Below are 144,179 nucleotides of genomic sequence, written 5' to 3'. Positions count from 1 at the left end.
TTTTTGCTGTTGATTGTAGGAGAAAATGCTGGCCACGCCCGTTTGGGGACACGAACACTTGGGCGTGGTCAGAGTGACGTAGCAAGGCCTTAAATATGAGGGTCGAATGAATGCTGCTCTCTCTGTTCCCTGACCCGCCTGGTTGTACAGGACTGGCTCCGTCACGTGAGTCCTTTCCTAATAAACCATCTGCTCATCAAACTAGCTCTGACTCCATTGCAATCCGCATTAATTACATTTCACCTTAGTTGATGGTGGTGGTGAAGTAGTTATTTTGATACAGGCTCTCACTTTAGGCCAGGTTGGCCTGGAACTTGGGACAAATTTCCTGCCTCAGTCTCATTAATCCTGAGATTACAGGCCTGTTTCACCAGTTGTGAGACTCAAAAAATATTTATTTTATATCTGGGACTGATACACACCTTTTATCCCAGCACTTAGAAGGTAAAAGCAAAACTATTAGGAGGCAGATGGATCTCTGTGAGTTTTAGGCTAACCAGAGATAGAAGGTGAGGCACTATAACACGAAAAATTAAAGACCCAGAGATAGATATTGGGGTTCAACCTGAAGATCAGACTGAAAGGGCTGATCCACACACTAGCTCTTCACCAAGCCTCAAACTGCTGCCTCTCCTCAGCATGGCTGGAGAATGAATGTTCTATCTTCAGTGTGGCTGGAGAATTAATGTCTCCTACTGAATACTGAAGACACTGCTTCTATCTTTTATACTCATCTAGTGCTGGGATTAAAGGCATGTGATCTGTTATTCTGGTGTATCCCTGGGTGTCCTTGAATTCAGAGACATCGGTATACCTCTTAATCCTGAGTCCTAGGATTAAAGGTGTGAATCACCACCACCTCCTAGGTCATGGCTGCTGAGATTAAAGTTGCATGCCTGGCTTCTATGGCTTGTGGCTGACTTTGCTTTCTGAATCCTCAGGCAAATTTTAATAAAGCATAAATAATATATCACTACAAAGCACTGTCTCAAAAATAATTGTGCTTGAAGTTTAATTTTTTTTCTCTTTACATTCTACAGAGCTGAAGAGATGCCTAAATGCTTACGACCATTGGCTGCTCTTGCTCTTCCAGAGGACCCTTTTGATTCCCAGCATTTGGACTCACTTGGCAGCTAATAACTATAACTTCAATCCCTGGGGATTCAATGCTCGCTTCTTACCTTTGTATGCACATAGTAAATAGGCATAGACAGGCAAAACATCCACACTTGTAAAATAAGGAAGGAAAAATATTAAGGGGGGGGCACGCAAGTGCCATAGAGTGTGAAAGTTGAAGACAAAGGACAGTTTGTAGGAGTTGGCATTCTTCCTCCACCATGTGGGTACCAGGGATCCAAATCAGGCAGTGTGGATTAACAATAGATGACTTTGCTACTGAGGCATCTCCTGGCTCTTGTTGGGGTTTTAATATCCATTTCCCTGATGATCATCAGGTTGGAAACTCTCCTATGTCTACTGAACCCTCGTGTCTCTACCCTTGAACCCTGGAGACTGACCTCAAGTCCCACAAATGTCAGGCAAGCACTCTACTGCTGGGCTCTATCTCCAGGCTCTCATTTTCTTTTATTTAAATAGATTCTCCTATCTTGATCATTAAAGTACCTTGAACATGCTTTCCTTGTGTGTACTTGTGTCTTTTGTTTTGAGACATGGTTCCTGAGTGCTGAGTGCATCTCTCACCCTTCTCTAAGAAGCTTCTAGCTGCAATAGGTGGTGATTAACAGAGACCAAGACTGCAGCACGCTCAGCTCTAAAGGGAGTACCTATTCTACACATGCTCCACCTCCAAGGCTTAGGGGTCATTTTAGAAGAGAAGGCAGGAAAAGTTTAAGAGCCATAATTGGTTGATAACTGTAAGGAAATATTTTCTGGATACAGAAGAGCAGCTGCACATGTGAACTCCCAGTGATTATGACAGCATGCACAAAACATTTGCAAACCCTAGCCGAAGCTAATCCCAGCATGAAGAGGGGTGTTGGGCACACAATCCCACCCTAGTTAAGGAGATATTGGGAAATTGTTAGCTACAGAGAGAGAGAGAGAGAGAGAGAGAGAGAGAGAAAGCTTTTTTCTAAGAGTGTAGACGCTAATAAGTTGACCATGTTCCAATGGAAGACTACACATCTGCAAATATGTGGGCTGCACAAATTGTTCTTAGTAGGGGAGAGAGGAGGACACAAAGTTGGGTGGGTAGAGAATGAGGGTAGATTTGTGAAAAGTTGGGGGAAAGGGAGGGAGTGAATATGATCAACACACATAATATGAAACTCTCAAGAAACTAAAACAAAGGCTCAGTGGTTAAGGGCACACTAACTGCTCAGTGGTTAAGGGCACACTAACTGCTCTTCCAGAGGACCTAGGTTCAATTTCCAGCACCCAAGGAAGTCCAGCTCACAACTGTGGATAACTTCGGTCCAAAGGAATCTCACACCATTTTTCTGGCCCCCAGGGGGCACTAAGCATGCTCATAGTGCATAGACATGCATGCAGACACCCATACTCATAAAAAAACAAAACAAAACAAAACAAAACAAAAACGAGTCTTTAAAATAATAACAAAAAATAATTTAAAATATCACAGCCCATACAACAAGAGATTCTGCCTCAAAAAGAAAAGAAAAGCAAGCAAGCAGCAACCACCCACCTATAGCAGACTGGGAAGGGGTGTCCACAGGGGGCATAAGTTGCTCTTTATTTTTTCACCAATGTATATTTTAAGTGTCTTGGGTCCAGCAAGATGGCTCAGCTGAGAAAGGTGCTTGCCTCCAAGCCTGGCAACCTAAATTCAACCAATCCCCACAGCTCACATGGTGGGAGGAGAGAGCCAACTCCTAACTACCTCCTCCACAGGAATATCTTGGCATGTGCCGCCTCCAAATAAATAAATGTAATATGTATATATTTAAAATGTCTTGATTCACAACTGTCTTTGTTCTGTCACTATGAAGAGTTCATTAAACTATGACTGACTTGGAACATGGGATTTGAGGTTCCCAGGCTCCAAAACAAACTCTTGCTCCCTTTTGAGGTGAAAGCTGGTTTTTATGTCAACAATGTTGTCTGTTCTGAGATTCCAGATGTAGCCAGCTATGACCTTGAACTCCTGATCCTCCTCCAGCTTCTCCCTCGGGAGTGCTGGGACTGTAAGTGTGCACCACCACACTCATCTCAGGCACTGATTAAAAGGGGGAACAGAGAGGTAGACAGGGTATTAGGAAGAAGTGGGCGTGGAGCCACTGCAAAGTATTGAGAAAGTGGAGCTACTTAAGAGTAGGGCAAGGGCGATACAAGAAGAAGGAGGAGGTGAGGAGACAGAGGTGAGCGGCTACACCCACAATCACCACAGTCTGGAAGTCTGCCTCCAGACTGTCTGAGGAAACCTAGCGATCCTAATTAAAAGCCGGTCTACTCCTAATGTTTTATGGAAGAGTGTGACACAGGATATATCAGCAGCACTAATTGTCTTCTCTCAGTTTGATTGTGCAATTGTGCAATGGAAGAGGTCGTTTTGCTAAATGCACAAGCCCCATTGATATGAGAAAATTGCCTTTTAATAAAGATTAAAGATTCCAAGAAGGAGTTGGAAGTAAAGTGAAGACTGCTGGAGGCACCAGGAGGCAATGGCACTTGCAGGAATTAGCTGCTGCCAGGCCAATTGGTTCTTGGGATGGTTGGTTCTAGGGATGAGGAAACTGATTATCCAATGACATTTAAGTAGTTAATAAGACTGACTGGACTCAATATCAAGACTCTTGACTCTTAATCAAGGTGCTTTCAGCAATGCTACACAGTAGTTCCAATATGTACGTGTGTGTGTGTGTGTGTGTGTGTGTGTGTGTGTGTGTGTGTGTGTGTGTGTGTGTGTGTGATATCTCCTTTGATTATTGAAACAGTGTCTCTTATTGGCCTGAAGCTCCCCCTTAAGGCTTGGCTGACTCACTAACTGTTCTTGTTAACTGAAGTATGTCAACACAGAACATGGTTTTTGTGCTTAAAATCTCACCCTAAGAAAGGCTTAGGGCTACACTGGAATCCTGAACACCCTGTGTAGTTATCAGCTGGCTAATAAAGACTCTCTATTGACTTAAACCCATGTCTAAGCAGTCTTCTCTGGTGAATACCCCACAACAATGCTCAGTGTGATTGTCCTTTTTCAAGAGCTTTTGATATTGCATCTAGCTATGTAGCCCAAGCTGGCCTGGAACTCATAATCCATCTGCTTCTGGCTTCTAAACTCAGGGAGTATAGACATGTCCCACCACACTGAGTGAGTGCCACAGATTACCTAAGGAGTTATTAGAAGAATTGCTCTCACTCTACAACCTCCTACCCTGAGGGATGGTGGCACGAACCTATAATCTCTGCTCAGGACGCAGAGACAGGAAAACTGCAGCAAGTTCAAGACCAACTTAACCCACATGGGGAATTAGTTCCAGAACACTCCAAGCTACAGAGTAAGACCCCATCTTTAAATGAAAAATCTCAAGATTAACCCTGACTTTCTCTTGTTTTCTCTCTCCCTCCTTCCTTCCCTCTCCTCTCTGGTTTCACTCATGCAAGGCATGAACTTTACCCCAGAGAAACACTTCCTAATTCAAAGAATTAGAATCTCATAATTAATGTCTCATAACCTTCTTATAGTTGAGGTTAGGAAAGAAAACTGTTCATAAAACATCCTTTGGTGTCAGTTTTGGAATCAAAATCAGCTGGATGAATCACAGATGTTCCCATGATGGCAAATGAATCTTAGATCAAAGAGATGACTTAATGTAAACCCATACCTTGTTGGACGATTAAAACACTCCTTATGCCTCATGTACTTAATACTGGACACTAATGATACAAGGAAAGAAAAAGTAAAATCTGTTTCAGAAGCCTGGAGGGAAGAGGCCAGAGCCACAGCACTCCCAGCCCCTAACTTCCAAGTGGACAGATCCCCACATCAGGTCCTTTGCAGCTCTTCATTTTCGAGATTACTGAAGAAAAAAAAAAAAAAACCCTCCTCTCTTTTTCAAGACAGGCTTGTGTGTGTGTGTGTGTGTGTGTGTGTGTGTGTGTGTGTGTGTGTGTGTGTGTGTGTGTGAAGCCCTAGCTCTCCTGAAACTCACTTTGTAGACCAGGCTGGCCTTGAATTCAGAGATCTGCCTGCCTCTGCCTCCGGTGTGCTAGGGTTAAAGGTGTCACTACCACCACCCAGAATTTCCCCCCTTTTTGATTTTGTGTGTGTGTGTGTGTGTGTGTGTGTGTGTGTGTGTGTGTGTGTTGTTCTCAAGTAAGTCTGTACATCATGTGCTGTGTACCCTTGGAGGTCAGAAAAGGGTTTCAGATCCCCTGGGGACTGGGATTAAAAGAGGTTGTGAGTTTCCATGTGGGTGGTGGGAATCAAACCTGGGTCCTTTGGAAAAGCCACCAGTTCCCAGATTTATTCTCTGTATGTGTGTGCTATGACACATGTGGAGGTCAGAAGACAATGAGTGGACATTAGTTCTCTCATTCCACTACATGGGTCCTGGGGAATTGAACTCAAGTCACTCAACTTGTCGGCAAATGCCTTTACCCCCGAGCCATCTCACAGTCTTCACGAGCTATTTTCATTCTTTTCTGGAACTCAACTTCAGCTGAGTCTAGAAACCTTATGACTGAACTTGCTGCATGGCATCTGATCATTTCTGGTGGTGCCTTCAGTGGCAGAAAATAATGACAAGCATCTGCAGGTGCTTAGAATTCTGAAGTGAGATTATAAATATTAGTCACACTGAAACTCTAAACAGATGCAGGAACTGCATCCTACGAAACAAACTACAGGATGAGACAGCATGCTCAATAATAAAAAGTATGAAAGAACAAGCTGGGCAGTGGTGGCGCATGCCTTTAATCCCAGCACTTGAGAGCCAGAGGCAGGTAGATCTCCTCGAGTTCAAGGCCAGCCTGGTCTATGGATCGAGCCCCAGGAACTAGGATGGGTTCCAAAGCTAAAGAGAGAAACCCTGTCTTGAAAAACAAACAAACAAACAGTACGAAAGAACAAATGCGAGAAAAACTGAAAAACTCACTGAGCTTAAAATTCAAGCTCAGTTTTTTTCAAGATAAAAAATAAAATTTGCTCAGTTTCTCTCCTCTATAAATGCTCCCTTTGATTAATCTTAAAATAGTGATTACAGCCGGGAGTTGGTGGCACATACCTTTAGTTCCAGCACTTGGAAGGCAGAGGCAGGTGGATCTCTGTGAGTTTGAGGCCAGCCTGGTCTACAGAGTGAGTGCCAGGACAGGCTCCAAAGCAATACAGAGATACCCTGTCTCGAAAAACCAAACCAAACCAAACCAAACCAAACAAAAATACAATGTTGTGAGTTTAATACCAGGTATTCCTCCCACTCCAGACACAAAACTCAAATGGAAAAGAAAAACACAAAACCCTTGTCAATCACTGGGCAAATTTCCAGTGGTCTTTCTTTCTGCATAGAGTGTAAATGGCTCTCTCTCTCTCTCTCTCTCTCTCTCTCTCTCTCTCTCTCTCTCTCTGTGTGTGTGTGTGTGTGTGTGTGTGTGTGTGTGTGTGTGTCCTCTGTGAAGGGCAAGGCAGATGCCTACATTGATTTTGAAGCACGATCTATCACTGGGACCTGGTACTCACTGATTAGGCCAGGCTGGCTGGCCATTGAGCCCCAAGGGTTCCCATTCTCCCTCCACACCTCTAGGATTACAAGTTTGTGCCACCACCCCAACTCTTTACACTATTTCTGGGGCTCTAACTTGGGTCTTCATTCTTGCACAGCAGGCACTTTACAGACAGAGCTATCTCTCTGACCCCTAGGGATATGCTCCTTGCTAATGATTTATTACTTTATTAAAAACATTTTGGGAGGCTGGAGAGATGGCTCAGAGGTTAAGAGCACTGGCTGCTCTTCCAGAGGTCCTGAGTTCCATTCCCAGCAACCACATGGTGGCTCACAACCATCCGTTATGAGATCTGGTGCCCTCTTCTGGTGTGCAGATATACATGGAAGCAGAATGTTGTATACATAATAAATAAATAAAATCTTTTAAAAAAAATAAAAAATTAAAAAAAAATTTTTGGAGCTAGATTGTTTGCTGGTTAATAACACTTGTTGCTCTTGCCAGAGACCTGAATTCAACTCCCAGCACCCACATTAGACAGCTTACAACTGTAACTCCAGCTCCAGGAGATCTGGCAACTTCTTCTGATTTCCTTGGGCATCATGAACATACATGGTACACAGACATACATGTGAGCAAGACACACATAAACATAAAATAAAATAAATTTTAAAATAAATAAATAAAAATAATTTTTTGTTTTGTTTCTCAAGACAGGGTTTCTTTGTGTAGCTTTGGAGCCTGTTCTGGAACTCACTCTGTAGACATAAAAACAAATTCTTTTTTCTTTTTAAGGAAGGGAATTTTTTTTAGATTTTATTTATTTATTATGTATACAACATTCTGCTTCCATGTATATCTATACACCAGAAGAGGGCACCAGATCTCATAACGGATGGTTGTGAGCCACCATGTGGTTGCTGGGAATTGAACTCAAGACCTCTGTCAGAGCAGCCAGTGCTCTTAACCTCTGAGCCATCTCTCCAGCCCCATAAAAACAAATTCTAATGTCTGGAAATTGTCTTTAGTTGATAAAATCCCTATGTAGGAGGCTGGGAAGATGGCACAGTGGGTAAGGTATCTGTTGTGTAAGCATAAAGACATGAGTCCAGATAACCAATAAAAGGCAGTAGAAGTGATGCTGTGTGAGTTTCACAGCCTAGGCCTCAGGTTCTCAGAAGATTCCACCACTAGTCTTTCAGAACAAAGCCACTGGGCAAAGAAGTTAAAATGGCTACTGGACAGTAAGAAACTATGGGAGAGAACAGTCCCCAAAGGGCAACTGTCCCTATTGTCTTAATTGGGTTTCAATTGCTGAGATGAATACCATGAGCAAAAGCAGCTTGGAAAGGAAAGAGTTTATTTCATTTTATAAGTTTCAGGTCACACTCCATCACTGAGGAAAATCAGAATAGGAACCTGGAGGCAGGAAACTAGCAGAGGGCAGGGAAGAAGGCTGCTTACTGGCTTGCTTCTCCTGGCTTGCTCCATTTGCTTTCTTACAGAGTGCACTGGGCCCTTCTACATCAATCATCATTCAAGAAAATAATACCCTACAGGCTTGCCCATAGGCAATCTGGTGGAGACATGTTCTCAATTAAGGTTCCTCTGCAGAAATGCTTGTGTCGAGTAGACAAAAAAACCAACCAGCAAGCCCATCAAGGAACAAATCCTATCGTGAATCATGATCATACCTAATACAAATATAATGATTTCTAATGTATTTTTGATAAACATGAAATGAATGTATCATTGTAAAATATAAATATGAACAGAAAGTGGTTTCCTTCCTCAGGATCCTGGAAGAGAATCACAGGATGTTAATAAGACTGAGGATTATAGTGTAAAACAAACAAACAGTGACAATCAACAATGTTACATCACCGGCTGAAATCCCTCAAGCCTTACGTCAGTCAATTCAAGGCTGGGGACAACAAAACTGTTGGCTTATTTTCTAGTCAGTGTCACAATTGTGCGTGTACATGATGTACAGAGCTTCTACTGTGTATTTTTATATGTATGTATGTATATATGGGAGTAAGTATTCACTTGCGTGCATGTGTACATTCATGTGTGTGTGAGAAAGAGAAAGAGAGGGAGGGAGAGAGAGAGTGTGTGTGCATTAGCTATATTAGGCTCAAGTTTCATTCCTTAGGAACTCTCCATCTTACTTTTTGCTGCTGAGTCTTTCATTGGCCTGGAGCTAGCCAAGTAGGTTAGACAGGCCAATGCACTCCAGGGATCTACCTCTTTAGCTAAGGCTACCTTTCAGAAGGATCACTGGGATGACAGATGCTTTTTTTTTTTTTTTTTTTTTTGGTTTTGGAATTGAACTCAGGACCTCTGGAAGAGCAGTAAGTGCTCTTAACCTCTGAGCCATCTCTCCAGCCCCTAGTTTTTGTTTTTGTTTTTTCAAGAAGAAAGTTGTGAGTTTGGTTCTTTTCAAGACAGGGTTTCTCTGTGTAGCTTTGGAGCCTATCCTGGCACTCACTCTGGAGAGCAGGCTGGCCTCGAACTCACAGAGATCCACCTGCCTCTGCCTCCTGAGTGTTGGGATTAAAGGCATGCACCACCAACACCCGGCGATAGATGCTTTTACGTGGGTTCTGTAATCTGAAGTCAGGTCATCAGACTTGAGCAGCGAGCACTGTTACACATAGGTGATGAGACCCAGTCTCAGACAACCTCAAAAGGTGAGGATGCATACTTAGGATTCCCCTCTGCCCTCCACAGGTATGCATGGCCACCCACACCAACAAACATGCACACATATAAATACATTCACTCATTACATGCAGAGAGAGAGAGAGAGAGAGAGAGAGAGAGAGAGAGAGAGAGAGAGTGAATGCTGGGTATGCTTGTACACATTGTAATCCCAATGCTAGAGATATAGAAACAGGAAGATTTATGGGGCTCATCTGCCAGCCTAGCCTACTTGGATAGCTCTAGGCCAATGAAAAACCCTGTCTTTAAAAGCTAAGTGTATGGCTCCTGAAGGTTGACATTTGAGCCTGAGCTGGCCTACACACACACACACACACACACACACACACACACATACACACACACACACACACACACAGGACTGCACACAATGCGCCCACATGAACATACCTCCACAAATACATGTAACATACAATTTACTTAAGTCCTCATCTCACAGACAAAAGAGCAGAAGCATCATTCTCAAGTTGTCATATGATGGATGGAAATGCCAAGAAACCTGTCTGGAGACCAGGGATTCCCTGGGCGTTCTCACCTGAGTCCTATGATAAGTCTGAAGATAGGCCAGAAGCAGCAGAGAGAAGGAGAGAGACTGGCCCTGCCTGGAACCTGGTCCATGGCAGCACCCTCCAGAGCACTCTTGAGGCTGAAATGAGCTTCATCCAACCTCATCTTGCCAGCAACAAATACACCTGACTAGCCACGTGGTGGTGGAGTGTGCATTTAATCCCAACACTCAGGAGACAGAAGCAGATGAATCTCTGAGTTCGAGGCCACCCTGTTTTACAGAGTGAGTTCCAAGATAGATAGATAGATAGATAGATAGATAGATAGATAGATAGATAGATAGATAGATAGATATTACAAGGGCAATTGTTTTGGACCAAGTTCCTGTCCTGGACCCCCCAAAGACAATACAAAAAGCCAAAATGGAGAAGTGAGGTGTGGTGGCACATTCCTGGAATCCCAGCACTTGGAAGGCAGATGTAGGAGGATCAGAAATTCAAGGTCACCCTCAGCTACATAGAGAGTTCAAGGTCAGCTACCTAACAACTCTGACCCCCAAAAAACAAAACAGCTACCAGTGTGGCTCTGGCTCCTATCTCCAAGCCTGATGACCTAAGTTAAATCCTGGGGGACTCACATGGTAGAAGGAGAGAAATGACTCCCAAAATTTGCTCTCTAACTTCTTCATGTGTGCCAGAGCACACTTATACTTACACTTACACACACAAAAGAAACAGAAAAAAACAAAAATGAAGTCATGCCCTTAGTAAAGGAATTTTTAATAATTTTAAACACATTTCCCATATCAAAAAGACTTGAGCTAACTCCTGGAACTCAATTATTTTCCTTAATTATTAATCTAAACTATAGTCTATACAGCTCCTCAAGAGAAACGCATATGTCCTAGCTGTGTGACACTTCCTTGTTCTTATTTTCTGTCCTCAGCAGCTCCTGCTTTATCAGGAGCCGGGGCAACACTATATCCTATCTTTACCTGTATTAATTCTGCCACTAAATTAACCTCTATCATAATCCTTTATTACATTTGTTAAAAACCCTTAATCATCAAAATTCTTTTTAAACTAACACTATTATTGAATAAAATCATTACTTCAATTAAGCAGTACATCTTAAGAGGAAACCATCTTCAAAATAATCCACAGGTAAAAAACGCCGGGCGTTGGTGGCGCACGCCTTTAGTCCCAGCACTCAGGAGGTAGAGGCAGGCAGATCTCTGTGAGTTCGAGACCAGTCTGGTCTACAAGAGCTAGTTCCAGGACAGGCTCCAAAGCCACAGAGAAACCCTGTCTCGAAAAAAACAAACAAACAAACAAACAAAACAACAAAAAAAGAAAAACCAATAATCCACAGGTAAAAATGCCCAGTGGAATAGGATATTTCCATGACATAATCACACTACATTAGAGGCAGTGGGGGTCACCCCACACACACACACTTATTCACACCATGCCAGATCCCAGAGAAAATGGCAGCAGCAAACATGTTGTAGTACAGCTGTAGCAAGAGACATTCTGGAGCCAAAGCCCTCAGGGCCTATCCGAGATTCACCCACCAGTGCCTTGCATTTTGGTGGGCCAGCTACTGTCTGTGGCCCCATGACCCTGTAGTCAGCACCTCCCTGGCCACCCAGGCCACGGCCTGGAGGGACCTCCAGTTTTGTAGCCCTGGCTCTGCTGTGGCTGCCATATGTAGGTGTTTTTGTTGTTTTGGTTTTGTGTTTGTTTGTTTTGAGACAGGGTTTATCTGTAGCTTTAGAGCCTGTCCTAGAACTCGTTCTGTAGACCAAGCTGGCCTTGAACTCACATAGATCCACCTGCCTCTGCCCCCCAAGTGCTGTGATTAAAGGCACCACTGCCTGGCCATACATAGGTTTAAACTAAGTTTCTATCATTCTATTTACCAATAAAGACTCAGTAGTCAGATTGGGGTAAAAAACCTGATGGGTAAAAGAAGCAGCGGAGAAGCAACCAGCCGTCCTTCTCTCCATACTTCCCAGATCTAAGAGACCACAAAATCTCTAAGTTCCTCCCTTCCTGTGCGTTTTCTCCCTCCATATTCCTGGCTTCTCTGTGGCTAATTCTGGTCATCTAGTAGCTGGCTCTGCCCCCAATTCAACACAGTCTCAGGGTGTCACATTACAACCAAATGCCCAGCAACAACCATCTTTCTATCTATACATAATATATACATAAAATAAATGTTTACTTTGGTATGAATAATGTACAGTGAGAGACCTGTAAGGATAAGTGTATGTGGTGTATGTGCACATGTGTGTAACGCATGTATGTGTGTGTATGTGAATGTTGAGGCCTGAAGTTGATGTGGAGTGTCTTCCTAAATTTCTCTCAACTTTATGTACTGAGGCAGTCTCTCACTAAACCCAGAGCCTGACAGTTTAACTAGTCTAGCAAGCTAGCTTCTCCCAGGTATTCCTGCCTCACTTTTAGGTGGGTGCTGGGGATCTCAGGGTGTCATGGCAACACTTTGTCCATGGAGACATTACGCCAACCCGGATAAGAGCTTCCACAACTTCAAAGGATTTGTTCTTTTTTAAAAAAAAAATTACTTATTCATTTTGGTTTATGGAGACAGGGTTTCTCTGTGTACCCTAAAACTGTCCTAAAACTCAATTTGTAGACCAGGCTGGTCTGAAACTCACAGAGATCCACCTGCCTCTAGTTCTTGAGTACTGGGATTAAAGGAAGATGCCAACATCACCTGGCTACTCATGTGTTTCTTATGTGTATGTATGTGTACCTGAGTGTGTGTGTGTCTGTGTATATGTGTGTGTGTGTGTGTGTGTGTGTGTGTGTGTGTGTGTTTGTGTGTGTGTGTGTGTATGTGTGTTTGTGTTTGTGTGTGTGTGTGTGTGTGTGTGTGTGTGTGTGTGTGTGTGTGTGTGTGTTTGTGTGTGTGTGTGTGTGTACCACATACATGCAGGAGCCCTCAGAGGTCAGAAAAGAAACATTGGATGACTGTGAACTGCTACATGGGTGCTGGGAACTGAACTTCGGTCTTCTGCAAGACCCAAGATTTGTTATTTTTATTTTATTTGTATGAGTGTTTTGCCTGTATGTATGAATCTGTGCCAGAGAGCATGCCTGGTGCCAGGGGAGAACAGAGGAAGGTATAATTCCTGGAATCACAGGTGGTTGTAAGCCACCATGTTGAGACTGAGAACCAAAGCTGAGTCCTCTGCAAGAGTAGCAAGTGATCTTTTAGTTTTTTTCAAATTAATAATATATTACATTTAACCTAATATATCCACAACACACATTATCACTTAAACATATAATCTTTTGTAGGCAATGAACATGAGTTATAAAAGCTATAAAATTAATGTTTTTATAGTTCTAATTCTGTAATGAATTTTTCATTTTTGGTGGTGGATAAGTGCACAAAAATATATTTAATAGTGTAAGTACAAAATCCAATGTGAAGCCCCATAGCTTTTCTTCTGAATGGCTACTCTAACAGTATAGAAGTTCATTGAGTTGTATAGTTTTGGGGTTCTGGTTAATTTTTTACTAGTTACACTTTTATAATAAAATTTAAAATGTTTAAATATAATCTTTATAAGTTGATGTATTTTATTGGTCTTAGCAGATACAAGTTGTGGAAAAATACATACTTATTCTCTAGCTCGTATAAAATTGACTATATGCTAGGCCAGAAAGTAAACATTATACAGCGTAAACAGTTGTTTTACCAACTGTATAATCCATAGGCAAGCCAGGCGTTGGTTGTGCATGCCTTTAATCCCAGCACTCGGGAGGCAGAGGCAGGTGGATCTCTGTGTGTTCGAGGCCATCCTGGTCTCCAGAGTGAGTGCCAGGCTCCAAAGCTACACAGAGAAACCATGTCTCAAAAAACAAACAAACAAACAAAAATCCATAGGCATCAGCTTCATAAACAATAGGTCCAATAGATACAGTTAAATGTGGCTACCAAATTGAGATGCACTGGAATTGTGAGAGACACACCAGACTTGAATGTGCTGTATTCCTAACTACTGAGCCATCTCCAGCTCCTGCAAGATTTATTGTGTGTGTGTGTGTGTGTGTGTGTGTGTGTGTGTGTGTGTGTGTGTGTGTGTGTGTGTGTGTGTGTGTGTGTGATGAGAGTGCAGGTGCCTGCAGAGGTAGGACATGTGTAGGGTTGAGATCTTCTTGAGGCTGGGGTTACAGGTGGTTGAGAGTCACCCAGTGTGGGTTCTGGGAATCAAGCTGAGGAACTCTGCAAGAACAGCAAGTGCTCTTAACTATCTCTCTAGCTCTGGCAATGATTTTTTAAATCCAAATTCCCTACTGGATCAGGGGACTCTTAGGTGATTTTGATTCTTCCTTTTATTTTGTCAGTCATGGGATAGGATAGGGGTTCTCAACCTTAGCACTTCTCATGTCTGATAACTCTTCATGTGGGATCTGCCCTGTGTATTATCCACTGTTTACTGCATCTCCACCCTTACCTACTAGATGCCACTAGCACCCCACCCCCAGGTATAACAACTCAAAAAGTATCAAGACGTTGCAAGATCTGAAGGCAGGCTTGCAAGAAACACTAATATGTAGGCTATTTGACACATGTGAATCATAGTTATACTAAAAGAATCTCACCACCTAGCTGACGTCCATGTTGACGTCTGTGTTTTTATTTACTAAATCTGGCAGCCCTACTTGGAATGCAGAATCATTCCCAGTGGGCACTACATCAGGTCAAGGTTGGATGTGGTTGATGAAGTCCACAGATTAAAATAAGACCAATTATAACTCAATAGCATTTCACTAAACACAAATCTACATAAAGGCTTTTAAAGACAACATGTTTTTCTATTTTCATGCTAAATTCATATTACTGGGGGGGGGGGCGCCTGTAAATACTAGCCTACAGACACACCATAGTGTGTACTTGGAGGTCAGAGGACAACTTAAAGGAATCAGTTCTCTCTTGCCACCATGTGAGCCCTGGGGATCAGATTTAGGTCAGCAGGCTTGGTGAAGCAAGCTTTTATCTACTTAGTCATCTGGCCAGCCTTCCTCTTATACTTTAAATAAGGAACCAGAAAAATAGCTGTTTGAATAGCAGGGACAAATGTCACTAGCATTCATGAAATAATATGTAGCTTCTACAAAGGCATGGATTTTTGTTGTTTGCTGGTCCATCCTGGGTACCATAAACAGGGCCTAGTGCATAGGAATCATACAATAAACATTTGTTGAAAGAGTGATAGGAAGTGTTGACGGTGTAACATGTGGGCTAAAATAGCCATATGATTGTATACTTCCCTGTAAATAATGGACGACTGTGTGTGGCGGTGTATACCAGAAGTCTCACTACTTGGGAGACTGAGAGGAAGATCTCTTGGGTTTAAGAATTGGAAAAAGCTAGGTGGTAGTGGCACACACCTTTAATCCCAGCACTGGGGAAGCAGAGGCAGGCAGATCTCCAAGTTTGAGCCTTGTCTACAGAGTGAATTTCAGGACAGCCAGGGCTACATAGAGAAACCCTGTCCCCAAACTCCCAATTAAAGAATTGGAAAGCAGTGGGGGAGGGCACACACACACACACAACACACACACACACACACACACACACACACACACACACACAGAAACAAAGACATTGGGGAGATGGTTCAGCTGGCACAATGCAACCATGGTGACCAGAGTACTATCCCCAGCACCTATGTAAAAGCCAGGTGGCGTGTCACGCGCCTGCAATCCTAGAACTATGGAGGCAGAGACAGGAAGATCTCTGAGATTTGCTGGTCAGAAAAATCCATTAAGTTTAGGTTCTGAGAATGAGACCCCAATACAAAATGTAAGGTGGAGTGGGGCTGGGGAGAGGGATCAGTGGGTAAAGCACTTGCTGTGCACATGTCAGGCGTTCAGGTCCCCGGAACACAAGTAAATGCCAGGGACACATGGCAGCCTACCTGTAACTCCGGTGTTCCAAAGGTAAAGACAGGTGCTCCTGGAGCAAGCTGGTTAGCTAGACCAGTCCAGACTGGCAAGCCCTGGCTTTGACTGATTGACCCTGTCAATGGTGGAGAGTGATTAAGAAAGGCTTCCCTGGGGCTGGAGAGATATCTCAGAGGTTAAGAGCACTGTCTGCTCTTCCAGAGGTCATGAGTTCAATTCCCAGCAATCACATGGTGGCTTACAACCATCTGTAATGAGATCTGGTGCCCTCTTCTGGCCTGCAAGGATACATGCAGACAGAAAACTGTGTACATAATAATAAACAAATCTTTAGAAAGAAAGAAAGAAAGAAAGAAAGAAAGAAAGAAAGAAAGAAAGAAAGAAAGAAAGACTTCCCATCTCAAACTTGGGTCTCCATTCACATGGGTACACGTCTGTAATTCTATTACTTGAGAGGCAGGCAGAGGATGTGAAGTTTAAGGTTGGCCTTAGCTAGCTAGCTACACAGTGAATTTGAGGCCAGCCTGGGACATATACAATCCTGTTTCAGTGTCCAACATTTTTATTCAAAGCAGCATGCATGACTCCTTGTGTCTCTATTTGGAGTGTTTTCATTTCTCGTTGTTGCTGTAACATATTCTGAAAACTCTAGGGGAGCAACTCAGACTGCTAACTGTTCAGTCCTCAATACTGACCTGCCTGTATACAACAGCAGCCAATAACTCCAGTCCTATGGTATCTGACACCTGCTGGTCTCTGTCCTCTGCTGGTTCCTGCACTGTAAATGATTCACATAAATCAATACAGGCACACACACACACACACACACACACACACACACACACACTAATAGGAAAATAAATATTCAGAAAAAGAAAGAGGAGGCAGCCTCAAGTCTGTTCTGAGACGAAATACAACAGCTTGAAAGGGTATAGTTAGGCAGTTTACTTAGAATGTTAATAATTAACATACATATTAGATTTCCTTGTTTTCAGAAATTTGCAACAAAGGAAATCTTGTGGTATTTTAACTTTTAGGAGCAAATAAATGTAGAAAGGGGCTGATTCACGTTGGAGGGGGGGAAAGAAAAAGAAGAAAAACTTACCTTCTCAACCTCTACTCCCACAGATTTCTCTGTGTAAGGGAGCCATCTAGAGGCTGCTGGCTAGATCTCTGCTGCCTATCCTGACAGGCTTGTCTGGAAGGTTTTCTCACAGATCTAATCACAAATCAGAAGTCACTGACCCCAGTCGATAAGCCCAACTGAGAATGATATTAATCGATGTTTATGTTAAGGAGCAGAAACACACCTGAAGAGGTTATGCTCATCTCCTATGCCCAGCGGAGGTGCATTACAGAGGGTGCAGAAGGGTGGGGAGAACAGAGATGGAGGATGCTTGGGGAAATCTGAGTGTTGATGATTTCTGGATGATGTGACTGAAAGGCGTAAACTAAACTAAAAGGCTTCACTTCTAGGAACGAAGGGACCAGACCCTCACTCAGCCCCAGCTTTAGAAGCCATGACAGGCTACAGGAAAGACACGTAGGCCTCTGACACAAGGAAACTCCAGATCCTCTGGCCTCCCAGAGCCTAGGGCCAAAACTGAACACAAAGAAACTCCAGACCCCCTCCCCTCCCCCAGCCTCCTAGATACTTGGTTCCTGGGAACTGTTTGGCCACAAAAGAAACTCCAGGGGAGACCAAAACCTCCCCTATAGTCTCCAGGATACAGTTCTGAAAACTATTGGTATCTATGAACAACAGGCCACCTGCAAGTAACAAGACAAAGCCATAGAAACCACAGAATGTTCCCTCTCAGCACTGACCAATGAGGATACCTGGTACACAGGTATTTCATGCCAAAATATGACTTTGAGAATTTTTCCTGATTGTCCCCAAATGTCAACCAATCAGAAATCAATCCATACCTACTGATGTAATACTGTAACTTTTGTCTTTAGAACCTAGCAGTAAACAGGGAGCTTTACCCCCTCTGGAGGCTGCTGCATCAGCTTGCTAGATGGGGTCCCTCCCTCGGAAGGATGGACAATTTAATAAACCTTGTGCATTTGCATCGGTGATCTGTCTCCCTGGTCTCTTTGGGGATCCTTGTGACTTGGGCACTTCTCTCTTGTTTTAGAGTCTGTCCTGGACCTCGCTCTGTAGGCCAGGTTGGCCTAGAACTCACAGAGATCCACCTATCTCTACCTCCCAATTGGTGGGATTAAAGGCATGTACCACCAATGCCTGGCACCTTCTCCTTTTTTCTTCTTTTTCTTTGTCTCATGGTGGGGCCTTGCTTTGTTGCCCAGGCTAGCCATTTGCAGGCTCACACAGCCCTCTTGCCTCAGGCTCCCAAGTAACTGGGACTTCGGGTGCTCAGTGCCACATCTGGCCCAATGTTGTTTTTCTTAGGTGTGGCTTGGATATTGCTCAGTGTAGGAGAATGCATCTGACCTTGAAGATGCTGGTCTAGGTCTCTCAGGATAAGGAAGAGGATGTCTGCAAGGTACGTGTGCATTAATACACAGAGCACAGAATGTCATGTGTTTGCATTTGTGTAGTGTGATATGAATAGCCACTACACTATTTTTCTTTGCAAAGTAGTAAGGAAACTTTATTCAAAAGCAAAGCTATGCTGGGCCTGGTGGTGCACTTCTTTAATCCTAGTACTCGTTAGACAGAGGCAGGTGGATCACTGTAAGTTCAAGGCCAGCCTGGTCTACACACAGAGTTTCAGACTAGCCAAGGATACATTGTGAGAAGCTGTTTTAAAAATAAAAAACCAAGGAAAGTTATTTTAAATAAAGATCAGAGATACTATGCAAGGCAGCAGCGGCCCACATGAATGGGAAAGTACTCAAGGGCCTTCTTTTTGCCTATTAAAATTAAAAAAAAAGAATTTAAATGCATTGAGCAGAGTTGCTTAAAATATGATCAAAGTCTGAGCCTGTAATCCCTGTACTGAGCAGCTGAGGAAGGAGGATCATAGGTTCAAGGCCTGACTAGGCTACAGAGTCACTTCAAGGCCAGACTGAGCAATTAGGGGAGACCCTATTTCAAATTAAAAGAGAAAGAAAAAAAGAAGGGCTGAAGATATAGCTCAACAGTAGAGTGCTGGCTTAGCATGTGCCAGGCCCTAGTACATCAGTTTTCAACCACTTTGGGAGTCAAACAGCCCTTCCAGGGGGGTCACCTGAGACCTACATAAAACACAGATATTCACACTATGTCTCATAACACTAGCAGCATCACAGCTATGAAGTGGCAACAAAAGTAATTTTATGGTAGGAGGTCACCACAACACGAGGATCACATTAGGAAGGTTCAGAGTCACTGCCCTACGTTCATCTCCAGCCCACTAACAAGCAAGAAATATGACTATAAAAAGTCACCTAAGACAGGTGTAGTACCTGGCACTCAGAGGCAGGTAGATCCTTGAGTTCCATGCTAGCCAGGGATACATAATGAGACTGTCTCAAAGCAAAGCAAAGCAAAGCAAAGCAAAGCAAAGCAAAGCAAAGCAAAGCAAAGCAAAGCAAAGCAAAGCAAAACAAAACAAAACAAAACAAAACAAAACAAAACAAAACAAAGCAAGCCCCTGGGCTGAGTAGTGGTGCTTGCCTGTAATCAGACCCAGCACTGGGGAAGAGGCTGAGGCAGGGGAATCTTATTTTGAACTACTCAGTCCTACCTTGTATCAAAACAACAACAAAACTGAAAATCTGAATTTGCATCAAATGTGATGACAATCCTTGTGCTGTTTTGTTTGTGTTGAACTTTAATGTTTCATGCCTTGCGGTCTCATTGGAATTGCTTCTGCTGTGCACAGCAAACACAAACACTTGGTGATGCTAAAAGGGTAACAGAAAACTTCACAACACTGGTGCCATGCTCTCTCTGATAGGCCTTGGGCTGGAAAGATGCTACCTTCCTCCCATCCCCCATCCCAGCTTCCCAAACTAACTCTTACCTGCCCTCTGGATTCCCATGCTGGGAGAATCCTTCTTGGCCTTCTTCTTTGCTCCTAGGTCATTTCCCCTGCCTTCGTATTAGTCCAGTCTAGTCTAATTATCAGGGTTTTTTTTTGTTTTTTTTTTTTTTGACTGATATCTCCCCAAGACTACAGTTTCCTAAAAGAGATAAGAACTCTGCCTTTTTATAGCTGTAACCTGAGTTGCTGACCCAGCACCTCCACAAAGAGCAGAAGAATATATTGTGGCTGAATGGCCAGCAGCACAATTATCGACTTTTTGGAGCACCAAAATGGAATGCAGCTACACTAGAAAGGATCCAACATATATAAAAGTCATAATTTAGCATAAATATGAAAACAGGTGCTTGATACCAAATGGATTTTAACTAGGATTATGATACAAATTCTTAGAAATTATATTTTATAAAACTAAGTTCTCTTCAAAAGTGCTCTATACTCATTGAATTAATTTTAAACTTCTTATTTATTATTGTTTTGTGTGCATACATGGAGAGGGTGCATGCCACAGTATGTGCGTGTGTGTGCCACAGTGTGCGCGCGCGCACGTGTGTGTGTGTGTGTGTGTGTGTGTGTGTGTGTGTGTGTGGTCAGAGGACAACCTGTGGGAACGGTTCTCTCCTTCTACCATGAGTGCTCTGAGAATCAAACAGGTTATCAGGGTTGGTAGCAAACACCTTCACCTGCTGAGCCATCTCACAGTCCCAGTTTTGGCGATTCTAACTCATTATTGCTCCTATGATACAGTCATATCAAGCATATGCATCTTTAGTTGTACCTAGCATTCCAAGTTGTGGCATTGACTTTAGACTAGCTAAGTATCTCAGATTTCCTCCATAGTCATACCTAAAAGTAGTTAGTTCCTCAACAATTGTATTATCCATTTTTTCTATTTTCTTACCTTATCTAGAACAATGGCCTCCATCTTGACATCCAGGTACTCTTGGAGTCCACAAAGATATTGCTGTTTTTATCTGAGCAAGAGTTTTTATCAGTGTCCAGGTTCTCGGCCTGTGTGTGACACCTTTGGAGAACTAGAGACCATGTGACCCCCTTCCTTATGCTTAAAAAAGCACTTAAGCAATCATGCCAGAACCGGAGTTCTTCTGAGTCTCATCTCACAATACAATAAACTGCCTCAACCAGGTTCTCCCGGCAACTGAAGAATCACAGTGAATTTATTTGCTAGAAAGATTTATACCATTTATGACTTCCAGGTTTTGTTGTTTGGTTTGGTTTTGGTGGTACTGGTGATTGAACCTAGGGCTCTATCACCAAGCCACATCACTAGTCCTCTTACTTTAAAAAAGAAAATTCAAATTATATTTATTTAGTGTGCGTGGTGGTGGGGGGGTCAGAAAACAACTTTCAAGAATCTGCCAAACAGATTTTTTTTTTAAAAGCTGTTGAGCTGGGCCTGGTAGCTCATATCTGTAACACCAGCCCTGGAGAGGTTAAGGCAGGAGGATGGCTCATAGTTCAAGGCCAGCCAAGGGCTTCATAATAGACTCTGTCTCCAACAATCACACTGTGCTATGTACAGTCATACAGTGGAAGACATGTAGCAGGTAGAAAGTTTTCATTTGGGGTAAGAAGTGTACAGGACCTGGGTGTAATGATGAATTTTAATAGCCCCAGCCCTCAGATGGAGGTGGGAGGAAGAAGAGTTCCAGGTCGTTTTGGCTATTAAGTAGTTTTCAGGCCCGCCTGGGCTACACAAGATCCTGTCACAACCTCCTTTCCCCCCACAAAGTAGTTTACAGACAATGGAATTTGCCAACATTTGTATGTATACTGTCTGTTGAATATGCAGGTAGATTAAAGTCTATTTTGTTTGGGGAAAATAACTTATTTTATATGTTCTTCCTGTTACCCTTTTGCTTAAATTACAAATTCGAGAGAGATGGACATGGAGTATAGAGAGCACATTAACCAGTTTATTGTAGGACAGGAGAGAGAGAGAGAGAGAGGGAGAGAGGGAGAGGGAGGGAGGGAGAGAGAGGGAAGAACAGAGCAGACCAGAGAGAGAGTGCTGAGGGTTTATAAGGGGGAGCTTGCACATCGCGCTGAGTCCCCACCCCATTTGCAGCCCTGTAAATCAGTGATGAATGCAACACAGGACCCTTTAAGCTGCCTAGGTATCTGCCTGAACCTTTCACTTCCACTTCATTAAACTGTTCACCCAAATCATGAAAACTATTTTGACATTTTTTTTCCAGTCCAAAGTCTTTGAAAGCTAGGAAGAACATTTTGTTGGTGTTCCTGTGATTACAGGCTCTCTGGCAGACCATGGAGAGAGTAGGGTTCTCAGTAAGACTTGTCAGTTTCAGTTCTGCACTGGAAGGGACCAACCCATCTGTCAGAAAAACTTCCTTTTTTTTTTTTTTTAAGACAAGATGTCTATGTAACAACCTTGGCTGGCCTATAACTCACTGTATAGCACAGGCTGGCCTCAAACTCATAGAGATCTGCCTGCCTCTGCCTCCCTACTGCTGGGATTAAAGCAGTACGCCACCATCCCTGGCTAAAAATTCCCTTTTCATTTGTGAACAAAACTTCTCAAGTAGGAGCTATAATTTCACTCAGTTCACAGAATAATCAAGAAATGCACAAGGCAATGCACTTGAATGTGTCTCCCTTTAATCCGGACACTGGGGGCATGGAAGAGATGAGCATATTTAATTAGGGGCTGGGGATGTAGCAAGGTTGGTAGAGGGTCTGTCTGGAAGACATGAAGCCCTGGTTCCATCACTAGCACTGCACAAAACTGGGCGTGGCTGCACATGCAGGTAATCCCAACAATTGAGACCCTGTCCAAAAGAGACCGAACTGAGAAGAGCCTGCCTTTCTCGTCCTGAACTTGACATTCAGTCTATTTTCAATCTTTTTCTTTGTTTGAGACAGGGTTTCTCTGTATAACCTCCCTGGCTGTGATTCTGGAACTTGCTCTGGCCTTGAACTCAGAGAGATTTGTCTGTCTCTGCCTGCCAAGTGCTGGGATTAAAGGTGTACAAAGCCATCACCTGGCTTTAATCTTTTATTTATTCTTTGACAATTTCATACATGTATACAATGTATCTTTATCAAATCTACCTCCAATTTCCCCCTCCCATTCTCCTGACACCCCTCTCGTCTTCATGTCACCTCCTTTTATTTTGTAACCTTCTGTGTCCAATCCCTGCCACCCACTGACCAGAACGTGGTAACAATAATTGCAATGAGTTAATGAGTACAAGGGCCACACCACACACTCCTCCTGTGTTGTGTCCCTGTGCTCCTTTCCCTGTATCCTGTCCCCTTTTGCATTCTTCCCACCTTCTGTTTTGTGACATTCCTTGTGCGTTGAAGGGGAGAGGGAGAGGGAGAGTTCATATAGACGTCTGTTTAAAGTGGAGTACTCAGTCATTTATCCTCAGTACTTTGACTAGTTATTCGCCTGCACTAACTGCTATCCACAGCAGAAACTTCTTTGGCTAAGATTCATAACAGTGCTAATCTACGGGTGATAAACATTCAGAAGGCAGTTTGACGACATTCCATTTGGCAAAACAATAGTATTTTCTCCCCTAGGGCCTATGACCTCCTGAGTCCTGGGCTTTTGACCAAGTTTACAGTTTTTGTTTGTTTGTTTATTTTGTTTTTTAAGACAAGAGTCTTCATCCACAGCTCAAGCTATCTTGCCTCTAAGTATGGTGATTCTCCTGCCTCAACTACCATGCCCGAGTTGAAAGTCATTCTTGAAGTCACTGCTTTTGCCCTCCAATGCCAAATTCTACAAGTTGTGCAGAGCACTCACTCTATACTTTGGTTATTTACTTTTTAACCTACATGGGTTCTTCTATCATTAGCATAGCACAGATGGCCACAGCATTAAACATTAAACTAGCAACATACTCATACAAGCGCAATGGTTAATCCACAGGCAAAGTCAGAGGCAGAGTGTTAAAAAGCTGTCCTTAAATTACATGCCTCACAATAATGCAACAACAGACTGCTAACTGAGGTGGAAACTTCAGCTGGAGACAATGAGGGCAGGGGAGGGCAGCAGGCACCCATGGCAGAGAGAGATCATTTATGTTGGGTTCAACTGACACAAAAATAGTGCTGGCTTCATCCTCTATTTTTTTAAATATTTATTTATTTATTATGAATACAGTGTTCTGCCTGCATGCATCCTTGGAGGCCAGAAGATCTCATTACAGATGGTTGTGAGCCACCATGTGGTTGCTGGGAATTGAACTCAGGACCTTTGGAAGAACAGCCAGTGCTCTTAACCTCTGAGCCATCTCTCCAGCCCCTCAGTCTCTATTTTTAATAGATTTATTTATTTTATGTTATGTATAGGACTGCTTTGCCTGCATGTATGTATATGTGTATCGTCCTCAGAAGTCATAAGATCCCCTACACTGTAGTTAATGGGTAATCTGGAGCCACCAGATCAGCTGGGAACCAAATTTGGGTCCCCTGGAAGAGCAGCCAGCACTCTTAACTGCTGGGCCATCTACCCAGACAAAGGTTATGTGTGTTTGTTTTTGAGATCTCTGTGAATTCTGCCTCTTAGGTACCAATGTGAAATGGGATGGCTAGCACCTTGTTTTCCCAAGTCATGACAGGAAACACTCAGACTTACTGGATTTATCCAGACATAATAAGCTTGTCTTACGGGTACATGCCTATAATCCCAGATACAGGGAGTGAATATGTATTGTTGACATAGGTACAGCCATGTCAGGGATGGCACAGGCTTTCTCAGTGAGGCTCAGGGGGCTAGCAAAGCCTTCCTCTGGTCCAAGTACAATCGACCAGTATGTGCTAAAACTAGCAACTGCAGCTTCCTTATCCCTGTTGTCCACCACATGAGACTGCTCCCGTACAGAGACCTCCTACTGAGACTAGCTAACCTCTCCTCTCCCGCTGCACATAATAAACGTTCTGAGTTCCCAGGTGTCATCCATCACGGCAAACTCGGCCCACCCAGTCCCAGCTTTCCTGTATGTGTGTCTGTCATTTCTTCAATGTTAGTCCTTTCTTTGTTATCAAGTCACTGCAATCAGGTTCCCAGAACCAAGCTCTGCAGGACAGAGCATCTAGCACCAGGGAGACTGAGGTAAGAGTATTGGTGTCAATTCTAGGCTAGCCTGGGCTATGTAGTGACTTCTAAGCCAGCGTGAGGTCCTGGGAGGTCAGGACTTCAATATCTGAATAGAGGGAGGGGCATGATTCAGATCATAGCAAGAAACCTTAGAGAGGAGAAAGAGTTCAGAATCTCCAACTGATGGCAGAGATACCAGAGCTGTCTAGCCAATCCACAGGATAACACAAAGTAATAAGTCAATGGTTATTTTTTTTTTTAGCAGGGTTGTATGTAGTTCAGACTGGCTTTGAAGTCACTATTGTGCTGGGATGACCTTGAACTCCTGATCCTCCTATCCCTACCTCCCAAGTGTTGGAATTATAGATGTAGGTACCATTCCTAATGAATCGTTGTTGCTTTAAGCCATTTTTTTCCACAGATAGTTTGTTATGCAATCAAGAGTTACTGAAACAACCCCATTTCACATGAATTCCAGTCCAGGCCTGAGCCCATTACACTGCACTTGATGATAGGTTACATGTAAAATGGATTGGTTAGTCAGCTCTTTCATTATTACCACTGAGAGGGAAGTGAGTACTAATTTATTAATTTGAAATGAATAGACAGTGCTACTGGTAACATCTGTGTAGCACTTTGCCAATTGTTTGAAACAGTCTCTTAATAATTTATAAGGTTTTTTAATCAGAGAAATATTGAATGATAGACTCTTGGGGCTAAAAGGAACAACAGGAGGTCACTCACTCCATCTCTCCACCTTCAAAGAGAATGACTGATAACTCTCTCTGTGTCAGATAAAATTCTCCATCTTCTTCCTTCTCTGCTTCCCCCTCATTATTGTCAAAACAACTTTTATAAAGTATTGATCTGTAAGCAAGACTGCATTTGGCATTCTATAGGCCTTTAAAGATTTAATACAACAATGCAGAGAAAGCACAGTTAAAATCCAAAGGGCTGCATGTAAAGATAGCTTCAGAGAAATCCTGTCTTACAATGACAGCATTTTCCCCCTTCTGTTTGTCTACACAAATGTTTTGAGGTAGATGAATATAAGCAGAGGGCTGGAGAGATGGCTCAGCAGTTAAAAGTGCAAACTACTCTTCCAGAGGACAGGAGTTCACTTCCCAACACCCACATCTGGTGGCTTACACCTGCCTGTAATTCCAGCTCCCAGGCCTCTATCTGAGGTGCTCTTCTGGCATCTGTGGGTACCTATACTTATGTATACATACCCACACAGATACATACTCACACATAAATGAAAGCAAAAAAGAAAATATTAAGCCGGGTGTTGGTGGCACATGCCTTTAATCCCAGCACTGGGGAGGCAGAGGCAGGCAGATCTCTATGAGTTTGAGGCCAGCCTAGTCTCCAGAGAGAGTGCCAGGATAGGCTCCAAAACTACACAGAGAAACCCTGTCTCGAAAAAAAAAATGTTATGTTTTCAAAGAAGCAACACACACAAACCATATCATAAACAGCCAAGCATACTAGTGTATGCATGTATGCAATGAAAAAGAGATTGGGAGATTGGAGACAGTGTCCCAGTGTTTCAAAGATTGTCATGTAGAAAGACCAAGATTTGCTCTGTGCAATTGGAGTGAATAAGCAGAAGTTGCAAGTGGTCTTTCCTCTCCTCGAGAGAGATTCTGTTGTAGCCCATGCTGTTCATGAACTCGTTATGTAGCAGAAGATGACCTTAAACTCCTTATTTTCCTGACTCTACCTCCTTGGTGCTGGGATTATAAAAGTATCAACACTTGGTTTATATGAGATAAGGGATCAAACCCAGGGCTTTGTCCACACCAGGCAAGCATTCTACCAACTGAGTTACATCCCCAAACCACAAGTGAGTATACTTCATTTTATCTTTAGGGAGAACATTAGATAACCATACTCTTTCAAAATGCATGGATTCCTGTTGGGACATCTTGCCTTGCCAATGAACTTGTTGTGGTGACCACACCCCTTGGGCATGGTTTCAGGTGCAAAAGTGACCCATTATAAGGTAGAGGAGGGGTTGGCTCCAGCTCTCTTGGGTTGTGGAGAGCATCAGAAGGACAGAGACTGCATCTTCTGGAGCAGGAAGACCTCGGCGGTTATTTACTCTTATCTGTCTAAGTGCTTCCCTAATAAATTCCTATTTATCATTTATCTTGGGACTTCTGGTGGACTCATTTAAAACCTGCCTTCCAATTCCCTCAATGGAGTTACTATAGGAGAGATTCCAGACTAACCTAGATGACCTCCAACACTGTCTCCAATCCTATGACACTGAGTTGACCAAATATTAAACATATTGGGGGATGGATTGGACCAAAACACATAATATCCATATATGAAGTTCTCAAATAAGAAATTAATCGTATTTGGCAGAGAATCATTGGTAGTTGTATTTCTTAGGAAACCCTTAGGTTTCTGTTGATTTCTGAGGTTCTCTTATGGTGGAGGCAGAACGTGCATAGTCTCTTGAGTACTGTGAGGGGGAGGGATTTATAGTAATGGGACCATATTGACTGGGGAGAATATGATTATTATAGTCATAGTACAGAGGAATCGTGCCAGCATTAAGTTGACTGACAAAACATGTGTGCCTACTGTAGACAAGGTGGGAGGAATAGGACCTGAAGCCTGCTAGGTGACTATAACCCAAGGTATCTTGGAAAATAACTTTGAAACAGTATATGGCATTTTAGACTTTTTATATATAACAAAGGGGAGGAAGAATATAGGCTAAGCAATGAGAAATATAGTTTAATTTTTTTTTTTTGAGACAGGGTTTCTCTATGTAGCCCTGGCTGTCCTAGGATTCGCTCTGTAGATCTCTGGCTTTGAAATCAGAGATCCACTTGCCTCTGCCTCCCAAGTTCTGGGATTAAGGGTATGTGTCACCACTGCAGGGTTTAATGCTTTTATATTTATGTGTGTGTGGGGGGGGGTCAGAGGACAACTTTGGGGGGTTGGTTTTCTTTCTCTATCATGTGAGTCCTGGATAGTGAACTCAGGTCTTAAGCCTTGGCAGCAAACACCCTTACATACTGAACCATCTTGCTGGCCCACAAAGAGTTTCTGTTTAGTGAACTGGTGGGTGCTAAAGGCAATGAACTGGGTCTGGGCAGGGCAAGAGGAAGCTAAGTAGCAGCAAAATCCAGCAGGGAAATCACGTGAGCCTAAAGTAGCAGTGTCCCACATAACAATGTGAATTAAATTCCCAGAAAATAGTCACTCATACGTTAAAGATTTTACAAGGCTGACTGATTACAACTTCATGATTACAGAAAGCTGGGATGTTAAAGATCCCAAGCCAAGTCATCTTGTGCTGCTTTTATAGCCTCAATAGCCATTCATTGCTCTGTGTCTGACCTTTAAACTGGTTTTAATACTTAATGTGTATGGGTATTTTGTATGCATGCATGTCCTATATTTTGCCTTGGTTGGGTGGTTAGTGTCCAAAGAGGTCAGAAGAGGGTATTGAGTACCCTGGGACTGGAGTTACAGAGGATTGTGAGTCACTCTGTGGGTGCTGGGAATTGAGCCCAGGTCCTCTGGATGAGCAGTCAGAGCTCTTAACTGGTGAGCCATCTCTCCAGACCCCTGGCCTACATCTTTGTGACTATCAAGCAAAAGCTTTTGGAATGTACTAACTTAGCTGACTACTAGTTGTATGTCCTGCCCCGCTGCCCGTGTGGTGTGTCATCTGCCCTCTCCCCCTAAGAATATCATCAGTTAGCATCTGAAACCTATAGCAGAGATTTTCCCACTTTGCTGCAACCTGCCTACATGATGTTTCTGTCAACATGCTTTTAGAGTGGCTTGAACTATGATTTTCTGTGTTCTGTAACGATGAAGATTTCATGAAACCACTGCCACATTAAACATGTTATTTGGGGCAATCTAAATCTGTGTTGCTGGGCCACAGTCACTCATCACTGGCTTCCTCTTGAAGTGAGAGCTGTGATTTGCATTGACAACATTGTCCTTCCATCTAGATGTAGAGAAAAGGAGGATATGGGAGCTCCTATGAAAACTGTAAATATGATATGAGCCTGGAAACACAGACCAGTGAGGTGAGGGGTCAGGGAGGCATGGCTCAGCAGCTCCCTGCTTTTGCAAAGTGGTAAGGCTCTGTGATGAGGATGGCAAGGTGCCGAGCAGAAAGCCTCTTACCTAGGGCTGCTCTGGGCCTCTGGGCCTGTCTCCCCATCCTCTTCTACCTTCTTTTTCATCCCCCCTCCTCTTTTGTGATTATATCCAGGGTCTTGCACATAATAGGCGAGCACTCTACCACTGGACTATGGGACTATGCATACCTCTAACTTCCCATTACTTCCTTTGTTTAGTTACTGTCTAACTCCTAGCCACCTTCAGTGGTCTAGGAATTGTTTTAAATGTGGAACTCTGAGGTATCCACTGATTAGCATAATGGACTGTGTGAGGTTTATTTTATTTTATTTTGCACTTAGCTAACCAGTCCCTCCCTAGTCTACTTTCTGCTTCCATTCTGAATTCTCAAAGCTCTCCTTTCATTCTGGAAACAGAAGAGTAGAAAACACTGCAAGGTCATGGATATGGCCTAGGTTTCCACTTACAGAATATTTGTATTGGTCCAAACAGGATCTTAGGGATCAATGGGGGTAGGCATGGCAGCACACATCTGTAAATCCCAGCACCTGGGAGGCTAAGGTAAGCAGGAGAATGGAGAGTCCCAGGCCAACCAGAAATTCATACAAGGCCCTGCCTTAAAAGAAATCAAACCAAACAAACAAAACAACAATAAAACAGCAATGGTAGCAATGACTGTAATCATAGCACTTAGGAGGCTGAGGCTGAGGAGTACTACGAGTTTGAGGTCAGCCTGGCCTATAGAGAAGAGACCATGTCTCAAACCAGAGAAGCCAGGAGACAGGGAGCCAGAAAGAGCATATGCGAGAGGGGAGAGAGAAATAGGCCTTAATGGGGGGGGGGGGAGTAGAACATAAACAATAGGAAAGAAGAGGGGAGTGGGGGAATACTGGAGGCTAAAAGTTAAAGGGGTGATGGGGATAAGGGAGTGGGGGAGAAGAGGGGGGGTGGGCTAAACAAAACTAAAGATGTTTGCAAAAATCCTTATGGGGCTGGGTGTTGGTGGCACACCCCTGGTCTATAGAGCCAGTTCCAGGACAGGCTCCAAAACAATACAGAGAAACCCTGTCTCAAAAAAACAAAACAACAACAACAAATCCTTATGGAGACCCACTGCTTTGTAAGCTAATTAACAAATATAATAAAGCCGGGTATGGTGTGATTGCCTTTAATCTCAGAACTTGAGAGGTTGAGGCCAAACTAGCTATGAATTTGAGTCTAGCCTGATGTACATAGCAAATTCCAGGACAGCCAAGGCTACATAATGAAATCCAGTACAAATAAGTAACTAAGTAAGTAAATAAATAAATAGAGTTTGAACACAGTACCTTGCATGGGTGAATGACACTTCTCTCATAAGACATGGGTTAGTAAGTAGAAAACTCAATGCCAGGTACTGACACACTTCCCTACAAGCTATTGATTGGTCTTGGAGCCCCTTGAAACTCCCCAAACAACAGGCAATTGTATTGCTCTTTTTTTCTTTATGAACTTTCTTGACCAGGAGTTGTTTTTTTTTTTTAATATTTACTTATTCATTTATTTATTGTGCGTGTGAACATGTGTGGGGCACATGCAGAGGTCGGAGGACAATTGGAGGTGTTGTCTCTCTTTCCATAGGAGTCCCAGGCACAGATTACTAAGCTTGGTAGCAAGTGCCTTCACCTGCTGGTCTGTCTCACCAAGCCCTGCTACTGCTCTGAATTACCCACCATAACTAGATAGTATGGCCCTATTGCTGAAGACACCAGGCACTTTGGTTGTAGAACATAGAGAATTCAATCTGGAATTGGTTGGGGAGCTTCCTCCCTGCAGGCTAGCTTTCACAGTGCTGGAAGGTGCTATGTAGGCCACTGAGTAAGAGAGCAGTGGTCTTACCCATTGCTGGACCCTGAATGTTACTACAACACTGACTTGCCAGGCAAGATGTGCCCACTGGTACAACAATGACATAGATGTTATGACGTTATTCAAATGATCTTTTATGGACTGTATTTGAGGCGGGTTCCACAGGAGAGAATTCATGCCTGATACTGTTAATCTTGTCAAAAGCCCATGGCTGAGAAGTTCACAGGCCCTAGTGGGGAACTATTATTATTATAAATAAACTACTACTATTGCTTCCTTCTAAATATTTATATTTATACTGTAGTTTTGGGCTGCTCTTAACCTTGGTCAGAGCTGGACAGGACATGGCCATTGCTCTTATAAACTCACAACAGCTGTGCTTATCTCCACAAGACCTGTATAAGATTAAGCCAGTCAAAATTCCAGCATAGACAGAGGAGGTGCTCATAAGGTCCCACTTCTAGCTGAAAAGTTATGAATAGTTGGTGACTACTGAGGAGGGAGGGTAGTTTTTCTTTGGGGATATGCCCCTTGGTAGACGGGTTGTCCACACTCAGGGACAGGGAGTTGAAGGGGAGAAAAGCACATTGTGTACACATATGAAATACTCAAGTAACAAAAGACTACATTAAAAGTAGCCAAAAAAAGGGAAAACACAGAATTAGCATTTGGAGAATCTATATGTAAATAGACTCTACAAGCATTATTCTGTTGTTGCTTTTGCATTACTAGTTTCTGTTTGGGTGAGACAAGGTCTCACACACCTGCGGTTTGCCTTGAACTCCTGATTCTTCTTCCTCTGTCTCCCATTTTGTGCTAATAGTATATATTTACATGGGACTTCTTTGGTGGGGGGTTAGAAGATAGGCTCTTTTTGCATTTAAAAGGTTTTTCTTTTTTCATTTTACATACCAATCACAGTTTCCCCTCCCTCCCCTCCCCCTTTGCCCCCTTCCTTCCTTCTCCTCCCCCATCTATTCCTCAGAAAGGGTAAGGCTTCCCATGGGGAGGCAACAAAGTCTGGCATATCAAGTTGAGGCAGGACCAAGCCCCTCCCCCTGTATCGAGGCTGAGCAAGGTATCCCTCCATAGGGAATGGGCTCCAAAAAGCCAGTTCATGCACTATAGATAAATCCTGGTCCCATTGCCAGTGGCCCCACAGACTGCCCAAGCCACAGAACTGTCACCCACGTTCAGAGGGCCTAGTTTGGTCCTATGCAGGTTCCCCAGCTGTCAGTCCAGACGGACAGGGTCTTTTTATGTAGCTCTGTCTATCTCTGAACTCACTGTGTAGACCAGGCTGGCCTTGAACTCACAGAGATCCCCCTGTCTCTGCCTGAGAGCTGTGCCACCATGGCTGGCAAGACATTTGTTTTTCATTATACCAAAGACTTTTCTTTTCCTCCAGTTGTCTCTCCTTCCCTCCTTCCTTTTTCTTGCTTGCTTGCTTGTTGGTATGCAAGGTTTCACTATCTAGCCCAGGCTGGCTTGATCTCTGGTCTCAACCTCCGGAGTTTCTGGGGTTATAGGCATACAACTACCCTCATCCTGCCAGAGCAAAGTTTTGAGTCTAAGCCTTCTAATTTCAGAGTCCCTGCCCTTAACCACAGCACTATTCTACACAGCAATTACTGTCCATCATTCATGAATTAGCAGAGAAACCAAACTGTTGTCACCAAATTGAAATTCCCAGGGTAAATAAAAACTAAATAGTAAAACAAATTCTATTTCTATGACCATCTTTATGCTTTGTGAATTAATTTTTTCAGTAGCTGCAACCATTTTGTGACTTAAAAAGAAAACCCAGTAGTTTGAGACAGCATTTTGCTATGTCACACAGGCTGGTCTCATTCAAATTCATGGACTCAAGCAATCTCCCTGCTTCAGCTTTCTTAGCAGATGGGAATACCACACAGGAATTCAAGTATACATGGAAGCATGGGGTGTGTGTGTGTCATTTTTTGTTTTGCTTATTTTGAGACAGGTCTTACTATGCAGTTACTCTGGCCTTGAACTTGTGATCCTCCTGCCTCTGGACTGTTGGATATAACTTGGATATATATATCTTCTAGGGAAAAAATAGGAAATCTTCGATATAAATAAAAATTCATATTCTATCCAGTGCTAAAGTGTAGTGTTTCTTTTCCTATGGGAGCTAAATGCAGGTTTTTTTTTTTTTTTTTTTTTTTTTTTTTTTTTTTTTTTTTTTTTACCACCCAGAGACAGGGTTTCTCTGTATCACTTTGGAGGTTGTCCTGGAGACCCTTCCACCTCTGCCTCCCACCTTGTAGACAAACTGCAAGCAGGTGCTTGGGCTACTGTGTCTGGCTTCTCACTATGACTAGTAGCTTTTTGTGTGAGTTCTGGGGCTCCAAGTCCTGGTGGTTAGCTTGCAGAACAAGAACTTTTGTGACACTAACCCATCTTTCCCCAGTCCCCAAGGCTCTTTTTTTGTTTTTGTTTTGTTTTTTCCCTTTTGGTTTTTCAAGACAGGGTTTCTCTGTGTAGCTTTGGAGCCTGTCCTGGCACTCTCTCTGGAGACCAGGCTGGTGTCGAACTCACAGAGATCCGCCTGCCTCTGCCTCCAGAGTGCTGGCATTAAAGGTGAGCACCACCAACACCTGGCTCCCTAAGGCTCTTAAAATAGTGAATATCAGTATCAAAATCAGCTGGAGGTTGGGTGTGTAGCTCAGTGGTAGAGCACTTGGTACTCCAGGCCCTGAATTTGAGTGTCACCAACACACACTTGTGAGCTTGCATGGTTCTACAAAAGATATGTAAGGTAGAACTACACCTATTTTGCTAACTCTTCTCTTCCTGGTGGTTGTTTACCCCACTCTATGTAATGGCTCCAGTCCTCATTCAAAAGCAAAATTTCAAGTGGTATGTCCAGTAACTGAGCCTTTTAAACAAACTAACAAGGAAGTCAAGGGAATAGCAGGAAATAAGCATCACTGAGTCTTAAAAAAAAAAAGCAAAAAAACCCCTACAACTGGTTCAACATTAAGAACACACAATGGGGTAGGATGGTGAGACAATTGCACACAGGGTTTATGTCAATAAAAGTCACTTCTCTTCTTCCTGTGACACTATTTAGACAACAGAAGCTAAAGATGAGTAAGTTCTGACTCAGAAACAAGGTCAAAGTGATATTTTTTTTCCTTGTCAACAAAGAAGGGCCTGATCTCGTGCACAGTGAGGAAAACCTGTCCGTAGGGGAGATTGTTAGTTTTACTGTCAAGCGTTTTAAAGCAAACTGAAACACGTGCGGTTAGGTAGACGGGAGAAGAGTTCAGGAGCCATCCACGGTAGTAAGAGAAATTTGGTTACAACTGCTTTGCCAATAACACCTCAAAGCCCACACAACCTAGGCGAATGGAATTTAACATCAAGAAATAATTCCCCAAATTAAAATTAAGTTAACCCTGCACTTTACCCCAGGAATTTTGTACCATCTCACACTGCACTCTAGGCCTGCTGCTAAGTGTGTGTCAAGGGCTCTTCAATTGAATGGCAGCGAAGCACAGGGATTCACAGCCTCAGCTGTTGGCTGCTGAGCTGAACCGGTGGTGAGTTCTCAGCCTCTTCTGACTTGACAGGTGGAGGTGGGACAGGAAAGATTGGGAGGCCCACACTTCCTCAAGAGGGGTGATGTGGAGCCCAACGTGGATGGACGTTTGCACCGGCAGGTTCGGACCCGCAGGCCGGGCGCGGTGAAGCATCCGAGCCCCCCCCCCCCACGGCCCCCAAAGCTTCGGTGGATCAGTGGGCCCTTGCCTCCACCCAGCGGGGCGCGGCGCGGGGCGGGGCCACCTGGAGCTCCGCCCTCCGAGTAGCGGAGGTGCCTGGGCAAGAGGGGGGCGGGAGACGCTCTGTCCCACGCTCGTCCTGTGCTCGGTGGTTTAAAGATGGCGGCGGCGGCTGGGGCGCGGAGCCGCCGGAGGGGGAGGGAGAAGGCGAGTCTGTGAGTCGCTGGGAGGCAGCGCGGCGGCGGCTGTTAAGGAGTCCGCGTGCGGAGCCGCCGGCGACTCGGGCCCGCGGGGCCTGGGCTTGGGCCGGAGAGGCCGGAGCGGCGCCAGGAGCTCCGAGGCCGGAGCAGAGGAGGAATGTGAGCAGGGGTCGGCGGGGGCGCGGGAGTACGCGAGCGGCGGGATGGGGCAGCAGGTGGGCCGCGTCGGGGAGGCTCCCGGGCTCCAGCAGCCGCAGCCGCGTGGGATCCGGGGCAGCAGCGCAGCCAGGCCCTCGGGCCGCAGGCGGGACCCGGCGGGGCGTACCGCGGACACCGGCTTCAATGTCTTCACCCAGCACGGTGAGTGTGTCCGGAGCCGGCGAAGGGCGTGAGGGAGGCCGGAGGTGGGGTGGGGTCGGGGCGAGGTGCGAGGCGGACGGGCAGCCCTCGGGGGGCGAGGGCTGGAGGGGTGCCCGCGAGTGGGGGCGGAATCTGCTGCCATCTGGGCCAGTCACGGGAGGCGAGGCACACCCCTCCCCCCGCCCGGCTCCGCGCTCCAGCCTGGCTGGCAGCGTCTGGGGGCCGCGGCAGAGAGCGAGGAGGGGGTCTTAGGGACCCAGGCTAGACTGGCTGCTGTCCTGGGACAGGACGGGGGGACTGTGGAACAAGGGGTGGTATCTATCCCTAGGGAGGGAAGGATGAAGGCAGGTATGAGCACAGGTTAAGGAGGTGGGAGGATAAACCGGTTGTTAACGACGGGAACGAGTTGTGCCCTGAGGAATTGGGAAATAGGTACTGCATCTTAAGCGATCGTGGCATATTCGGTATGTGTTTTATTAATCGGGCAGTGAGCAGTGTCAGAATGGTGAACTGTGAGCCCTTTTTAGCATCTCTCTACTTTCAACAGAGTCTTTTCCCTAAACTAAAAATGAAGGGCTTTACCAAACCACCCTGTTTTGTGTATCTTGAGTAGGACACAGGATTCTGAGATGGCTGGTTGGGGCTGTAGATGGGTGGGTATGGTTAGGGCTTCCATGAGGATATGAATGAGTTTTTCTTTTGAGTCGCAGTTGTGTGTACATATACGCATAGGTAGGTGCTCCAGGCAGTCTGGAACTTACCCTGTCTTAAATAGTTTTTTAGAAGAGCTGTCTCTAAACTATTTAAAATTACATTTATTTTGTGTGTGAGTATATGTGTGCGGGTGCATGTATGCAGGGCTCAGAAGACAACTCCGGGAATCACTCTCTCCTTCCACCATGTGGGTTTCAGGTATTGAACTCACCACCAGGCTTGGAGGCAAGTGCCTTTACTTACTGAGCCATCTTGTTGGTCCAGTGACTCTAAACTCTTAATAAATACATTTTTGAGCACATACTCTGTTAATTTGTCTTTATTATATACATTAGCTACTGTTCTAGTAATGTAATTAACAAGCAGAAATAGAGTATAAGAAAGGGTACAGTGGGAAAAATTAAGTATAGAGCTCTGTAAACCAGGGACAGTGCACACAGTATGACTGAGGCCCAGGTTCAAGCCCCAGCAGCAAAAAAGGAGAAAAAAAAATGAGTATTAATTTTTTTCTAGAAGCCAAGTGGATTCTTTTGTTCTTCTGTGGTGTTGTTGACCATTTTTGAGAGCACTAGAGGAGGACAGACTAGAGAAGAGGGAAAAGAAGCAGATGATATCCTAATACCCTCACGAGACTGGTGATGTAGATGTGACTTTTATCGAAAGAACTGACTAGTGTAAACTGGATGAGAAGTAGCAAGTTAGTTTCACTGACAATACATGTATGCAAGGTAAAGGATAAACAGTGCCCCACACCACATAGTTTGGGGAAAGGGAAGGATAGGAAGTGTAAACTGGTCACAAGAAAGGGAGTTTTAAAGGAAGTGATGATAGATGGTAGCATACAAAAAGATGGTTCTGGGGATTTATAGCTATTGGGTGAGTTGTGTCTGAATTCTGCATTTGGACTTCTTTGTTTTCCCTTTCCCTTCTTCATTCTTTCTCTTTTCTTTTTTTAAAGATTTTATTTGTTTATTATGTATACAACATTCTGCTTCCATGTATATCTGCACACCAGAAGAGGGCACCAGATCCCATACTGGATGGTTGTGAGCCACCATGTGGTTGCTGGGAATTGAACTCGGGACCTCTGGAAGAGCAGCCTGTGCTTTTAACCTCTGAGCCATCTCTCCAGCCCCTCCCCTTTCCTTTTTTAATTTTTAAAAACCAGTTAAAATTTTTATGTGTGGGTGTTTGTTGCATGTATTTCTGGTCTCCTCTTGAAACTAGAGGGTGGTGGGTGAGCTGCCATGTGGGTGCTAGTGATTGAACCCGGGTGCTCTAGAACAGTAGCGGGTGCTCTTAACCACTAAGCCATCACTCCAGCTCCAGAGTTGTTTCTGAATGGAGGAGGCAGGTGATTTGGGGCTTTCTTAGTTTTACATGCTCACTGTTAAAGATAAGCTTGAGCAGCTCTTCAAGGTGTATTGATTTATATGCAGGTGCTATTCATATAGTGTTTATTGAAATAGTAAAACTTAGGGAAAAGGTTAACAGTTTTCAGGGAGAGATCCACATAGCTTTACTTTGTGGGATTATTGTACTAAGCATGGCCCAGAGGGCAGCAGTAACCCCTTCCCCCTTCCTGCCTGTAAGAAGGAAAAAGTCATGAATAGACTAGGAAGAGGTTTTGAAGGATGGACATGATTTGGACCTGTGGGAAAATGGGAAGTCATGGATGAAATAGTCAGGAGATGCTAGAACAAAAATCAGAAGAGCAAAGTATTTGGGTTTTCCTCTTCCTTTTTTTTTTTTTTTTCCTTTTTGTGCTATGGGACCTTACTATACAACCCTGGCTGTCCAGGAACTCACTATGTAGACCAGGCTGCTCCTCAACCTCAGAGAAGTTGGCCTGCTTCTTCCTCCTGGGTGCTGGGTCTAAAGAGGTGTGCCAACATGCATACTCGTAGGGTCTCTGTTTAGTTCAGGCCACCCTCAGATTTGCAATCCTCCTACTCACTCAAACTCAAATGCTGGGGTTACAGAAGTTAACACCAGCTGCCACCTCTGAGTTTATTTGTCTGCGAAAGAGATGCCCTCTAAGTTTTTAATTTTATGACTCTAATTGAGAAGTAATAGGAACAAAACCTTTAATTGATTGAAAGACTGGGTTATGTGAAATCTGGCAGAAAAGTTTCATGAGTTCAGTTGATTGGCTATAGTTTATAGGATCTGTCGATAAACTCAAGTGTGAAATGTGATGCTGGGAAGTTGGCCTTGAAATCAGTGGATTGGAAGCAGTGGAAACAGGAGAGGTGAGTTCAAGGTGCATTCTGTTCAGTGAGCACGAGTGCTGTGGAGTACCTGTGGGCGCGGAGGGCCTTGAGAACTCGAGTCCTAACTTCACGAATTTAAAGGATTAGATTCTTCTCTCTCTCTCTCTCTCTCTCTCTCTCTCTCTCTCTCTCTCTCTCTCTCTCTCTCTCTCTCTCTCTCTTGTGTAATAGTCCTGGCTGCCCTGGAATTCAATTTGTGGACCAAGCTGGCTTCAAACTCACAGAGATGCTCCTGCCTCTGCCTCCCAAGTGCTGTGATTAAAAGCGTGCACCACCACAGCCCGACCAAGGACTTGATTCTAAGAGTTCTCTTTGGAATTATTGAAGGTGGGAACCCTGGAACTATTGTGTCAGTATTTGAAATCTGACTGTTTATTTCCTTTGTGACCCTGATCAACTTATATATTGGGCTCAGTATTTGTAAAATAGGGATTATAAGAGTACCTAGTATTTTATGAGTTCAAATTGCAAAGCATTTAGAATAGTTCCTTTCACATTCAGTATGGGTGAAGTGTGATAGTGCACTTTAATCTCAGCACCCAGGAGGCAGAGAAAGATGTGTTTCTCTTTGAGTTCAAGGACAGCGTGGTCTAAAATAGACCCTGTCTCAAAACAAATTTTTTTCTAAATAAAAATGAATTCAATGTGTCATATGTTTTTGTCATTCTTCTTATTATTTCTATTTTATGTTCATCAGTGTTTACCTCATGTATGTCTGTGTGAAGGTGTCCGAAGCCTTGGAACTGGAGTTACAGACAGGTGTGAACTGCCATGTGGGTGCTGAGAATTGAGCCCAGGTTCTCTGGAAGAACAGCCAGTACTCTTAACCACTGAGCCATTTCTTCAGCCCCTATTCTTATTATCAAAAATGAGGACGTGTCAAAGTTAACACCAAGGTTTTTGTACCTGGGATAATGATTTATTGGCAAAGTTGAATGTTAAAAGCAGATGGATAGGATGTGAAGATGATAGCCAAAGGCTAGTATGAAAAGAGTAGAAATAATAAATACTGGAAGAAATAAAGATGAAATAATTCTGGGGGCGGTGGTGGTCTGGGGGATTGAACTGAGGGCCTCATACAAGCTAGACAGTACTCTACCACTGAGCCAATTTGTATACATTCAATTCAGAATCTACCACGTTTCTAACAGTAGTAGCCCATGAAGGATAGCCTGTCCCACCTGGGGAGGCTCAAGTTAGTAATGTGAAGACATTGTTTGCGTGTACCTAAGGAGACAAAAGCGGGTGCTGTAGAGGGTTAGGGAGATGGCTCAGTGGTCTGGCACTTCCTGGCATGCCAAAAGTCCTGTCTTTAACCTCCTGTACTGTTTTAAAAATAGACAGACAGACAGACAGTCCTGTCTTTAACCTCCTGTACTGTTTTAAAAATAGACACAGACAGACAGACAGACACACGCACACGCACGCACGCACGTACTCGCGGGAGCATGCGCACACACACACCCCTTACCTGAGTTTGAGGTCAGCCTGATCTACATAGCAAGTATACATTTGACATTATTGTGGAAAGATATCGAGGTCGTGGAACTAATATCCTTTGGCTAGTCCATGCCTATAATCCCAGCTCTAGGAAGCTGAGGCAGATGGATTATTGTGTATTTGTGGTTAGCCTGGAGGGATGGAGTGACTATCAGACCAGCCATGGCTGTCTCAAAAAACAGGGAAAAAATTTACTGTCTTGAGTTTATTGAATTATTAGCATGTAAATCCATAGCTAATAGGTCTTGTGTGGAGCTGGAGAGATGGCTGAGTAGTTGAGCATTAGCTGCTCTTGCAGAGGACCTGAGTTTGGTTACTAGAACCCATTCTAAGGTGGCTCATAATTGCCTGTAAGTCTAGCTCCAGTTGATCTGATGCCTCCTCTGACCTCCTCCAGCGTCTCCAAACATACAACACACACACACACAGCGCAAAAAGAAATCTTAAAAGTGTGACAGGCTCTTGTGGTTACATGTAGATTTAAAATCTTAAATTATTACTATTGTTATTGTGTGTATCTATCTATATCTATGTGCAGTGCGTGTGCATGTGTGTTTGAGTGCAGGTGTATGTGGAGGTCAGAGAACAATTTTTGGCAGTTCTTGCCCTTCTATCATGGGTTCCTGGAATTGAATTCATATCCTCATGTAGGGAGACACTGTAGCCCCGCCTCCTAGTAGCCTGGACAGGTGTGCCGGGACACGCCCATGAGGGTGTGGTGAGGGGAAATTTAAATGGTGATGTGGAAAGGTTCTTAAGGGCCGAGCACACGTGGAGACCCTCTTCTCCCTTCTCCCTTCTCTCTGGCTTGCTGCCTTGCTGCCCCGGCACGCTTTGGCTTGCGCCTGGCTGGTGTTATCTGAATAGATAGAAACCTTAGCCATACAGACTGCGGATTGATCTCTTCATCGTCAGGCTTGCACAGCAATTGCTTTTGTTTGCTGAACTGTCTACATATAGGTTTTAATGTAAATTAGATATTGTATGTATCTTAGAAAGTTGATCAGAGACCATGATTTTTTTCTTTATTCAAGAGTGGCAAATTTTTTCATTGTTAATACCATGAATAAGCAGTTACAATAATTTGCTTTGCCAGAAATTTTTAGAAATGTAATTTAGGAGGAGTGAAATAATAGGCTGTATTTTGGCACGAAAGAATGAGGTTTTGTATGATTTGTCAGGTTTTTAGTTGAAGCTTTCTTGGTGAGCTGATGTTTTGTGCTAGTAATCTATGGTTGAATCTACTTGTCTTTTTTAATTGTTTGTCTTGCTGTGTACAGTAGACTGGCCTTGAGCTTCCTCTAGTCTTCCTGCCTCAGCTTCCCTAGTGCTGACATTACCAGTGTGCACCACCATGCCTAGTATCTGGAATACCTTTCAACAGTTAAAAGATTTCAAGTCAGTGTTGTTTCCTTCCTACCTTCTTTCTGAAAATTATATTAAAAAATAACTACAAATTATGAGATTTTGAGTAATACAATTTTTTTTCTTAAACTCATTATTTTAAATCATTGGACTTTTCTCTTTTGTATGTATAGTGTATTGGCTTGCCTGTTTTCCTCCCCTCCCCAAGACAGGGTTTCTCTGTGTAGCCTTGGCTGTCCTCGAACTCACAGAGATCCATCTGCCACTGCCTCCTGAGTATTGCAATTAAAGGTGTGAGCCACCATTGCCCAGCTCTATAATTCATTTTTAAGTCTTTACAGAATAAGTTGTGGGTACTCCAAAGTGAAATGATATTCCAGAAGATAGTATGATCTGCTGTAGTGACCACTTACTGTATTTTGTCCATTGAAATAGTCTCTATGTGTGGCCCAGGCTGGTATTGCTCTGTTTATTTAAGATAGAGTCTCCTGTAGCCTAGGATTGCCTAAAACTTGACAACTGAGGATGGCCTTGAATTCCCTATTCTCCTCTCTCCACTTCCCAAACGCTGACATTACAGATGTACACCACCACTTGGGACTTGTAGGCTAGTCTTGAACTCTAGCCTACCTCTACCTCTAAGCTGCTAGAATTGTAGGTATTATCATACGTGGCAGTGATCACTAATTGTTAGGAGAATTAAATTTTTGTTGTTCTTTTTTAGATAGTGTCTCACTTTATATCATAAGCTGGCAGGCAACTCACCATGTAGGCCAGAAAAACTTAAAAAAGAAAAAAATTGTTTGGCCTCCTGTAATCCCAGCTCTCAGGTGGCAGAGTTAGGAAGACTGAAAGTTATGAATGTAGAAAAGAGTGTAAAATACTAACTACCCAGGACCCCCTATTAGTAGTGGACCATACTGGGAAGGTGGCTCAGAACTACTTACTAAACAGAAATGACAGCTGAGAGCACATATCCACAGCCATCAGACAGAGAGGGCACATTGGGAATGGCTCTAGTCCTTTGAATCCTCAAAGCCTGCCTCCAGTGACACACTTCCTCTAACAAGACCTCGCCTTCTCCAATCCTTCCCAAAGAGTTTCATCGACTGGGGATCAAAGATTGAAACATAGGCCCTGATAGGTGCCATGCTCATTCAGCTCACCACACTTTGTATCCCTTTACTAGAACCTAAACTAGGTAGATGTTCTTGAGTGTAATAGTGTCAGTTTAAAACATTTTATACTGACAATGTATCTAATAAGTAACAATTTTACTTGATACAATTTTAGGTGGGGGCTGGGGAGATGACTCAGATAGGTGGCGCTTAGGGGCTCACTGGCAGACTGTTGTAACTGAAATGGAGAGCTTCCAGTTCACTGAAAGACCCTGTCTCAGAAAATAAGGTGGAAAAAGATTGGGAAAGACATTCTCATGTCAGTCTCTGGTCTCCATGTTGGCTCATGGGGGTGAGCTCACCCTCATACACATTCATGCAACACACATTGAGAGAGAGAGAGGGAGAGGGAGGGAGGGAGGGAGGGAGAGAGAGAAAGAGAGAGAGAGAGAGAGAGAGAGAGAGAGAGAGAGAGAGAGAGAGAGAGAGAGAGAGAGAACAAAAAAGAAAGCTGTAGGCAGCTGTTTTTATCTTGATATCAGAATACCCAGATGTGGACAGTATCTGATAGCATCTTAGTCTTGAGCATAAACATAACTATGTGGAGGGGGGCACCGTTTTATAACATTAGAATATATCATTGAAGCCTGGCATTGTTGGTGCACGACTTTAGTTCCAGCACTTGGGAGGCAGAGGCAGGTGGATCTCTGTGAATTCAAGACCAGCCTGGCTAGTTCCCGGACAGCCTCCAAAGCAATACAGAGAAACCTTGACTCCCCCCCAAAAAAGCCTCCCTCTCCCCCCCAAAAAAGAATATATAATTGAAGTGCTCCAATGATCTGGTATTAGAATTTATGTTAGCTGCCTGAAGTATTCTCTCTAGTTTATTACTGCACTATACAACTTATAAGAACCTTTTTATTTCCAGATAAAATATGTCAGGCCTGTGCTGTAAGAGCTTTTAGCTGCAGAGCAATCTTGTCAACCCAGAGCATTTTCTCTCTTTCTATATTAGTCTAGAGTATACTTACTAATTGCACATGTTAATGACTCTAAGGTATAATTTTGATAGAACTGCTTCCCCAAAACTGTCAATGCTCAGGTAGCTGTTAATGAACATTTTCATTTAAGAAGTTAGAGAGGGGCTGGAGAGATGGCTCAGAGGTTAAGACTACTGACTGCTCTTCCTGAGGTCTTGAGACTCCCAACAACCATATGATGGCTCACAACCATCTGTAATGAGATCTGGTGCCCTTTTCTGGCATATAGGTACACATTCAGGCAGAACACTGCATATATAATAAATAAGTAAATCTTTAAAAAAAAAAAAAAAGAGGATCCTGCCTTGGCTTGGTCTCCAACTGAGAGATTCTCTTGTCTGTCTCTCAGTGCTGGAATTAAAGCAGTGCACCACCATGTCCAGTGAAAGTATTTATTTTTATCATATTTAATCATGAGTGTGTTTGTGCGTGGGTGTGTGCACATTAAAGCAGGTATCTACAGAGACAGGCTCTGTATCTCCTGGAGCCAGAGTTGGAGGTACTTATGGGTCATCCACTGGGAACCAGGCTCAGGTGTTCTTCAGGAACATCAGGCTCCTGACCTGAGTGATCTCTCTAGCCACTACCACCAGTCTTTAAAAAAACAAAAAAACAAATAAAAAAATTAAGTTAAAAACTTTTGAGTGTGAGTTTTTTTTTGTGCAATAATTCTTTGTTAGTAAGCACTGCTGTTTTGGTTGCATGTAGACTCTGAGAATATCATACAAATTAGATCGTTGTTTCAGTGTTGCTTTCAGTCAGACTTCCAATCAAATAAAAGCGTAGATGAATACACATTTAATATAATAGTATCCCAAATTTAGTCTGGTTTCTTTCAAGAAACAGTAAGTACATTGAGCTCTGGCTTCATTTTGCTTCTTGTAATGTGCTGAGTTGTGTGGTGATTTGCTGGCTTCTCCACAGTGAGTGCTGCCAGTGTTGGGTTTTGACCAGCATAACACAGCTCGGCAGGCTCAGGCCATTTGTATTCCATGGTGTGCTGTCCTAGGAGAGAGGACTGACCCAGAAATCTTTCAGTTGATGTGGTCAAGGTCAAAGGTAGCTTAATAGACAGTATAATACATATATTTTGGTAATCTACCCTTCCCTCTATGCTAATTACAACAAACTGGAAAAACAAAACACTACTGAGTTAAAACCCAAGTTTGCGACTTAGTATTTTGTGGTTCCAGGTAATTACTAAGAAAATATTCTATAAAAACTAACAATAGCTGGATGGTGGTGGCTCATGCCTTTAATCTCAGCACTTGGGAGGCAGAGGCAGGTGGATCTCTGTGAGTTCGAGGCCAGCCTGGTCTACAGAGAGAGTTCCAGGACAGGCTCCAAAGTCTTGAAAAACCACAAAAAAAAAAAAAAAAAAAAAAAAACCAAACCAAAACCAAAAACAAAACTAACAATATCACCCATCTGTTCTTTTGTAAAAAGGTTGATGCACAAAGCTTTTTGTTATAGTAACTCTTTGATTGATTTAAAGATTGTATTTAGTTAGGTACAAAGATACCTAAATGCAGAACTCAAATGTATTGTAGAGGAGCTTATATAGTAATCAGCAAATAGCAGGACATGGTGGCACATGCCTTTAATCCCAACGCTAGGGAGGCAGAGGCCAGCCTGCTTTACGTAGTGAGTTCCAGGGCAGCCAAGGCTATGTAGAGAGAACCTGTGGGTTTGTTTTTTTTAGGTTTGAGGTTTATTTAGAACTTTAAAAAAAGATTTAATTAGTTTTACGTTTCTGGGTATTGCCTGCATGTATGTCTGTGCACCACACGTGTGAAGTGCCCACAGTGGCCAAGAGAGGCACTAAAGTGTCAGACAGGTGTGAAGCACCTTTTGAGTGTTGAACTGAGTCTTCAGGAAGAGCACCTGGTGCTCTTCACCATCTCTCCAGCCCAGATCTGTGGATACATAAGTAGAAAATCATTTATTTATTATATTATTGTCACTATTATTATTATTATTTGGCTTTTTGAAACAGGGTTTCTCTGGGTAATAGCTCTGGCTGTCCTGAGACTCAATTTGTAGACTAGGCTGACCTTGAACTCACGAAGATCTTCGTGCCTCTGCCTCCCTAGTACTGGGATTAAAGGCGTGTACCACCACCGCCTGGGTATCATTATTATAATCAATATTTTGGTTAGCATACAAATAAATGGGTTTTACCCTGACATTTTCATACATATATATCTATCTTCATTGTTCAGATAGTAACATGATATTTGTTATTGTAGTACATAGTTCATAGTCAGTTAAGGTGCTTTGAACAAACCTGAACATTCTTTGTAGTTGTTGATGGGTTTTAAAAAAGTACTTCAAATCTGCCTTTATTCTCTTAGTAGACTTCCCCCCACTTAATTGCCCTATTTTTAGCTTAACTGTATTTTACCATATTCATTTGTTTATTTATTTGAGACAGTCTCACATTGTAGCCCTAGCTGACCTGGAACTCTATATGTAGTCCAGGGTGGCCTTGAACTCTAGCCAACCCTCCTACCTTAGCTTCTAGAGAGCAACCATACTTGGCTTTTAAGTAAGTCTTCAAGTAAAGCTTTATGAAATTCTATCTTTATCATTCTGTTTCATTAAAAATTTCTTATTGTTTTATAATTAACCCTGTTTAGAAAAATAATACTTTTCTAAGTTCTTTGACCTTATTACTTCAAGACTTTTTCTTGAAATTAACTGTGTTCAAACAGAAGGGTTTGGTATGGTAGATGTGGGAAAAGTTTGTCTTAAAGGAGGACTCTTTACACAACATTTTTGGAGTTTGTTGTTTTCAAGTTTAGGACATTTTGTTTATTTTTCTGCTTTCCATGGTATTTACCTTTTCATATATATTTTTCATATATATATATTTTTTTCATATATATATATATATATATACATATATATATATATGTTGTTGTTTTGGTTTTTCGAGACAGGGTTTCTCTGTAGCTTTGTAGCCTATCCTGGCACTTGCTCTGTAGATGAGGCTGGCCTCCACCTGGAGTTCTTGTGTCTATATAGATGAATTCACATTGATGACTTCACAATTGGTTTTTCAGTTAGCAAATATCATCAAATTCTCTGCTGATTTGCTTGGACTCAGCTATTCCATACCACACTGCAGAATTGCTGCTTCTATCTCCTTCAGCAGTTTCTGTGGGTGGTGTGTGTTGGCAGGACTCTTTAGTTATAAGAAATAGAGGTCAGCTTATGCAGTCCATAGAAAACTCCCGTGGCTCCCTGGCCATGTAGAGAGAACTCAAGGACGGGAATGCAGCAAGGCCTGTCCAGAATCAGGAAGTGGAAGGTTGCTAAAAACTCAGCCAGAGCTGGGCATTGGTGGTGCACGCCTTTAATCCCAGCTCTCAGGAGGCAGAGACAGGCGGATCTCTGTGAGTTTGAGGCCAGCCTGGTCTCCAGAGCGAGTGCCACGATAGGCTCTAAAGCTACACAGAGAAACCCTGTCTCAAAAAACAAAAAACAAACAAACAAACAAACAAAAAGAAACCAAAAAAACTCAGCCAGTATTTATTTCTGTTTCTTGTTTTGGCTGCTATTTGCTCATTTGATTCTCCTTTCTAATTCAGCTCATATTACACTTTTTATTTTTTAACCTTCTGTTCTGATGAATAGGATGTTCCATATAGTGTCCATGTCTTGGGCTCAACTCTTAAGCTTCCAGGATTGGAATGTTACCATGATCACATCAGCTGTTAGAGTTTTTCAGTTTCTACAACTTTGAGCTAAATGATAGATGGTAATGAGGGCTGAACTGTGTGCTCGAGGATGTAGCCTCTTTTTCTCTACCAAATAATTGTCAGTAGCACTCTGCTTTCAGCTGTGACGTCTAAAATGTGTCCAGGTATTGCTGGATGTTGCTGTGGACATACAATCATCCATTGCTGAGAACCATTAACTAAAAATGTGCTTTGCTATTAGCTACCACTGGGAAGATGTCAGGAGGCTCCAGGAGTTTGGGGGGGGGGGTTGAGGGTTTAATTGTTCCTTTTAAACTTTTTTTTTTTTTACATATAAGGTATCTGTATTTAATGTACTTTCTTTTTATTTTTTTTAAAAGTGGTTTGGGAGACAAGTAGGCAGCAGACATTTACTATTAAATTGATTTATTTATTTTGGGGGAGGCATAGTATACCATGATGAATGTGTGGAGGTCAGAGGACAACTGTTCCTTCATTCCAGTGGTGAGGGTTCCAGGTATTGAACTCAGGTTGTAAGACTTGGCAGCAGGCTCTTTTACCTGCTAAGCCACCTCAGCCGCACTGATGTGCTTTATTAATTAAGATCTTTGACTAGATTTTATTTGTAGAGCTTGTCATTTGGGGGTCATTTCTCTGAATCTCTGGATTTCTCCAAATTTCCTTCTGGTTTGTTTTTCTTTTTCATAAGAGCAAGTAGTATATATGTGAAGGTATTAGTTTTTTTGTTTTTTGTTTTTTGTTTTTTTAGATTTTTTTATCATGTATACAATGTTCCGCCTGCATGTTGCCTGCAGGCCAGAAGAGGGCATCAGATCTCATTATAGATGGTTGTGAGCCACCCTGTGGTTGCTGGGAATTGAACTCAGGACCTCTGGAAGAGCGTCAGTGCTCTTAACCCCTGAGCCATCTCTCCAGCTCCTAGTTTTTTTGTTTTGTTTTGTTTTGTTTTTTGTTTTTTAAGAAGAAAGTTGTGAGTTTGGTTCTTTGACAGAGGTATAAACATTTAGAACTGGAAGAAATCTTAAATATAGTGACTTCAATAAAGTTGATTTACAGATAGGCAAACTGGTGTTTGGGGGAGTTGAAAACAGTTGAGGATGCCCGTAAGCCTGTTGCTAGATGCAGAGGAAGGAAATACATTCTTTCCCTCACTCTTACTCTGTTCTTGGCTGAAATCATTGTAACAAAAGGCAGACCAGTAAGAGAAACTCTGGGAGTTGTATATCCTCTGGTTTTACAGAAGGATGTTTCACTTAGATTATTTCCCTACATTGGCTTGGCCTGCCCCCCCAAAAAAAAACAACTAAAAAAAAACCCAAAACAAACAAAACCCCCAGATTCTTCTGTAGCCTGAGCCAATCTAGAACTCAGTATGTGGCTGAGAATGACCTTGAATTTGTGGTCCTCAGCAGTTTGTGCAAACGCTGTGTAGAAGCAAGACTCTGCATGGTATTCTACCAACCGATCTGGGTTCCCAGCCCTTAGCAGCCTGGCTTTTACATTGTTTTGTACTCTTCAGTTCATTGATATCCTTGGGTTGGTGTGTGTACCCATTTTTCTCTATGTTCTAAAAGCCTTTATGATATAGAAGGGGAAAATGTAGTATATCATTTGTTAAAAGTTAAAAAATATAATGGATTAGTTCATTTGATATTAGTTTGCAGAAATTGTGTTCTACCCTTTCTCATGTTTTTAGACATGTTAAAAGACTATTAATAAAATAAATGTATATTATTACTATTAGGAAATACGTTTCTTTTAAACAGTTTGAGATAAAAATAGGTGGTACAGGCCTGTATTTCCCCCTGCTCTGGACGCTTAGGCAGGAAAGGTAGAGTTTAAGGCTTGTTTGGTCTACAGAGTGCGTCTCCAAGCAGCATGGGCACTCAGACCTTGTTTTCACTGAAGGTAGAGCTCTTGCTTAGTACATGTGAGGCCCCACGTTCAGTCCCCAGTAAATGTAGGCATGGTGGTGACACGGTTAATTAACAAAATGACGTTTCTAACTTTAAACAGATTTTTAAATCTTTTCTTATTTTAAATTTTTTAATGGTATATTATTTATTTATTTATTTTAGCTTTATTTTATGTGCATTGGCATCAGAGCCCCTGGAACTGGAGTTACAGAGAGTTGTGACTGCCATGTGGGTGCTGGGAATTGAACCAGATCCTCTAGTGCCATCTCTCCAGCCCCCAGATTTTTTTAATCTTAAAATTTGTTTCATTGTTTGCTTTTGTATGCATTTGTCTATTTTTTGTATGTGTGCATCTGTGCTTGCTAGGCTAAGCTCCCCAACTCCTCCACCTTGTGTTTTGAGACAGGGTCTCTCACTGCACCTGGAACTCCTAGATTTGGCTAGACTTGCTGGCCAGCAAATCCCAGGGATCTTTCTTTTCTGTTCCTGCCTCCCCAGTGCTGGTGTGTGCTGCCTGGGCTGACCTGTTACATTGATGTTGGAGTCAGAATTCATGTTTTCATGCTTGCTTGGCAAATACTTCATTGAGTGCCCTCCCTAGCCCCTTTGTTTCTTTGAAAAACAGTGAGTCATATGGCCTCACTGTACACCCAAGGCTGCCCTGGAACTTCTATTCCCCTGCCTCTGCTTCCCAAGTGTTAGGATTAGAGGCCTGCATCTCTGTGTCCACTTTATACTTGCATGCTTGAGACTTTTAGGTTTCTTGGTGGGTCCTTGGAATTATAACATAGAGCTGTAAACTATTTTTTTTTCCTTAAGACAGGATCTCAGGTGGCTTCGTGGCGCAATGGATAGCACATTGGACTTCTAAAGGAAGACAGGGTCTCACTGTGTAGCCATGGTTGACCCAGAGCTTGCTGTTGTATAGATAAGGCTGGTCTTGAACTCACAGAGATCTGTCTGCTTCTGCCTCCCAAGTGCTAGTATTAACAGCATGTACTACCACACCTGGGTGTAACCATTTATAAAGCATGATGTTAATAGCACAGACTTATGTGTTAGACCATGTGACTTTAAGATTCTCAAGTAGGCTGGGCGTTGGTGGCACACACTTTTAATCCCAGCACTCGGGAGGCAGAGGCAGGCAGATCTCTGTGAGTTCGAGACCAGCCTGGTCTACAAGAGCTAGTTCCAGGACAGCCTCCAAAGCCACAGAGAAACCCTGTCTTGAAAAACCAAAAAAACAAAACAAAACAAATGATTCTTAAGTAAATTAATGATTTTGGTAGCTTGACTTAGATAAAAACAAATTTAGAACCTTAAGAGACCTTAGAAGTCATATGTTTCTAGGCAAGTTATTTTTTCCTCATCTATAATAGTAGTGTTGAGAGTACCTACCTGACAAAGTTGTTGTGAGGATTAAATTATTGTTACGTGTGAAATTCCCGCAGTGTGTGTGGTGCATGGTAAATAGAAGGTGATAGTCGTTTGTACCCACAACTTTTGAAAAAAAATTGTATTTTATTTGTGTGTGTATAGTAGTGGGGATTGAATCTAGGGCTTCACATATGCCAGGCAAATGCTCTGCTATTGAGTTAAGATACTGTTCCAGTTTCTCTATTATTATTGTTATTGTTGTTGTTGAGGCACTTTCAGATAGCTCCAAATGCCCGATGCATTTTTAAAAACAGTCTGAAAAATGTTAAGGCTAAGATGACTTTGAGATATTAATATATGGTATCATAATTGAGGTATATGCTGTGCCTTGGCTTAATTTCCATGTTTCTTTCTTTCTTTCTTTTTTCTTTTTGGTTTTTTGAGACAAGGTTTCTCTGTGTAGCTTTGGAGCCTATCCTGGCACTCACTCTGGAGACCAGATTGGCCTTGAACTTAGAGATCCGCCTGCCTCTGCCTCCTGAGTGCTGGGATTAAAGACGTGCGCCACCAACGCCCGGCAATTTCCATGTTCCTAGATGTGGACCTAAGCATAACATGTAGGTTTATTTAGTTTTTATTACAAACCTACTTCTGATTGGATATGTTTGTTCAGTACTTCACTTAGGGAAATCACTTATTCCTCTCACAAAGAAGCTGGGTACCAGCACTTGGGAGATAGAGGTGGTATGATCAGGAGTTTAAGGTTATCCTTAGTTATACAGTGAATTCAAGGCCAGCTTTGAATACAGGATACCCTGGCCCACCCTCCCTCCTTCCTCCCTTCCTCCCAAAAGGGACAAAGTTTATTTTAAAATGATCCTAAAAATACTTCTCTCGTGTAGCTAAGCTAAACAAGCAATGGAGAACTAGTGGAGCTACATCTAGAGGAGTTAGGGGGAAATGTGATGAGTGGTGTGTTGGAGATCATGGCATGTGTTGGGCAGCATATATGTAGCCTGGTGGAAACTATGGAGCTGACATACGCGCTATGAGAAATCAAAGGCTGCATGCTTGCTTTTCCCATTGTGGGCTTTGGGAGGTTTTGGCATCTTCCTTGCTCTGTGCATCTGTCTGGTGAACTTTCCTCCAGCTGGCTTTCATGGTTTTGGCTTGTCTGTAGTGTATAATGGCCGTCCAGTTTTCCTTATCATAAGTCTTTTTTTTTTTTTTTCTTTTTGGAGACAGGGTTTCTCTGTAGCTTTGGAGGCTGTCCTGGAACTAGCTCTTGTAGACCAGGCTGGTCTTGAATTCACTGAGATCCCCCTGTCTCTGCCTCCCGAGTGCTGGGACTAAAAGGCGTGTACCACCACTGCCCGGCATCCTTATCATAACTCTTAATTTTTTATTTATTTATTTTTTTTGAGATAGGGTTTCTCTGTGTAACAGTCCTGGCTATCCTGGAACTCACTTTGTAGACCAGGATGGCTTCGAACTCACTGACATCCGCCTGCCTCTGCCTCTGAGTGCTGGGATTAAAGGCTTGTGCCACCACCACCCGGCTCTTAAAGTATTCTTTTGGCTTATCCTTGCTGCTGAGTGGGCTGGTCTTTCTTTTAAACTGTAAATGATTTAATTATTGAAAGGTCAGTGATTTCAGCCACTGAGTTCAGAAGGCGTGGCAGGTCTTCTTGCTGTCTTCTCCCAGCTGTGTTACTGTGGCGGGACTCAGCATCAGTCTCTTGCGTGTCCAGAGGTAGATTATATTTACACACACATGCATTTCTATATACGCATATATAGCCACTGGCACTCCCCTCTGCTTTATTATTTATTTGTAAAGTTTTTATATTTACTTGTATATGTAAATGTATGTAAATGTGTGGGCACGTGTGTGCCGTGGTGTACGTGTGGAGGTCAGAGTATCAGTAACTTGAGGGAGTGGATTCTCTCCTGCTGAGTGGGTTCTGGAGATCAAACACATGTTTTCAGGCTTGGTGGCAGGTACCTTTCTCCTGAGTCATCTCACTTGTGCTCCCTTCTCCCCCATTAGACGAGTGGAAATATATATATCTTTTGGCAACTTCTCCCTTATCCCTTTAATTTGTATTGGTTGATTCTTCTACATCAGCAAATTATTATTGGTAATAATAAATTATTACCAATTTATTATTGGTATGTACTTGATGTGTGGGCGTGTGTATCCATTGCATGTGTGGAGTTGGTTGTCTTTTACTTTTATGTGATGCTCTGGTTTTTCTTTCTGTTGTGATGAAACACTAACCAAAAATAAGTTTTGGTTATTGGGGAGGGAAAGGATGTTTGGCTTACAAGTTACTGCCATCATCAGGAGAAGCTAGGACAAGAACTCAAGGCAGGAACTGGAACAGACACTATGGAGGAGTGCTGATCATTGGAACAGACACTATGGAGGAGTGCTGATCATTGGCCTTCATAGACAGCACAGACTCACCTGCTGTATAAGATGGGAGTGGATGGTACCACCCACAGTGGGCTGGAGCCTCCTTCATCATTTAGTAATCAAGAAAATGGCTACCAGACATGCCCACAAGTCAATCCCAGGGAGGCAGTTCTTCGGTTCAGGTATGTTAAGTTGACAGGTATGTGACATAGGTTGTCAGACTTAGGGCAGCAAGCACCTTTACATGCTGAGCCATCTCTCTGCCTTTTCTTTTTTGAGACAGGATCTTTCATTGTATCCCAGTCTGGTCTCAAACTCATGATGATCCTCCTCCCTCAGCTTCTCAGTTGAGGGAATCACCATGATTGGCTCCTTTTGTGTGTGGAGCTCTGAGGTCAGCCATGGGTGTTCTTTAGGAAACAGGCAGGCACTGTGGCTTTGGGTCTCACTGGGACCTGAGGCTTGCCTGCTAGGCTAGGCTGGCTAGCCAGTGAGCCCCAGGGCCTGTCTTTACCACCTGAGCCATCTCCCAAGCCTGCCTGCCTGCCTGCTTTCCTCCCTCCCTTTTTCCCTCCCTCCCTCCCTCCCTTCCTGTATGGGTAAATTTTATAATTAAGTTGTGTGAGTACTACAGTGAAAAATTGTGGAATGTATCACTTTACACACCTGTTAGCACAGCTCTGGATTAGCTGATAGAAAGGGTATTTCAATATGACCACCATTGAATACTTTTTATCTATCATTTTGTGAATACGGTGAATATCCTTATCCAGCATGCTTGGTGCTAGATAAAAGTGTTTCATATTTGGGAGCTTTAGGGTTTTACATAGATTCTGCAGGTTGAATATCCCTAATCTAAAATTCTGAAATCTGAAATGGTCCGAAATCTAAAACTTGCTTTAAGAAAAAGAAGCAGCAGCAGCAGCATTGGGAATTTGGGTCATTTCAGATTAGGAGCATTTGTTTTGGAGTATTTCAGACTAAGCATGCAACAACCATTGCGACGTTCTGGGTGCATTTAGTCTATTTCTGGGCTTTCTGTTCTTGTTATGTAGATTTTCCTGTTTAATTATGCACTAGGATCACAGTGCTTTAGTTACTGTAGTTTTGTAATATGCAGCACAACATGAAGGTTAGGACCTAGAAGAGCTAAATTGCCTGTCCTTGACTCTCATTTCTAGCATTTTTTCAACTACTCATCCTTGTAAGTCAGTGTCCCCGGTATGTGCTACTAGGTACTTACATTTTTACCATTGTGCTTGTTATCTCTAGGGATACATTTTGGAAAGAAAATAAGGTCCACAAAAACCATAACAAAACCCCCATGTTATTTCCAAAGGGAATGCCTCAGTTGGACTAAAACAAAACAAAAGTCACATAATATACTTGAGACTCATAACCCTAGAAAAACCTGCTTGCAATGTTGGCACTTGGCTATCTGGGAGCTTGGATTTTTGGAGGGTTCCCTCCATTCTCAGGTCTGAAAAGAATGACTCTGTAACATGAATTAATAAATGACCCTGGGACAGATATTGGGGTTCAGACTTCAAGCTGAATATTAGAAAAGCAAAGCAGCTGGCCACTAGCTTCTGATCTTTACCTCATGCTGAATGGGCTGATCCTGCTTCCGTGGGCTCTCACCAAGCCTCAAACTGTAACCTCTCCTCAGCATGGCTGGAGAATGAGTGCTTCCTACTGACTTTGCTTCTGTCTTACACATTTCTCTAATTTTGGGATTAAAGGTGTGAGCTATAATTCTCTTTTAGACAGATTCACTCTTGTGTAGATCTGGGAGACCTTGTACTCACAAATTCATCTACCTCTTAATCCTGAGTCCTAGGATTAAAGATATGTACCACTACCTCTTAGCTTTTGGTTGCTGGGATTAAAGGTGGGTGCCTGGCTTCTATGGCTTATGGCTGACTTTGCTTTCTGAATCCTCAGGCAAGCTTTAATAAATCAGAAATAATATATCACTGCTTGACTCAGTGGTTGATATTGGACATCTGCATTCTTTCTGGGATTTTGAAGTTTTGATAGATAGTAGGAAGAGGATGCTTATGTGACTGCCTCCCACTGGAAAAAGAGCTTGCCTTGGAGACATTTGATCAAGTGCCCTACCACTGAGTTGCATACTTAGCGGCGAAGAACAACTTTTGGAGGAGTGCCTGTTTTCTTCTAAACTGTCAGTATGCCCATTGCCTCTGATGATTATGCTTTGTGTTCTTTTGCTGTAACAAGTCATGGCTCTCCACCTGGTTGGTTAGCTCATTTGGTTAGGTCTCACAGTGTGATTACAGATATGTGCTGAGTTCTCTACGTCTTCCTGGGCTTGGGGACTCTGACACTACAGTAGTTGGGATATTTGGAAGTTACTTGATTCTATGAAGTTTCTATGTGGAAGCACCCAACAAATAGTTTGCCATTTGTTTCTTATTGTCCCCACATATGGTAGCAGGTAGAATAAGTAAAGCTGAAAGTAAGTTCAGATTCTAAAGCAGGACCGAGGGGAACAAAAAGCAAAAAACCCAAATTCTCTTTTTGATTTGTGGGTATGAAATTTCTGATAAAGGGGCAATATTTGCCTTTTTATTTTTGAGATAGGATCCTCAAAGCCCAGGCTTCCTTAGAACCCACATGTAAGCTGGGCTTGAGAGGCAGAGGCAGGCACATCTCTGAGTTTGAGGCCAGCCTTGTTTAAATAGTGAGTTCAGGACAGCCAAAACTACATAGTGAGACCCTGTCTCCAAACAAACAAACAAACAAACAAACACAAACCCCTCTTAAGTAGTACAAGCTAGCCTCAAGACTACAACAATGCTCCTGCTTCAGCTTCCTTAGTATGGGTTACAGGAGTGAGTTACCACACCTGGTTTAAAGGTTCTGAGTATCTTGGTGTCTTGCTAAGGTTCTGTAATTCATAGAAACACAAAGTTGTAGAAGGAAAACTGGGAGGCACTAAGTGACTCAGAGATTGAAATGCAGAAGGCACTGAGTTGTAGAAACTTTATGAGTGGTGCTTGGCATGGGTTGATACATGTTTTAGTAAGTTTCAGTGATTTAAAAGTATAGAAAGGTTGTAAGAGGGGCTGGAGAGATGGCTCAGAGTCTAAGATCAACAGCTGCTCTTCCAGAGGTCCTCTCAGTTCAATTCCCAACAACCACATGGTGGCTCACAACCATCTAAAATGGGATCTGGTGCCCTCTTCTGGTATGCAGGCATACAGGCAGAACATTGTATACATAATAAATAAATCTTTAAAAAAAAAAAAAAAGGTTGTAAGAACAGCCCATATCCCCAGTGATTGGTTATTTTGTTTTATACTCACTCTCTGCCTTTTTCTTCTTTTTCTTAATTAAAATGCATCAAAATCACCTAGAAAACACTTTAAAAAAATTGAACCAAGCAGGTGTGCTTCTCCCTGGTGATTTAGATCTAACATGTCCAGTTAAGACTTTACTGTAGGAAGCTGGTCATAGTGGTGCACACTTTTAATTCTAGCCCTTGGAAAACAGAGGCAGGCAGATCTTTGAGTTCTTTGAGTCTAGCTTGGTCTAACTTAAAAGAGTTGTAGGCCAAACTGGTCTATATAGTGAGACCCTTTCTCAAAAACTAAAAGACTTCACTAGATCCTAGAGTGCAAATGCTAAGGCTGATGTCTATAGTTCCTGAAGAACTGAATACAAGGCCGTGTCTAAACATCTGAAGTTCATTGTCAGAATTGTGATAGTTCAGGAGGGGAACATGGAAGCTGCATATGGAACCTGGACAGAATTTTCACTTAATAGAAGTCATAAAGCAATGGCACTGCTATGAGAAAGAAGCCTTGCCATCGCGGCCTCGAAAGGTTAACTTCTTGAAGCAAAAGAACCAGGTCTATGGATTGCTAAGGTCTGTGGTTAGAAGGCCCACATTACTTCTATGTCTAACAGTTTTCTTTATCCAACCCCAATCTGTTACTTTCTCTACAGAAAACTCAATCACACAATGGGGTGGGGGGGCACAATTGGACTGGAGGCCTAGCACACATAAGGTCCTGGATTTGATGTGCAGCACAGAAAGAGACTTTAGTGCTATATGGTGAAGGGCATGTGTGTGCGCTCATGCACGCTTGTAGGTACAAAGGTATATGGGTGCCGGAAGAAACTAGAAGAGGGCATTGGATCTCTTGTGCTGGAGTTACAGGCAGTTGAGGGGTGCCTGACACAGGTTCTGGGAACTGAAGTCAGATCTGCTGCAAGAACAGCAAATGATCTCAGCCACTGAGTCTGTATCCAGCGCTGTGTGAATGTTTTAAGAGGGCTTCTTGCCACATTGCCCAGGCTGCTCTTGAATTCCTGAGCTCAAGTGATTCTCTCTGCTTGGTCTCGAGAGTGCTGGGATTCCAGGCATGAACCACTATACCCAGCAATTTATATTTGATGGAGACAGAAATCCTCAAAATTGTAGTGGGCTTGGTTGACTGGCCTTGAAGTATATTTGATTTTGCCTTTAGCTGAATGTTTTACTATATCCTGGGTCCTGTTGTTGCTATTGAGAAAGTAACTGTCAGTATAATTGACTTCCTGGAGACAACCTGTCATTTCCATCTGGTGGCTTTTGTAAGTCTTTTTGTCTTTGGTGTCTCGAATTTTCACTGCATCATAACTAGGCTTCTTATTATTTGTCCTGCTAGCATGATCCTTTGTGCTTCCTGAAACTACAGCAATTTTGGAAAAGCAAATTAACTCCTCAGACAGATATTACCTTCTCATTTTGCTATTCTGTCCTCCTCGAATGTTGTTTTGGCATATTTCGGACTTTCTCTTTTGTTCTTGTGTCACTTAACCTCTGTTCTGTAGGGCTTTTTTCTTTTTTCTTTTCTTTTTTTTTTTTGTAGTACTGTGCAATGTTTTATTTCATCAAAGTGCTTTTTTTTAGTGACCCGATCTACAATTTAATCCATCAAACCTATAATTTCAGTTACTATTTTCATTTTTTCAAGTTCTTTCAGACTCCTTTAATAATCTTTTTGGTCTTTTTTGTTGATAAAATACTGCACAGATACATAAAATTTATATTTAACAACTTTTAAGTGTACAGATCAATGGCATTGAGTAAATTTTATTGTATGACAATCACTACTATTTCTCTCCAGAACTTTTTTTTGCTCCAGAGACAGGGTTTCTCTGTGTAGTCCTGGTTGTTCTGGAACTTGCTCTGTAGGCCAAGCTGGCCTCAAACTCACAGAGATCTGCCTGCCTCTGTCTCCTTAGTGCTGGGATTAAAGGTATGTGCCACTACTTCCCAGCTTCTCCAGAATTCTTTTATCTTCCCAGACCTAAACTTAAATCTGTTAAATATTAAATATTTGACATCTCCCAAGTCCCAAGCAACCAATGTTTTTCTTTCTATCTCTATGAATTTGACTATTGTGGGTATCGTTAAGATTTTTTTCTACATTTTATTTTGTGTGTATTGGTGTATGTAGGTGTCCACTCAAGGCATGGCACACATGTGGAGGTAAGAGGTTTTGGAGGAGTTGGTTTTCTCCTTCCACCCTGTGGGTCCCAGGGATTGAACTTGGGTAGTTAGGGTTGGTGATAGGCATGTTTATCTGCTGAGCCATCTCACCAGCCCTGCAGGTGTCTTATGTTTAAGGTTGAGGGCATTTCACTGTAAGTTTGTATCACACTCTGTCCAATCCTGTCTATGGATCACTGGCTTGAGTATTCATGTAAATAATGCTGTGTGTGTGTGTACGTGTACAAATACTCCCCCTTTTTCCCCTTTCCCCTAAAACAGGCCTAGAACTATGTAGTTGAGAATGGCCCTGAACTCCTTACTCTCTTGCTTATGTCTCTAAAGTGCTAAGCCATATAGGTGTACACCTCTATACCCAGCTACAGGTACCTCTAAGTGCCTTTCAGCTTATTTGGCTTATATCCAGATATGGAATTATTGGATTATATGGTAATTCTGAATTTGAAGAACCACCATACTGTTTTCCATAGCGATTACACCATTTTACATTCTCACTGTGTGGTGGTATGAATGAGAATACCCACATAGACTCAGGCATTTGAACATTTGGTCCCCAGGTGCTGGTGCTGTTTGGGGAAGTTTAACTAGTGTGCCCTTGTTGAGGAAGTGTGTCATTGGAGGACTTTCAGAATTTAAAGACTGTCTTCTTCAAGTTCTCCCTTTCTGCTTTGTGCTTGTGGTTTAAGATGTGAGTTCTTCTGACACCATTCCTGCTGCCTCAGTTCCCTGTCGTGATGACCTCTTACCCCTCTGGAACTGTAAGCCCACGTAAACCCTTCTATCTGTAAGGTGCCTTGGTCGTGCTGTTTTATCACAGCAACAGAAAAGTAACTAATACAAACTGTAAGCTGAAGGAAACCTTTTCCTCCCCAATTGCTTTGGACCAGACTGTTTTATCACAATAGAAAGGACACTGTGATACCTTGTTTGGTTACTATTCTGTTGCTGTGATAAAGCATCATGGCCAAAAATGACTTATGGAAGAAAGAGGCTGTTTTGGCTTCCACTTCTGGAGCGCTAAGAGTCCATCATGACAGGGATGCCTGGCAGCAAGTGGTGGAAGCTGAGAACTTACACCCTCAGCCACTGGCATGAAACAGAAAACTGAAAGCCGGGGGAGGCTATGAACACTTCAGAGATTACCCTAGTGGCCTAACTTTCTCCCCAACACAGTGCCATTAGCTGGGTCCAAGTGCTCAAATACACAAGCCTGTGGAGGGCACTTCTTGTTCAGACAGCCTGGTCTACAGATCAGTATGGCTTTGATGTGCTTTTTTCTAATGACTAGGGATGTTGACCATTTGTATAACTTTCTTGGGAAAATTTTCAAGTCCTTTGCTTGTTTTTAGGTCAAACTGTTTGCTTTTTTCTTCTCGAGTTACTGAACTTAGTTGCCAGTGTCCTTTTGTTTGCTTCACTGTCATTCCTCTTTTTCCCTCAAGCACATTAAACTCAATATGTTACTTATATTCATTCTTTAATGTCTAATTATCCCAAATTCATTTGTAAAACAACCAACATTTATTATCTCAAAAGTTCTCAGAGAGCAACTTAGCCTGGCTATTTTGACTGTTAAGCTGCTGGCTTGAGTCATCTGAAGGATTGTGTGGGACTACAGGATCTATTCTAAGATGTCCCTCACACATCAGCACCAGTGGGAAGCCTCCGGTCCTGTTACATGGGCCTCATCCTCACACTAATGGCTAGCTTGCCCCAGAGAGAGAATAGACTACCATGTATCCTTTCACGAAGTAGTTACTGAGACACACAACTTATTTCCATCTTCCTCTGTGTGTTAGAAACAAGTTTCTAATTCTACCCAGAGAGGGAGCTAACTTTATTGTCCTGAAAGAAGTATCTGTTTGGCTGAGGGGATGTAGTTCAGTGGTTGAGTGCTTTCTTGTCTGGTGTGTGAGGCCATGGTTTGATGACCAGCACTGAAAAAGAAAAATTCTTAAGTAGCCCAGTCTGGTTTCAAACTTAGAGAGTAGCCAAGGCTGACCTGGAACACTAATCTTTCTATTTCTCATGTGCTGGATGACCATATGTGTGCACCATCATACTCCGCTAAGATGTTTCTCTAAAGAAAATTCCAATTGCAACCTTTTAAAATAATTTAATAGGTTTGATAGAGCTAATAGTATAATGTGGTGTCTGACATTATTTTAGACCAATATTTAGATATTACATTTTATCTTTATAATAACATGGAAGATAATAGAGCTGTCTAGAAGAGCCCTGTGACAGTCATTATATAAATAAATCAAGAAAGGATAGGCTACATGGCAGGCAGGATGAGAGACAATAATAGGGGAATTTTACTTTGGGACAGTTTCTGGTTTTAGCTAAGATTTGAAGGTAAGTGTTAGGTCACAGGAAAGGGGTGGAAGTGCTTTAGACAGAAGGAACAGAACATGGAGGAGGAAAAGAGGTGTTTTCCCTGTCTCCTGTGTGGGAAATTTGGTATGCGTGCTCAGCACACTGTATGTTTGGGGGGAGTATATTAGGGTTTTCTAGAGAAATAAAACTGATAAAGTGAATCTGTGTGTATATAAAGGGAAATGGCTTACAGGTTGTAGTCTAGGTAGCCAAACAATGGCTGTCTCCCAATGAAAGCTCTAAGAATCCAGTAGTTGTTAGGCCATAAGCTGGATGTCTCAGCCGGTCTTCAGTATACACTGGAAACCAGGAGAAGCAGGCTCTAATGCCAGCGAAGGAATGCCTCAGCACTAGGTAGATGAGCTTGCCCTCGAGAGTGAGGGCAAGCAGGCAAAAAACAAAAGCTTTCCCCCTTTTATATCCAATTGCCACAAGAAGGTGTGGCCTAGATTTTGGGTGAATCTTCCTCAAAAGATCCAGGTTGAGGTGGGTCTTCTCACTTCAGACAATCCAATCAATGGAATCCCTTAGTTGTGCCTAGCTGCTTTGTTTTTTTTGTTAAATTCCAGATGATAGTAGGTACTTTTTTTTTTTTTAATAAAGATGTTAACAATGCCTTTAAAATGATTTTCAACCATGGGCATAGTTGTTGGTGCTGGTTTGCAATCCCAGGATTGAAGAGGGAAAGTCAGGAGGATCATTGTAAACTTGAGGCAATATTAGGAGACCTTTTCTCAACAAAAACAAACAAAAATGTTTTTCAGTTATTTCTTATTATTCTACATTAACAGGAATAATATGGTTATTAGCAGTATGGCACATGGATCTTGATGGATTCCATGGTAGGTGAGGAACAAACATGCCAGGCAGACAGAGCTCAAGTGAGAAGTTTTATTAGAAAGTGAAGGTGGGAGAGAAAGAAGAGAAAGAGGGGGAACAGAGAGAGAGAGGGAGGAAGGAAGGAAGGAAGGAAGGAAGGAAGGAAGGAAGGAAGGAAGGAAGGAAGGAAAAGTCCTGTTTGCCCTTTTAGAGGAATCCGGGAAAGAGAGCAGAAGTGGGCAGGGGTTTTCTTTTAAAGAGTTTAAAGAGCCAGGGTACGTAAACCTGCCATGTGAAGGTTTGTCTGGAGTACAACAATGGTATGTTAAAAAAAAAAAAAATTTCTAAGCCCCTATGAGTAGTTTTGGTATCTACTGACTTTTTGGAAAGTAACCTGCTTAATATTCATAATTAAGTTGTTGACTTTTAGATCAATGGACTATTAGCTTTCATATTAAATTCCTTTATTTAAATTGTGTTCTAGGAAAATATTAAGTTGGTTTTAATTTCAAAATTTATTGTTATGTAAAAGTACTTTGAAGAGATCTTATTAGAAACAATACTTTAGGGAAAAAACAGGTTTCTGTTTTGTAAGAACTTTTTTGATCTCAGAATTATAACATTTATAAAAACCAGTGTTATATTGCTTTTGCTATGTGTAAAAAGGAGGTTTTTTTTTTTTTTAAGTGGATGATTTATCATCAAAGTTTTACTAAATTAAAAAAAAATTGTTTCTTACCCAGACCACTAGGGGCTACTCCAGCATCTAGGCAAAAGATCCAGTGGTAAATTACAGCAGAAAAATTATCTTCCTTCTAGAGTAATTAGCACTATCTCATTTGCTTATGTGAAAAAAGTAGACTTATTTTTTCTTGGCAAAGAAAATCCCCCCTTTTTTTATTAGAAAGGAAATTATTTTATTTAAATTTAAATTTTCAATAAATTCATTGGCCACTTTTTCTAATGGTGCTATCTCAAACTGACTTCTTCTGTCACTTGTGGAAAGGTTACAATTTTCTTCTTTGTTCTTTACATTATATTTTTCCTTGGAAAATCAGAAAAGCTGGTATTTGGTTAGAGTTACCATTTCTATATGTTCTTCCGAACACTGAAAGTGTTATGTTTGTAGCCTTAGAGACAGGCACCTGGAAGGACCTTCATGTTACTTTCAGGAATATTTAACAAGCTGGCTATGGTGGTATGTGCTTTTGTGGTCCCAGCACTGATACTGGAGGGAGACAGAAGCAGGTGATCTTCAGTGCAAGGCTAGCTTGGGCTATGTGGTGAGTGAGACTGTTACAAGCACGTGAGCTACTGGCCAGGTATTTAACACTTTATTTTTTTTATTTTTGTCTCTGTTTCTTTCTAGTTACATTAGAAAATACAATGCAGTACTTATGTATTAAGGAAAGTTTATTAGGGGTGTGTGTGTGTGTGTTTGTGTGTGTGTATGTGTATATGTGTTCATTTGTCTTTCTTGGTTTCTGCATCTTCTTATAAGCTATCACAATTCAATCATGAAGCTCTTCTTGTTTAATCCTAGTCACTTTCTAAAGTACGCACCTCTAAACATCGTAGATTGAATTTCTGACTTCATAATGGAGTTTAAAGTTCACAGCATGAATCATTGGGGTATACAGGCAAATCTCATCCAAATCACAGCATGTACCTATATATAGTTAATGAGATCTGTTGGGGTCTGTAATTTCCCATTTGAAACAAATTCATGTTTTTGGGTCCCCCTCATGAAAAAAGAAAAAGTCATCAGACAATGTTCAGAAAATATTTTGCTCAACCCAAAATTGTATTTATTAAGACATCCCTTCCAAAAGACAAGCCTTGCTTGGTTGCGAAGGATATCCCAAACATTCTGGCTTAAGCTGTCCTTTTGTGTCAAACTTTTGGTATTTGGGACTACATCTAGTTCAAAAGTTTCTTTCTCTGCAGTGCTATTTGAATTTTCTAATTCCAGTTCTGTTCCATTTCTCATATATATCACTATATAGAATATTGGTTACTAATGGGGGGGGGGGAGTCTTGTGATTTCTACATGCTAGGTGAATATTCTACCACTAAACTATATCCTTTTAAAATACCTTTTTATGTGCCTCAAAAAAATAAATTTGTGTATGTGTGTGTTTTGTGTGTACTGTAGCACACATGTGGAGATCAAGGACAACTTTTGGGAGTCAGTTCTCTCCTTTTACCACATGAGTCCCAGGATAGAACTCAGGTCATTAGTCTTGGTGGCAAGAGCCTTGACTAGGTGAGCCATCTCATGGGCCCTTTGTCCTCTGCTTCTCACAATATGTGTTTATCTGCTGATGGAGGAGGCCTGGGAGATAATTCTACAGGCCATTACAGACACAACAGTGTGGGGTGGTGGGTTGCTCTTGACATCCTGTTGCACGTTTGTTTTATCCTTATTTCCCCATGACATGGGATTCAAGAAAGTTAGGGGTAATGAGGCCTTTTACTTGTCCATCTGGTTTGGATGATTAAGCATTCCCATGATAGGAGCTATGGTGGATTAAGAGGTGGTTTATTCCTGTGGACCAGTTTCCCTAACTATGTCTACTAAGTAAAGTTCCTGGTTCTGTATCTTGACTAAACATCGAAATATGACTACTTTTTATTTTAATGTAAAATATAAGATTATTCTGCTTTTATACTTTTTTGATTATTTGTAACAGAATGTATTTTTCTCAAACTACCACAGAAAGAAAACCCATTTATAGTGCTTGTGTTTAGGCTAGTTTTCTTGTTTATCTTCATGGGATTGCACACACACCAGCACTGCATGTGAGGCAGGGTTTTACCCCAGATCAGGACCTTTAATTTCTATGGACATTTCCAATTGATGTTCAGTTTTTTGTTTGTTTTTCTTTTTCCGAGACATTTTCTCTGACTAGCGTTGAACTTGGAGAACTACCTGCCTTTGCCTTCTTAGTGCTGGGATTAAAGGCATGTGCCACCACCATCCAGTGACATTCAAATTTTCTAATTTCAGTTCTGTTCCATTTCTCATATATCACTATATAGAATATTGGTTACTAATGAGGGGAAAGTCTTGTGACTTCTAAAAATCTGAAATCTTACTTCAGCTAACATCGGAAGAGTACAGATTAAGTGACATGAAATTGAATATATATAAAAATAATTTCATAAAGGAAGAGTAAGATTGCCATGCTATCATACCATTGTTCATAATTTAATTTTGAAGACATGGACAGCCAGTAAAAACATTATCTGATCCGGGCTCCAAAGCTACACAGAGAAACACTGTCGGGGGGGGGGGGGGGAGGCGCTAAAACCCCAAAAGAAAACAAAAAACCCATACATTATCTGAGTTTGAATTTAAGGCTTCAGAGTAGATAGACAGGACATGTTAGGGCACCCTGGGGTAGTATGAGATAGGAGGGTAGACAGATCAGCATACAATGTAAAAGTATTATTATGAGTTTATTATTTCTTTCTCTTACTCATTACTCTTCAACGGTAGAGCTCAAATCTAGAGGGAAAATAGTATGTAACTAACATGCCTTGTTTATCTACCTCTGAATACAGTGAATCCAGTCATACTGCTCAGCACATAAATGTGGGGCCATCCATTAAAATAATAATAACCCACCAGTGGCTACACCCCTAAGGGAAAATGAATCTCCCTGTCCCAGCAGCCATCAACTGCCAGTTGCTCCTCAGCTAGGAGTCAGGGCCTTGTAAGCCTCTCTTCCATCCATGGTTGAAGTTTGAATGGATTAACCTTGTAGAGGTAACATTGCTGCTCTATTCACAGTAGTAGAAAATGGAAGCAGCCAAATGTCCATGAGAATGTAGTACACGTACACAATGGGATTTTATTTGGCTATAAAGAAAAACTAAATCATGAAATTTGCAGATAAGTGGAACTGAAAAAAGTACGCAGAAGTTTAACCATAGGCTAAGGAAGACAAACGCTAAATATTCTCTCTCATGTATGGATCCTACTCTCAAGAACTTAGTTTGGTATGTTTAACTTGGAGTGCCTATGGAAGACAGGAAGTGGCCATGACAGCACAGGGGTGGTGGATCATTCAGGGAGGGAAATAGTAGAACACTGGTGAAAGAAAAAATACTTTTTTTTGGTACATTAAGAAAATGTAGCTGGGTGTTGGTGGCGCACGCCTTTAATCCCAACACTCAGGAGGCAGAGGCAGACGGATCTCTGTGAGTGCCAGACCAGCCTGGTCTACATAGCGAGTTCCAGGACAGCCTCCAAAGCCACAGAGAAACCCTGTCTCAAAAAAAAAAAGAAAAGAAAAAGAAAAAAAAAAAGAAAATGTGTCCGGAGGCAGAGGCAGTGTATCTCTGTGAGTTCAAGGCCAACCTGGTCTAACGAGTTCCAGGACAGGCTCCAAAACAATGCAGATAAACCCTGACACACACACACACACCCAAAAAAAAGAAAGAAAAGAAAAGAAAATGTGTGTGTGTGTGTGTCTTGCCATGCATTTGTGTTCATGTGTAGTGATGTGTACATCTGTGCAGGTGCCTGCAAAGACCAGTAGAAAAAGTAGGATCTTGAATTGTAGGTATTTCGTGATCCACCCAATTGTTTTGCCATTTCTCCAGCTCCACACAGTTGTTTGCTTTTTTTTTTTTTTTTTTTTTTTGAGAGAATTTATGTATTCTGTATGTAGACTAGGCTGGCCTCAAACTTACAAAGATCCTCCTGTTTTTTTTGCTTCTTGAGTTCTACATGTGTTCAGCTCTCTCTCTCTCTCTCTCTCTCTCTCTCTCTCTCTCTCTCTCACACACACACACACACACACACACACACACACACACACACACACACGCACGTACACTTTAAAAAAAAATCCTGAAGAAGAAAATTATTTTGTTCCTGATCATTTATCAGGTGTCAGGCTTGGGCTGCAGTCCAGTGACACTTGTCTGACTTGTATAAGATCTGGGTTGAGTCCTTGAGTGAGAGAGAGACAGTGACAGAGAGACACAGACACAGACCACACTCAGCGATGTTTTTTGAAAAGATGTACTTACTTTCATGCCTATGGGTATTTATTGACATGTGTAGGAGTCCACTGAGATGTGACCATGGAAGTCAGAAGAGGGCACCAGATCCCTTCGAACTGGAGTTAAAGATGGTTGCAAACCACCAGATCAATGCTGGGAACCAAACCTGGATCCTCTGCAAAAGCAACAAGTGCTCTAAACTGCTGAGGCATCTCTACAGCACCCCACAGAGAGTTTCTTGATTGCCACTGCAACCCCAAATTTCCAGGTGGCGTAAGAATTATTTTTTTTTGGGGGGGGGGTTTGTGGATTGAGCCTGAAGAAGTTAGGGGATTTTCCCAGACTCCATTGATCTGATTGCCAGCACTCCTTTACCATAGTAGAATAATTTCTCTGGTTTTTGTACTTTAATGGTAATTTGGAATCATGACAGCTCCCCTCCCCCCCCTCTCTCTCTTTCTTTTTCCCTCTCTCCCTCTCCCGCCCTCCCTCCCTCTCTCCCTTTCCTTCCCTCTCCCCCTCTTCCCCTTTCCCCCTCTTCCTCTCTCCCTCTCTTGCTCTCTCTCTTCCTCCCTCTCTCCCTCTCTCTTCCTCTCTCTCCCCCCTTCTCTCTCACTCTCTCCCCCTCTTCCCTCCCCATGCCCCCAGGTTTTGTACATGCCAGACAAGTACTGTTTCACTGAGCTGCAACCCAAGCCTGAGACTTGAAAAATGATTAGAAGCAAAATTATTTTCTTCTTCAGGATTCTTTAAAAATAATTTTTATTTCATTTGCATTGATATTTTGCCTGCATGTATATCTGTGTGAGGGTTTCAGATCTCAGGGTTACAGACAGGTGTGAGCTGCCATGTGGGTCCTGGGAATTGAACCCTGTTCTTGTGGAAGAACAGCCAGTGCTCTTAAACCGCTGAGCCATTTCTCCAGCCCCTCTTTAGGATTCTATAAAAATAATTTGGTGAGTGAGTGAGAGTGTGTGTGTGTGTGTGTGTGTGTGTGTGTGTGTGTGTGTGTGTGTGTGTGTGTGGTGTGTTTGTGTAAAGCTTAGAAGACAAATTAGGGGAATTGGTTCTCTTCTTCCACTATGTGGGTTCTGGGGATTGAACTCAGGTCATCAGACTTAGCAGCAGGTGTCTTTACCTGCTGAGCCCATTTGCCAGTCCATCTTGGGATTCTAAGGGTGATGGAGGGATTGACTGCTAGTGTTGACCTGGTTTGACCTTCTTGTGAATACACACACACCAGAGGCTTAAATACAAGCAGAGCATTTTCTGTAACCTCTCTTTTAGGCTGATGGAAGACCGCACGTAGGAATGGAATAATCTTTCAGTAGCATGCCTGGGCAGGCAGCTGTGCTGTTAGAATGCGTCTGTCAAATGTGTGTGCATTCTTTGTGGTGGCAGTTTGCATCATTACAAGCTGCAAAGATGGTTAGGTATCGAGTGTTGTCTATTTGATATGATGATTTTTTTTTTCCGTTCCCCAATGAGATAATACCATGCTTTTTTATTGTGTTTTGCACAAAACCCACTGGAAACAATACCCTGCTCTGGAAGAGATCCTTAAGCACTGTGAGTAGAGGAGCTCCCCTTTCCTCTAGTCCCCCTTTTTCCTCTAGTCTCCTCCCTCTTGCTGCTGGCACTGAGTGAGACTTTACTGATCTCACCTAGAGTAGTCCTGTGATGGGACAAAACAGGAGGGAGATTGTAGACCTGAGACGCTGTTCCTAGGTAATGCTGTAACTGTGTAGCATAGAGCCTTGGCAGTTCCTTGGAGATGGGTATATAGTAAAGTTTATTTCTCTTCTTCTTCTTCTTCTTTTTTTTTTTCCTTTTTCCTATTACTTTTGCTTACCAGCTTTCTTTGACTCCAGGTGTGTGTGTGTGTGTGTGTGTGTGTGTGTGTGTGTGTGTGTGTGTGTGTGTGTGTGTGTTGCTAGTATAGGTGTATGGATGCATGTGGAGCCTGAGTTTGAGGATGAGAGGGGTTCTTTTTGGTTCATTTTGCTGAGGTCTCTCACTGAATTCTCTGATGCAGCTAAAGTGACTGGCTGTCATCATCCCTGTCATGTCCTTTGCCCCGTCCCCGGTTCTACCCACCCCATACTTCTGTCTTTGCTTCTCTGGTGGAGGAGTTACAGGAGTGGACTGCTGTGCTTGCCTGGCTTTATGTGGTGCTTGAGGTTCTCACTCAGGTCCTTGTGCATCAATCCCTTGACCAACTCTAAAAGCTCTTTCAAGAGGCCTTTGACCTTGTCTGGTAGAAATTCTTTTTCTTTTGTCTTCACTTTTTGGTTTGTTTTGTGAGAGCATCATATAGTCCAGGCTGACCTCCAGCTTGCTACATAGTTGATCCTGGCTTTGAATTCCTGATCCTTCTGCCTTCATTTTCCAAATGCTGGGATTATAGATAGGTATGGGTGTACCACATCTGGCTTAACTAGTAGATGTTCTTGCTCTGTGATCCCAGAAACATTTGGTTATGTCTTTATATTATAATGGCTGATTTGTTTTTGTGTTTCTGTTAGTGTGTGAGATTCTTAAAAACAAAAAGAAACTTATCTATGTATCTATCTTAGTGTGTGTAGGCTCGAAGCCTGTACCGGAGTGTATATATGTATATATGTTTGTTCAAATGTATAGAAACCCATGGAGGTCAGAAGAGGATGTTGAATTCCTAGAACTGGAGTTGCAGGCAGTTGTGAGCTGTCATGTGAGTGCCCAGAACTGCAGCTTGCAGTTCTGCAAGAGCAGTAAGAACTCATAACCACTGAGTATTCCCTTTAGCTTCATGAGGTTATTAAGAAAGCTTTAGACTACATTTAGTTGTTTGTGTGTATGTGGGGGTGGCATAGTGCACAAATGGAGGTCAGAGGCCAACTTGTGGGGATTGGGTTTCTCCTTACACTTGTGGGCCTCAGGGGTCAAACACAGATTATTAGCTTGGTTGCAGGTGTCATTACCTTGTTGGGCCATTTTCCTGCCCCCAGTATGTGGGGTTCCTGAGGACCAAAGACCATGGCTTATTATTACCTTAGTCTCCCTTACCTGTCTCCCACCATTTTTATTTATTTGTTTTGTGTGAATGTATGTGTGTAGGCACTTGCATATTACAGAGTGTGTGTGGAGGTCAGAAGACAGCATGAGGAAGTTGGTTCTCTCCTACTATATGTGTCCTGGGGATTGAACTCAGGTTCCTTTACTCACTGAGCTGTCTTGGCAAACAGGTGCATTAAAAAACAAATAAATAGAAATAGCTTAAAAATAAAACCCTATTGCTTATATGTCCTAGTATTTATAGTATGGATGTTATAGAATATTCTGTCTATTAAATTTTATTTCCTTGTCTTTTTTCTGCTTTCTGTTGAGCTAGAGATTGCACTGAGGTATTAGCATGCTAGGCAGTGCTTTACCTCAGAGCTAGCCCTTCCTTGCCCTGTCAAGGTGAAAATTGCTTAGACACTTGACTTGTGAAATAATCAGTTATAAATAAGCCCAATGAGTAGTTATTGTAACAGTCATAATTAGTGTAATGTGGTTGCTTATTACAGGATTGGGATTTGAGATAGGAAGCTTAGAATTACAGACTTTGCCTTCGTGTGGAGGGGTTATCTGTGCACTCTAAATAATTGTATGAATTATGTAAGCCATACCCTTTGAGATAGTACAGCTGAGTTCTGTGCATTTTAAACTGGTGACTCATTGAATTATACTCTTGCTTAGATGTAACTGTGTAAGTGCAGTTGTTTCCCAATTTCCCCTTTTCCATTTGTGGTGCTTTTCTTTTGTACTCTGACGTCAGTTGGTATGGTGTGTTTTCCTTAGAATTAATGACTCACATTGTTCCTATGGGAAGCTTTCTAACGATGGTCTTAAAGGTGGGGCACATCTTTAATCCTGTCACTCAGGAGGTAGAGTCAGGTGGATTTTTGAGTTTGAGGCCAGCCTGATCTACAGAGAGAGTTCCAGGACAGTCAGGGCTGTTACACAGAGAAACCTGTCTTGAAAAAACAAAAATCAAATAAACAAACAAAAAACAAAAAACTTGGTCATTTTTTTCTTGGTCCATTAGGGCAATTCATATATTCCAATTATTTGCATATCGAAGATTGGCTTTTTAGATTCAGTTTTTAAACTTTTAAAAAATTTTGAATATATAATTTTTTCATCTTACTAACTTTATGTATACAGTTCCATGCCATTAATTAAATTCATAGTGTGACAATTGCTACTGTGTATTCCTAAAGTTTTCTTTCATCAGTCAACATGGAAAGTCTTATCTCCAGTAAAGAATACTTCCTCATTCCTCCTCATGATCCCTGGTGACCTCTTTATTACTATGAATTCGCCTTGGATAGGTAGTTTGGGTAACTGGAACCATGTAATAATAGTTGTTTTTTTTTTTTTTTTTTTTTTTTTTTGTGTGTGTGTGTGTGTGTTTAGCTTACATTAGTGTGTTTTCAAGGTTCAACACACTGCAGCATGTTTCAGAATCTTGTTCATTTTCCAAGCTAACAATATCTAACAATGTGTGTGTACCACATTTTATTTATTAATTCATCGGTAGACACTTGGGTTCTTTCTACTTCTGCCTGTTATGAAGCTTGCCTCTCTGAACATTGGCACATGCCAGTATCTATCTGAGTCCCTGTTTTCACCGATTAAAAGTGTATACTTAGGAGAGGAATTGCTGAATTATATACTAATTCTATGTTCATACAGTGGCAGGTTCATTTTTATATTCCTACCTGCAATGAACAGGGATTTGTTCTACAGAAATAATTCTACTCACATGGCTATTTATATGACCTTAAATGGCTCTCGACCTGTCTCTTATTTATTACCTTACTTTTCAAAACAGAACGTTAGGGGAAGGTGGTTTTGTAGGTAAAGCACTTGCTGTGCAAACCTGCCTACCTGTGTTCATCCCTGAAACCTACATAAAGTTGGAAGGAGACAGTAGTATCTACAGAGTTGACCTCCACATAAATGCCACGGCAGGCATGTGTCCCTACACACAACAACAACAGCAGCAACAATAATAAATACATAATAAATAAGCCCAGAGCTTTAATTACCTATCTATACTCTGTAAAGTTCTAGCTGGCATTTCACTTGATCTTAGCTACAAGGCTGAAATTGATATGATTGGCATTACAATGGATTGGCATGAGATTCATATTTGCAACACATATCTGCAATCCCTTCTCCTTTATTTACTTTTGCTGTTGTTTTAAGGCAAGCTCTCAATATAGTCCAGCTATCCTTGAGCTTGATGTGTAGCCAAGGCTAGTCTTGAACTTCTGATTCTCCTCTTCTACCTCTCAAGTGCAGGGGTTAGAGGCATAAACCACCACATCTAGCCCCCCTCTCTCTATTTTGCTTTAAAGAGCAGTTTAATTATACAGTGGCTCAGAAATTTTATCTGCTTAGCAATAACAGTACATTCAAATCCTTGCATACTAATTCTTGTTTTATTTGGGTCTTTGCACAGTCTTTTTTAAATCAAAGACTTTTCAAGTACATTTGCTTTGAAATGTCATAAAATTTATTAATGTATGTTTTGTGGCTCTAAAAATGATAATCTGATCAGAAATTTACTCTGCAATCTATATCCAAAAAGTCTTACAACAGGAGTGATATTATATTGAGTAATAACAAATGCTTCCTAAGGACTTTTAAAGACTGTAGCACCTATAGTCCGACATTCTGCAGGTAGAAGCAAAAGCATAACCTGGACTACAGTCCTATCTCCTGTTGCTTAAAGATACCAGGTATAGAGTGAAACTTTAAAACAAAGGAATTAAAATGATTTGAAATTTCAAATCTACAAAAAAAAAAAAAGAGTAGTTCTCATTAAAGGATGGTGGTAGTTAAAATAGTATGTAAGATTAACAGCCCAAGTGAATGTATGCTTTGATGCAGTTGTGATATCAGTGGGATTTTGACATGTTGGAACTTGAACCTTTTGTTGCTGAAATTTGTATATTATTCTGTCTGTAATGATATTTGTTTAGTGGCAAGTACATGTAGAACATATTGTACATATAATAAGTAGGATTCCTGAGTCATGGATCCATAGTATGGACATTGTATGATATAGCTGTTTTATCCCAGTGTATCTTTAACTGCTTAGGAAAAAATTTTTAGTAGCAATTTTGACTACCAGTGACTGAGAGGACTGTGACCAGTTCTTATAAAATGCATGGCCTAAAAGCCACTTTTATAACCTGCCTCAATGTGCAGGGGAAAGGGGCTTCATTTTTTAAATCAGAACCTGAGAAGTTGCTTAGGAGCCAACAGGATGACTTAGCAGGTAAAGGTGTTTGCCACCAAGCATGACAGCCTGTATTCAGTCCCCGGGACCCACATGGTGGAAGGAGAGAACTTACACCTGCAAATTGACACACACACACACACACACACACACACACACACACACACACACACACACACACACACACACGTTCTTTTCAGCACTTCTGGTTTTCTAGATACTACTTGAATGAGACTTATAAAGAGGTGACCATTAGCTGCCTCTCACCCCACTTCCTAGAATTAAATGGATTAACTGTTAAATGAAGTCAAGTGATTGCTGTAAACCCCCACATTTCTTTACCTAATGTTTATTGGGTCCTCTGTGCCTGCAATGGAAAATGGTAGCATACCTGACTTGTCATTGTGACCTGTCTTTAGGCCTAGAGTAGGGCACTCTCTTAAGTCTCTCTGAGGATGCCTGTAGTGGGAAGGCTCTGCCAAGACTATTCTTGGAGCTTGACTTGTGCCATTTTGGCAGAAGCCTCAAGGGTTGGGTTGGATCTCAGTGCATCTTTAAAATAATCTGGATGTTTAGTGTAGCATCTGGCTTGCAACCAGGGCTCAGGGCTCCAACAATAATTTTTATTTGTGTAGTTTTATTCACCTTTTATAGTGGGTTTGTTTTGTTGAGTGATTTTCTTTAAGCATGTTGTGTGTGTGTGTGTGTGTGTGTGTGTGTGTGTGTGTGTGTGTGTGCATGTGTTTCATGGTGTAAGTGTGAAGGTCAGAGGTCACCTGTAGACTTGGTTCCTTCGTTCCATGTTTATGTGGATTTCAGTGATTGAACTCAGCTCACCAGACATGGCAAATACCTTACTTATTTTGGGGAGGGGTTGTAGGAGGGCAATGACAGAGTGTCCTATATCTCAAGCTGTCCTCAAGCTTGCTGTGTAACCAAGGAAGACCTTGAACTTAATGATTTTCTCTTGCCTCTGCTTTCTTCACAGTCAGCTTACAGTGGTTTTATTCTTTGCTTGCTCATTAGAAATAAGGACTTCTTCCTTATTCATCCGTCTCCAACATGGCTGAGGATGTGATCAGTTAGTAGAGTGCTTGCCTACATGCCTGAAGCCTTGTGTTCAGTCCCTGGTTCTACATAAACAAGATGTGGTCTAATCCCAGCACTGAGGTGGTCATCCTCATCTGTCTATATAGTGAATTTGGGCTGGTGTAAGATATATGAGACCCTGATTTAAAACAAAAAAAAAAAAAATTTCCATTGATTCATTCTCTCCTAAGGTCTGCATATCAAAATCAGAATTTTGTTTCTTACTGCAAAAATACTTGAATTTCCTTAAGCTAGGTGTGGTGGCTATTATTGCTTATCAATTTGACCTCATCTGGGATTAACTAAAACTCAAGTGCTGTGTACATCAGTGAGGGAAATTAAAAAAAAAAAAATATTTGAAGTGGGAAGACCCATCTTAAATCCAGATCTTTGGAGGTGGGAAGATCCACTTCTAATCTGGGTCACACCTTCTGGTGGCAGCCTGTATAAAAGACATGGAAGAAGGAAGCTTTTGCTCTTTGCCTGTTTGCTCTTGCTCTCCATGGCAAGTCCATTCCTTCACTGGCATTAGAGCCTGTTGTTCTGGGATTCCAGAGTTTACTAAAGAGGAGCTGAAATATCAGCCTTGTGGACTGAGCAACTACTGGATTCCTGGATTTTCTGTTGGAAGACAGCTATTGTTGGATTAACTGAACCACAGTGTCTAAACCATTCTAATCAATCCCTTTTATATATCTCTATATAAAAAATAATCATTCTATCAGTTCTGTTCCTTGAGAGAACTCTACATTAGGAAAATTTAATAGCACCAAGAACTAAAATTGACTACTGCCAATAAAAGCCTTTTTATTTGTTTTTATTATGCTACCTTAATATGCTAGACATGTGCCTGCATTTCCCAAAGTGAGATATCAAATAGAACTTTAAGAAATCTTTAATTGCATATATGTTAAAAATGAATAATTGATTGTCATCAAGTTCTTCAAACCTGCTTTCAGCTGTGGAGGCTGTGGCAAGACTTTATTATGTATGCAATCTAGTTTTATGTCACTATTTTCTCTTGTTAGGCAGTCACCTGGTGGCCTGAGGCATGAGCTCCTGGTCTCATTTATTAGACTCAGAAGGCAACAGCATGCCAGGCAGCAGTAAAGCCTCCTGGGATGTTTGTCTGGCAGGGGACTAAAATTAATATCTGGATTCTTATTTCTTAAGGACATCCATTTAAAGAGAGTAGTCCCACTCTCCCAGCCTACCCCTCAAATAGTTGATTATTGAATTAGCTATTTGATAAATGAATAAATTTGCTATTTATTGATAAATTTAATAAACTAACTTTTAGGTAGTCTTAAACACGAGTATTTTAATGCTCCTTAACATTTATTCATTTTCAATTTTATATGTATGAGTGGTTTTGATTAAATGTATGTATGGATCGCATGTGTGCCTAGTGTTCACAGAGGTCAGAAGAGGTTGTTGAATTCCCTGGAACTGGAATTGTAAGCCAGCATTGAGTGCTGGGAATCAAACCTGGGTCCTCTGGAAGAACAAGTTCTCTTAACCACCAAGCCATCTCTCTAGCCATTGTACCAATATTCTTAAATCGCCTCCAGGTATGTACTAAATTTTTGTTATGAAACTTTCTTGGCAGTGGAAGTCTGGCCTTTACCAGTTCTGAGTACAAGTGATAGCTTTCCTAATCTGGGCAGGGAAGGGAACAGAAGGCCCATACAGTGGGGCCAAAGAGTCAAGGTAAAAGAGAAAGCTGGGCCAGGCAGTGGTGGCACACACCTTTAATCCCAGCACTGGGGGGGGGGTGGGGGGGGGTAGAGGCAGGCGGATCTCTGTGAATTTGAGACCAGCCTGGTCTACAAGAGCTAGTTCCAGGACAACCTCCAAAGCCACAGAGAAACCCTGTCTCGAAAAACAAAAACAAAAAAAGAGAGAAAGCTGGGCATCTGCCTTGGCAGCCTATTGCTACTGTGCCATGTATGTTTTCTATCTTACTGGTAACTAAGAACAAATCGCAAGCAACAATTTGAAAACCAAAAGCCTCCAAAATAAACTGTCTCATATCTTTTTCCTGGTCTTTGTTTTTAAAATAAAAAGTGTTCTAAAAGATTCACAGAGCAGCAAAGGCGGGGGGGGGGGGGGGGGGGGGGGAAGCATTGCAAGGGGTGTAAACCCCTTACACAGTCTTTCTGCTTAGAGGCAATAGGAAAATTGAAGCTATTAAAGATGTACAAACTTTTGATAATATGAATGAGCTGATTAACTTCAAGTGTACACATAGATACAGGGGATATTAGTGTAGAGTGCAGAATATTACCAGAAGGACATTTATCTATACAATATGAAGTAAATTTCGTATGCCTTGATCCTAAAGATAAAGGGCAGGAATAAGGAAGTAGCATTAGCTCATGGAACCCAGACTGTGTATCCACACTTTGAACCAAGGATCAGAAATATTTGGGAGATTAAAACAAACAAACAAACAAACAAACAAACCAAAAACATAAACAATGGGGGCTGGAGAGATGGCTCAGGGTTAAGAGCACTGGTTGCTTTACCAGACACCCCAGGTTCAAGTCCCAGTACCCATAATAACTGTCTGTGGCTCCAGTTTGGTGAGGGGTGGGGGGGGGGTCTGATGACCTCTACTGGACTCCATGGGCACTATATGCACATGAGGTATAGACTCACATACACACAAAACACCCATACACATAAAATAAAAATAAGAGTTAAAAAATTTTAGTAAATAAATGCTAATTTTAAACACACACACACACACACACACACACACACACACACACAAAATACACTTAAAAACCAACTAGATCTGTACTGAACATGGTGCAGATTTTCTGCCTGTCATTATTTCATAGTCATTACAACATATTTACATAGTGTGCATTATAATACAGGTAGAAAGATTGCTGAAAGTTTGAGGGCAGCCTGGACTGCCTTATGAGTTTGAGGACAGTGTGGACTATGGAGTGAGACCTTGCCTCAAAAACAAACAAAACAACGTATGTGGGAGAATATGATTAGGTTTTATGCAAATATTACAGTCTTTAATGTAAGGCACTTGAGTAACTATGGGTTTTGGTATCTGTGTACAGGGCTGGGAAGAAAGACTGCAATGTAATGTTGTTGGAGTGCGCTGGGTAGGAGAAAAGACAGTCAGGATAAGAAAATACCAACCTGTAAGGAGTGGAGGTGGCTCTGCAGCTACTTGTACAGCATATAGATGTAGGGCCCTATACAAATAGCAGGGATTTCTGCTTTCTCCCTTCTTCCTCTTCTGTGTGAAATAGCACACTGTCAGTTTAATATCTTCAGAAGAGCCGTGCTCGCTTTCAGGGTGTGTATGTGTGTAGCTTTCTTATATGATTTGAGAAACATGTTTTTTGCCCACTCTTAAAATTATTTTAGTATATTTTTATACAGGTGGTGATGGTGCACAGTTTTAATCCCAGCACTCAGGAGGCAGAGGCAGGTGGATCTCTGAATTTGAGGCCATTGTGGTATACAGAGTGAATTCCAGGACAGCCAAAGTTACAGAGAGAAACCCTGTCTCAAAAAAAAATAAATGCTTTAATATGTTTTTATTAATTATTTGAGAATTTCATACAGTGTATTTTATTGTATTCACCACTGCTAATTCCTTCAAGGTCCACACATACCCCTTTTAAAAGTAACCCAATTTCTGTGGGGTGATCCCCTGCAGTGTAGCTGACCAACAGGGCCACAGCCTTAAAGAAAATTTACCCCTCTCTCCCCTAGAAGCCATTTACTTTCAAGCTCTTTGGTTAGGGGTAGACGCTCATGCCTGGCTTGATCTTGCATAGGTCTTGTGCAGGCCCCACAGTTGCTCAGAGTTCATGAATGTAGTGGTCCTGTCGTGCCCAGAAGACACTGTTTTACTTTGGTCCTCTCCAGCCTTTGACTCTTGCAATCTTTCCGGGCCTCTATCACAATAGTTGCTGAGCTCTGCTCACTTGTAAGTGCCCACAGTTCATTCTTGGAAGGAATTTTATAATTTTTACCTGGTAACCTATTATGATGTGAATATGTCTGTGGTGGGGGATTCATGCTTTTATTTTTATACTGGAACACATTATTTAGATCAAAACTGTAGAGGATAATTATGGTGGTGATCTTGCCCAGAACAGTGAAAAATAACAAATCCTTAAGCTTGAGCTCTTTGTAGTTAGAATATATTGGTCTAGTCTCTTTCTCTACTATTCTTCAGTCAACAATGAAATCATGTTTATCATCACTTGAATAGAAAAATATCTACTTGAGACAGTGTGTATATACATTGTGTTTGTGGCCATACAGACAATTGGAGAAGTGTCTTGGGGGTTAAATATTTGGTAGATAATGGGGCAAAGTAAGACAAGTGTGTTTGCCAGTCAAGGCTTGCTTTACAATCTTCCTTGGGAGGAGATTTGATGAAGCACTTCATTTTATTTTACTTAAACAATTTTTAAAAGTATTTTTATTTTATGTGTATGATTGTTTTGCCTCTGTGTGTGTGTGTGTGTGCGCGCGCCGCGCGCGCGCGCATGTGTGCATGCATACATGCATGCTATGTGAGTGTCTGGTGTTCACAGAACCTAGAAGATGATATCAGATCCCCTAGAACTGGAATTAACAGTTGGATATGAGCTACCATGGAGTGCTGCCTATTAAACCCAGGTCCTCTGAAAAGAACAGCCAGTGCTCTTAACTTCGGAGCCCTTTATCCAGCTCCCATGACTTTCATTTTCTATTTTTTTTTTTTGAGACAGGGTTATCCTGTGTTTCCCAGAATGGCCTGGAATTTGATATCTAGAATAGGGGTCTCCAATTCACAGGTACCGTCATGTCTGGCCCTTCCATCAACTTGTAATTAATTGTAGTCTTTTCTGTTTGAAAATGCAGGTGACCAATTATTATTATTATTATTATTATTACTACTACTACTACTATTACTATTATCATCAGCAGCAGCAACATTATATAATTGACTTGTAATTTTTTCCAGAATTGTTTTGGATATTAATTTTTTAATTAGTTTTAGTGGGTTAAAGGTGTTTATTTATTAGGCTATATTGGAGTTTTGGCCTCTCCTGGTCTCTTTCCTTGGGATTGTTTTTCAACAGTATCTTGTTATGTTGTGTATTCAGGATGGTCTTGAGGTCATGGTCCTCTGCTAGGATTGCAGATGTTTGCCACCTGTGCCTGGCTCTTGGGAAATACTATAGTAATCAATAAGGAGCATCTGTGACTAATGAAGTTAGAGTTGGGGTTTTTAACAGTGATTTTATTGTTTGCCAGAGAGTTTTCTGGTTCTGTGAGAAGAATTCCTTGCAGCTTCACAGAGCTGCTTACAGACTTTGCATTTCTGTCTCCTTGTACTTAGATGTGGCATGATTAAGTACCCGTTGTACTTACTTCCTAGCAGTTTCAAAATGCCTTTCAAACTCAGACATTAAGCTCCTTGAGAAGAGAATCTCTTGTCTTTCAGCTTTGTATTGTCCATGCTATGTAGCTAACATGCTGTGGAAAGTGGTGTAAAACGCTACTGGGAAGTAATGAAATTGTCAGTGTGACGATGCATAGATAATCAGCATTTATAGGGGTGACTGATTACCAGTCATGTCGGAACCTTAGTCCTGAGCAGATAACTTCTCAAAAAAATCAAGTTTACAAAGTGAATGCTAACACAAATTATTTAATTTCCCACTTTCCCCTTAATGTATGACTATTCTCAGATTTAACACTTGGAGATTTGCATTGTGAACGTTTTAGAGAAAGGTATTTAATGTTTGGGTCATAATGACTAAAATAAAAGTATGTTTGATTTTTCCCTTTGTGCTTCTGATAGTTCTCAGGCCTTGTTTCTGTTAAGTTTTGGTGCTTCTCTTAGTGGTGTGGTATGCCAGGTGTTTGAGGAAGACAGACTGGTTGAAGACACTATTACAATAGCCAAGCTAGCTAATGGAGCACACCTTTAATCCCGGCACTCGGGAGGCAGAGGCAGGCTGATCTCTGTGAGTTCGAGGCCAGCCTGGTCTACAAGAGCTAGTTCCAGGACAGCCTCCAAAGCCATAGAGAAACCCTGTCTCGACTCCCCGCCCCCAAAATAAAGAAAAGAAAATGTGGCATACACATACATATATGTGCGTGTGTATTTATGTGTATATATATGCATATATATATATATATATATATATGGAGAGAGAGAGAGAGAGAGAGAGTAGTAGTTTGAATGAAAATGACCCCCATGGGCTCTGAGAGAGTGACACTAATGGGAGGTGTGGCATATTGAAGAAAGTGTGTCACTAGGGGTGGACCATAGGGTTTCAGAAGCCCAAGCAGGACCCAATGTCACTTTGTTCTTGCTGCCTGCCAACCTGGGATATAGAACCCTCAGCTACCTCCGAAGCACCATGTCTGCCTGGGGGCCACCATGCTTCTTGCCATGACAATAATGTACTAAACCTCTGAACCTGTAAGCCAGCCCCAATTAAATGTTTTCCTTTTTAAGAGTTTCTGTGGTCATAGTGTCTCTTCACAGCAATAGAAACCCTAACTAAGACAACTACCCTATATGACCTTCAGGAAAATAGATGCAACTAGAGATTATCATAAGAAGAAGAAAGTTCAAATTCAGAAAGGCTAGTATTATATGTTTTCTTTTACTGGTTAGACACACACACACACACACACACACACACACACACACACACACACACACACACACACACACCCCATGAAAGTAGAAGTGGGAAGGAAAACATGGGACTATAATCAAAAGAGAAGATAACACTTGAATGAAAGTCTGAAAACTCATCACTGTGTGTAGTGAATGTATACCAATACAACTTAGAATTTTGATATTTAGTGTTAAAGATTTTCTGTTTTCTTTTTGGGGTGTGTGTGTATGTATGTATGTATGTATGTATGTATGTATGTATGTATGTATGTGTATGTGTGTGTTTCAAGATAGAGTTTCTCTGTAGTTCTGGTTGTCCTGGAGCTCTCAATAGACCAGGCTGTCCTCGAACTCAGAGATCCACCTGTCTCTGCATCCTGAGTGCTGAGATGAAAGGCATGTGTCACCACTGCTGGCAAGATTTTTGTTTTCAAAAAGATTTTAACCTATTAGGTCATAACCTATTAGGTCATAAAGCAAAATGAATATTTGTTTGATAATTAATAGTAAAATTGTATTGTAAATGAATTATATCAAGATACTGCTATGTTACTGTTACATAATAAATAATTTCAAAGTTTCAGTATCTTAAAACTCACGCCACCCTCCATGAGTCTCAGGGACAGTTGGGTGAGTGATCAGGTGTTTGCCAAAAAGAAAATGGCAGAGAAATGTAGTACACCCTGCAAAAGAGTTCTGTGTGCCATGTGAGAGTTGAGATTTACTTGAGTGCAGTATGGAGAATCTTTGCAAGGTTATATGGTCAGACTTGTTTCTTTCTAGACAAAAACAACAACAACAAAAAATCAGTCTTGGCTATTTATGTATATCACATTGATTTTAGATAAGACCAACAGTGGGCAGGAAAATCCAGCTGAGGAATAAACAGAATATAAACTGAAGTCATAGAATCAGGGCCAGAGAAAATTAATTTGAACTGTATTTAGCCAGCAATAAATTTGTCACATTTTTATTTTTGATATCTCAAAATATCTTGGAAAAAGAGCACTTTTCCATTCACATATGCCCTCAGTCCTTAACAGTGTTAGCATGGGAAACTAAGAATGATTTGAAAAGAATGAAGCATTTAGCTTCTTTGTAAATTTTACATCATGCGCCCCAGCCCCACACATTTCCCAGTCCTTTCATATCTCTCCTCCACTCTTGTGACCTCTCCAAAAAGAAAATAGGAAAAAAAAAAAGAAGTCTTGCTGTGGTGTGTCACACAATATACCTTTTTGTCCAAGCAGCTTTACTTTCAAATGTTCATTGCAATGAATCATTGGTCTGACTTGAGGCCTCTGGCTTCTGCTACACTATCAATATTGGACCCTTACCCAGACTCTCAGATATCCGGCTGTTGCCCTGAGTCAGGAAGATCCTACAGCTTTGGTTCTGCAGGGCTAGTCCCTTCACAGGCTCCAGCAGCTCATAGATGGGGTAGGTGTTGGGGTGGGCCAACTCAAAACTCTGGATCTGGGCCTGGTAGCTGAATCAGTCAGCCTGCCAGTTCTCCCTCCTTGGTCAGGTAAGGGCTGATACCAGCTCTCCCTCACCCAGTCATCAGGGCCAGCTTTTTCCCACACTGCTCAAGCAAGGGCAGGGCCAATTCTCCCAAGTTCTGCAGCTGGTGAGCAATGGGACCTTCCACTTTCTTGATACTTTGGGAGAGTTGAGTGAATATTTGGTTATACTGAACCTAATTGATCCACATTTAACTATTAGTGACCTTTTGTTTTATATTTCTTTAGTGTACACATGTGAACTATCTCCGTAATCCAGACATTTAAAGATGCATACTCATTTAAAAGGTAAACTTAAAAGAACTGGGGATGTTCTTCATGGCTTGCCTGGCATGCAGAAAACCTTGGGGGCAATCCCTAGCTCCATATAAAACAGGTATAGTAATGCATACCTACAGGCCTGCCAACTCAAAATATAATCCAAGCAAAACAAAAGTTAAAACCTCCTGAAATTCTCCTTGCTTTCTCTCTTCTTTTTCTTTCCTCTTCATTTGTTTTAACTTGGACTAATTGCATAGCTGTGTGCCACCGTACTGGGCTTCTCATTGCTCTTTAATATCTTCTAGTTGTCAACAAGACAAATCTGGAGTTCTTGGTGTGGTTAGTGTCCAAGGCTTCTCAATCGAGGCCCCCTAATTGCTGTCTTATTGTTTTACTTAATACACATGCATTCTCTGCACCCAAAACAAACAGAAATCTAGAGTCCAGAATACATATTTTTTTTCATTAAGAATGTATTTTGGTGCTGCATCATCACTAGTCCACTGTCTCTGACCTAGAATGTCTTCATTCATCATTTACTTTAGAGCAGTCAGCCTTCCTAATGCTTTGACCTTTTAATACAGTTCCCCATGTTACTACTGTTAAGAATTGTAATGTAAATATCTGATATGCAGGTAGTCTCAGGTGACCCCCATGAAAGGGCCATTCCACCCCCCCAGAGGGGTCTCGACCCACAGTTTGAGAATCACTGTTTTAGATGGTTGATAGAAACATGACCTGTTGATGGATTAAAGTGTGTGGGATACACCTGGGCACAGAGCTCATCTTTTAGCTTATTTATATAGCTCTAGCTTTATTATAGTGCGTGTCAAAAGTAGATAGTTAATACATATTTTAACAATTGATACATTAAAATTACTGATAGTTACAGATTTTAGAACTTCCCATATGTGATGGCTAATAGTAATTGTCAACTTGACACCTAGGAGGCAAGTCTCTGGTATACCTCTGATGGATTGTCTGTTTTAAAGTTAGCCCTGAGCATGTCTGTGAGGGATTGTATTGGCTTTGGTAACTGATATGAGCAGATCCATCTTTTTTTTAATTTGTTGAGAATTTTATACATAAGTACTGTATTTACATCATTGCTACCTCCCTCCAGTTCATTTTATTCCTCCACTCCCTCTCAGTTTCATGACCTCTCTTCTCTATCATTATTACATAGATACACATATATATGTACATACAGCCTACTGAGTCCATTTAATGTTGCTCTCATGTACATGTGTTGAGAGCTGACTGCTTGAGGTTAGGTAACTTACAAGGGGGCTCATCCTTGGAGAAAACCGATTCTCCCTTTCTCAGCATCCCTTGATTACCCATAGCTGTTCATCTAGAGGTAGGCTTTGCATGTCAGTTGGTGTTGCCTTGAAGTCCCTTTAACTGTGGGGAGGAGACTCCTGTGTGGAGAAGTAGGATGGGCACTAGAAAAGTGCTTCATGCATTGCTCTCTGTCCCACAGTGTGGGTGTGAGGGGGAGGGGCCAGCTCCCTCAGACTGTGATTTACTTTTATGACAGATTGTAACATGTAACTGGGCCAGAATAATCCCCCCTCCCCTCCTGTAAGGAGCCTTTTTCGGGGTGTTTTATCACAGCAACAGGAAAAGAAGCTAAGACACTGGATTGAGTTGGGTTTTGTATCTACACAGACGTGTGTGCATTCTGTGTACAAAAGCTGTAGGGTGTGTGTGTGTGTGTGTGTGTGTGAGAGAGAGAGAGAGAGAGAGAGAGAGAGAGAGAGAGAGAGAGAGAGAGAGAGAGAGAGAGAGAGAGAGAGAGAGAGAGAAACACGAGCATGCACACACAGTTGTTGCATGCTTCCATAGTTCCAGTAAAACAGCTGACTGCTTAGGTTACAAAGGATTGTATTATAGATCTTTAGGAATGATCTAGGTTTATTGTGAGTTCCTTCCTAGGAATGTCAGTTCCAAGCTTGCATTGAAGTCATAGTACCAGGTGCTAGCTGCATTGACTTTGGGAATTCCGTGGGGCAAAGAGGATTGGCACATTCCTCTCATCCCTTAGATAGTTCGTTTTCTTTGCCTTGACTACATAGGCAATGATGTGCTTCTGCTAAGATGAGAAGATCTTGGGTTTAGAAAGGGCCCTCTTAACCCTTTACTACATTATGAGCACAAGTTATTTCTATCTAAAGTAAGTTAAATTTAAACCCTAGACTGGGCTGTACATTTTTGTCTAGATACTGTAAAATTTGTGATTTGTGATGTGATGGTTCCGGTATTTTCACTTTTGATGGAACTGGCATGAAAATGATTCAGCAATGTCAATGCTTTACCTGTATTCTTCATTTAAGATTTTTGGTGTGAGTTTTTATGTAATTCTATGAATTTATTATTTGCTTATGTACTTTTTTGAGACAAGTCTCACTATATAGTCTTTGCTGGCTTTAAACTCCCAATTCTCCTGCATCAGACTTCCAAGTACTGGAATTACAGGCATGCACTACCATACCTGGAAGGTTCTGTGAGTTTTAACAATTGCAAATTCATGTAGTCCCACAATTAATAGAACCATTCTGACCCCAGAAGACATCATTGTTAAAACTCTGAGGAATTGGAGTCTCATTTGGACCTAGTAGTCAACAAGTAGTAATCTTTTGTAGCTACCTTTCCTACCTCTAACCCCTGGCAACCATTGATTTATTCTTATCACTGCAGTCTTGCTTTCGAAAAGATGTCACATAAATGGAACCATGTACTATATAATTTTTTGTGAAGAGCGTCTTTGGAAAACTTAGGACAATGCCTTTGAGAGTCAGGCAACTTGAATGTGTCAGTTGTGTTCAATAGTGTTCCATAAGATGGGAATCAAACTTTATATTCTTTGATCTCTTGAAGGACATTTAGATTTTTTCCAGTTTGGAGTGATTCTTTTTTGTTTGTTTATTTTCTTTTGTTTGTTTTTGAGACAGAGTTTCTCTGTGTAGCCCTGGCTGTCCTGGAACTTGCACTGTAGACCAGGCTGGCCTCAAACTCAGAGATCTGCCTACCTCTGCTTCCCGAGTGCTGGGATTAAAGTTGTGCACTACCACCGCCCATCAATTTTTAAAAAGATTTTTATTTTAATTATGTGTGTATGTATGCATGCTATATGTATTCAGGTACCTGGGAAGGCCAGAAGAGAACATCAAACAGGCAGTTGCTCTTAATTAATTCTTGTGTTCTCTCTCCAGCCCCAGTTTGGGTTAATTTTTAAGAGCTTAAAAATTTTGCATACAGGTTTTTGTATGAATTACAATTTTCCATTTCTCTAATTAAGTACTTAATAGTTCGTATTTCAGGTGTTTTACATTATAGGGAACTGTCCAATTGCTTTCCAGGTTAGATGTACTGTTCCTTATTCTCCTGAGTATCATGAACATGAAAGTTCTAGTTGCATCCTCATCCACCCTAGTCCTATTTGACTATGGATTCCTTGGATCTAATTTTATAGAGCATGTTTTGGGAAATACTGATGGATGTAGTATGCCACCCCATGTAATTTGGCATTGTGAAACATGAAGATGCACGACACTTATAAATGTATTAGGAGTTTGGAGCTATGTAGTTTACCAATTTTCTAAAAGATTTATTTATTTATTTATTTATTTATTTATTCATTCATTTATTATGTATACAGTATTCTGCCAGAAAGTATGCCTACAGGCCAGAAGAGAGAACCAAATCTTATTATAGATGGTTGTGAGCCACCATGTGGTTGCTGGGAATTGAACTCAGAGCCTCTGAAAGAATAGCCAATGCTTTTAACCTCTGAGCCATCTCTCCAGCCCGTAGTTTACCAATTTTTCAAAGTTCTCTTTTATGAGTTACTTTTTAAAGATTTATTCTCAGTTGTGTGCTTATGTGTGTTTGGGGTGGGGGGCATTTGAGTGCAGATTCCTGTAGAGGCCAGAGGTGTCAGATCTGGAGCTGGCAATACAAGTGCTTGTGGGCCCTTTAACATGGGAGCTCAACTGTCCTTTGCAAGAGTTCTTGCTTTTAACCACTGAGCCAGGTCTCCAGCTCCCTGCTTATGATATTAACTCCATTACTTAAGGACATTTGAGGCAGTGGTTTGAAAGTTTGGAACAACTTTGGAGCAGCACTAGAAATGCACATCTTTAGGTCCTGTCCTAGGCCACCAGAGTCAGAAACCTAGAGTGAGATGCAGTATACTCATTTTCCATCAGGTTCCCTGGGTGATTGTCCGGTGTACTAAAGTCAGGGAACACAGCCTAGGGACCAGTCACTTGGTTTTATTCACACAACAAAACAACTAGAAGATTTTGGTAGTTTGGGGCTGTCAGGTTTAATCATTTTTCTTTTTTTGTACCATCTGTTGATGTTGAAAATTTATAAACTATATTAGAATACTAGTTCAGCTTTCAAATTACAGGTTGTAAAATGTACTTGAATGGGAAAGTTATCGGTAGTTGAAGAGAAGGATGGAAAGGAATGTAAGAATGGTCTCCCTAGTAAAAAAGTTGTTTTGTGAATCTTACTTTGCACTGGGTTCAAATTGTGAGCAATTGGGTATGAGTGTTACTCATTACCCCTTTGTCAAAGCCCTGAATCTTATAGAATTACAGCAAAGATGAAGTCTGTGGTTCTCAGCTGGGAGCAGCTTGCCCTTCAGGGTATGTTTGGGAAAGTCTAGAGACAGTTTTGATTGTCATATCTGAGAAAGGGGAGCTACTGGCCTTTACTGGGTAGAGGACAGGGTTGTTAAGCATTGTCATGCAAAGGACAGCTGTCTGTAGCAAGGAATCATCCTGCTTCATCCACCTCTAAATGCTATGAGAGTCATTGTTGGAAAGTTTGCCATGAAATTATAGTATTAAAAATTCTGTCTTGAGACAAAAGATATAAAGAACATATTTTCCCTGGGTGTGGAGGCAGAGGCAGGTGGATCTCTGAGTTCAAGGCCAGCCTGGTCTACAAAGTGAGTTCTAGGACAGTTGGAGCTATATAGTGAGACCCTGTCTCCAAAAAACCAAAAAAGAACATTTTTTTTTTTTTTTTCACAGCTGGGGTTATAGCTCAGAGGTTCAAGCTTGTGCCACCCACTTGGCCTTTTAAGTGTGAGTTCTCAACTGCAGATCCTTGTGGTTTTGCCAACTGAATTCTCTCTCCAGCTCTGCCCTGTGCATTTTTATCCAGGTGAAGTTGATTGAGTCTGTCCGTCTTCCTTGCAGTCTCCTTGTGTTAAGCATGTAAGCATGCGCAGAAGGGTAAGCATGTAATATCAGTTAAGACCCAAGATAAGGCTTGGCATCTTTCCTTCTACTCAGTCTGTCTTCAATCAATAAGGTAAATACTTATATAGTCCTTGTTTTTTGTTTTTACATTTTGTTTTTGGAGACAGGGTTTCTCTGGAGCTTTGGAGGCTGTCCTAGAACTAGCTTTTGTAGACCAGGCTGGTCTTGAACTCACAGAGATCTGCCTGCCTCTGCCTCCCGAGTGCTGGGATTTAAGGTGTGTGCCACCACTGCTTAGCTATATAGTCCTTGTTTTAAGGTCTTTACATATAATCTTTAAAAATTCTTGGGCCACTTCTTTTTTTTTTTAATATCTTTTTATTTTATGTATACTGATGTTTTGCCGTGGGTATTGTTGGGTTCCATGGAACTGGAGTTAGAGACAGTTGTGAGCTGCCATGTGGGTGCTGGGAATTGAACTCAGGACCTCTGGAAGAGCGGTCAGTGCTCTTAACCACTGAGCCATCTCTCCAGCCCTCTTGGGCCACTTCTATGAGTAACGACTATAGTACTGTCTATTTGTGGGTATATGTATGTGTACCTCTGTGTAGTTGCTTGTGTATGCTGCTGTGTACATGGCGAAACAGAGGTTGGCCACAGGTACCTTCCTCAATCACTTTCCACCTTACTTTGTGAGATGTAATGTTGGTTTAACTTGGCATTTACTAATTTGACTAGGCCATTGGGCCAGCAAGCCTGGGGTGTCCTCATCTGTCTGCTTCCTGGTGCTGGATTACAGGCAATGTGTCACCATACCTTCCTTTTGTGTAGGTGTCAGGTGATTCCAATCTAGGTCCTCATTTATGTGCAGCAAGCACAGCCTTGTCCATTTATGGACAAAGAAATTGAGGAACGGTGGTGCCAACTTGATAAAGGTTACAGAAATACACTAAGTGGTAAAACTTGGACTGTAGCTTGAGAGTCTGTACACCCAGCCACCAAGTCCTAGCACTTGTCTGTGCTCACAGTGGCTGCCTTATAGAGCTGTTTATAGTTAAACTTCTTGTGCCTCATACTTTACATGTGACAGGTACTCAGTAAAACAAGGCTGCTATTATATATTCTTGGTAAACATAACCAGAAATAATTCTGCAAGGCATGACTTTTAAGCATCACTTAGAAAAAGAGAATTATGACAGTATCTAAATTGGGCAATGCTTGTTTTAAAATTTTCCTACATAATAACTTTTATATTGGAGTAATCATGTTTTCCTTAATTTGTATTAATGTATGTTACATTTATTTTTATGTTCTTTGAACCTTGCATTCCTGCTGTTAGATTTGGCTTGTTATAAATTTATTAAAGGTTTTATCATAAGGAATATTGACTTGTACTTTTTTCTTTTTCTGTGATATCTTTGTTTTGCTTTATTCTTGCTTTTGTTTGTTTGTTTGTTTGTTTTTCAAGTTAGAGTTTCACTGTGGCTTTTGGAGGCTGTCCTGGAACTAGCTCTTGTAGACCAGACTGGTCTTGAGCTCACAGAGAACCTCTACCTCTGCTTCCCTGGGATTAAAGGCGTGCACCACCACCACCCAGCTTGTTGTGAGGACTCTTAAGACATTCTAGAATGCAGAGCCTTTGATCCCTTCCAGGGGAGGAGATTTTATGAAATAGGTATACTCCTCCCTGGTACCCCATACCCCCAAATACCTTTTCAGTGGTTGGATACGAGGATACAGAACACATAGACACACAGGACCAAATGTATAGCACTCTTGTCAGTTTTCTAAATATTTCAATTTGTCCTTAAAAATAACAAAAAAACCTGTGTGTATAGTGAGTGTGTTCTCTGTGCAGGGTACGTGTGTAGAAAAGTCAGAGGACAACCCCAAGTGTGGTTCCCTGCCTTTCAACTTTGTGGGTTCAGTTTTCAGGGTAGCTGGGATTATAGGCCTTCACCACCATGCTCAGCTTGAAATACAGTAACTTACCCACATCCCCACGCGTCTTGGTCTGATTCTGAACTTCTATAATTCATAATGCTAAGAGAAAATTGCATTGAATGAACATAAATTGTGTGTGTGGTGGGGGGGGCAGAGATCAACTTCTGGTATTGTTCCTCAGGAAGTGTTTACCTTGTTTTAGGCTAGGCAGCTGGCCAGCAAGCCCCTGGGATCCTCCAGTCTCTGCTGAGATTACAAGTGATGCTGGCATGATGGATTTCAGGACCACTCCTTTTTATCTGACAATTTAAAGAATAAAAAGACAGGAAAACAAGATCAGAGCACTCAGCAAAGATTTATTGAACATATCCCCACACACCACATACATCACACACACACACACACACACACACACACACACACACACACACACACACACACACAGTCACTCACTCTACACAAGAGATAGACTTCTCAGGTGGGAAGGGGAACCAGAGCCAAACTTTTTATATAGGTGGGGTGAGTTCCTGTCTCAGAATTGGCTAGTTTGGGATAGGGAGGAGTTAGTAGACCCAAAAAAGGGGGGTGGGACTGGTTGATTTCCACCACAGGGAAGAGACTATTTCACCAAATTTTTGTTTTGGAAAGGGAAAATAATCAAAAATTTGAATGAGAAGTATATGAATTTACTTAGAACAGTGGTCCTCAACCTGTGGGTCACGACCCCATAGGGGTCACATGTCAGACATCCTGCATATCATATATTACATTATGGTTCATAACAGTAGTAAAATGTCAGTTATGAAGTAGCAGTGAAATAACTTTATGGTTGGGAGTCACCACAACATGAGGAGCTATATTAAAGAGTCACAGCATTAGGAAGGTTGAAAACCAGTGACTAGAGTTACTTTCTGCTTACCAGGGACTAGTTCCTCAAAGTTTGATGTTGAAATGTGACAGATCCTTACCATAACTTTGCTCATATTTATGACTCATGAAGTAATTATCATTTCTTTTCCTGTGTTGTAAATAACTGTACACTCAGAGCCTAGCAGTCTGAATAGCTAGGTCTGAAAACAGGATAGAAGTCAGTGAATTTTCTGTTTTTATAGTAGTCACAATTTTTCAACCACCAACATAGTCTAATCTTAGGACTTAAAGTCGAAACAAGAAGACTTGTGTAGCTATTAGCAGTCAGTCACTCTGTGTCCTCCACTGCAGCTCAAGGCTCCCATTAATCTGCCTTCTTTTCTATGGATTGCCTGTTCTAAATGTTTGATCTAAATCAGTGGTTCTCAGCCCTACTAATGCTGCGACCCTTTAACACAGTTCCTCACGTTGTTGTGACCCCCACCCGTAAAATTATTTTTGTTGCTACTTTATTACTGGAATTTGGTACTGTTATGAATCTTAATGGAAATATCCATGTTTTCCAATAGTTTTTGGCAACCCCATGAAAAAGTCCATTGAGAGGGGTTGTGACTCTCGGGTTGAGAACCACTAATGAATTGATGCATATAATATACGTTTATTTTTGGCTTTTCTCACTTGGTGTAATGCTTTCAAAGATCATCTGTTACAGCATATAGCAGTATTCGTTCTTTGTGGTTTAAGTGTGCTCACTGAGCTCCATCTTCAGCCTGCCCATCCTTTTTGATTTTATATGTTTCTAACCTTTAACAACATTACATGTAAGTGTGTTTCTTAGGGTTTCCATTGCTGTGAAGAGACCAGGACCAAGGCAACTATTATAAAAGAATTTAATTTGGAGCTTGCTTGCTGTTTCAGGGTTAGGGTTAGTCCACTATCATCATGGCAGAGTGTGGCAGCTTGCAGGCAGGCATGATGTTAGAGCAGTAGCCAGAAGCTTTACATCCTGGTCTGCAGGTAGCAGGCAGAGAGACAGAGACAGACAGACAGAAAGACACAGTAGACCTGGTGTGGACTTTAGAAACTTCACAGCTCCACCCCACCCCCTCTCACTACCCACCCTACCCAGGTGACAGACAGCTTCCTCCAACAAGGCCACACCTCCTGATCCTTCTTTCTCATAGAGTTCCACTTCATTATTACTACGCATCAAAATATATGAGCTTATGGGGGCCATTCTCATTAAAAAACCACTGCATTTGAGTGTAGTGCCCTCCAGGTCAAAAGAGGGCATTGGATGCTGTAGTTTTCGGTAATGAATGAGCTTATCAACTTGAACGCTGGAAACCAAACTTTATTTACCACTGAGCCATCTCTCCAGTCTCTAGTTCTTTATTCTTGGTGTTGCATAATTTCACATTTCCCATTCTCTCTCAATGTCTTCCTTTAACAAGTCTTCTAGAGCCAGTCTTCTGGCATTGGGTTCTTGTTGATGTGTGTATTTTACCATTATATCTAAAGGGCATTTTTTCTTTTTTAAAGTTTTTATGTACAAGAATGTTTTGTTTGCATGTATATCGGTGCATGGGTTGAATGCAGTGCCTGTGGAGTCTAGAAGAGGGCTTTGGAACCCCCTGTTAGCCTCCAACCCAGGTCCTCTGAAAGAGCAGCCAGCACTCTTAATCACTGAACCTCTCTCCAGCCTCCAAAGGATATTTTCAATGGATGTAGAAATTTGGGTTAATGTTTGGTTTTGTATTAAACTTGGAACCTTGCATATAATGGATGATGGAAAGTTTCTGCACCTGATAAGCCTGGATTGCTGATGCAGCAATCCAAATCAGACCAAATCAAACCGAATTAGAAAAAGCCCACATTTAATGGATACAACAATCCTAGATGGCCTTCCAGCCCTGCAGAGAGGAGACAGGAAAGAGGGACCAGAAAACCACGAGTCTGTTTTTTTTGGGAGGACAGTTTAAATACCCTGTGGGAGTGGTCTTGAGCATCTCTGGGGGAGGGGTCATCATTTGGCAGGCTTTCTGAGATGCATCAGGGTTAGGAGAGAGAAGGGGGAGTGGGCTTGGGTGGAACTTCTACCATAACAGAGAATACTCTATTACTGAGCTGTGTCCATAGGTTTTTGTTTGTTTTGCTTTGTTTTTCTTCACATTTAAGATTATATCATCTTGCTACTTTCTAGACTTCGTAGTTCCAAACTAGAAAAGAATCTTAAATGATTTGAGTCAGCAGTTGAGTTCATTGCGTGATCTCATCCATACCTTTAGTTTGTGTGTGCACATGTGAGTGTGCTTGTGCAGGCACTTGAGTGCAAGCCTGTGCAGGTGTGTGCACATGTGTGTGGAGGCAGATGATAACCTGGGATACTATTACTTAAGAGCAATATCCGTTCTTTCTTTCTTTTTGAGACAGGATTTCTTATTGCCTGGAACTTGCTCAGTAGGCTAGGCTGGCCCAGGGATTCACTTACCTGTCTCTGCCTCCCTAGTTTTGGGATCTTAAATGTGTGCTACCAGTCTGGCTCTTTTAAGTGGATTCTGGGGATCAAACTCCTCATGCTTGTGTAGCAAGTGATTTATCAACTGAGCCAGCTCCCCACCCACCCCTGTCTTGACTTACTTTAAATTTTACATCTATTGATTTATTTGGGGAATGTGGTGTACTTGTGTGAATGTGTGTATGCCCTGTTGTACATGTGGAGGTCAGAGGATAACTTGTGAGAGTTGGCTCTTTCCTTTTATGTAGGATCAGACTTGGTAACAACTGCTTTTACCAGCTGAGCTATCTCGCCACCACCCCCTCAAGTGCTGATTTTAATTACCATGAGTGTTGGTGCCTGCACCCCAGGATCTTCTCTAAGCTTCAGATTTATGCACCAAAGTGCTTTGTACCTTCTAAATTTACTTACTCAGGAAAATTGCTTCTGAGTGTGCATGGCAACTACCCATGTTCGTTCTCAAGCTTAAGACCTTTGCTTTCTCCTTCTGCTGTGTCTAAGCAGTTCTGAGCCCCATAGCTTCCATCTGTGAACCACATCTTTGGGTACATCTGCTCTTTCTTTGTCTCCACTGCTGTCATCATTCTCTAAGCCAACACCATCCTACTCCTGACTCTCAGCACTTTCTTGGTTTTTCTCTCTTGAGTAGTTACCTCCTCTTCCTGAGCAGTGATGATTATCTTTAAAAAATGAAGCCAGACCATATGACTTCCCTGCTTAGGGCAGTTTACCGGATTTCCCTTTGTATTTGGAATAGAGTTCTAAATCCTCCAATGCTTTCTCTGTCAGCCTCAGGCGTCCTCAGCAGTGGCCATGCTTTTCATTCTCAGCACACCAGGTCCTTCCCTTTCTGCTTCAGTGGTTTTGCTCTGAGGGTCTCCCCGTCCCTAGTCAAGGATGCCTACTAAGATTCTTTAATTCCTGGCCCAGGCCAGTCACTTTGTTTTAAATAGTACACTTCCTTGCCTCAAGGTGTTGCTAAAAACAATTATAAACAATGACTGCTACTTTTTGAATTGTCTTTTGAAAAGTTATTTTTAAATAAAAATTATTCATACTAATAATGAACTTGATATTTTAGAATTAATAATTATTAAGATTTTTTTGGTTTTAATACAGTAAGTGATAATCGTAACCGAATAATCAAAAGGTCTTTGAAGACCCAAGTTATTTTAATTTTTATTATGATAAAATGTAAATAACAAAATCATTTTTCACTGTGTACTTCTATAACATTAAATTTACTCACATTTCTAGGCATCTATATAAAAGAAAAATCAAGATATTTTCTATCAGTGGAATTATAAAATATTTGTCTTTTTGTGTCTAGCTTGTGATGCTTTCAAAGCATATATATGCTTTAACATATATCAAATTTTATTCCTTTTATGGATAAATAATACTCCACTACATGTACGTACTGCATTTTGCTGATGCTATGCATTTATTTCTCCTGTAGTGTAAGAATACACAATATAATTACTGATGGCTTAAGTAGATTGACTGATTGAATAGTAAGTAAATCATATGTAGATAGATTCTACATGTTCTGTTCATGGAGATGCTGTCCCAGAAAAGTTTTGGAATCCTCAGAAAGAGAAATTGCACTGGTTATTTCAAATTCTGAGTCATTGTTAGAAGTTGCCTTTAGTCATTTAATTCTTGCTTTCCCATGGTGTGGATACAGTAGTTTTGTAAAGGTTAGTTTCATTGAAAGCATGGGCTTTAGCTTTTAAACTGTTGTTGATAACATACATCAATTTCAGTCTTTCTCTTGTAGTGTTAATTACAACTTGTATTTTTATACTTTTATGCTTTCCTGTAATTTTACTGTGTTAACTTTTATTGATCTAAATAACTGGTACATAGTAGGTAGGTGCGTCAATGCCGTGGGCATTCCCCAGCTGTACAGTTATAAGCACAGTTTTGTATTATTACTATGATTGGTGCTGTGATTGAAGCTTTTTGAGACAGGATCTGTAGCACCAGCTGGCTTTGAACTCAGGAATCCTTCTGCCTCCACCTAGCCAAGCTTTGGTATTACAAATTCTTGCCATCGTGTTCTTTGAATTATTTTTGTAGGCTGTACTGCTTAGTTACCCATCACTTACTTTACTAGTTTGTGTCTCATAAATCACTCTGATTTGTAAGGTCTTAAATTTTACGTAACTTTTTCCTCTATATTTTTAATTAGGCTTTTGCCTTTCCACGTTTCACCATTCACAGTTTTCAGCACTGCTTTGTACCTGTAAGCCACACAGACCATTTGCTAGGGAAGGCGGTTAGTTAGTTGCTCTCTGCTTCTCTTCTGCCTGCACTTATGAGTCATACTGTAACTATTTCTTTGACTTTGGATTTGTGGTTTCTTGCACTAACTAGAGTGATGTAAAGATGAGTCTTGTTAGGCGTTTCCTGTCTTTTCCAAGTGTGTTTGGTGTTGTACTGTAAACAGGTTTTCTCCAAGGAAACGCTCAACAGTCTCACCTCATCATCTGGGACTGGAACGTCTGTACCTGCTGATCTTGGCTGATTTTATTATTGGACTGTTACTGCTGTGTGATTGAAATAGCCTGTGTATCATCCCCACCTCCACCCCCGAGTTTTTGGAGTAGCTCCACCCTTACTCAGGTCTCCACCCCTGTGGGTTGAACTTGTCCTTTGTTCCTTCTGGCCACTGAGTATGTGAGTAAATGACCCACGTGTACGGATTGCTAGCCAGAGTGGTATTTTAAGGCTCCTCTATTCAGAACAGTCTAACTTAAATGCTGCTTGGCCGAAGGTATGGTCCTGGGGCCTGTTCAGGTGCCTTCAGCCAGTTACTGCAGAGACCAGGATACCTTGCTGCCCTGCCCAGGCAGGGATGCCACAGAGTTGCCTGTGGCCCATGTGACAGGTATGTGCAGAGATGAGGGCTGGAATGGGTTGGAGATAGGTAACACGGTAACGAAATGTGAATTAATCATCTTCTTTTTATCTCCATTGTGGTCAGTGAAGGTTTATATGGTTTGTTTGTTTTTTCTGGTATTTTATACTACATTCTTCTGTTGTTTGTTTGTTTGGTTTGGCTTTGGGGGGCAGGATCTCACAATGTACCTTGTCTGGCCTGGATCTTGTCAAGATCTGCCTGCCTCTGCCAGCGCTGGGAGTTAAGGTGTGTGCCACCATGTTCAGCCTTGCTTTGTTTGAGATAGGATCTCACTGTCTTACTGACTGGTCTTGAACTTGCTATGTAGACTAGGCTGGCCTCAAATACACCAAAGTTAGCCTGCCTTTGCCTCCTGAGAGCTAAGAGTAAAGGCATGTACCACCACACCCAGCATAAATACTTAATGGAAGAACATGAATAATATATAAAATGAGGTTAGATGTACATGTGTTGATTGAAAAACTTAAGTTAAATTGAAAACTGCCAAATAATATATCTAACTAAAATAGCTTTTAAAAGAGGTATTAAAAATCACTAGCTTCTTAGATAATATATAAAGCAGAACAGTGTTAAGTAGTATAAAGTAATGAAGACACTTTGAGAAAATAATTACCTGACAAATTTATAATGAAAATAATAAAAACCTGGCTAAATAAATACTGAAAATGTGTTTTATAAGCTAAATATTAAATGTCCACATTTCCTCTGAATTTGAATTTCTGTTTCAGTTTCATTATTCTGAATTATAAGTATGTTGCTGGTGTGTGTGTGTGTGTTATTCTACCAGTGTATCAATAGAAAAGATAAAAATTACTTCTTTTTGGTTGTCAATATTTCTGCTCCTTGAGTTTTTCAAGAAATAAGGAAAGTTTGGGGCCCTTTACTGCTTTCTTTCAAATATCTACCCCTCTAGCAGTGGGTTAATTCAAAGAATTAGCTAACATGCTAAGTTAACCAAGTTGCATTGTTCACAAGTTAGACATTCTAGCCCACACACTGACATTGGAGTGGGCGCAGTACATCTGACTCATGGGGCTTGCCTGTCTTACCAGTGGCAAATACAGCATAGTCTGGACCCTGATGGCCCAGGCTCCAGTGTCCTCTACCCACAGGCTTTGGTTCCCTTTTGCTTTGTTTTTTAGTTTTACTCTCTTATTTCTTGAACCCATCACTCCCCACCTTCCAGCTTAAGATCATTCATTAACTCTGTGGTTAGCCCTGGCCTCAGAAAGAATTAGGATTTTTTTGTTTGTTTGTGTGAAGATGTTTTCCTTTTGTTTGGTGCTGTGGGTAGACTAGTGTTTTCTGTGGATATCCTGTGCAGGCAGCTTGGACAGGAACTCATTCTACAAGAACAAAAGAGTGAGTGGGAAGAAAGAAGGAAGCCGGAGACGGGAGGGCCTGCTCAGAACGGAAAGACTGTCTCCTTGGCTTGGATTCTTCTAGGTGTTTTCCCTTAAGCGCTGCTTGTGCTTGTTAAGGGCTGTATACCATTGGTTGACTGTTACTAATTTTATTACAAATTTTAAAGTTTTTAATGTGCGTTGATTATATTTAACTCCCTCTTCCAACTCTTCGAAAAGCTTTAAAATGTATACAGAATTATCCTGTGAACTCCATTCTTTTTTCTTTTGTCAAATAATATGGTTTTGAAGATAATAACTTGCCTTTAATAGCCCTCTTTTGGACCTAGAATAGATGAAACATGTCTAGATATTTCCTTATACTGACAGTCAGCAATGCAGAAATTTTGTTCATCATCCAAAAGGGCATCTAGTGCAAAGTGAGTTCTGCTGTGTTCCGGAGGTCTTTTGTTCCCTCCAGCAGCACCTGCTTCGAGTTTGCAGGCTACATGATTTATCCTTCAACAAGCTTTTTGTTGTGTGTTGGTTGGTTTGTTTGGAAATAGGTCTTGCTATGTTGTACAAACTTATCTGATGTGGAACTTAAGATCCTTCTACCTCAGCCTGTTTTGTTTTTTTTTTTTTGTTTGTTTGTTTGTTTTTTAAATTTATATATTATGTATACAGTATTCTGTCTAAATGTGTGCCTCCAGGCCAGAAGAGGGCATGAGATCTTTTTAAGGATGGTTGTGAGCCACCATGTGGTTGCTGGAAATTAAACTCAGGACCTCTGGAAGAGCAGTCAGTGCTCTTAACCTCTGAGCCATCTCTCCAGCCCTCAGCCTCGTTTAAAAAAAAAAAAAACAAAAAACAAACAAAAAAAACTTTCTTTAAAAAGTCTCTTACATATGAGCACTTTTGGGTTAGAAGAGAAGGGCTATTTGTTGTTTATTAGTCAGTAAACAAATAAGAAAAATTCCCGTCCTTATAAAACATTGCACCTGAAGAGTTAGGTACTATATATTTGTATCATAAGTAAGTAAATCATGGGATATGTTTTGTAGAACAAACAAATCAGGAAAGGAAACATGGGAATGGTTAGAATGTTGTTAGGAGTGACACAGGGTAACATAGGATCATCAGAAAATGTCCTCAGAGGCTCCATTTGATGAAACGTCACTGAGACAAGTATTTTAGGTGCCTGCCATGTTTAAGCAGTAGTAGGGAGGGTAGTGTTGAGCACTGAAGTAAGAGTAGGGGAGAAAATGTCCTAGGGCTAGAGAGAGCTCAGTGATTAAGAGCACAGAACTGCAGTTCAGCTCCAGCTCCAATGGATCTTTTTTTTTTTTTTTTAAGATTTCATTTATTTATTATGCATACAACATTCTGCTTCCATGTATATCTGCACACCAGAAGAGGGCACCAGATCTCATAACAGATGGTTGTGAGCCACCATGTGGTTGCTAGGAATTGAACTCAGGACCTCTGAAAGAGCAGTCAGTGCTCTTAACCTCTGAGCCATCTCTCCAGCCCTCCAATGGATCTTATACTCTCTTCTCACCTCCATGGGCACCTATACACATGAGTGAAGACATACAACATACATACACAATTTAAAATCTTAAAAAAAAAAAAAAAAGAGTTTTGTGTGATGGTGTACACCTTTAATCCCAGCAGTGGGGAAGAAGAAGGAATGGCCCTCTGTGAGTTCAAGAACAGCCAGGGCTACATAGTGATATCCTGTCTAAAAAGAAAGGAAGATGGATTGGGCAAATTAAACTGTGAAGGACCTGAAAGGCCCTCTAAGGATTTGATTTTTACTCTAAAATTGGTACCAATGAAAAATAACAAGGGGTTTGTTTGTTTGTTTGTTTGTTTTTTTAGCTTTAAAAGGAACAAGTATAGACACACAGAAATTAGTAGCCTAGGGAAAGTGTTGATAGAAGTGATTTTAAAAGGTGGGTAAGAAATGGGTAGATTTTGGATGTTTTAAACTTTTTACATTAATTTATATGTGTGTGCACAGTGCATGTACACATTTACATGTGAGAGTCAGAGCAACAGCTTCGAGATTAGGTTCTCTTTTACTACCATGTGGTTTCTGAGCATGGGACAACAGACAGCATTACCACTGAACCATCTCTCTGGACTCAAAGGTGTTCTATGAGAGTAAGAACGGAGAGACATGAGCAATCAGAGTTTGTGGCCAAAGCACCTGAGAATTACCATTGAGTGAGGTGGAGAATTCTGGCCCAAGAAGCAGATTGGAAGTGAGTACGGAATGAAGAGCAGCTTTGCTTGGTAAATTCAGGCAGTGTCACTGATGATTTCATGATGGGAAACCCTACACTAGTTGGATTTGTGCTCAGATAAGCTTTGTGGATCTCAACTTTGAATATGCTGGGTTTTCCAAAATCAGGTAGATGTGTGCTATTTGCTACTTTTGTCTTTGTTGGGTTTATATTGGTTTTAGCATCTTCTGAACACTACAGAAAATCAGGTTCTAGATATTAATGGATAGCTTTGTTTAGTTTGGGTTGTTTTGTTTGTTTTTGAGTCGGGGTCTCACTATGTACATACTATAGCTCTGAATAGCCTGGAACGGTGAACGTTCCAGAGATGTGCCTGCTTCTGCCTCCCCAGTGCTGAGATTAAAGGTGTGCCCACCACACTCATCTGGTTAGTGTATTTTAAGATTAAGATACATTTTATTGTGTCCTGTGAGTTATGTGTTTGTGTAAGTTGGGTGTCATACAACTAACAGTTATTGAGTACAGATTATGGAACCTTGTGGGGGGGGTGTGATTGTTATCTGTAAGAAATACTTAGTGAGGTTGGGAAAGAAATCTAGAGAGAGGAGCACACAGAGCAAATAAATGCCTGTGTTGTTTCTGGGGGAGACTTCAGTCACAGGGGAACTGAGTGTTGTAAAGTGAAAAGTCAAGAGAAAAGTAGGAAGCGGGTAGGGTGGCATAGCTCTTTCAGTAAAGTCCTTGCCTTCAAGCATGGGGACCTGAGTTTGATTCCCAAGAACCCATGTTTTTTAAAAAGCTGAGCATGATAGCACACTTGTAATTCCAGTGCTGGGGAGCCAGCCTGACCAGCCTTCTTGATGAGCCCTAGGCCAGTGAGATACCTTATTTTAAAAATGTGGATGGTTCCCGAAGAATAACAAGAGAGCTTGTCCTCTAGCTTCCACCTGCACAGTTATGTACCTGCTGTGTGCATACACACAGAAGAATAGTGGGAAAAGCCACTACAGGTGCAATGGATTGCATGAGCAAAGGCCCCGATGTGTCAGGAGCCCCGTATGGGGTGGGGAGAGGTAAAGGTCCGTCCACCTTATTCATGAAAGGGCTTGGAAGCAAGGAAGGAGGAGACTCCATTTTCACAATGAACTCTTAAAGGGGCTTAAGAGTGATACGGTCCAATTTTTGTCTTAAATAGATCACTTTGCCAGCTGTGTGGAGGATGGATTTGAGGGAGACAAGACTGGAGGCAGTAGTCCAGGTGAGATCTGTTGGGGATCGGAACAAAGGTATTGAAGGAGAGATGGAGAAGAGGGATGACATGAAACAATATGAAACCACAGATTCAACCCCCCACCCCCCATGGCTAAACCAATTTTGAATTTAAAAAAAAAAAACAACTAGGAAAGAGACATAAGAGAAAAATGTTACAGGACATAGACAGATCCTTTGCCTTGGCAAACAGCCACTTAGCACAGTCCCTTGGATCAAGAAAATTGCTATTGGAAAAACAGTGGTTTAGATGTTTTGTTTTGTGTAATCAAACTAGGGTGTGAGAATCAGGTAATTTTCAACAAATGTGGTATAGGGATAGATTCAGAAACAATAAAACGTTGAAAGGAAACAGATCTTACAAGACCTTAGGTAGTGTTCATAATTGAAATTCAAAAGTACATTGGTGGTATTTTCTAGAGCCTTGATTAAGTTACTAATAATTTACAAAAATCTACTGCCCAGGAAAAGAGATCATGGTTTAAAAAATTAAAACAATGAACAATTGTAAGCTATTATGACAAAAAAAGATGCTTTAGATGCTAATAGGATTTTGTATTAAATTAAGATATGTTTCCTTTCTTTCTTTACTATTTTTGAGATAAGGTAAGTCTGGCTCTGTAGTCTAGGCTGATCACAGATACCTCTTGAGTAGTGGGGTTACAGGTGTGAGCTGCCATGCCTGACTAAATTGTTGTTTTTCTTTTTCTTTTCTCCCCCCACCCCCCAGACAGGGTTTCTCTGTATTGCTTTGGAGGTTGTCCTGGAACTCGCTCTGTAGACCATGCTGGCCTCACAGAGATCCACCTGCCTCTGCCTCCCAAGTACTGGGATTAAAGGCATGAGCCACCAATGCCCAGCTAATTGTGTTTTTCTTTAGCAAAGTATGTCAGCATTTATCTTGCTAAAAGAACTGTGTCTGTATTTGTTGTTTGTATTTAGAAACTAATTTTCCTTACAGTTTCTTTTATATGAAGGCATAAAGGAAGCACCTACTTTAGAAGGGTTTGTTAATTTTACCATTTATATTTCTAGCGGGGTGTGAGGACACCACAGTAGCTGGGTGTGAGGGACACTCCTGTAGTCCTAGCACTTTTGTGTGGGGTTGAGGGGCAGAAGGATCAGGAGTTCAAGGTCACCCTCCACTTCATAGCAAGTATGAGATTGCTAAGTGTGGGCCATTTAAGACCCTGACTCAACCCAACCTCTAAAAAGCTCCAAGTCATTACCACAGCCAAGTGTCACACATGCTTTCCAAAGCTAGCAAGCACTTGTTTGTAAGTTTTGTTTCTCATTTTTAGAGAATTGCACCTTTGCTACTCATTTAGACTGATTTAGGTGACTGCATGTAACTCAGAACTAAATTCTCTTGTTGCTGCTGTAAGCCCAGGAAATATAGTACCTTTGCTCACTCTCTTTTGTGTGTTGTTTTTTGAGGTAGTCTTATGTAGCTCAGGCTGGCCTTAAGTTCACTGTCCAATGGAGGAGACCTAGAGCCAACTTCTGACTTAGTCTTTGTAACTCTGAACAATTCTCCGAATGAGTCAGCAGCTCAGATGAGCACTTAGCTGTTTCACTCACTGGACTTCTTTCCCTTTTTGTGTCTTTCAGAAGTTTTGCACCGCCCCTATGGCTGTGACGCTGAATCTCAGGCACTCAATGAAGCCATCAGGTGGAGCTCCAAGGAGAACTTGCTGGGAGCCACTGAGAGCGATCCTAATCTCTTTGTCGCACTTTATGACTTTGTGGCAAGTGGTGATAACACACTCAGTATCACTAAAGGTGAGACTTGTCTAAATTCTGCTTCACAGTTTTCTCTGGTGGCTGAGGACTGCAGAGCCTGTGCTGCCTTCTTGCCACTGCCACTGACCAGATGATTTTTGACCAGGCACTTCGGCTTCTTTCACTTTTACCTGTTTCTGAACTGCTGCCTCAAAAGCAATCCGCTCTGTTTTCAGGATTTATTAAGAATAAAAGAGTTGAAACACCTCAAGAAAAAGTCCATATTGTTAGAACTTTGTACTCTAAAACACACTAGCATCCTTCTGTTGACACTGAATTGGGACTGAGACAAGCTGCAGTGCAGAACCCCCACTGGCACTCAGGTGCTCTGTGTGGACTGACTGCCCCTCTGGAGACTGGTACAGTCCACAAGCCAGGTCAGGAACTGGCACCCAGAATGTAAGCCAACCATCTCACTTAGCAGCACTGCTGTTTAGTTTAGCAACATTTCATTTTGTGTGGTGAGAAAGTGCTTATATGAGATGCATGGTTCCTATCTTGTCCAGCTCACAGTTGCACTGGCCTAGACAACTAGCTGTTTCTATGGGCTGGTGAAAGAACAGTTAGGAAGGGCCTCTCTATCTCCTGCTGCAGTATCTTCAGAGGGTAAATAAGATTATTTTCAGTGCCAGTTCTTATAAAAGGAAATACTAAAAACATGACCAGATAAAATAATTCATTATTTTATGAACACCAATGAAAATAGTGGAACTTTTATGAGAGAATAAGAGTGAAGACATTCTCATTATTTCAAAAGCACATGAATTAGGCTAGGCTAGTATGCCTGCACTGATTTTTTTTGTTTGTTGTTGTTGTTTGGGTTTTTTTCCCCCCAGGGGTTGTGGGAGAATGTAAAGCGTCCCACTGTGAGGAAATGCATTTCAAAATAATATTTAAGTAAAATTATAACAAGTGATTATTTTTCAGACAGATACCTTTGAGTTATAAGGTTCAGAATGAAGCATTTAGTGGAAATGGTGATACTAAGTCAGGCCAGAAGGCCTTCCCTAATTGTGAGGAAATATTTCTATATAAAACTTTTATAAATATTCATTAACTTTGGAACCCCATGCAAGGTAGGCACATACTCTGCTGAAAAGCTACAACCCCAGAATCGGCATACCAATTTTTTTTAAAACATGCCAATTTTTAAGTGTCATCAAGTTCACTAAAAGTTCCTTAAAACTGAGTTTCTTTAAAAAAAAAAATTGCATGTATTTAATCTATGCCTTTTGCCTGACTTTATGCATGTGTACCACAAGTGTGTTTGGTGCTCCATGAAAGTCACAAGAATGGTTTGCATCCTGTGGAACTGGAGTTACAGATGGTTGTGAGATACCATGTGGGTACTGGGAATTTAGCTCAGGTCCTCTGGAAGAGCAACCAGTGCTGTTAAATAATGAGCCATCTCTCCAGCTCCCAAACAGAGTTTCTCAGACTGGAGTACAGTGTGCGTGCACACACACACCAGAGGCGTAGGGAAAGTGAAACTGCAGGCCCTTCTCCTCTGGTCGTGTGAGACGTTGGTTTATTGGCGGCAGATGTTGGAATAGGTATGCATGTGGAGGTTATGGTTATTTTTACATAAAGTTTGAGGCTAAAACAAAGGACTTCCAAGCCATGTTCTGTTGTGTGGTAGTCCTATACATAGCACTGTTCTCTGTGTACCTGTTTGCAAAGCAGTAATTAAGAACATTATTGGCTAGGTAAAATTTTCTCCTCTGTGTTTTCCAAGATAGCTTATTCACCATGGAAACATTGACTAAAGTCTTATTAATTTCTCAGTTACTAGTTATAGCAATCATTAGTATGCTGCTCAAGGACTGATCCCTTTATCTCATGATTGACAATGGTTTTTCTTTAGAAACTGTGAAGTAATTTTTATCAATTTCTTACTAATGAAAAGATGCCATGCTAAAGCCTCATTGTTGTGTTGTTATTATTATATTAATGAGACAGGCTCTCCTATAGCCCAGGCTTGATCTTGACACAAAGCTGGCTAGCCTTGAACACCTAATCTTCCTGTCTTTACAGTCCAAATGTTAAAGGTATGTGACATCACGTCTGCCTTTGTATATTTTTAAGGAAAAGGAACTATCCTTTAAGAAGAAAATAATACTTATTGTTAACTACTGTTTTGAAAGTGATGGTTGACTTGAATTAAACAAAGAACAGTTGGGGGCTGAAAACATGGCTCAGTGGTTACGAGTGCTTGTTGATTCTGCAGAGGACCCTGGTTCACTTCCTGCACCCAGGGGTAACACACAAAATCTGATGCACTCTTCTAGCCTCTGTAGGCACCACACACATACATGGTACACATAGACACACACAGGCAAAACATATATACACATCAAATAAAATAAATGTTTTGTTTTGAATATGTGTCTTTTGCTTGAAATTCCAGCTTGTTTTGGGTGTGTGTTTGTTTGTTTGTTTTGAGGCAGGGTTTCTCTCTGTAGCTGTAGAGCCTGTCCTGGAACTTGCTCTGTAAACTAGCTGGCCTCAAACTCACAGAGACCTGCCTGCCTTTGCCTCCTGAGTGCTGGGATCAAAGGTGTGCGCCACCACTGCCTGGTTGAAATTCCAGCATTTTGAGATACTGAAGCAAAAATATTGTTGGCTAGAGTGGGCAACAGAGTGAGACTCTGTCTTTACATAAAGGTTTTGTAGAAAACAAACAGTATTGTGTACCTGTAAGCAGGAGGCAGGATTATTTGAGCCCAGGGGACTGACTAATGCTATCTATCCCTGGATGACAGAGTGAGACCTTCCCCATATCAAAAATAAAAAGACAGCTCTTTTTAAGATTCCTTTATCGACAGGATCAGTGTCTGCTTCCTTGTCCATTTCCATTGTAGTCAATAATTCCAGAGTAGAAAATTCCAACTAAAGGGGGGGGGGAGGCAAACCCGTTTTTTTGTTTGTTTGTTTGTTTGTTTGTTTTTACTTTATTCTGATTATGATGGTCTATATTAAGCAGTTCTTTTTGGGTATTTAAGGAAGCAGCAGTGTAAACACACAAAAACGTACACACGTACAAACACACACAAACCCTCTTGAGTTTTCCTAGCAAGCTCTTTTGTGCACAGTTAGCCGCTGTGCATCTGCACTTCTGTGGATATCTGCCACCATACCAGACACTCATGCCTTATTTTCTATAGACAGTGTAGAATGTGTGCATATATCAGCTCCTACACAGACCTCTGGGTGCTTTCTCTCATATCCAGGTGTCTCAGGTGAAATGGCAGGGGCTAACAGAAAGCCCACATTATGGCAAACATAATGTAGGCCACAGGAGAAAGGCAGATGGCTACCCGCAATAGTCTGCATTTTCCCTCACAGCTTTGGCCTGGTAGCTTCTGGGCCCTGTTCTATAGACTGATTGACTTCTTTCTGTTCTCCAGCACTAAGATAGCAAGTGTGAACTCTATAGAAAACCTTGTCTCTCTCTCTCGGAAATAAGAGCCTCAAGTACTGCAGAGTTCTTAGATGAACATTTATGTTATCATTGCTGTGTTATTTTGTTTTGACAAAGAAGCTTCTGGTCTATGCTGCAAGTATGTGGCAAAGTGTGTCTAAACCAGACGTTTTCCGTTTTAATAGCGACATAAGAGAGTAAAGCTGATACCAAGATTTACCAAATGATTTGGATTTGGGGTTCTGACGTTCCAGTTATTTTTTGTTTCCACCGGCTAATTTTAGAGGAATGGGGAAGAGTGATTCATTCTTTATGGGAAACAGGAAGAAACTGAGAAAACGGAACTTTGAAACCCTGAGTCCTGGAAACACTTGTGTTTTGAGAGTCTTCACCTACCATCCTATCCTCTAAACAGTTTTTGTGCTAAAAACTCTTCGTTGGGTCTGGAGTCTCTGGGGTGTTTAGGTAGGAGGTGTTGATGTCTTTGTTGCTTAGGAATCATCTGAAATTTAAGTAACTTTGTATTTCACTTGTCTTGTTCCTAAGCTTTTGTTATCATTAACACTGATATGTATGTATGGATATATGTTATATCCCTTTTAAGTGAAAGTAAATTGTGTTTTTCTTTTGAAGAGTGAGTACTATCTAGGTGTTAGTACATGTCTAATCCAGAATTCAGGAGACTGAAGAAGGGTCATGAGTTCAAGTTCAGCCAGTTTAGGCTACATGAAACTGTCTTAAAAGAAGAAAGGGTAGGTGTGTGGGCTTGGTAGATGGTTCGGCAATTAAGAGTTCTTACTGCTCCTTCAGAGGATCAAAGTTCAGTTCTTAATGTCCAAATTGGAAAACCCACAGTTACCTGTTACTCCAGTCCCAGGGGATCCAATACCCCTTTCTGGACATGTGCACGTAGAAACACACACACACACACGCACGCACGCACGCACGCACGCACGCACGCACGCACTCACGCACGCACACGCGCGCTGTCATTTTCTAGCCATTTGAGTAAACTTTCTATACTAACTGTGCACAATACATAGTTTCTACAAGACATTTGAAGTGGCATATTGTCCTTTAAAAGCCTATACTGTCAGAAACCATTTCTTGTTATGCTCCTGTGATGTAAGCTACAAAGTGGAGACTAATCAGGATATTGATAAGCAAGCACCAAAGTTCTTGGTTCATTTTTCAGTGAGGTTGAAGTTTGACACTACGCTGCTCAGTCTTAAAGAATCCTAATGTTTCCCCTTTCATTCTGTGGTGTCTTCATGGCTAGGTGAAAAACTGCGAGTCCTTGGTTACAACCAGAATGGTGAGTGGAGTGAAGTTCGCTCCAAGAATGGACAGGGTTGGGTGCCAAGTAACTACATCACTCCAGTGAACAGCCTGGAGAAACATTCCTGGTACCATGGACCTGTGTCCCGCAGTGCAGCAGAGTATCTCCTCAGCAGCCTGATCAATGGCAGTTTCCTCGTTCGAGAGAGTGAGAGCAGCCCTGGGCAGCTGTCCATCTCACTCAGGTATGAGGGACGTGTGTATCACTACAGGATCAATACCACCACAGACAGCAAGGTAAGACCTGTCAGCAGCCACCTGCACATGTAGAAATGTACGGAACAGGGTTAAAGTAGAAAAATCATTTTTATGTCTGATGTGAAATAAAGTATTGTCTAATTGTGTGAATTTGGGCTGTTTGGCATGTAAGAGCTTCCTTCTTTCAAAACAACTTGATAATAAGGTTAAAATTATAGAAAGTTAATAATCAAATATATACCAAGTACATAGAAACAGAAGTTAGGAATCAACTCTGATCTCCCTTAGGAAGTTCACGGAGTAAGAATGCAGAGTTTGGAGACTGGTGTTTCTCATTAGTATATGTTAATATGAGTAGATCACCAGCCCCTTAGAAACTTGTATGTTGGGAAGCTCAATCTCAGTAGCACGCATGTGTTAGACTGGAATTGTTTAGGGCTGGAGAGTTGGCTCTGGTGCTAAGAGCACTGGCTACTCTTGCAGAGGACCTAGGTTCAATTCACAGCATCCACATGGTAACTCAACATATATAACCCCAGTTCTGAGAGATCCAATGTCCTCTTCTGGCCTCAATGGGCACCAGGTATACATGTGGTGCACAAACATAGACAAAACACTCATACACATGCAATAATAAAGTAATAGTAATTAAACTTTAAAACAAAAATGGAACATAAATTATAAGGCCTGAACTTACATCAGTTTTGTGGCCTGAACTTTCGTTGTTCTATTGAATTAGGTTGAACCCCCTTTCTCCCTCTATGTGACATACACATAGCAGAGAAGCGTGGGCCTTGAGCAAACAAGACTGCTTTGCCCTGTAAGTGCATTATTTATTAACTTTGTGACTTTATCTAAGTCTCAGTTTGCCTGGTGTTGTGGTGATAGTGATTTAGACAGGGTCTCTCCGTGTACCACCACATGGACTAGAATTTGCCATGTAGACCATGCTGAATTTGAGCTTGTAGCAGCCATCCTGCCTCTGTCTTCAGAGTGCTGGGATTGTGGGTGTGCACCACACCTGCTTTCCTCTGTCTACTATTACTTTTTCAATTTCATTTACTTTTGAATTTTTTTAATGACACATAATGTGTCGTATGTCCGAGTGTGGATGAGTTTGTGCATGTGGGTGCAACGCCCGTCCAGGCCAGCAGAGACCTTCAGAAGAGGCATGGGTGCTGGAGACTAAACTCCAATCCTCTTCAAGAGTAGTGTGCACTTTGACCACTAAGCTGTCACTTATGTCTTCTCCTTGTCTGTTGTTAAACCCTATTTTGTAGAATTATTTTAAGGATTAAGTGAAGCAATTTTTGTAAAGTTTAATAGCTGATACCAGTTTTCTTTCTCTTTCTGTACCATTATACAAGCATAGTGTATTTAGTCTGTGGCCCAAGTGAATGGAATCAGTTTGTAATGTAACAAGAGATCCAGCAGTTATTAGTTGTTTGCTTTTGTTTGTCTCTGTGACAAATACCAGAGAGAAACAGTTAGCAAACATTTATTTTGACTCATGTTTCAAAAAGTTCAGTCTGTTTCCAGCGGCTGTTCATCTCATAGCTACCAGAAAGGGAGCAGAGAGAAGCTTACTGATTGGACCCCCAGATGCAGATCAGCCAGGCCTTCAGAAATGATTACACATATGTGCCAGATTCATGCAAGAACATTGATTCACAGCCACTGTGTTTATGATAACACCAAACTAGAAGTCCTAAGCAGTGTAATTGATTAATAAATTATGGTATAGTGTTAAAATAGAATATCCTACAGAAACGGAAATTAACATGATGTTCTGTACACAAGTCCATAGGAAGCTGTGGCCTACTAGCTACCATATCATCGTGTTATTTGTTTCTGTAGTATCTGAAGCTACTTTCTATTTCTAAGCAGATCTGAGTAGTTGCTTCAGAGACCCTATATTGCCACAAGGCCAGTATACCTGTTTTCCATCCCTTTACAGAGAATTTTTCTGGCCTCTGTCATAGATGAATTTCATACACATAAAGCTGATTGACAGAGTACTATTTGCCAGAGGATTGTGTGGAGAGGATCGCTCATTGCTATGGGTTTTCTGTGGTGAATGATAAAAGTATTTCCATGGAGTTGAATAGTGGTGGTTGATCAGCAAGCCTTGTAAATGTACTGGAAGCGATGGGTTGGTAATCTATAAAATACTGAATTTTATAGCATGTGAATAATAGTTTAACAAAGAGAATAGAAAGCAGGCACTATTAACACATACTGTGTAATTTCCTATGCATGCAATTCAGACAGAGCTAGTCCCACATGCTGGAATTGTACATAATGGAAACCTTTGCAGGAGTGAACAGCTAGCGGGGTGCTAGTGATGTCACAGTGCTCTTGGTATATGGGTGATGTTTACTGGAGTTTATTTTGTGAAAGACCACTAAGTCTCTATTTACGAATTATGTAAATTTTTATGTACAATAAAACAACTTTTTGTTTGTTTTGAACAGTGGTTTATTGTTTGTTTAAACATGATGGCACATACCCTAATCCCAGCACTCATGAAGCTGAAGCAAGAAAATCACAAGTTTGAGACCAGACTGGATTATATAGAGGGATGTAAATTAATAGTTAATTAAAAACAAACAAATCATACTCCCTTAGAAGATAAAGCCAGCCTGACAGTGGTGGCACATGCTTTTAATCCCAGCACTTGGGAGGCAGAGGCAGGCAGGTCTCTGAGTTCAAGGCCAACCTGGTCTACAGAGCAAGTTCCAGGACAGCCAGAGCTACATTGAGAAGCCCTATCTCCAGAGTCTTCTGAGTGCTGAATTAGACATTCTGTAGGCTTGCTGCTTAGAAATATTCTGAGGACTAGGTTCCCTGATGTCTGTGCAGCTGTGTTGTATGTTCTCCTTCAAGGCTAGTTTAGAAAGAAGAGGAAGGATGCTTACATTGAGATTAAGCTATCTCCCTTGCCCTGAGCATTGACACTTACTTTGCCTTAATTGCAGTAACCTCCTGGAGCACTAGCAGCACTAGCATACACCACCTGTAATCCCTGTGCCTTGTAGGTGGAAGCAGAAGCATCGGGTACTCAAGGCTGGCCAGGGCTACATAATGGAGACCCTGTCTCAAAACAAAACAACAGGTCAGGCACAGTGGTGCACACCCTTAATTTGAGCTCTCTGGAGTCAGAGGCAGGTGGATCTCTTTGAGTTCAAGGACAATCAGGGCTACATAGTTGAGACCCTGTCTCAGAAAACAAACCAATGTCTTCATATCTTCATGTCTCTAGGTGGGTGAATCGTATGCTTTTAAAAGTAAACCCCTTCTCTGGTGTTGCTGAGTCTCCTTTCTCACCAGGTGTACGTGACTGCTGAGAGCCGCTTTAGCACCCTGGCAGAGCTTGTCCACCACCACTCTACAGTGGCCGATGGGCTAGTGACCACACTACATTACCCAGCACCCAAGTGTAATAAACCGACCGTCTATGGTGTGTCCCCCATCCATGACAAATGGGAAATGGAGCGAACAGATATTACCATGAAGCACAAACTTGGGGGTGGTCAGTATGGAGAGGTTTATGTTGGCGTCTGGAAGAAATACAGCCTTACGGTTGCTGTGAAAACACTGAAGGTGGGTTGCTGAGTGCTAAGTTCCCAGGCATGTCTCTGTGTGTGTGTGAATCACTTGGAAAGATCCCTGTGCCCTTCTTCAACTTTGGAACACTTTCCACCCACTGGTGCCAAACACTTCAACAAATTGTGGTGATTAACCCTAGTGCTGTTGCTGACAGTGCAGGGGCAGATTATTCTCAGCAGTACAGCCCACGTGTGGGGAAGGCTCATCTCTGGAGGCTGTTGGTATAGATCATAGTGGAGATTTAGAAGGAAATTATAAGTTCTGCCGAGAACAACCCCCGCTGAACAGAATGCTCCAGGCGGTCTACGAATAAGCTCCCTATTTTGGTCTCTATCCCCCCTGCCTTTTGTTTCTCCCTTCTGCCTCCTTGCAGTTAAGAGACACCCTTTTTAGTTAAAGTGAAAATGACAGGGGGTCACTAAGTAGTCCAGGTTGGCCTTCAAGTCATGATTCTCCTGCCTCAGCCTCCAAGTGCTGAGCTTACAGGTATGTACTACCACACCCTGCTAGATAGATCACTTCTTGTTTTTAAATTCATAAAAGTCCTTTTCCTGATCCTACTGTCCCTTTGAGTGTCATGGTATAAAATCATAGATTGTCAGTAATTCATATGAGATGTTCTCATGGGTAGTAGTCAGCCCTGTTTACATATTCTGAATGTGAAGGAAGCAGTGAGGCCTTGCACATGTGCTTTGTTCTTTAAGAAACATAGGATTGGGGCTGGAGAGATGGCTCAGAGGTTAAGAGCATTGGCTGCTCTTCCAGAGGTCCTGAGTTCAATTCCCAGCAACCACATGGTGACTCACATCTCTAATGAAATGTGGTGCGCTCTTCTGGTGTGCATGAAGACAGAGCACTTATGTACATAAAATGCATACTTCAATAAATCTTTAAAAAAAGCAACAAACAAGCCGGGCATTGGTGGCGCACGTCTTTAATCCCAGCACTGGGGAGGCCTGCATCTCTATGTCCAGTTTATACTTGCATTCTTGAAACTTTTAGGTTTCTTGGTGGGTCCTTGGAATTATAGCATAGAGCTGTAAACTATTTTCTTTTCCCTTAAGACAGGATCTCAGGTGGCTCCGTGGTGCAATGGATAGCACACTGGACTTCTAAAGGAAGACAGGGTCTCACTGTGTAGCCATGGTTGGACCCAGAGCTTGCTGTTGTATAGATAAGGCTGGTCTTGAACTCACAGAGATCTGTCTGCTTCTGCCTCCCAACTGCTAGTATTAACAGCATGTACCACTACACCTGGCTATAACCATTTATAAAGCATGATGTCAATAGCACAGACTTAAGTGTTAGACCATGTGACTTTAAGATTCTCAAGTAGGCTGGGCATTTGTGGCATACGCTTTTAATCCCAGCACTCGGGAGGCAGAGGCAGGCGGATCTCTATGAGTTCGAGACCAGCCTGGTCTACAAGAGCTAGTTCTAGGACAGCCAGCCTCCAAAGCCACAGAGAAACCCTGTCTCGGAAAACCAAAAAAAAAAAAAAAAAAAAAAAAAAAAAAACAGGATCTAATCCGATCAGTCTCAGCCCCTCTATTGTGAGTTGTAAGATGAGGCTGTTCAATTTTTTTATTTTTTTCCGAGACAGGGTTTCTTTGTAGGTTTGGAGGCTGTCCTGCAACTCTCTTTGAAGACCAGGCTGGCCTCGAACTCACAGAGATCTGTCTGCCTCTGCCTCCCGAGTGTTGGGATTAAAGTTGTGCGCCACCCCAGCTGAGGCTGTTGAATTTTGCTTACCCTTTTTATTTTTAGTCAAATGTCTGACACTGGATAAATTCAAGGACAGTATTCTTGGTCTCTTTTATTTAAAAAACATATTTTATGTGTATGAGTGTTTTGCCTGCATTTTAAGTTCACGACATGGGTGCAGTGCCCAGGGAGCCCAGAGGAGGGCATCAGAGTCCCTGAAACTACAGATGGTTATGAACTGCCATGTGGGTGCTGGGGACCAAACCCAGGTCCTCTGCAAGAGCAACAAGTGCTTTTAACTAATGAACCATCTCTCAGGCCCTTTTGCTTTTCTACCTGAAGTAGGCTTATGGGTTGACTTAAATGAATAAGAGGGAGGTTTGACCTCCTTTTTGTTTTTCTTATCTACTTTCTCCCTTTAACAGGAAGATACCATGGAGGTCGAGGAGTTCCTGAAAGAAGCTGCAGTGATGAAGGAAATCAAGCATCCTAATCTAGTACAACTGTTAGGTAAGAATCCCAAACCACAGATTTCCTCAGGCCCACGCGCCCACCCTAGTGTTTTGTTGTCTGCAGATTGTGTTTTTGCAGATTGTTCTGTTTTGTTTTAGCACCGTGGAAATGCTAGCTGTGCATTGACTGTATTAACGATACCATGAGCTGGGCATGCAGACCAGGGGGGAGCTAGTAAGCACCACGTTCTAGGCTTAGTGCCGCAAACACACACAGGGATGCGAGTGCACGCACATCCCTTCTCTTTTAACTAATAGACTCATTAAAACAAAAAACAGTGCATCGAGTTGATTGCTTTTTTTAAAACTTTTATTTTGTATGTATGCATGTTTTTCCTGGATGTATATGTCTGCAATGCCCAAGGAAACCAGAATAGGACATTGGATCTCCTGGAACTAGAGTTGTAGGTGGCCATAAGCCACCCTGTGGGTCCTGGGAATCAAAACTAGGTCCTCTGGAAGAGCAGCCAGTGCTCTTAACCACTAAACCAACTCTTCAGCCCCTTTACAATTTTTTTTTTTTTTTTTTTTTTTTTTGCTTAGTTTATGTGTTTGGGTGTTTTGCCTACATGTGTATCTGTGTGCTGTGGTGCCTTTGGAAGCCAGAGGAGGCATTGGATGCCCTGGAATTTCAGTTACAGATGGCTGAAAGTTGCCACGTGGATGCTAGGAATCAAACCCTGGTCCTCTGGAAGAGCAGCCAGTGCTCTTAGTTCCATCATAACTCCAGCCACAGACTGATTGCAATGTGTAAGCTGTCCAGTTTGTGCTTTCCCCAGGTTCATAGTTCACAAGCATTCAAGATGGCATCTAAAAATTGTCATGAAATATTAAGAGACTTTAAGCAAAGAACCACTGAAAAAAGTGAATTAAAACTTGTGGCTGATCAATTTATTAAAGCAGGAAATGAATATGCTGCAGTGGGTTATTTTTTTTTAATCTGTTTGTGCTACAAAGGAGTCTTTGATTAAATATTTTCCATTTTTAAAAGTCGGGCCTGTTTGGTTTTTGGCAAGACAGGGTTTCTCTGTCTTATCATAAAGTTGCTCTGGCTGTCCTGGCACTTACTCTGTAGACCAGACTGGCCCTGAACTCACAGAGATTCGCCTGCCTCTGCCTCCCTGATTAAAGTGTTCTGATTAAAGGTGTGTGCCACCACTGCCTTACTGGGCCATTTTCTTTGAATATTTAATTAAGCTAAGCTATGCCATAAGAAAATTAATATGGAATCTGCCATATGATAATGAAATCAACTGTGGAGACAGTTTTACAAAGTAGTTAGAGCAAGTAAGCATCAGCATAGGCCTAAGTTCTGTTACTTGTGATAACATGGTTTGCACACAGTTGAAGGGGCTGTCGGGTTAATGTAAGAAACTGCGCTAGGTGTGGTGGCGCACACCTTTAGTCCCAGCACTAGAGAGGCAGAGGTGGGCGGATCTCTGTGAGTTGGAGGCCAGCGTGATCTACAAAGCTACACGGAGAAACCCTGTCTGGAAAAAACAAACAAAAGGGGGCGGGGTGCAGATGCTGTGAAGCTGCAGAGGACAGCACGGTGAAACAGGCTCTTACTAACCTGTTTTTAGATTTTTGTTGTATTTATTTCATAGAATGTGGTGAAGATTGTCAAATTGTTCTTGGTCAGGTGTATGTACCCTGGAGCCCCCGTTCTACATTGTGACTGAATACATGCCCTACGGGAATCTGCTTGATTATCTCCGGGAATGCAACCGTGAGGAGGTGACAGCCGTTGTTCTACTTTACATGGCCACTCAGATCTCTTCTGCCATGGAGTATTTGGAGAAGAAGAATTTCATCCATAGGTGTGTAAACCTGCCTATTGCGTATGACTAACTACAAAGCTGTCTTGCTTGACATGAACGTGAAGGGGATAGTTTACAGAACATTTCACACAGAGAAGTCTGTCTGTTACAGTCTCAAACCAGAAAGCTGTTTTGCCTAACACTACATCCAAGATCCTTTTGCTCCACCTAGTGGCCACATTTTGAAGTACCATTCATTCTGTCTTAGGAAAGTGTTTTAAAGCCTTCAGGGAGGGGTCTGTTGCTCCCCTTGAAATCTATCCCATTACACTTAAAAAGGAATTCATTTTGTCCAACATCTTTATTCTGCCTCCTTGTGGGTACTGAATGAATGGTAGAAACTGAGTTTTCATGTTGGTGATTATCAAAATATTAGCATTATTTGGCATTTCCTTACCAACTCTGCGTTATTCAACTCTACATTATTCTATGACGAGCCAAGACTAGAGTGTTCGGATACGTCTTTCTCACCATCAGCTGGAATAACACAGGGTTCTCTTTCCCATAGAGATCTTGCTGCACGGAACTGCCTGGTAGGAGAAAACCATGTAGTAAAAGTGGCTGACTTTGGTTTAAGTAGACTGATGACTGGAGATACCTACACTGCTCATGCTGGAGCCAAATTTCCTATTAAATGGACAGCACCTGAGAGTCTGGCCTACAATACCTTTTCAATTAAATCTGATGTCTGGGGTAAGGTTGACACAACTTCTTACATGTATTTTATTTATTTAACATTAGCCATGGCTGGCCTGGTATTCAGTATAGACTAGGCCCTAAATTTGGGGCAGTTCTTCAGCCTTAGCCTCTTGAGTGAGGACCATAGGCATTTGCCACCATGTCCAATTAATTCCCTTAGTTCTTCAGAGCTTTTTTTTTCTTCTTAAGATTTATTTATTTATTATATATACAGTGTTCTGCTTGCGTGTATGCCTGCAGGCCAGAAGAGGACGCCAGATCTCATTATAGATGGTCATGAACCACCATGTGGTTACTGGGAATTGAACTCAGGACCTCTGGAAAATCAATCAGTGCTTTTAACCTCTGAGCCATCTCTCCAGCCCTCTACAGAGCTTTTATGATACAAAAAAAAAAAAAAAAAAAAAAAAAAAAAGTACATTGAGAAGGTGGTAGAAATAACTGGGAAAGAATAAACACATGTAATAACATCACTCACTCACTCACTCACTCAGGAATCTGAGATAGGAAACCTGGGAGTCTGGAGTGAGGCCAGACTGAGCTACTTACTTAGCAAGTGGAAGGCCAGCTTGAGGTATATAGGGATGGGATATAGTTTAGTGGTAGAGTACTTGTCTGGTTTGGTCCAAGACCCTGGGCCATTCCCCAGTATGAAAATCCTGTAAATGTTCAGTGAGCATGGTAGCAGATGCCTGAACTCCAGCTCCCTGGATCCCCAGATGCTCAGATCCTCTGAGTCCTGCCTGGACAATCTGACGAGACTGTGTGAGCAACAACTAAGTAGCTTGGCTAGGTGGTGTAGGCTCTGATCTCAGCACTCAGGAGACTGAAGGAGTAGGGAGCACAAGGTGGAGTACAGGCCAGCCTGGGCTATATAGTAAGTTTTAGGCCAGCTTGGACTATGTAAGAGCCTGTCTTTAGGGAGAAAACAAAAACAAAAGAGAGTCCAGTCTAGACCTCATACTGCACTGGAGCTGTAACAGTCCTTCCTCTCTCAAGCTTCCTGCTTTTTGTGTGAGGTTCTGCTCATTTCCAGAATTCTGTCATAGGAACGCTCTCTATAAGGAAGATCTGATAATGTTTCATCTAGAATTTGTCCTTGTCCTGGATCTAATTTCTACTCCCCTGAGAAGTAGAATGAGTAACTAGAGACACTCAGTAGACCAAATTAGTATAGAAATTTGGAACTGGGGCCAATAGAAATATATTCTTTAATCCCTTTACACAGCTTTTGGAGTACTGTTGTGGGAAATTGCTACATATGGGATGTCGCCATATCCAGGTATTGACCTGTCTCAAGTCTATGACCTACTGGAAAAAGGATATCGAATGGAACAGCCTGAGGGATGCCCCCCTAAAGTATATGAACTTATGAGAGCATGTAAGTGTTTTGCATGTTTGAGCTTTGAAAAAGAACCAGCAACAGGATGGTTAATGACATCCGCACCATTTCTGCTCTCAGTCTTATTAGACTGGATCTAGTCTCATTAACATTTAAAGAGCTTGTCGTTGACAGGGCCAGTTGGCACAGTACATGTTGTACCATTAAGTCTTATTGGAATCCTAAGAATAGTTGTCTGTGGCTCAAATATAGAGCCAGTTTCTCGAGAAAAAAAAATCTGTATATTTAATAAGACAATGAGAGATTGAGTTTGCATAATATGTTAGGAGATGTCTACTTTCAGTTACTAAAGACTGTGACTGTTAAAGTAACCTCCAATGGGCTAGGAGGTGACTCAGTGTGAGAGCACTTGCTCTGCAAGCGTGAGGACTTGAGTTCAAATCCCTAGTAATCGTGTAAAAAGCCTGTCTCCACTGCACATGCCTGTAACCCCAGCATGAGGGATTTTAAGAGGTCCCAGGAGCTCTTAAAGTATGGTCATCCAGCATACTTAGCTCAAGTGACAAACTTGAGGTTCAGTAAGAGACACCCTACATTAGGACAGTAAAGCATAGAACTGTAGAGAAAGACATTTCTCTGGCTTCCACGTGCCTTACATGTGGCATCTAAGTGCACACTCCCATGCATTTACCACATACATGAAAACTGAAAAGTAATCTCTTAAGAACGTGAAGGAAAGCATCAGACTCCTTGAGGATGCAAACTTAGGGATGGGAGTAGTAAGTCAAAGTGTGTTGTGTTCACACATCACTGTTATTTTTTTTTTACCATATTGTTTTCTCATTGAGTATTTGTGTCTCATGCTAACATTTATCAAGTGTGAACTCTGTTAATCTTCTGAATTTATACACTCAATTTTTTAAGAACCTGGTTGTGTTTTTTTTGTTGTTTGTTTTTTAAGACAGTGTCTCATCATGAAGCCCCCGCTGGCCTGGAGCTCAGTGTGTCCAGCAGACTGGCCTTGATCTGATAGAGATCTGTCTGCCTCTGCCTCCTCAGTGTTGGGATTAAAGGTGTGTGCTTCCATGCCTAACCAGCCATTTTTTAAGTTACATGTGTTTATTTATGGGGCATGGGTGTGTGTGTGCTGCAGTGTTAGTGTAGGAGTCAAGAGAGAGTTTCTATAAGTTCTCTCATTGCACCACATGGAACCCAGGGGTTGAACTCAGGTCGTCAGACTTGGTGGCGAGCACTGAGCCATCTCACCAGCCCTTTGTTCACTTTTCTAAACATTCTCCACAACTTTTCCTCATTTTTGTAGTAGTGGGAATGGGGACTAAGGCTAAACAGTGCCAGTACCAAGGAGTAGGCGCTCACACTTCCAGGTGGAGCCGAGAAGTAGCCAGAGTCCCACAGTGCACATGCTGCACTCCAATAGGCCCACCCCATGGGCGGGAACCCTGATGCTGGTAATGCTCCTGGGCGTGACTAGATTATCAAGGAGGCTGTAATTTCTCTTCTGCTGCAGGCTGGAAGTGGAGCCCTGCTGACAGACCCTCTTTTGCTGAAACCCATCAAGCTTTTGAAACAATGTTTCATGACTCCAGCATCTCTGAAGGTAAATCTTGGGGCAGGGAGTTGATTACTGGTGTCCAGTTGCAGGGCAGTGATGGTCATTTCAAAAATGGGCAGTTCCTACAGTTTTTAACTGTTTAAAGTTGACTTTTGTTTTTCGAGACAGGGTTTTTCTGTGTAGCTTTGGAGCCTATCCCGACACTCGCTCTGGAGACCAGGCTGGCCTTCGAACTCACAGAGATCTGCTTGCCTTTGTCTCCTGAGTGCTGGGATTAAAGGTGTGGGCCACCACTGCCTGGGAGTTCTGGAGTTTTCTATATCATATTTCATACTGAAATTACATTTTGATCTGAAATTTTCTCAGTCTCTACAAAGAAAATCAGTAATTTCTGTAGTCCTCAACATAATACAAGGAAGATTAAAAATAAGTGGAAAATATTGTAGTGGCGTAGCACTTGGGAGGCAGAGGCAGGAGAATGTCTGTGAGTTAGAGGACAGCCTCCAAAGCTACAGAGAAACCCTGTCTCAAAAAAGCAAAACAAATAACCAAACAAAAAGCAAATGCTCTAGGGGCTGGAAAGATGGCTCAGCAGTCAGGACATTTACTGCTCTAGCAGAGGGCCATAACCAGAATTTACTTCTCAGCACCTACTTGGTTGGGGTGACTCACGATACTTGTAACCCTGGCTCTAGAGCAGTGTTCTCAACCTATGGGTCTCTACCCCTTGGGGTTGTTGAATGACCCTTTCACAGGGGTCACATATCAGATATTTACTATGTAATGATTCATGTCAGTAGCAGAGTTACAGTTATGAAGTAGCAATGAAAATAATGTTATGGTTGAGGTCACTACAACATGAGAAACTATTAAAGGGTCACAGCATTAGGAAGGTTGAGAACCACTGTTCTAGAGGCTCCAGTGCCCTCTTCTGGCTTCTGTGGGTACCTGCACTCATGTATGTATACCCCCACATGTGTACATAATTAAAATAAATCTTTTAAAAATAAATATATTCTAATTCTAAACCACATTTAAGGCAAGACCCAGACCCCCCCATCAATATCATGAAATTCCATTTCTAGAAATACATCAAGTATAACCAAGATTTATCTAGCAGATGTGGCATCTGAGTGAGTGTAGCTTATAAACATTGAAAAAAGTTGGAACAACCTGAGCTCTAGTGGATTGTTGGTTGTATAACCATATATACCCTTAAATATATTAGGCTATCAATAAAAATATGCTTCTCCTTACTTAAGAAAAGGGAACATGGGCACATGCAGGAAGTTGCTTGCTTTTGTGTGCAGTACTCATAATAATATACCCAGAGAAGGTGAGGAATAAGCGGCGTGTGTGGTGGCACACCAGTTATTTCAGCACTCAAAAGGCTGGAAGATCTCAAGTTCAAGGCTAGCCTGAGCTACATCATGAGACTAATAAAGTCAATATCCTGCCTTTTTATCTTATGGAGTGAGACCTTGTTCTTGGAATGCTAAGACTACAGAGTTTTATATGACACTGTGATATAGTTCTGAAATTTTATATAAACTTTTCCTTCCCTTTATAATTGTGTAGAATTAATCTTGTAATTTCAAGTTTTAAAATGTTAGAAGAAAATAAGAGAATTGGATTTTGTCTTCCTCTAGTGATTTAACACATGAGGTAAGAAAAGGGGAAACAGAAGTGTAACATTGATATTTTAATAAAAAATATCTTCATCCTTCCCTCAAGTTGTCATCACACACACACACACACACCAAATAAGTGTAATAAAAATTTATTGAGTGGTAACAAATTTTTACAATTCAATTGGTTGTGTTTCATTTTTGTTTAAGAATAAATAGTATATTTTGCTCCAGTAAAAGCTACAAACATCATCTCTGCTTTCATACACTTGGGAGGCAGAGGCAAGTGGATCTCTGTGAGTTCAAGGTCAGTCAGGGCTACAAAACAAAACACATTTTGGGGTTGGAGAGAAGGCCCAGAATATAAGCATTAATGGGTCCTGAGTTTAATTCCCAGCAACCACATAGTGGCTCACAACCATCCATAATGAAATCTGGTGTCCTTCTCTGACCTTCAGGCATACATGCAGGTAGAACACTCTATGCATAATAAATAAATAAGAAAAAAAAAAAAAAGGCCACAAAACTCATGACTCAGCAGCCGGGGTGACCAACAAAGTGAACACTATTTTGATAATTGGGCTTTGTTTTGGGGTGGGTGTTTTTGTTGATTAAATTTTGGTACTTGGGCTTGAACCCAAGGTTTCATGCATGTTAGACAGGCACTCTACCACCTGAGTGACATCCCCATCTCAAAAGAATCAGGTTTTTTGTTTTTCCTGTTGTAGTTACATAGTTGATTAGTTGGGGTGTGTGTGTGTGTGTGTGTGTGTGTGTGTGTGTGTGTGTGTGTGAATTACTGATTTGTTTCACTTGCATGATGAAATGGAGTAAATTATATTACTCTTCTTTTTAGTGAAAACTGCAACTTAAAACATGCGTCCCTTTATTCCGCATCTGAGCAGCACTTAGTGAGTGAGGCTCTCCAGATGCCCACTGAGCCTATTAAGCACGTGACGCTATGAGCAGCATCACTCGCCAGCAGGAAGTACAGATTAAACCTTGAGATTCCCATGACATACCTACCAGAATGAGCAAAATTAAAGTTACATACACTATAGAATGACAGCGTCAATTTTTTGCAGGCCAAGTACGTAACCAGAACATTTACACACTGGCGATATGGCTGTTATATTGGTTAGAACCTGATTTAAAAAAAAAAAAAAAGTAAATGTTCACCCCATGACCTATCCGTTTATATCAATTAGAGGTACATGGCCTTGTGAACCAGCAAATATGTATCAGGTTGTTCCTAGCAACATACTCATAGTCGTTAAAATTGGAAAGATCCTAAATAACCATCAATAGGAGGGCAAGTGAGTTTTGGTAGTACCACACATCACAATGCTACTATGCAATGAGAAAGAGATCCTGCCACATGCAGGAACATAATGTTGAGTAAAAGAAGTTGTATATAGGACTATATGCGGGGCTGGGAGGAAGTTCAGTTAGTAAGGTGTTTGGCATTCAGATCAGAGGACCTGAATTCAGTTCCCTGTCACCCACATGTAAAGCTGGGCACGACAGCATACACATGTCTTGTGGAAGATGGAGATAGGAAGATCACTGGCTTGCTAGCCCGTCCATCTAGCTAAAACAGTGAGCTCTGGACTGGAGAGAGACCCTGTCTCAAAAAATAAGGTGGGAAGCAGTTGGGGGAGACACCTGGCCTTGGCCTCTGTCCTCCACATGTACAAGCTCATGTGCACACGTAAGATCATATACTCTGATTTCATTATATGCTTTGTATATTTATTTTTTTATCTTCAAGATGACATTTTGCCATCCACCCAGGCTAGACTCATGCTTCTGGGCTGAATGGCTCCCCCAGCCTCAGCCTTCTGGGATCATAGGGCAGACTGTTTCCCCCTCTGAATTTTGCACTTCAGTATTCTGCTCTCCTTTTTCTGTTGTATACATTGGTCTCTGTCTTAAGATTGTCTTTTTTTTTTTTTTTCCAAAACCTTGTCTTTCTCACAGAGGTAGCTGAGGAGCTTGGGAGAGCCGCTTCCTCATCATCTGTGGTCCCATACCTGCCTCGATTACCTCTGCTTCCTTCCAAGACTCGGACCTTGAAGAAACAGGGGGACAACAAAGAGAACGTAGATGGCAGCCTCCTCGATGCCTCCGAGAGCCTGGCCTCCAGTTCAGCACCAGGTAGGGGTCAGAGCAGAAAGTGTATGCCTGAAGAATTAGGGGTTGTGATGCTCTGGACCTTGGCCCTGCCCTGCCAGTGTGGGCAGTCCTATCTATGCAACATACAGCCTGCTACCAGCTCTGTTTTCTTAGCCTCTGGCTCCCAGATAGTTACCCAGATGGGTGGCCGCAGGTACATCTGTATTGTAGAGAAGGGATGAAAACAGAACAAACAGCAAGTGTCACCATTAGTATCCACATCACAGTCACTGAAACGATGGTGTATTTGTTAATTTCTTACACAATGCCAACATCTGATGGCTAATAAATGCAGACAGAACTTTTCTAATTTAGTCATGCTAACCGGCTCACCTTTTGTCTTTCCTGTTATTGATTGGCCATTTCTCAGCAGGCTTCATTAGAAGTGCACAGGCTTCCAGTGGGTCCCCAGCTCTGCCTCGAAAGCAAAGAGATAAGTCACCTAGCAGCCTCTTAGAAGATGCCAAAGAGACATGCTTCACCAGGGATAGAAAGGGAGGCTTCTTCAGCTCCTTCATGAAAAAGAGAAATGCCCCCACACCCCCTAAGCGCAGCAGCTCCTTTCGAGAAATGGAGAACCAGCCCCACAAGAAATATGAACTCACGGGTAACTTCTCATCTGTTGCTTCTCTACAGCATGCTGATGGGTTCTCTTTCGCTCCCGGCCAGCAAGAGTCGAATCTGGTGCCAGCCAAGTGCTATGGGGGGAGCTTTGCACAGAGGAACCTCTGTAATGATGACAGTGGTGGGGGTGGGGGCAGTGGCACTGCTGGGGGTGGGTGGTCTGGCATCACAGGCTTCTTTACACCTCGCTTAATCAAAAAGACACTGGGCTTACGAGCAGGTAAACCCACAGCCAGTGATGACACTTCCAAGCCTTTTCCAAGGTCAAACTCTACATCTTCCATGTCCTCAGGGCTTCCAGAGCAGGATAGGATGGCAATGACCCTTCCCAGGAACTGCCAGAGGTCCAAACTCCAGCTGGAAAGGACAGTGTCCACCTCTTCTCAACCAGAAGAGAATGTGGACAGGGCTAATGACATGCTTCCAAAAAAATCTGAGGAAGGTGCTGCTCCAGCCAGGGAGAGACCAAAAGCCAAACTATTGCCCAGAGGAGCCACAGCTCTTCCCCTGAGAGCCCCTGATCCAGCCATCACAGAGAGTGACTCTCCAGGGGTAGGGGTGGCTGGAGTGGCAGCTGCCCCCAAAGGCAAGGAAAGGAATGGTGGGACGCGACTTGGAGTCGCTGGAGTCCCAGAGGATGGAGAGCAGCCAGGCTGGTCTTCTCCAGCTAAGGCTGTAGCTGTCCTCCCAACCACCCACAACCACAAAGTGCCAGTCCTTATCTCACCCACTCTGAAACACACTCCAGCTGACGTGCAGCTCATTGGCACAGACTCTCAGGGGAATAAATTCAAGCTCTTATCTGAGCATCAGGTCACATCCTCTGGAGACAAGGACCGACCCCGACGGGTAAAACCAAAGTGTGCCCCACCCCCACCCCCAGTGATGAGACTACTGCAGCATCCATCCACATGCTCAGACCCCGAGGAAGAGCCGACTGCCCCACCTGCAGGACAGCCCGCTCCACAAACCCAGGAGGGAGGAAAAAAGGCGGCTCCAGGGCCAGTGCCCAGTAGTGGGAAACCTGGGAGGCCAGTGATGCCTCCACCTCAAGTGCCTTTGCCCACATCTTCCATCTCGCCAGCCAAAATGGCCAATGGCACACCAGGTACTAAGGTGGCCCTGAGAAAAACCAAACAGGCAGCTGAGAAAATCTCAGCTGACAAAATCAGCAAAGAGGCCCTGCTGGAGTGTGCTGACCTACTGTCCAGTGCAATCACGGAACCTGTGCCCAATAGCCAACTGGTAGACACTGGGCACCAGCTGCTTGACTACTGCTCAGGGTATGTGGACTGCATCCCTCAGACTCGCAACAAATTTGCCTTCCGAGAGGCTGTGAGCAAACTGGAACTTAGCCTACAGGAGCTGCAGGTGTCTTCCACAGCTGCTGGTGTGCCTGGGACAAACCCTGTCCTTAATAACTTATTGTCATGTGTACAGGAAATCAGTGACGTGGTGCAGAGGTAGCCATGGTCAGCCTCGTGGGAATGCACACACATCTGAGGGGAGAGGGAAGGGGACTCGTTTTCCTGTGTTCTTGTTTTTTAAAAAGTGAGAGACTGATACTTGAGTGTGTTCATGTGAAGTACCTCAGATCCCTGAATTCTCACGTTTACAGGTTCATCTCAAAATGGCAAAAAGAAAATCCCATAAGTAGCTAGGTCATTTTGGTGGAGCAGGACCGTGTGCACAGAGTTGGAAACTGCACTGGAAAGTAAGGGAGCATCATGTATAGATCATAAAAAGCCAGTTGTTCTGCATCATGTAGGGCCTTGACCTACAGGTCCTGGAGGTTATTGGGCTTCAGTTCACCGTGCAAATTAAAAGAGCAGGAGAAAGCAAAGTTTTATGCAAGGCTACCGGAAGTGGCTGTTGGTCTTGCTTCCATGGGCCATTGCTGCTGTAGCAAGAACCGCAAATTAGATTGCTCGAATACTCAGCTGGGAAACATGGCCCTTTCCATCTGCTGTTGTCCTGTTTGCCTTGGGTATATTAGCTGATGCAGGAAGTACAGAATTCGAGGGGCATTTAGTCAGATTGACACTTGCAAAACTCTTACGGTGATTAGCAGTCACCTCTCCCACTCCTCTAGCGTGTCACTTCCTAATGGACCAGTATCCACTCACTGCTTCTTGGTGGCTATCTGGAAACCTTGGGCATTTGGGGGCTTCTTAGTGCTTCTTCTATGTCCCTTGCTGGGCAGGCGGTCTTCCTTTATTTCTAGCAGCATTCAGGGCATTACCTAGCATCAATGTTGAAAATAGTGGTCACTATATGTTCTCATAGGAGAGACCTTCTATGCCCGAATACTGACATAATGGCCACTTGAACAGCTATGTATATTCTTTTTTTTTTTTTTTTTAATTAGAATACTAAGGAGACACAGTATCTTTTTGAAACTGGCTGGGCCCAGAAGCCTGAGACTAAGAAGAGAAGCTTGCTTGATCCATGGCTACTTGTACCTTTCCTTACCTTAATACCCCACACTAATCTGGGTGGACAGTGGAGAAGATGTTTTCACTAAGGGCTTGCCTCCATGGTATTGTCATGCTCTTTTTCTCTGCTCATGTAGCACACACTCCCTTGGCGCTCTGGTGGAGTATGTGTTGGGAACGTAGTTTACTTATTTTGTCCTTTCACCTCTATTTTAAGAGTGCATTATAGAAGGAGTGGGTTATTTTCAGGGAGCACCAGTTAGACTCAGAAAGCTAAGGGTTTAACCTGCAAATAGGTTTTGCCTTTGAAAAATGGGCATTTCCCTTCCCTAATTACAGTTATGGAAACTAATGGGGTAACATGGAATAGAAACTTAGAAGGCTACATATTGTTGATGGTATTGGTGCTGGGTCTAATTCCAGTTTTTGTTTTTGTTTTTAATTTTGTGAGCACTCCTTTCATTCCCCAAAGAGAATACAAATACCTTGATTTTTTTTTTCTTGCAAAAGAGGATTAATGTAAGAAGATGGGAATCAGCACTGAGCAGTGTTTTTTCCCGACTGTCATCCATTTGCTGTCAGCTTGCCGCCCCATTGTTTGATCTATTAATTGAAGGCAACAGCCCACATTCTCAAGAGTGTTTTGCAGACTAATATGTAGCTCCCTTTGAGAGCCTCTCTGGAGGGCTCTTTACTTAGTGTTGGTACATTGGGTCGCTTTTCATTCTCTCCTCTGCGTCACAAATAGGAAACTTTTGAACTGCTATGCTTACAGTAATCGGGCCAGAACCTAAAGGGGAAACTATTTCAGTTTACATTGAGCATCCTTGACCAAGGAAAGAATTTAATTTCTTTAGAAAGAAAGGAAATTTGGATACTTAGTCCTGCTGCTCCAGAGAAGGCTCAGAGGAAGAGGTCTGGAATGGAGGATCAGCTCCTACAGGTGTTAGTACGTCCCCACGGCTGCAGTGTGGGCAACTAGGGGTCAGGTCAATGTCCTTGTAGGAGTTGGAAGAGAATTTTCCCACCTGTTCACCACTCCCCACCACAGTATGCTCCTATAAACTTGAATCTATTTTAGCAGTTCGGCAGCCTTGTATAGGTGGGGAGGAGAAAGCTAAGGTTTGAGGCCATTATTAATGCTGCTTTTAAAGTTTATCCCTACCATAATAGTATGTTGTAAGAGATGTTTGCTGTTTTCAGGTTTGGGTCTTGTTTTGTTTGTTCGTTCATTTGTTCATTTTCCTTTCAGAGTTCTGTAGACAGGCTTGGAGAAACACTACTGAGTATCTTAGCTCCCTGCTTTTCTCAGTCTGAGGGGCTGAGTCAAGGCCAAGTCTCACTGAGGGCAGTACAAATTCTGTCCTGCTCAAAGTGGGTTATCACTAAATCCGTGAGTTGAACTGACCTTTTTCTCAACACTGTCCTGAGTAGCACTGACTGTTGTAACACACTCCACATGATGCATGAACTGTGTGGCTTTCAGGGATTGAGGCCTCAGGTCAAGGTGGCGCTGACAACTTGCTATGAAAGAATTATTTAGGTTTTTTTATTTTTATCTACCTGCAAGGGACCAGCTTATACAAAAATCAGCAAATTATAAGCAAAATATAATTATATTCTCTGCTTTGAATCTAAAGCAGAGAAAATTGCTCTTAGAAACTAAACATGTAACTTAACTTTCTGTGTAGCCTGAAAACAAAGCAGGAGGCAGCTCCTAAAGTTTCATCTGTGCATATCTTGCCACAGCGTCCTGACTTTCCTACACGAGTCGTGTGGGTTCAGTTGGATTCCCTACCTTCAAATGCTGTGTTCTGTATTGAATAATATATCCTAATTATGCTTTCCAGGAAGCCTTTTTTTTTTTTTTTAAAGCTTCGGCTACAATTATGTTTCACATTTTCAGGTGATTTCCATCATGATGATCAGAGAGAGAGAGAGGGATAACTTAAAATGGGCCCTTTAAAAAGATGTGTTTTGTAGTGAACTGAACTGAACATGGCACACCAAGCTGTGATCTATCACTCGAGAAACTAATTGGGTCCTTTTCAGGATGGCCTCTGTATAAGAGCCTCATAGTGGAGATGAGTTTCCGACAGCATTTTAAGGTTTCAGTTAGAAATGTTCCTACACCTAGTTGACAGTTGGCTCTTAAAAGTGTGTCTTGTTACAATGACGTGCTTAGGGGATGCAGCAGTGCCAATAGTGTGAGGTGATATTTATAGAATAAGTAGCTAGGTGCCTGGTGCACACTGAGCACTCCATGAATGTTAACTGCTAGTGTTCACTCCTAACCAGGAGCACACAGTAGTCCTCCACGGAAATGGGTGAATTAGCCCCACTCTATACTGGAATTCCAAGTGGGGTAAGAGAGTAGCTAGTGTGTTTCCCAAGGACTTCTACAAGTTTCAAACAGTCACCACCATCTGAACAGAAACTTTGTGTCTTTTCTGTACAGAAGAAGAAACTGGAGGGTGGTTGTCACTAGTCCATTATCTTGGAGCAGTTAGTGGCGGGGCTGAGGCTGAGGCTCCTGAGAATTCAGGAGTCTTGACAGTGTGGCATTTCTCCACCACACCTGCTGCCTTGTGAGATGCTCGGCTAGACAATCAGTATCCGTAGTGCTGCACACTTCTAAAGCACAGGCTCTGGAGGGCCCTGGCCAGGAAGGGCTTGGATGTTCAGTAACAGTATAGCCAAACAAGCCTTTAGTAGAACTCGGTTATAAAGCCAACACAGCCTCTGTTCTTCTAGACCTCAGCCACACAGAAATCTGCACTTTGTAGTTAAAAATGCCAACTTGAGTTGTTTGAAAACAAAAGAAGGGAGGAGAAACAGTTCTACATTCCTTTTTGTTCAAAAAGAATCTGTTGTTTGGTGTCATTTCAATGACTGTGGGAGAATGGGAAAGCACCTTGAGAAATAAATGAAATTCAACTCTAAAGTTGGATTATGAGTATCTGTAGAGGTTGAGCTGACCTGGACCTGCAGCTAGAGTGTCACCTCTATAGTTTGCTATAGAATTATATATGAAACTGCTAAATGAATATGTAAAGATACTGCAAATGTTTGCTAATACTTCAGAGCTGAGGAACTTCAGAATATCGGGGACCAGTTTTTTGGTTTCATTCTCATCTTTAAGAAGTAGTAAAGTGGTGGCATGTAATCCTAGCACTGAGGAAGCTGAGGCAAGTGAATCTCAAATTCCAGACCAACCTGTGTTAACCCCAGGTTAATCCCTTTGGAACCCAGCAGCTTGTCCAGGCCCTTGATTGGAAGATGAAGGCCCTCTTTGTTTTGAGCAGTCACCCGTACATGCCCAGCTCTTAGTGTCCTTACTGTGGTGAGAGCAGACTCACTTTCTGTTCGTGTTGACAGTGTCTTTTTAAAACTAATATCCTGGGGGGTTGTGTGTAGAGAACTGATGTACTTGGAGACTTTCTAGAATTTCTCTACTAGTTATAAATGACATTGACATTTATTATCTCTCCTTTTTAAAAACAAAAGTGGCTGAGCTTAACTACCTGTTAGATAATCATATACTCAAGTAAGTCACGTGGAGGCAGGCAGCTCCCATCTAGCTGCACTCTGCATTCTAACCACCCTGTATTCTTTAGTTAGCCGTGTGGAGTGACTTCCATCTAGCTGCACTCTGCATTCTAACCACCCTGTATTCTTTAGTTAGCCGTGTGGAGTGACTTCCATCTAGCTGCACTCTGCATTCTAACCACCCTGTATTCTTTAGTCAGCCGTGTGGAGTGACTTCCATCCAGCCGCACTCTATTCTAACCTCCTTGTATTCTTTAGTCAGCCGTGTGGAGTGACTTCCATCCAGCTGCACTCTATTCTGACCTCCCCATGTTTTGTCCGTCTTTGCTAGTGAGAGCACTGACATCATTAGGCTGTGTCTTCCAGTGAGTTGGTATTGGGTTAACAGAGTCATCTTTATTTCTATTCTTAGTGATTTGTTTCATCATCTTGCATGCATTGACTTGCTTCTCCTGGATCTGGGAGCCATCTTTATACCCTCAGCATCTGCTATGGCCAGTGCTTTTTGTATTTCTTGTCAGCTGCCTTATCTTCATCAAGCTGGTAGACCTTGAAAATAGTTGTTTGGGTTCTGTGGGTGCACAGGAGCCTAGAGTAAAGCAGTTCCATGGGAACTGGGCACAGACTGGCCGGGCCAGCCCAAGGGTTCCCATGGCCCCCATGCTGCTAGCGTTGAGAGGCAATGCTTGGGATGCTTCTAAAACATCCTTGGGATGCTTCTAAAACGTGACTCACTCCTAATGTCGTGTGCATAGACACTGTTTTCCAGCGTAGGGGTCAGTAGTGCTTGGAGTAGTGGTTCCGGTCACCTGCAGAGTGGCCCACCTTCACTGCCATTGCCTGTGATCCTGCTACTGAGGAGGCTGGCTTGGCTAAGCCTGCTCAAGAGCATTGGCAGCCGATTCTTGGCTCCAGCTTGTCTTTATAAGGCTGTGGCTTTCTGTGCCATGTGTGCATGTTCCATCTTGACTGTGTGTGCCATGGTAACACTTTTCATTTGGACTAGCTCCCCATGTGACCCGGGAGGAGCCTGCGCTGTGCTCTGGATAAGGTCTGGCAGTTTGTCTTGATGAGAAGCTGACAGAGTGGCAGAGGTCATGCTCAGAGGTTTGTACCTTCAAAGATTGGGTTCTTGAGTGTTGTTGGGATTATGACTTGCCTGCTGGGCTGGTGTGCATAACTATTGAGCTAGATCTGGTTGAAACAAGCTTCATCAGGGCTCAAAGTTCTGGTTGGTTCAGACTCCCTCGACCCCACTCCACCCCCACCCCCACCCCCAGTCAAAATGCCAACTGGCAAATTGCTGCTTCATCTTTCTCAGCCCTGTGTGATGAGCTGAGGGAAGGAGGCCTCTTCTAGGCCCACCTCCCCCTCCACACACACTTCCTTTGCTCCATGGATACCCGTAAGTCAGACTGTTTACCCCTCATAGATAATAATAATCTCTCTTTCCCTGGTGCTGAAAAACCTGGACACAGTGGCAGAACCCTGTTAGCCAGAGAGGACAGTGACACACTGAGTGGGTCTGCAAAGCTGCCACCATCCAAGGAGAAGTATGTCCACCTATCCTCAGACCGTGGCATCTTCAGGGAAGAATGGGCTGTGCTCAGTTACTCAGCTCTTCCCAGAGTACAGATCCTAATCTTCAGGACACAGGGGAGGCACTGTCAATGCTAACAAGTTAGTGAAAGAAACTACAGAGAGTTTTGTGAGTGGAACTTGCTTGGGCTTGTTTCTGGGGCCCTGAGTAGGAGTTGAACATCTTGTTTTTAGGGACCATACAATTTAGTGGCAAGTGGGACTTAATAAGACTTTCACATAGTTTTCAGCAGTTATAAATATGTGTATTGTTGAATCAGAATACTGCAGAGGGCTGCAATGCTTCAGGGTCCTTAGTTCCTCACATTGGGCTTGGTATTCCTAAGACCCATGCTGTCTGTGTACTGTGAATGGTCAGGACCACAGGAACCAGCATTCTTCGATCTCCACGCTCAGCTTCCACTATGCCACCTGAACTCTATCATGAGAAGCATTCGCTGAGACCTTGAGAAATGACCTTCAGGAAGAAAAAAAAAAAAACACGAGTATTCAAAAACTAAAGAGAAGGGGAGGTACTCATCACACAGCTCCTGATCCCCTCTCTCTGAGGGCAGAAGCAGTAGTGCAGTGAGCATGCTGCCCTGCACAGCCCCCTGAGCACACTGCACACACAAAGCCTTCCTTGTAGACCCTGCACTTTCTTTCCTTTGCAATCGGACTCTGTAATGACTATCAGTGGAGAAACCCCGATTTTGTGCTTGCTTGGTTAAAAAGTCAATTCGAATGTTTTATGGTGGTTGATAGAACTTTGTCCTAAAACTTGCTAATTCAGATTTTTAAAACCCTAATGTTTATACCAAAGGTTACACTGCAGGCGTAGGTGGTGCACAGAGGGTAAAGCCCACAGTGGGCACTGTGTGCAATGCTAAGGGGACACAGTGCCTGGTGAGACCATACGGGATTCAACTAAAACATGTCAGTCATGGGTCACACTACCACTGTTGTCAAGTATTTGTTCTTAATTGTTACTGTAATATATTTTCGATTGTTTTTCTAATTTAATTCTCTCACTCTGTTGTCTGACTGTGAACTGCTAACAGTGTTAAACTTGATGTAAATAAATGATGCCCTTGGCAGGGACTGCTTCCTGTCGTATCTCACATGGTTTGCAAGTTGTGTTTTGTTTTAATAAAGGTTGAAATATTTTATCGGCAAAGTGGGCTTGAGTTGGAGTATTTCTCCCAGTAGATGACTATAAAGTCCAGCAGATAAGTAAATGAGTAAATTCTGGTGTATTTTCCCTGGAGGGCACTGTGGTATGAACCTTCATCCTGTGAGGAGTGTTGCACATCCGGAACCTGGGCTGGCAGACATCAGGTAGGTAATGTGTGTGCGTGTGTGTGTGGGGGGGGAGGGGTAAAGTGAACATTACACAGAGACATTTGATTCTCGGAAAATCCATTCTGAACACAACTGCAAAGAAGTTCTTAGACTGTCTTGAGTCAGCTATAGATCCTCAGAGAGAACATTCTTATTCAAAATTACTTACCTTCTTTTTCATGCTTTTGAGACAGGCATATATCCTTCCCAAGGTGGCCTCAAACTTGCCATGCAACCAAAGCTGACACTGAACTTGGATCCCCCTGCTGGGGTTACTGTTGTATACCACCACACTGTTTATATAGGTGCTGACAATTGAGCCCAGGGCTTTGTATATGATAAGCAAGCACTCTTAACAACGCCTGGCCCACGTTCCCTGGTCCCCATACTTCTGACACATTTTTGCTCATTCATTGAGCATAGTGTAGTCAGTGGCTATCATGACAAAGTAGCCAGGTAAGAGAACTCAGTCTTGGTGTTCACTACAGTGTGTGACTGGTCAACAGAGTATTTCAAAAAAGCTAACAATGAAAATTCTGAACATTTTCACCACAATGAAGTCAGGACACAGATATTCTAAATACTCTGATTTGGTTATTGCAGTCTGCACATGTATAGAAACACCAGTGATTTCACTGCCATCTGTCCTCTGTCCCCCCGGCCCAACCACAGGCATTGGTAGCCAGACTCCTACTTCTCCCTGAGTTCCCTGACACTGCACACATGAGTGAGTTCATGCAGTGTTAAGCCTGAGTTATTTCAAGTAGCCTCACATCTTTCACATTCATCCGTGTTGGATAAAAGACTGAATTTCATTGTTTTTTATGCTCCAGTACTTCCTCCCACTGCGTGTACGTACACTTCCGGGCCCCATCACTTGCTGATGGACTCTCAGGCTGGTTCCATCTCATGCCTCTTGTGCACAGTGCTGCACTGAACACAGGCTCACATGTCTGTCTGATACAATTCCATTTCTCCTCATGCCCTGTGGTGGGATTTGTGTTTATTTTTCAGCATTTCCAAAATTCTGTGTGTACTAGAATATTATACATTATAGCATATTCAAAGCAGTCCTGTTGAAAGGATATTGTTAATACATTTTAATGTATATCCAATATTTATGGGGTATTGTGATGTTTTAAATCATTGTATACACTGTATAATGTTGAAATTATGTTAAACATATCCACTTCCTCAAACATTTCATTCCTAATTCTTTTTTATTTTTAAAACAGCATCTCACTGTGTTGTCCTGACTGGCCTCATTCTTGCTATGTAGGCCAGGCAGGCCTTGAACCCTGATCACCCTCCCTGAATGCTGGAATTACAGGTATCTGCTACTGTGCCCAGCCCCAAACTCTTCTAGCCAGTTGAAATATCTAAATCAAATCTTTTTTAAAACAACTTTTATTTTTACGTGTGTGTGTGTGTGTGTGTGTGTGTGTGTGTGTGTGTGTGTGTGTGTGTTGTGCTACCCTCAGAGACCAGAAAAAGGTGTTGGATCCCTTGCAGCTGGAGTTACAGGCAGTTGTGAGCTGTTGGACATGGGTGCTGGGAACCAAATTCAAGTGTTTGAAGAGCAGCAAACACTATGAGCTATGTCTATCTTAACTGTACAAGACAGAAATTCTAACTCCTGCAGTACCCACTGTTGGGCCCTCCCTCCCTCCCTCCCTCCCTCCTCCCTCCCTCCCTCCCTCCCTCCTTCACCTTCTGCTATCTTAAAGCATTCCCTGTTTTCTTATAGTAAAGGCATAGTTTCAAATCTTACATTTATATATTTATCTCGAATTTAGTTGTTTTAGCTGAGGATTTTTTTTATTTTGTTTTGTTGTTTGTTTTTTGTTTCTATGCTTCGTTTTGCCTTTTTGTAGTGCTTAGGGAATCACATTGGAAAATACCACTGAGATATCTCCCTAGCCCTTGGTTTTTTGAGAGCAGCCTGGCCTTGAGCTTTGAATCTACACCTCTGCCTTTCAAGTGCTGGGTTTACAGGTGTGTGCCTTCGTGCCAAGCTATATTTAATGCTTTAAACAGCCACTATGCCATTCCCATCAGCTGTGCTGATTTCCACTCTTCTCAACAGTGTCTTCCAGGTCCTCTCTTTGCTGCAGCCTCCCTAGGATTTGTTGTCTTAATATTCCAATTGGGGTAAGGTGCTTCCTCTGAGTGGAACCATCTTCCCTTTGGAGGGAAGAGAAAAGTTCATGCAACTTAGAAGATTCACAAGCCCCTTCCACTAGGCTACTTAAGCACTCACCTGTTGCTGCAAACAGAGAGACTTGGGTGGAGTTGCTTACCCTTTGGGCAGAGCTCCAGGGGATGCAGCTTTCTGAGCCATCACCAGTGCTAAGACAGGCTTTTCGGTGATGCAGCCACCTGAAAGTTGCCCACGTTACTGTGCCTCACCCCTTAATTCACTGATTCACCAGTGGAATGGAGTCATCCCTCTGGATGAGCACCAGTGCCCTGGCTGAGGTGGATAGAAGTTTTTTCATGTCTTCTTATCAGGAAAAGTTGCATGATGCCCTCACAACTTGATTGGCATTTCTGTTTCTTAGGAAGAACACTTTGCTGTTGCTTTTGTCTCTAAGACTTACCTTTTTTTAAAAAAAAAATGTGTATGATTGTTTAGTCTGCATGTATTGTCTGCATCAGATGCATGCGTGGTGCCCACAGGCCAGAAGATGTTGGGTCCCCTGGGACTGGAGTTACAGGTAATTGTGAGCTACCATGTAGGTACTGGGGACTGAACAAGTGCTCTTAAATCACCGAGTCATCTCTCCAGCCCTCTTGTCTTTTGAAGAGCATCTGTTCTGACTTCTTTGCAGTTTTAACAGGATGACTTGTTGAGCCGTTTGAGCTCCTTCTATATTCTGGATAATAAAACTCAGTGTTACCAATAGTTTACTTCCAATCTGTAGATTGTCACTTCCTGACAGTTTATTTGGCCATTTGGATTTTTAGTTTGATGAAATCCTTTTGCCATTTATTGCTATTTTACTGCTTTGCTACTGAGGCCTTTCCCCAAAATTCCATTGCCTGTATCAAGGTATCGAAACATTTAATTTGTTTCCTAGTTTCAGACTTCACTTGTAAATCTTTAATCCATTTTGAGTTGGTTTTGTATGTGGCGAGAGCTAAGATCTACATGCATGAAACCATATTACCCAAAACCATTTATGAAAGAGACTACCTTCTTCTGTTGCACTTTCTGGATACCAATGTGAAGTCTGTTGGCTTGAAATGCATGTGTTGTATTTCCCTGCATTCTGTTCCTGTGTGTGTATGTGTGTGAGCTCGAGAATGCATGCGCGCCATGCTGTTTGGTTTTACAGCTTTGTAATAACTTTCAAGTTAGGTAATAGAACACAGCTGTGTTCTTGTTTTTCAAGATTCCTTTGGCTACTTAAGGATTTTATAGTTTCATAAGAATTTTGGGATCATTTTTCTACTTGTGTGAAAAAATGTCATCTTAGAGTTTCTATTGCTATGAAGAGACACTATGACCTTGGCAGCTCTTATAAAGGAAGACATTTAATTGGGGTGGTGGCTTACAGTTTCAGAGGTTCAGTCCTTTATTATCATGATGGAGAGCATGGCAATGTTTAGGCAGATGTGCTGGAGCTCAGAGTACTACATCTTGCAGGCAACAGGAAGTCAACTGAGATACTGGGCAGTATCCTGAGCATAGGAAGCCTAAAAGCCCGCCCCCACAGTGACACACTTCCTCTAACAAGGCCACACCCATTCCAGCAAAGCCACACCTCCTAATAGTGCCATTCCCTATGAGATTATGGGGCCCAGTTACATTCAAACTTGATAGGCATTTCATTGGATCTATAGATCACTTAAGTACTGTTAAATCTTCTAGTTTATAACAGCCCTGGCTGTCTTGGAACTCATTTTGTAGACCAGGCTGGCCTAGAACTCACAGAGATCTGCCTGCCTCTGCTGGGATTAAAGGCGTGTGCCACATTGCTTTTATACTTGATTTGTTGAGGATTTTTAAATCATTAAGAGGTTTATCAAGTGGTTTTTCTGCATCTGTTGAAATGATCATGTGGTTTTCCCCTTCATTCTGCTAATGTGGCAGATCACATTTGATGATTTGCAGAGATTAACTATCCTTGTAGTTTTGTGATGAATCCCTTTTGATCATAGTGAGTGGTCTTTTTGTTGTGATATATTGGGCTGTTTTGTTAAGGATTTTTGTATCTGTGTTCATCGGGGGTGTTTGCCTATAGTTTTTGGATTTGGGGTGGGATTTTGTATCCTTGTCTGGTTTTGCTACCGAGGTAATGCCTCATGGAATGAGTTTGGAAGTATTGCTTCTTTCATTTTGGAGATAGTTTCAATAGAATTGGTTATCAGTGTTTATTGTTTGTGTAATACAACCAGCCTTAAACTCCTAAACCTCTTTCCTCAGTCTCCTTGGTGCTGGGATTGCTAATGAGTTTCACCACACCCAGATTTTAACTGTTGGTTTGTTTTAAGAATGGGTTTTTCAACGTAGCCCTGGATGTTCTGGAACTTGTTATGTAGACCAGGCTGGCCCTGAACTCAGAGGTGTCTGCCTTCCTCTGGATTAAAAGGCATATGTCACTATGCCCTTCCCAGACTTTAACTATATTTAAAAAGTAGATTTCAGCCTGAAGCCATCAGGTAGGCCCTGGGCTTCTCTTTGATGTGAGACTTTCAAAAAGCATTACTGGTCATATAATAATAACTTACTTGTTAAAAGTCTGTTCAGGTTGTCTATTTCCTCATGATTTAATCTTGGTAGGTTGTCTACATACAGGAATTTGTCTATTTTCTTAAAAATTTTTTTTTTTTTAAGATTTTATTTATTATGTCTCCTGCCTGTGTGCCAGCAGAGGGCACCAGATCTCATTCAAGGAGGTTGTGAGCCACCATGTGGTTGCTGGGAATTGAACTCAGAACCTCTGGAAGAAGAGTTAGTGCTCTTAACCGCTGAGCCATCTCTCCAGCCCCAGAAATTTGTCTATTATACATAATCTAGTTTGCTGATGTATAATCATAGTAGGTTTTCTGAATGCTTTGTGTTTCTGTTATCAGTAGTAACATCTTTTCTGTGGGTTATTTTAGTCGTCTTCCCCACCCAGCCCTTTCACTGATCCTTGGTTTTGCTTTAGTTTTTAGTGTCCAGAAAAATATCTTTATTTAGAAACAGGGTCTTGGGCCTGGGGATCAGCAAAGTGCTTGCCTAGCATGCACGAAGCCCAGTCTGAGCCCAGCATCAAATAAACCCAGGTATACTGGCACATGCCTGTAATTATAGCACTTGGAAGATAAAGGCAAAACAATCAAGGTTATTCTGGGATTACATACTGAGTTCAAGGCCAGTTTTGGCTATATGAGACATTGTCTCAAAAAGACAGGAGAAATCAAGACAAGGTCTTGTTATATAGCCCCAGGCAGTCTCAAACTCACAAAGACCAGGTTTTCTTAAGCTTGGCAGCCTCCAGCCTAAGCTTTCCCAAATGTTAGAATCACAGGTGTGCTACCAACCTAGCTATTCATTTATTTCCACTGTGATGCTTTTAAAGCTTTATTATGTATACAGTGTTCTGCCTGCAGGCCAGAAGAGGGCACCAGATCTCATTACAGATGATTGTGAACACCTTTCGGTGTCTTAACTTCTGAGCTATGTCTCCAGACCTGTGATGTTTATTTTTATATTAAATTGGGGCTTAGTGTTTTCCAGTTCTTTGTGGCAAAGTGCCTCTCTGAGATGTGTATATTGTCATAATTTCTCAGAGCTGCTTTCCTTATAGGTTTTGTCTCAAGTTTCTGAAGCCCCCTCTTGGCATTTCTACTTTTTTTTTTTTTTTTTTTTTTAGTCTATTTTTCTTTTTTTTTTTTAAATTTTATTTTATTTTATTAGTTCTAGTTAGGGAACAAGCTTATTTCAAGTCCCTTCTCCCTCTCCCTCCCCTCACCCCCAAACTTTCTCCCCCACCCCCAGCCCATCCCCCCAACCCCATCCACCCACTACTCCCCAGGCAGGGTAGGGCCCTCAACGGGAGCTCAGCAAAGTCCACCAAGTCTTCCTATGCTGATCCTGGGCCCTTCCCCATGTGTCCAGGGCCAGAGTGTAACCCTTCATATGGGATGGGCTCTCAAAGTCCCTTCTTGCACCAGGGAAAAATACTAATCCACTACCAGAGGCTCCCTGGAGTGCAGAGGCCTCCTTATTGACATCTATGTTCTGGGGTCTGGATCAGTCTTGTACAGGCCTCCTGGACAGCATCTGGGGTCGATGTGCTCTCCCTTGTTCAGGCCAACAGTTCCTGTGGGTTTCTCCATCCTAGTACAGACCCCTTCGTTCTTCATTCCTCCCTCTCTTCAACTAAATTCCCGATTTCGGCTCATTGTATATCTGTGGATGTCTGTCTCTGTTTCCATCAGCCACTGGGTGAGGGCTCTAGGATGGCATAAAGAGAAGTCATCAATCTCATTTTAGGGGGAGGGTTTTTAGGTTATCCTCTCCACCATTGCCTGGATTGTCAGATCGTGTCATCCTTGTAGGTCTCTGGAGATCTCCCTGGTTCCTGATCCCTTCTCGGGCCTACAGTGGCTCCCTCTGATATCGTTTCTCTCATCTTGCTCTCTTTCCTCTATTCTTCCCCCAACTCAATGTTTCTGCCCCTCCATTTCCTCTCCTCTTCTCCTCTTCTCTTGCTCTTATTGTAGCAGCTCCTTCCCCCCCCACCCTCATGCCCCCAATTAGTTCGGGAGTTCATGCCATTTCCATTCCTGGGGACCATTTAACCCTTAGAGTCCTTCATGTTTCCTAGTTTCTTTGGTGAAGAGCATTATATACTGGTAGTCTTTTGTTCTATGTCTAAAATTCATATATCAGTGAGTACATACCTTGCTTGTCTTTTTGTGACTGGGTTACCTCACTCAGGATGGTTTCCTCTAGTTCCATCCATTTGCCTGCGAATTTCAAGATTCCATTGCTTTTTTCTGCTGAGTAGTACTCCATTGTATAAATGTACCACATTTTCTCAATCCATTCTTCAATAGAGGGGCATCTAGGTTGTTTCCAGGTTCTGGCTATTACAAACAATGCTGCTATGAACATGGTTGAACATATGTCCTTGTTGTAAGTACATGCCCTATTTGGGTATATACCCAAGAGAGGAATGGCTGGATCTTGAGGTAGACTGATTCCCATTTTTCTGAGCAACCGCCATACTGATTTCCAGAGTGGTCTTACAAGATCGCACTCCCACCAGCAATGGAGGAGTGTTCCTTTTTCTCCACATCCTCTCCAGCATAGATTGTCATTGGTGTTTTTTATTTTAGCCATTCTGACAGGCGTGAGATGGTATCTCAGAGTTGTTTTGAGTTGCATTTCTCTGATGGCCAATGATTTTGAGCACTTTTTTAAGTGTCTTTCAGCCATTTCAGATTCCTCTGTTGAGAATTCCCTATTTAGTTCTGCACCCCACTTTTTAATTTCGTTGTTTGGTGTTTTGGTGGCTAGCTTCTTGAGCTCCTTATATATTTTGGAAATCAGTCCTCTGTCAGATGTGGGATCGGTGAAGATCTTTTCCCATTCTGTGGGTGGTCGTTTTATCCTACTGACTGTTTCCTTTGCCTTGCAGAAGCTTCTCAGTTTCAGGAGGTCCCATTTATTAATTGCAGACCTCAATGTCTGTGCTTCTGGCGTAATGTTCAGGAAGTGGTCTCCTGTGCCAATTTGTTCAAGGGTAGTTCCCACTTTCTCTTCTAGAAGATTCAGTGTGGTTGGATTTATGCTGAGATCTTTGATCCATTTGCACTTAAGTTTTGTGCATGGTGACAGGTATGGATCTATCTGTAATTTTCTGCATGTCCGAATCCAATTGTACCAGCACCATTTGTTGAAGATGCTGTCTTTTTTCCATTGTATAGATTTAGCACCTTTGTCAAAAATAAGGTATCCATAGGTGCGTGGGTCGATATCAGGGTTTTCAATTCGATTCCATTGGTCTATCAGTCTATTTTTGTGCCAATACCAAGCTGTTTTCAGAACTATGGCTCTATAGTAGAGCTTGAAGTCGGGGATGGTGATGCCTCCAGAAGATCCTTTATTGTAAAGAGTTGTTTTGGCTATCCTGGGCTTTTTATTTTTCCATATAAAGTTGAGTATTGTTCTTTCAATGTCTGTGAAAAACTGTGTTGGGATTTTGATGGGGATTGCATTGAATCTGTAGATTGCTTTTGGCAGGATTGCCATTTTTACTATGTTAATTCTACCTATCCAAGAGCATGGGAGATCTTTCCATTTTCTGGTATCTTCTTTAATTTCTTTCTTTAAAGTCTCAAAGTTCTTATTGTACAGGTCTTTCACTTTTTTGGTTAGTGTTACCCCCAGATATTTTATGTTGCTTGTGGATATTGTGAAAGGTGATGTTTCCCTGATTTCTTTCTCATTGGATTTATCATCTGTGTATAGTAGGGCTACTGATTTTTTTGAGTTAATTTTGTATCCTGCTACCTTGCTGAAGGTGTTTATCAGCCGTAGGAGTTCCCTGGTAGAGTTTTTCGGGTCACTAATGTAGACTATCATGTCGTCTGCAAATAGTGAAAGTTTTACTTCATCCTTTCCAATTTGTATCCCTTTGATCCCCTTTTCTTGTCTTATTGCTATAGCCAGAACTTCAAGTACAATATTGAAGAGATATGGAGAGAGTGGACAGCCTTGTCTTGTTCCTGATTTTAGAGGAAACGCTTTGAGTTTCTCTCCATTTACTTTGATGTTGGCTATTGGTTTGGTGTATATTGCTTTATCATGTTTAGATATGTTCCTGTTATTCCTGTTCTCTCCAAGATCTTTATCATGAAGGGATGTTGGATTTTGTCAAAGGCTTTTTCAGCATCTAGTGAGATGATCATGTGGTTTTTCTTTTTCAGTTTGTTTATATAGTGGATTACATTGATGGATTTTCGTATGTTGAACCATCCTTGCATCCCTGGGATAAAGCCTACTTGATCATGGTGGATGATTTTTCTGATATGTTCTTGTATTCGGTTGGCCAATATTTTATTGAGTATTTTAGCATCGATGTTCATGAGGGATATCGGTCTGTAGTTCTCTTTCTTAGTCATATCTTTGTGAGGCTTGGGTATCAAAGTGATTGTAGCCTCATAGAAAGAGTTTGGCAATATCCCATCTGCTTCTATTGTGTGGAACAGTTTGAGGAGTACTGGAATTAGCTCTTGTTTGAATTTCTGGTAGAATTCTGCAGTGAAGCCATCTGGCCCTGGGCTTTTTTTGGTTGGGAGGCTTTTGATTACTGCTTCTATCTCATTAGGGGTTATAGTTCGATTTAAACTGTTTATCTGATCTTGATTTAATTTTGGTAAGTGATATTTATCCAGAAAGTTGTCCATTTCCTTTAGGTTTTCCAATTTTGTGGAATACAGGTTTTCAAAGTATGACCTAAAGATTCTCTGGATTTCCTCAGTGTCCGTTGTTATATCTCCCTTTTCATTTCTGATTTTGTTAATTAGCATGCTCTCTCTCTGCCTTTTGGTTAGTTTGGCTAGAGGCTTGTCTATCTTGTTGATCTTCTCAAAGAACCAACTCTTTGTTTCATTGATTCTTTGTACTGTTTTCCTAGTTTCTACTTTGTTGATTTCGGCTCTCAGGTTGATTATTTCCTGGCGTCTACTCCTCCTTGGTGAGTTTGCTTCCTCTTGCTCTAAAGCTTTCAGTTGTTCTGTCAATTCTCTAATGTGACTTTCCTCCAGTTTCTTCATGTGAGCACTTAGTGCTATGAACTTCCCTCTTAGCACTGCTTTCAGGGTGTCCCATAAGTTCGGGTATGTTGTGTCTACATTCTCATTAAATTCTAGAAAGTCTTTGATTTCTTTTTTTATTTCTTCCTCAACCAAGGAATGGTGCAATTGGGAGTTATTCATTTTCCACGTAAATGTAGGTTTTCTGCAATTCGTATTGCTGTTGAATTCTAGCTTTAATGCATGGTGGTCTGATAAGATACAGGGGGTTATTTCAATACTTTTGTACCTGTGGAGGTTTGCTTTGCTGCCAACTATGTGGTCAATTTTTGAGAAGGTTCCATGTGGCGCTGAGAAGAAGGTATATTCTTTTGTGTTTGGATGGAATGTTCTATAGATATCTGTTAAACCCAGTTGTGTCATAACTTCTTTCAGATCCTTTGTTTCTTTGTTAAGTTTCTGTCTAGTAGTTCTGTCCAGTGGTATAAGGGGGGTGTTGAAGTCTCCTACTATAAGTGTGTGTGGTTTTATGTGTGGTTTGAGCTTTAGTAATGTTTCTTTTACAAAAGTGGATGCTTTTGTATTAGGGGCATAGATGTTCAGGATTGAGACTTCGTCTTGATGGACTTTTCCTGTGATGAGTATGAAATGCCCTTCTTTATCTCTTTTGATTGCTTTCAGTTTAAAGTCTAATTTGTTAGATATTAGTATTGCTACCCCAGCTTGTTTCTTGAGCCCATTTGATTGGAAAATCTTTTCCCATCCTTTTACTCTGAGGTATCGCCTGTCTTTGAATTTGAGGTGTGTTTCTTGTAAACAGCAGAAGGATGGATTCTGTCTTCGTATCCATTCTGTTAGCCTGTATCTTTTTATGGGTAAGTTAAGACCATTGACATTCAGGGATATTAACGTCCATTGTTCATTGGTTCTTCTTAGTTTTGGATTTATTGTTGGTGGTATCATTGCGTGTGGATTTTGCCCTTCTGTTTCTTTTTGTGTTTGGTGAAATTCGATTAACTACTGACAGTGTTTTTGTGAGTGTAGTTATGTTCGTTGGGTTGGAGTTTTCCTTCCAGAGCCTTCTGTAGTGCTGGATTTGTTGATATGTATTGTTTAAATCTGTTTTTGTCGTGGAATATCTTGTTTTCTCCATCTATAGTGATTGAAAGTTTTGCTGGGTACAGTAGTCTGGGTTGACATCCATGCTCCCTTAGTGCTTGTAGGGTATCTATCCAAGACCTTCTGGCTTTCAGAGTTTCCATTGAGAAGTCGGGTGTGATTCTGATTGGTTTGCCTTTATATGTTACTTGGCCTTTTTCCTTTGCTGCTCTTAATATTTTCTCTTTATTCTGTAGATTTGGTGTTTTGATTATTATGTGTCGGGGCGACTTCTTTTTGTGGTCCAGTCTGTTTGGTGTCCTGTAAGCTTCTTGTACTTTCATAGGCATATCCTTCTGTAGGTTGGGGAAGTTTTCTTCTATGATTTTGTTGAATATGTTTTCTGTACCTTTGAGCAGTATTTCTTCACCTTCTTCTACACCTATTATTCTTAGGTTTGGCCTTTTTACGGTGTCCCATATTTCCTGGATATTTTGTGTTAGGGTTTTGTTGGACTTGAGGTTCTCTTTGGTGGATGAATGTATATCCTCTAGCGAGTCTTCAGTGGCTGAGATTCTCTCTTCCATCTCTTGAATCCTGTTGGATACACTTACATCTTTAGTTCCTGATCGTTTATCCAACCTTTCCATTTCCAACATGGTCTCATTCTGTGTTTTCTTTATTGTGTGTATTTCAGCTTTCATGTTTTGAACTATTTCAAGAGCTTCCTTCACTTGCTTGGATGTTTTTTCTTGGCTTTCTTTGGATTCTTTAAGAGATTTATTTATTTCTTGAATTTTTTGGTTTGTCTTTTCCTCCAATTCATTTAATTTTTTGTTTGTTTTCTCTTCTATTTCTTTAAGGGATTTTCTTGTTTCCTCTTTAAAGGTCTCTATCAACTTGCTGAGATAATTTTTGAGGTCCATCTCATCTTCATGCTCTGTGTTGGGCTTTTCAGCTCTTGCCGGAGTGGAGTCCCTAGGTTCTGGTGGTGTCATGTTGGTCTTTGTGTTGTTGAGTGAAATCTTATTCTGTCTTCTCCCCATATCCTTTTAGTGGGTGCGGGTGGGTTCTCTCTATCTCCTCTTGTGGCCCAGTGGTGTGTGGGGGCTAGGAATTCGATGTCCACAACTCTAGATGATCTCGACGCTCCTGGTGGTCTCCTCGCTAGTTCCTAGTTTCTTGGTCGTTCGGCGGAATGGAAGAGTGGGGTGCTACCAGATTTGGGGCACAGGGAGCTCCTCCCTGCCTGGGCTTGTCTGGCCCAAGCCGGCAGGCTCAGGAGGGGGTGGTGGGATGGGGGTGGTGGGGTGTTCTGGCCTGGAGTCGGGAGCGGGCAGGAGCTCACTCACCTAGTTCCAGGTCAGTCTGCGGCGGCGGAATGTAAGAATGGGGTGCTAGCAGATTGGTGGGGCAGGGGGCTCCTCCCTCTCTGGGCGTGTCTGGCCCAAGCCGGCAGGCTCAGGAGGGGGTGGTGGG

General features: G+C 42.0%; 1 protein-coding gene across 15 annotated transcripts; it reads left to right on the top strand.

Moving 5' to 3' along the window:
• Positions 1-34,895: 34,895 nt before the first annotated feature.
• On the top strand, positions 34,896-131,682 carry Abl2 (ABL proto-oncogene 2, non-receptor tyrosine kinase). 15 transcript variants are annotated; one of them, XM_027417316.2, is made up of 14 exons: positions 34,900-35,178; positions 100,445-100,507; positions 102,130-102,300; positions 107,001-107,296; positions 110,588-110,860; positions 112,996-113,080; positions 114,725-114,902; positions 115,411-115,595; positions 116,830-116,982; positions 118,472-118,561; positions 122,125-122,301; positions 122,693-122,926; positions 123,236-128,784; positions 128,815-131,682. In XM_027417316.2, exons 1-13 carry the CDS (start codon positions 35,022-35,024, stop codon positions 124,408-124,410), a joined length of 3,237 nt encoding a protein of 1,078 aa, XP_027273117.1. In that variant the 5' UTR covers positions 34,900-35,021; the 3' UTR covers positions 124,411-128,784; positions 128,815-131,682. The 15 variants fall into 15 exon arrangements, with proteins under 15 accessions (XP_027273115.1, XP_027273109.1, XP_027273107.1 ...); XM_027417315.2 differs by having other exon boundaries at positions 122,690-122,926; XM_027417317.2 differs by lacking the exon at positions 34,900-35,178 and adding an exon at positions 95,153-95,621.
• Positions 131,683-144,179: the final 12,497 nt, after the last annotated feature.

The sequence above is a fragment of the Cricetulus griseus genome, chromosome 5, assembly GCF_003668045.3.
Source record: "Cricetulus griseus strain 17A/GY chromosome 5, alternate assembly CriGri-PICRH-1.0, whole genome shotgun sequence".
Classification (NCBI taxonomy): domain Eukaryota; kingdom Metazoa; phylum Chordata; class Mammalia; order Rodentia; family Cricetidae; genus Cricetulus; species Cricetulus griseus.
The sequence above is the reverse complement of the archived record's forward strand: the minus strand, read 5'-3'. Positions and strand labels throughout refer to the sequence as shown.

Coding starts and splice junctions, on each gene's coding strand:
- Abl2 (XM_027417306.2), top strand. CDS start 35,022: ATGGGGCAGCAGGTGGGCCGCGTCGGGGAGGCTCCCGGGCTCCAGCAG. Junction 102,301..107,000: donor CACACTCAGTATCACTAAAG/GTGAGACTTGTC, acceptor CTTCATGGCTAG/GTGAAAAACTGCGAGTCCTT. Junction 116,983..118,471: donor ATATGAACTTATGAGAGCAT/GTAAGTGTTTTG, acceptor CTTCTGCTGCAG/GCTGGAAGTGGAGCCCTGCT.